Source organism: Panicum virgatum, chromosome 5N (assembly GCF_016808335.1).
Source record: "Panicum virgatum strain AP13 chromosome 5N, P.virgatum_v5, whole genome shotgun sequence".
Taxonomy (NCBI): domain Eukaryota; kingdom Viridiplantae; phylum Streptophyta; class Magnoliopsida; order Poales; family Poaceae; genus Panicum; species Panicum virgatum.
The window spans coordinates 4,909,082-5,048,496 of NC_053149.1; the positions used below are offsets into that span (position 1 = coordinate 4,909,082).

The 139,415-nt window shown below is 47.8% G+C and overlaps 11 protein-coding genes, 2 long non-coding RNA genes, 1 other non-coding gene and 1 pseudogene across 24 annotated transcripts in view; 7 read left to right on the top strand and 8 right to left on the bottom strand.

The window, feature by feature from the left end:
• Positions 1-5,809: 5,809 nt before the first annotated feature.
• On the top strand, positions 5,810-8,985 carry LOC120674339 (60S ribosomal protein L18a-like protein). Of its 4 annotated transcripts, none has more exons than XR_005675055.1 (5): positions 5,810-6,151; positions 7,189-7,375; positions 7,773-7,980; positions 8,050-8,167; positions 8,685-8,985. XR_005675055.1 is itself a non-coding variant. In XM_039955510.1 (4 exons), exons 1-4 carry the CDS (start codon positions 7,360-7,362, stop codon positions 8,751-8,753), a joined length of 336 nt encoding a protein of 111 aa, XP_039811444.1. In that variant the 5' UTR covers positions 7,194-7,359; the 3' UTR covers positions 8,754-8,985. The 4 variants fall into 4 exon arrangements, 1 of the variants encoding a protein (XP_039811444.1); XR_005675054.1 differs by having other exon boundaries at positions 7,848-7,980; XR_005675056.1 differs by having other exon boundaries at positions 7,194-7,375.
• Positions 8,986-10,153: 1,168 nt separating this feature from the next.
• On the bottom strand, positions 10,154-12,090 carry LOC120671983 (alkane hydroxylase MAH1-like). Its single transcript, XM_039952263.1, has one exon. The coding sequence runs from the start codon at positions 12,004-12,006 to the stop codon at positions 10,471-10,473; it is 1,536 nt and encodes a 511-aa protein (XP_039808197.1). The 5' UTR covers positions 12,007-12,090; the 3' UTR covers positions 10,154-10,470.
• Positions 12,091-13,221: 1,131 nt separating this feature from the next.
• LOC120676839 (noroxomaritidine synthase-like) lies at positions 13,222-15,780 on the bottom strand. The gene is made up of 2 exons (XM_039958168.1): positions 14,024-15,780; positions 13,222-13,918 (listed from the first exon to the last, which is right to left on the bottom strand). Exons 1-2 carry the CDS (start codon positions 15,142-15,144, stop codon positions 13,507-13,509), a joined length of 1,533 nt encoding a protein of 510 aa, XP_039814102.1. The 5' UTR covers positions 15,145-15,780; the 3' UTR covers positions 13,222-13,506.
• Positions 15,781-15,966: 186 nt separating this feature from the next.
• LOC120676840 (nuclear transcription factor Y subunit C-2-like) lies at positions 15,967-16,847 on the bottom strand. Its single transcript, XM_039958169.1, has one exon. The coding sequence runs from the start codon at positions 16,744-16,746 to the stop codon at positions 16,090-16,092; it is 657 nt and encodes a 218-aa protein (XP_039814103.1). The 5' UTR covers positions 16,747-16,847; the 3' UTR covers positions 15,967-16,089.
• A 10,364-nt stretch (positions 16,848-27,211) lies between these two features.
• Positions 27,212-31,726, top strand: LOC120676005 (type IV inositol polyphosphate 5-phosphatase 3-like). 2 transcript variants are annotated; one of them, XM_039957214.1, is made up of 9 exons: positions 27,212-27,596; positions 27,731-27,948; positions 28,084-28,122; positions 29,381-29,468; positions 29,548-29,661; positions 29,752-30,532; positions 30,647-30,831; positions 30,906-31,014; positions 31,138-31,726. In XM_039957214.1, exons 2-9 carry the CDS (start codon positions 27,798-27,800, stop codon positions 31,483-31,485), a joined length of 1,815 nt encoding a protein of 604 aa, XP_039813148.1. In that variant the 5' UTR covers positions 27,212-27,596; positions 27,731-27,797; the 3' UTR covers positions 31,486-31,726. The 2 variants fall into 2 exon arrangements, with proteins under 2 accessions (XP_039813148.1, XP_039813147.1); XM_039957213.1 differs by having other exon boundaries at positions 27,834-27,948.
• Positions 31,727-32,613: 887 nt separating this feature from the next.
• TRNAG-GCC lies at positions 32,614-32,684 on the bottom strand. Its single transcript has one exon. It is a non-coding gene; the product is annotated as a tRNA-Gly (tRNA).
• A 3,463-nt stretch (positions 32,685-36,147) lies between these two features.
• LOC120673070 (cytosolic sulfotransferase 5-like) lies at positions 36,148-37,256 on the bottom strand. The gene is made up of 2 exons (XM_039953751.1): positions 36,752-37,256; positions 36,148-36,628 (listed from the first exon to the last, which is right to left on the bottom strand). The coding sequence occupies exons 1-2, from the start codon at positions 37,243-37,245 to the stop codon at positions 36,148-36,150; spliced, it is 975 nt and encodes a 324-aa protein (XP_039809685.1). The 5' UTR covers positions 37,246-37,256.
• Positions 37,257-41,086: 3,830 nt separating this feature from the next.
• LOC120673880 (probable choline kinase 2) lies at positions 41,087-44,539 on the bottom strand. Of its 2 annotated transcripts, none has more exons than XR_005674910.1 (8): positions 43,874-44,539; positions 42,773-43,200; positions 42,544-42,665; positions 42,261-42,456; positions 41,926-42,043; positions 41,786-41,819; positions 41,548-41,648; positions 41,087-41,453 (listed from the first exon to the last, which is right to left on the bottom strand). XR_005674910.1 is itself a non-coding variant. In XM_039954923.1 (8 exons), the coding sequence occupies exons 1-8, from the start codon at positions 43,992-43,994 to the stop codon at positions 41,352-41,354; spliced, it is 1,236 nt and encodes a 411-aa protein (XP_039810857.1). In that variant the 5' UTR covers positions 43,995-44,253; the 3' UTR covers positions 41,087-41,351. The 2 variants fall into 2 exon arrangements, 1 of the variants encoding a protein (XP_039810857.1); XM_039954923.1 differs by having other exon boundaries at positions 41,786-41,833; positions 43,874-44,253.
• A 27,600-nt stretch (positions 44,540-72,139) lies between these two features.
• On the bottom strand, positions 72,140-74,335 carry LOC120673881. The gene is made up of 2 exons (XR_005674911.1): positions 74,210-74,335; positions 72,140-73,343 (listed from the first exon to the last, which is right to left on the bottom strand). It is a non-coding gene; the product is annotated as an uncharacterized LOC120673881 (long non-coding RNA).
• A 2,835-nt stretch (positions 74,336-77,170) lies between these two features.
• LOC120675650 (probable WRKY transcription factor 12) lies at positions 77,171-83,170 on the top strand. The gene is made up of 3 exons (XM_039956853.1): positions 77,171-77,713; positions 77,805-78,080; positions 82,360-83,170. Exons 1-3 carry the CDS (start codon positions 77,364-77,366, stop codon positions 82,532-82,534), a joined length of 801 nt encoding a protein of 266 aa, XP_039812787.1. The 5' UTR covers positions 77,171-77,363; the 3' UTR covers positions 82,535-83,170.
• Positions 83,171-99,013: 15,843 nt separating this feature from the next.
• Positions 99,014-101,339, top strand: LOC120676343. Of its 2 annotated transcripts, none has more exons than XM_039957600.1 (3): positions 99,014-99,338; positions 99,795-99,889; positions 100,806-101,339. In XM_039957600.1, exons 1-3 carry the CDS (start codon positions 99,254-99,256, stop codon positions 101,223-101,225), a joined length of 600 nt encoding a protein of 199 aa, XP_039813534.1. In that variant the 5' UTR covers positions 99,014-99,253; the 3' UTR covers positions 101,226-101,339. The 2 variants fall into 2 exon arrangements, with proteins under 2 accessions (XP_039813534.1, XP_039813535.1); XM_039957601.1 differs by having other exon boundaries at positions 99,804-99,889.
• Positions 101,340-102,419: 1,080 nt separating this feature from the next.
• On the top strand, positions 102,420-103,226 carry LOC120676344. Its single transcript, XR_005675785.1, has 2 exons — positions 102,420-102,639; positions 102,709-103,226. It is a non-coding gene; the product is annotated as an uncharacterized LOC120676344 (long non-coding RNA).
• Positions 103,227-114,910: 11,684 nt separating this feature from the next.
• Positions 114,911-123,552, top strand: LOC120672843 (protein GIGANTEA-like). 2 transcript variants are annotated; one of them, XM_039953451.1, is made up of 16 exons: positions 114,911-115,096; positions 116,923-117,160; positions 117,238-117,350; positions 117,453-117,530; positions 117,625-117,679; positions 117,775-117,917; positions 118,001-118,275; positions 118,611-118,669; positions 119,186-119,426; positions 119,498-119,648; positions 119,774-119,983; positions 120,465-121,964; positions 122,082-122,150; positions 122,324-122,542; positions 122,688-122,780; positions 122,880-123,552. In XM_039953451.1, the coding sequence occupies exons 3-16, from the start codon at positions 117,264-117,266 to the stop codon at positions 123,183-123,185; spliced, it is 3,486 nt and encodes a 1,161-aa protein (XP_039809385.1). In that variant the 5' UTR covers positions 114,911-115,096; positions 116,923-117,160; positions 117,238-117,263; the 3' UTR covers positions 123,186-123,552. The 2 variants fall into 2 exon arrangements, with proteins under 2 accessions (XP_039809385.1, XP_039809386.1); XM_039953452.1 differs by having other exon boundaries at positions 114,933-115,096; positions 116,923-117,078; positions 117,161-117,350.
• Positions 123,553-123,899: 347 nt separating this feature from the next.
• Positions 123,900-127,102, bottom strand: LOC120671859 (annotated as a pseudogene).
• Positions 127,103-137,598: 10,496 nt separating this feature from the next.
• Positions 137,599-139,415, top strand: part of LOC120674295 (TSL-kinase interacting protein 1-like) — a 4,624-nt gene continuing 2,807 nt past the window's right edge. Inside the window, exons 1-2 of one of the 4 annotated variants that reach the window (XM_039955461.1) lie at positions 137,599-137,886; positions 137,976-138,086. The gene's annotated coding sequence lies outside the window, so the exon portion shown is untranslated. Of the gene's footprint in view, positions 138,087-138,355; positions 138,374-139,415 lie in introns of those variants that run through there. The other 3 variants (XM_039955460.1, XM_039955462.1, XM_039955463.1) reach the window with 3 other exon arrangements.

Sequence of the window (139,415 nt, forward strand, 5' to 3'; positions counted from 1 at the left end):
TGGGTGGCATCCAATGCTCCGGCCCTAACCCTATGCCTTAAAGCCCAAAACTGTTTTGATAGCTTTGCTGAGTAAACCAATACTATGCTTGTGAATGTCCGACATCCACCCTATACAAAAGTGATAGTTGATGGTACTCTACTTTGGTAAACCTACCACACAACGATCAAAATTTATAGGTGCAGCTATTAGTAAAAGGCATCAAAAAACAACCTTTTCTGAGGGAAGCTATTCTATCATGATTAAAGCATCCACCATATTTAAAAGCATGAAAGAATAGTATGACAGGAAAATAAACATCACATGCATATAATCATATTATATTGTGAATAGTATGGCCTCTTCCATCACAATGGGCTCCATCGCCATGGCTCCAAGGTGACCTCCATTGTCATCCGTCCTGTCTTGTGGTGATCATCATCGCCATCATGATTGAAGCCTCCATGAAAAGATACTAAGCTACTACATCTAATAGCTAGTGAAATAATTACATGAGGATTCAAACATCACAAGCCGACACGCAGGTCGTTATACAATAATGGTGCAACCTCAACCCGGTTGTGTTAACTTGCGACACGCAGGCCGCACAAATCATCACATACATCATCACATGACATTGAGGCCATACCATTCACATCACACCCTGCAAAAACAATTTAGGCGTACGATGTGTTCTACCAAAGTAGCGCTTAGGAAGCCGCTACAGCGAGAAAGCAACGGCAAACTTTGCACAGATCGCATCTATGGAATCCCTATGAAAATCTCATCAGAGTGATCGCATCACCTCAAATCCGAGCCATTCATAATGCCTCAATTTTTACTAGGTCAATCACATTGACCGTGCAAACTTTGCACTTGAGAAGACTGCATCTACACATGACCTCGATCTGTTGGTCCAATCTGCTGACTTATGCACACAGTTAGTCCCGATGGTGATTCCAGCCGGTAGGGACATGTCGTATGCATAACAGAGAAAGAACACAAACTAATTTTTTGTCACATGCCGCGCAATCAACTCGCTCCAGTTTTAACCCCTTATGACCAATTGATCTAATCAAACCGTGCAAAAGTAATAGATCAAATCTACTACAACAACATATCACCTATATGCAAAAGATCCAGACCAAAAACTACGCAAGATGGCTCTGGTACCACTGTAGGAAAACGGGGTAGGCTACGCTAGCATCACTACCGCATATACCAAAGATACTTGCGAGTAGAAGATCATAGACCGTTACCACTAGACGCGCAGCGCAGCGGAAGAAGTCGCGCGTCGATGTAGAGAAAGTAGTCGATCACATCCCACGAACCGAGCTCCTCATACTTGATCCCAACAGCCGATCAGCGCAGCAGTCGCAGCAGCGCCTCCACGGAGTCCACACGTACGGGGATGAAACGCCGGGCGTCGGTGTGCTAGCACCGCACGCACGGCAAGGGCGGCGGCCGAGAGGGAGAGGGATGGGCGGCGGCTAGGAGGTGGCGCGGCTCTCAGGGTTGTCGCCTCCCTAGCCCCTCTCTCGTATATATAGGGCGTACTAATGGGCTTTTATCTCATAGGCCCATTAGTAACCCTAATTCCTCTTGGATCAATATCCTCTTGCGCCTTTAAACCGTATTGTGATGATGGGCTCTTGGGCATATCACCAACACAATTAGATTTGCAAGTGGCGCATTTGGCCCTACAGTCTTCCAATGTCAAATGGCAATACTCCTTCTGGCTTACATCGGGGTAGCAGTAGCAAGGATTAAATTTATTAGGAGTAAAATAATTGCATGATGTCTGGCGCAAAAGATAAGGGTGATCTTTCTCTCATCTAAAGACGTGGAGTTGACTATGCTAGCGTCAGAAGTCCTGGAATCCAGAAGTTGAGGACGACTTGCGGTACTTTGCGTTTTAAAAAAAATATTCAAAACGAGTAGATTTATGAAGAATTTGTGTGGCTTTGTCATAGGACATCGTTATATCACTTTAAATCTATGATTTTGTCTATGGGACAAAAGGCTATTGCACCCACTACATTTACAGAAGTTTTGTAAAAAAATCTGATAAAGATGCACACAGGAGTTGTAATATATGCATTAGGGGTGCGAATGGGTGACCCTTAGGTGCACCTCCAACCCTTTTTAGTTTAAAATTTTATACTAGTTTTCCAAACTGAGATATGATTTTGGAGAATTAGTACAAAATTTTGAACTATAGAAGGTTGGAGGGGCACCTAATGGTTACCTATTGGCACCCCTAATATGCATGGAAAAGAAAAAACAAAACAGGTCTGAAGCTGGGGGCTTAATATGGTCCTTTCTTCCCTCTTTGTTTTTTTAGAAACCTTTCTCCCCTCCTCTAATGTCCTATATAGACAACCACAGAGTTGTAGTGTTTTACATCCGAAACCAAACATAATTATTACAATGTCCTACACTCCTAGAGACAAAGCACTCTGTTTTGGACAAATTTCCCTATATCTACTGAGAAAAGAATGGGGCGATGATCGTAAACACTTACATTTTGCAGGCAATGCAAGAGATCCAAAAAGCATGACGAAGAGTAACATGGTCATCAAAGTATTGCCCCTCATCATGTAAGGTTTTTGCTGGTGAATGAATATCATCAGTAGTATGGTTGGGTGTGGGCACTGAGTGAGTCGGCTTTGCAACAAGGGGAAACGGGTCTCGCCTCCATATATGCAGTGGTATACGTGGAGAGAACGTAACCGGTGTTACCAGCCCTTACAGTTACCGTGTTACCAATTTTAATTACACTTAAATTTGTCCATCTAAAATTCCAACAAAAATATGAATGTATAGAGCACACAACCATCGAGCATCATACAAAGTTTGAGGTTGAACAAAAATTTATGCAAGAAGAAACGAAAAAAAAGAGAAATTTGCAGTTGAATAGTTACGGGTTTAACTGTTTATGGATGATTCGTAACCCGCAACTATTCAAGTGCAAATTTCTCTTTTTTGTTTTTTTTTGCATAAATTTTTGTTCAACCTCAAATCCTGCATGATGGTAGATGCTTGTGTGCTATATCCATTCACATTTTTGTTGAAATTTTAGATGCACAAATTTAAGTGTAATTAAAAATAGTAACATGGTAACACCGGAGATGTTCTCGTGGTACACTAGTAGAGAGCGCTGCACAGCCCACAGTACTATATTCAATGGCCTCGGCTAAGGCTAACTGCTTTAGGGTTTGGTGAGATATTTTGATACGAATGCTAAGCGGTACAATCTACTAATTTGTCGACAATGCTAGCTTCAATTGCGGTTCCAATCACTTAAGTGTCTATCTTCCAGTTTGGTGCCACCCAACAAAATTGCATTTATGTACCGCCGCTAGCCCGCTAAGCAGCTACAGCCTTCTTCAGTTCTTCAGTGGTTACAGTCAACCACTAGTTTATAGCAATAAAAATAGCATGACAGGTAATTTCTTTAATAACCTAACTCTTACCAGATAAACTGAAAATATAGATGGACCTACATACCAGCCCCGTATAGTTTTACATGTACAAGACTATCTTAAATCAAAAGATGATAGCTCTTCTCTCTTTCTCTCTCTTCCATTTAGACAAGATATTATATTCTAATCATATAAATTAGCTGACTTGGTACAATTGAAGGAGGCCTAAAGCCTTCTCCAATGGTTAAAGCCAACCACTAGCTAATAGCTAATAGTATAACTCACATCGTCTTGGACTGCGTATATGAGACTATCTCAATGAATAGTTTTTTCAAAATAAATTGGAATGGTAGGGCAACAATCATCAGACTTTTACTTTACCCTAAACAATGATTAACTTATGGGTACGTACTAACCACCCACACACCGATTAAATACCGGTGGAGTCCACCACTACTACTCAGCGGCTTGGGTGATATGGAGTTTTTTTACAACCGGCAAGCGGGCGTATTCACTAGTCTAGTCTTGCTCTAAAGCTTGCAGGAGCGCTGCCAGGCCTGTTCGAAGGCTATGTGCGAGGTGGACGACCGCACATGGCCTTCAGAATTGAAGAGCCCCCAAATTGTTTTGTCAAGCAATTTAGAGCAGCAACGGCCCATATCTGCTGGGACTAGAGGGAAATAAAGCAACAGTGACCCATTGCCGATTCCTTCCATGTGAAGACACCGTCGCCAATGACTTCGTTCAACTGATCGACGTGAATATTAACATCATAACCGTGTCGCTCGAAGGCCGACACCCATCCATGCTGAGGTCGAGGTGCCGTCTCCAATCATCGGCTGCCAGCTGCACCGTCGCCGGCTCGCCGCGCGACGTCGGGGCCGTCGCCGCAACGCTCCGTTGCTGGCTCACCACACCATACCATCACCGCGGGCCTCCAGTTGCGTTTCGCACACGGGCCTCCAAATCTTGGAGACGGCCCTAAGCACTGCTATATCATTTAAGAGAGAAAAAGCAATCCGAGTCGAGAGGCTCACATCCATGGTTAATATTACGAGTTTACGACGACCACATCTATTTTTTACAAGGTGATGTGAAGCAGTCTACAACGTTCTTGTCCCATGCTCGATCAAGCATGCGAGATTTCAGACTGGATCAAAACACGCCTGATGAAAAACGGCTTCAATGCTGTATGGATCGGAAAGAAGGCACTACACTTACCTCAAATCGATTTGATCGGCTGTCCAATAGCAGGCGCGCTGTCGCCGAGCGTCGTCCACATCCAGCGGCGTTGAAGTGTCGTTCGCTAGGACCGATGGAGGGCGGCGGCAGCGTCAAGCCATAGCGGCCGCATCGCGTACAGGCAAGAGACCGATGGAACAGCATGACGTGGATCTAGTGTTGAATATAAAACCTACGTTTAGCTAGTCTTTTGAACTACCCTATACAATTAGGTGATTTTCTAGTTTTACAAAGGAGGACAACCTCCATACTTAAATAACAAAAGAATAACAAAATATAGAGACTATTGAAAATGCTCTTATTAGCTAAATGAATAACATATCCGATCTTTGCCCCTAGTCAATGACTCGGGCGACCGAACAACGTGCCGGTTCGTGCCCTCCATGTGCTCTCGAAATACTACTCCCTCCGTTCTTTTCTATACGACACTGTTGATTTTTTTCTTCAACTTTGACCAACAATATTTAATTAATCAGTTAGTTAAATGAAGTGAAATGAGTACCTTTACGTCTATTATCAAGAGTCTCTCGAATCTAACTTGAAGATTTGGCTATTTGCATAAATATTTGTAGAAAAGATGAATAGTCAAACGAAGAAAAAAAAGTCAATGGTGCCATATATTTAACAACGGAGAGAGTATTGACTTACTTTATCAGCATAGATTCTTTTTGTCATGTAAGATAAAATATATAGATGGCAGAGAAACCATGACAGTCCATACTAACTTGGTTGCTAGTCATGCTGCCGTTGTTTTTCTCGCAATGGTAGAGCAACAATCACCTGGACACACCGATTAATCCATTGGGACTCAGAGGCCACATCTGTTTCTTTTACAAGGTGATGTGAAGTAGGCATTGCATTGTCAGCATGTCGCAATCACCAACAGGCACACATACGTATGATCTGGAACCGACCAAGGTCACAACCCAACCCAAGAGGTTGATTGGGAGGAGTTTTGCTAGAACAGTGTCTATGTGACAGCCCATTTGTTCAAATCAGGTCACATCGTCATTTATATTGCAAAAAATCATCTCAGATTTCCTTATCTCTTTCATTTTGAAGATATCTTAGAGTAGTAATTCAGAAGGACTTGTACGGAAAACGCCTATGGATAACAATGGACACTTGCTTATAAAAAGAACTCTTTGGTACTAATCGGCAAAATTTGCAAAATTAGCAGAACAGCGGCGGGCACCTGACACCTCCCCCTTGGAAGGGACGCTAGCACGCAACGAACAAGCAAAGCGGTGGTAGGAAACTACGGTGGAGAGGAGGCGAGGGCGAGCAGCTCCCCAATCTCCCAGCATAGGGTTCCATGGTCTGAATCCCTCTCCGGGTCTCCAGCAAGCGGGCGGAAAAGCCCTCGCGCTTTCCCCACTCCATTCCGTCCACTCAAACCCCGACGCCGGGAGGAAGAGGAGCCGGACCTGGCGGTGCTGGGCATCCAAGGAACTCCCCGCCCCGAATCGCCCTCTCTTCTTTGCGGTATCCGTCGATCACACCGCGTGAGTCTGCTCTTCTTTTCCCCCAGGGTTACGTTGCTTGCCGTGCGGGCGAGTCTCTTCGATCCCTTTGGGCTGGGCTTCGTAAGTTCCTGATTGCTAGCGCGGGGGTTGATTAGATTCTAGCTGCGGGTTTGAAGTTGGTAATCGTCTGTGCGTGGCGGGGCGAGTAATCGAATCCGAAGGGCCTCCTTTTGCGGGCTGCTGGGTCGGATGGTCAGTTCGTAGTGTTACCCCAATCGATGATGCCCCGATGAGCTCAGTGTGTTCGATGAAATTATTGACCCAAGTTATCCGAGGAACTACAGCGTCGGTGGGAATTCTGTCTTAAAGTTCGTAAGACTAGCAATTGTGGTTGCAAGCTTGCAATCTGACGGCAGGACAGGCAAGAGAAGCGTGTCTTGCCTATTTGCTGACGAAGAAGTTTGGGTACAGACAGTGACAAGTGCTTTGAGTTAACCCACTGCCATTGTGAGGACTAGCATAGGAGGCATGCAGTTAAGTCTTCTATTGTATTGGCACTTGATTTTGGGTTTTGCTGGTAGAATTCAACTCTTGAGTTCACTCATGTATTTAATTATTTATCGTTGTCTGCACTAGCTCTAAGCCTCTAACTGGGAAATAGTATGCTTGAATGTGCTCTGGCATACTTATGTTTCCAGAACAGTGAAATCACGTGTTTATATGAGGAACTATTCCCTTGCTTTGAACTCTGCAACGATAGTAGGCGATAGTGCTATGTTGCGATGTCCTACTATTAAACTTCTGTGTATTTGTGTTTGGAAACTTAGGTGTAGTACCTGCTGACTGCTGAGGGCCTGAGGCACTGTAATCTTTGTGTTGTAGAGTTGCTTCTTCAATCCCGGATGCAGGACTAATTCCTATTCTTCTATCCGTTAAGAAGCACTTCATGCAATTTTGCATGCATTTGCTCCTATGATCCTATTTGTTTATGCAAATTTTCATGCTTTTGTTGCTATCAATTTACTCATAATTGCATTTGAATAGAAATCTTATACATACATATTCTTGATCTCCAGTGCAGTATCATGAGCATCCTGGAGAACTTGCATGCTTGATGTACCCAGCTACTTCTATTACGAAAACTTACGGTGATCAAGTTATTGAAGTATTGACGGCAGGGTAGAATCTGTTGGTCAGTTATTGGTATTGAGACCACTGGTGCTTTCCTTGCAATAGCTGTAGAACAAATGGGAGAAAGTAAAGGTAACTGTTTTCAACTTTATATTGTTTCTTGTGAAACGCTCCTTCTCTTATTGCCAAAGCAGAGACTTGCCTTTCTTCTTTTCTGTTGGGATATGAAGATGGAACATCATCTTTAGCTGCCTGTCCTTTGTCGCTACATATCTTAATTGGAAACTTTGCAACCGTAACACCTTCATTATTGTGAATTTGTACTTTTCTGTAATCTTCAGAACAGGATGCCAGTATACTTGTCAAGTAAAGATATCATCATGATATAAGCTAATTTCATTCAAATATAAAGTTCGGTTTCTACTTGTGAAAATTTGTATTTCATTAACATTTCAGGACACGATATTGGAATACTTGCGCTATAATTATCTTAGATTGCGCTAGCTGATCATATTCATTAACGTTTCAGGCGACGTAGGTATACTTGTGCTATAATTATCTTAGATTGTGCTAGCTGGTCATATTCTTTCTTTGCTTCGCACAGCACACTCGGATGAATTTTGCCAGTGCCAAGGGTGTGTTGGCAAGTATACACTACTCAGAGATGAAGAAAACCCACGGCTAGCAATCTTTGAGAGACGGCTTCCTTGCTGTGGTTGTGGGATAGGGTGGTCTTCGTACGTATGCTTCACTCCCCTTATCAAACTTTGGTTAAAGATTACCCATTTGACTTGCTTCTGTTGCAGTTTTCTTTTAGGTTTCGTGTGCCCATTGATATGGTACTTTGCAGCCACTCTTTACTGCTGCAAGTATTACAATAGGGATCCTCGAGAGCGCCCTGGTCTTGCTGCCTCAGCTGTTGCGGTTAGTCCTAATCCCTGAAATTGTTACTTTTCAGTATGAAAATAAATAGGTTTCTGATGTCTAACCCAACTATTCATGTCTGTAAAACATCAAATGTCCTGACAGCTGCTATGATTTCACAAATGCATTGACAGTGTGCCGGCCATTTTTTTAATGCATTGAACTGCAAATTCTTTTCTGTATCAAAGCTGGGGCCTGGGGATTAAGCCAGTTTTCCCAAAGAAAAACGAAAACACCATATGTTGTAGGTTCTCTCTCATATTTTATCAGAATACGTATATAAGGCTGGGAGGTGTGCAGCTTTTGTTTGACTATTCGCACATCATTTTGTTTATGATGCAAAACTTAAAATCTAGCTTGCTTGAGCCTGATACGCCACTTCTTTAGATTTTATTCCAATGAACTAGCTTGCTTGAGCCTGATACGCCACTTTAGATTTTATTCCAATGAACTAGCTTGCTTTAGCCTGATACAGTTCAATTCCATCTAACACCTTGATTTTGATCGTTATGAGCAGGCACTCATCTTCGCATTTCTGGCAATCATCGCTCTCACTGTGACGCTGATAATCTGTGCACACAAGTAACATCCAGAGCAGGGAAAAATGACGGTTGGACCCGTTATTGGTAGCTCAGGCATTCAGAAGGAACTTGTATTTTAAGTGGCAGCAAGTTCTTGATTGAAATGTAGTTACCGTCACATGCGGTTCCTCTGTTTTCAGTTGCCGTTGTTAATCAACGAGGAATTGAGGATGTTCGTTGCTTTTTCGCAAACTCTGTGCCCGGCTTAATTTTTTTGCTATGGCTCAAGTTCTTCAATCTGTGAATCTATTGAATTCCTGATGTCTTGGCCCGTTGCACTGATCCAACACGATGCTGCAACGAGCTTGTCAATTCGTTCACTGCAAATTACTAGCCCGAGAGCGTTCGAGTGACGCTGCATGACTGAAACCAACTATAAGAGGACGAACCATTAGCTTTCTATGTTTTCTCACGTAATCGATCTCTCCCCGTCGTTGACGTAGAGTTGATGGTTTACGCAAGAAGCTTACATCGTGAATTCGTGATACAAGTAAGATGACAAATTCGTTTACTGCCATCGCAAAGATCACTGTCTGAGTGACATACTGACATGTGGCTTCAGAGCTAACTTGCCATCCTCAAATATGATGATTTTTTATTAACATCTCTGCGATGGTACCATGTTAACTATTTAAGATTAGAACTACACTTTGAGCTAGCTAGTCTCTTGCATCAGGGGATCCATCACAAATTTGAAAAATTGTGCCACACTTGTTTTTCTTTCATCTCTACCACTGATCCTGATGCACCTTAATACCTTATATATCTCACACCCGAGAATGCAGAAAACAACGCCACAAGCGGTCGTCAGCAATTTTTTCAAAATATATTGCTTTCACGTACCGTTGAAAGTTTAAATGTTTAATTCTTAGAGTAAATTTTATAAAAAATAAGCACACATTTTGTGTGTGTGTGTGAGAGAGAGAGAGAGGGAGGGAGGGAGGGAGAGGGAGAGAGAGAGAGACTAACATTTAATATTTTGGTTTAGTCTCAAAAATAACATTCAACATTACTCCCTCCATTCCAAATCATATGTCGTTCTTTTTTCATACAAATATACTACTGAACATTTAGGTTATTAAGTTGTAAAGGGTTTTTAATAGACTGAAGCACTTTGATATTGTTGTCTATAAAATTACAAATTATAGTCGATGGCTTAATTTATTGGCCATATTCTACAGAACAAATAATTTGGAACATGTAAGTCATGTAGGTGGTCCCTCAGCTAGTCTCCTACATGAAAAAAAGGTCATGATACTGGAAAAATATTTCTTATAGAGTGGAACATTTGACCCTAGTGCCTGAACGAACCTTAAAGTTCAAAGCATCTCCCTTATTGAAACTCATAATTTTCCATATACTTTGAGAAATATTGAAACTCAAATTCAAAATATAGACCAGAAACTTGTCCAGAAGATCATTTATCTGTGACTGAAGCGATTATATTTTTAGTGCGGTGTAGTAAAAATACACATGCACTAATAATCATTTAGTCTGTATATGTACACCACGTCTGTAGTATCTGACTACACATGATATGCAAAGAGTACATCTCCAAAGGCACATGAAATGCAACAATACATCAGCATTGCAAATGTTCATTACACCCTCACTCGTGTGTATACATGCTTCATGTTTTTAGACACAACAATTAACAAACTAAATACAACATTATTAGTAACAATCTAGATTAATGTAGTAATTAATAACGTACTACGTAAGCTAAGCGATCGCTTCTCTCTTGTGCACCTTCACCTTGAGCCCGTCCTTCATGTGGAGTATGATGGACAGCTTGGGCCGCACCACGGCGCCGGCGTCCACCTCCACCCGGAACTGCGGCAGCACGGCGGCGACCACGGCCTTCATCTGCGCGAACGCCAGGTCCCTGCCGAGGCACGTCCGGGGCCCCACGTTGAACGCCACGAACTTGCACGACGGCTCGTGCCGGAGCCGCCCCGCCGCCGTCAGCCACCGCTCCGGCCGGAACTCCAGGCAGTCCTTGCCCCACACCGCCTCCATGCGGCCCATCGAGTAGAACGACACGATCACCCGCCGGGTGGGCCCCACGGGCACTCCGCTCGGCAGCGTGTCGGGCCGCGCCGCGGCCTTGTGCTCGAACGGCACCGGCGGGTACAGCCGGAGCGACTCCGACAGCGCCGCGTGCAGGTACACCAGGCGCTTCAGCTCGGCGGCAGTGTGGTGGCCGGCGCCGGAGGCCGGCGGGTGCGCGCGGAGCTCCCCGAGGATCTTCGCCTCGACGTCGGGGTGCTTGGTGAGTAGCCAGAAGAACCATGTCAAGGCCGAGCTCGTCGTGTCGCGGCCGGCGACCATGAGGTTGAACGTCGTGTCGCGCAGGAACCGGTCGAACTCGGCGCCCGACTTGCCTACCTCGTCCTGGCACGCCAGGTAGGACTTGAGCAGGTCAGCGTCGCCGTCTCCGGTGGACTCGGCGGCGGCGTGCTCTCGCCGGAGCGAGATGAACTCGGCGATGGACGCGTCGAGCACCCGCCGAGCCTTCCGCATTCTCTTGTTGTGCCCGATCTTGAGGTACTTCTGGAGCTTCAGCCACGGCACGGGCGTCACGTGCCGGTAGAACAGGACCTCCTCGATGGTGTCCATGGCAGCGGCGAACGGGACGTGCGGGAAACCGGGGGCGAGGCAGCCGGGGTCGATGCCGAACACGAACATCGCCGTGAGGTCAAAGGTGAGGCGCACGAACACGTCCTGCAGGTCCACGACCGCGCCCGACGCGGCGAGGCCGTCGAGGAGCGGCACGAGGCCCTCGCGGAGCTTGCGCGCGGTGCTCGCGGCGACCGCGGCGCGGAAGCGCGCGTCCGACAGCAGCGCGTGCGCCTTGCGCCTCTGGAACGCCCACGACTCGCCGTCGGCGTTGAAGATGCCGCCACCGAGCACGTCGAACATCACGGCGAACTCCTCGCCCTTGGGGTAGTTGCCAAAGTTGGTCGTGAACACGTGCGCCACGTTCGCCGGGTCGGCCGTGACGATCACGTCGACCGGCGAGCCCCACGGCCCCTTGATGACGTACGACAGCCCCGCCGCGCACAGGAACTCCGTCGCCCACTCGTGCACGCGCCCGGCGTTGACGGTGATCGCCGGGACCGCGCCGATCACCGGCCAGTTCGTCGGCAGCCCGTGCCGCCGGTTCAGCCTATGAAATAGCAGGAGAAAGCAAGCAAGGGACACCATGAGCTCCGGGTACCTGCCGAGAAAGCCGAGAAGCCATGGCAGGACCTCCATTGTTTTTTCTTCCTCGAAGCTGAAGTGTCTTGTGAGCTAATGACTTTGAGTTCTCGGGGAACGTTTTTTAAATCGATTTTTCACTAGTGTGGTAGCAAGATAGGTGAGGTTTATATAGGTGACTTCGCAGGGGTTTGGTTTATGTGTGGAAGAGAAAGACTAAGGGAGTAGAGTTTTTGTCATCTGGTGCACGGCAAGGCATCTGAGGTGACAATCTGACATGGCAAGAGAAGAGATGACTAATCTTTTCTTCTAACCCACAGATCATACTGAATTCACCATCAACAGAGATCTGCAGAAATCTGGGTTATTGCCAAATGTGTACACGTAGACTTTCGTTTGCTCAAGCATGCTCCTGGAGTTTTGATCGATGCATACGGTAAACCTTGCAATTGCAAGGTACAAGTGATTGGTTAATGTGTATTGCAGATGCCAAAGCTGGGGTTTATGTTTAACGATTTAATTCCTCCAATCCACAGTAAGAAGTAAAAAAAATTCCAGATTTATTTATATCTGAATGTGGTGCTACAATAGACCTTGTTGGTATACCAAATGAAGCTTCTTTGTGATGAGGAAAGGCTGCCTAATGGTCTCAAAAATATATTAGTACTGCACTTGTATATGTCACCTAGGTCTACCTAAGTTGAACTCTGAAGCCAATGGTAAAGATAAAGTGCTTTTAGAAAAGTTACAAAACCATGAGGTGATGTGCTACTTCTGAACATTTTTTGGCCGAATTATTCAAATTGGTAGTAAGCATACTGTGGGTAATTAACTGCAGAGTGCAGACAAAAACACCTCAATCAGGAGGGTCTTCTCATCAGGAAAGTTCAGGATTAACTTCAATCACCAACCACTCTGTGCGCCTGAAAACAAGGTCACCAACTTAGGTTGTGCTGCACCAATACATTTTGCTTGTCAGATGAAGGCGAGAGCACACGCAAATGTGTGTGGGGGGCAAGGCAATGTTTCTTTTGAAGTGAAGAAAAGTTGTGATACGCTGACAGGTAGCATCTGGATATGATACTCCAGACCAGGTCTTGAAAAGGAAATGTCCAATAAAAAAAACATTACGAGTATGATGGTGTCCCTGTGTTAGCATAGGTCATCTCTTTCATGTGTATGCCGTGTGTACCCTCCTGTGACAAAATATGTGATCTGTAGTTGTATGCTGACATGATCCCAACCAATTCAGTTGGGGTCGGAAAAATAGGATACACTACACACAGACATTGAGATAGGAATATAAGATACATTGTAACTTAACAGATCTAGAATTTACATAGAATCAAGTAAAAGGGTATTAGACACCAACAACAGTAACCATACAATTATGTTACTACCACTGACACCTGTTACCGCACAATTGCGTTCCTATCAAGTGTCCCCATTTCAAAACAACTCCAAATTCATGGGTGCAAACTTTTAAGTATTCCAATGCATATTGTTGCATAAACGGGAACAAAACCCCATAAAGCAAGAACTAAGTGATAGGAAGCATCAACCTGCCGCCCTTCTCTTGAGCCTAACCATCATCCCGTTCTGCGTGTGCAGTATGACGGAGCTCTGTGGCATCACAGCGTGGTCGTCGACCAGATCGACCATGAAGTTGTGTATGATGGAGGCAGCTGTCATCTTCATGTTGCTGAGACCGAGGTCCTTTCCAATGCAGCTCCGGGGCCCCGAGTTGAAGGACAGGAACTTGTAGCTCGGTTCGTGCCGGAGGCGGCCACTCTTGGATATCCACCTCTCTGGCCTAAACTCCATGCAGTCCTTGCCCCATATCCCTTTGATCCTCCCCATTGCATAGAGCGAGAAGATGACTCTTGTGCCCTTGGTCACCTTGGTGCCGTTTGGTAGGACGTCATCAACATGAGCCTCCTTCTCCTCAAATGGTGTTGCAGGAAAAAGCCTGAAACATAAGCAATGCCTCATCCAGTCAGATGATTAAGGGGATACTGGTTTTCAAGATAGTAGCTCGGGAGATCAATGGACGGACAAGTAAAAGATGTATCACCTGAGTGTCTCAAGGAGTGCAGCTTGGAGGTAAATGGCAGATCGCAGTTCGTCGCACTCAAAGACTGAGAAGTCCCCAGGCCAGGTACTGCTCTTGAGGCCCTTAAGCTCCTCGAGTATCCTTGCCTCGACATTCGGGTGCTTGCACATCATGTAGAAGAACCATGTGAGCGTGACGGCAATAAGGTCCTTCCCAGCGAGGATGAACCCCACCGCAGTGTCACGCAGGAACTGGGTCTTCTGCTGCTCACTCATGCTGGCATCCAAGGTCACTTTCATGTACATGGAGAGTATATCTGCCTGGCTCCCATTGCTCTCCTGCGCCTTCCGTTTGGCGATCTCCTCATAGATGAACTGATTGACCACCACCTTTGCATCCGCAAGTTTTTTCTCTTTCCCAACATTGAGCCACCTCAAGAGCTTCCACAACCTCGATGGAACAAGGTGTCTGAACAGCATTGCCTCCTCTGCCTCCTTTGTGGCACGGCCAAACACAGGCATTGGAGAAGACACTGATAAGGCGTCAAGATCAGCTGCAAACACCATAGAGTACGAGACATCGAGCGAGAGCCTCATGAAAACACCCTCCAGCTCAACCTCCGAACTCTGCTTAGCCATGTGGTCAAGGTAAGGTAGCAAGACAGTACCGACCTTCCTTGCGATTATGGACATCGCAAAAGACCGAAATGTACGGGCGCCAAAGATGGTTGTCGCCACACGGCGCTGATACTCCCAGGAATCAGAGTCTGCCACAAGGAGCCCATCACCAAGAATGTCAAACATCTCAGCAAATTCTCTACCTTTTGGATACTTCTCGAAGTGGGTGTTAAGGCAGTGGTTGACTGTGGCTGGATCACAGGTTATCAAGATATTCATGTCCAGCAACCATGGACCCAAGAACATGAACGTGCACCCAGCCTCACGTAGCAGATCCGCAACCTTGTCATGAATGCAGTGTCGATTCACCACGAGGAAGGGAAGCATCCGAACAACAGGCCAGTTCAGCGGGAGGCTGCTCTTCTGGCTCTGTCTGATGAGGCGGAAGATGGAAAGCCCGAAAAAGCAGATGATTGCTAGGAAGACCTCTGGATAGGATGGAATGAAGCTCCAAAAGGGGCCCATGGCAGTGCAAGGTTATGAGTTGCACAAGGAAGAAGTGCATGCAGAAATAGGCCTAGGCTTCACCTTTGGGTTTGCAAATTTCAAATGTATGGTTTTGGTGTACTATAAGAAGCTACCTGTGTACATTGATTTCCTTGTGGGATTGGTATCCCTTGAGTTCAGGACTCATGACATTCATATGCCCTAATATCAATGCTAAAATTATGGGGCTCAAATTATTATAGAGTATGTCACATTTATATATGTTCGGCTTTGGCATTTGATTGCTGACGTTACTCATCGAATGGTAAACAATGTGATATGAGAGTATGCATTGAAGATTCAGTTTGACTCATCACAGTGGCTTATGAGCTAACACATAAATAATCATTATAACTTTCTGTTTGATTCTAATTCTGCTTAGACTGGTAATTTATTGATGCTGGGAGCAGAACATTTCCTAAACCTAAAACATAGCTCAACTTGTTTCCTGTGCAAACACCCAAAAAGTGTGGGATTCCGAGATGCAGATGCAGAATTCCTCATGCAAATTTTGTGATGCTGCAGCATCCCACTGCAGGAGGGATGCTATATGCTTGCTCGACTGATACCGACACGGCTTGGCTTCCTAACTAGAGTCTAGCAACACATTAACTACAAGGCAAGGATCTCATCAATTTTCCATGAGAGAACCTTGCCAGAAGCAACCTGACAGTTATCATCATGTGCTACAGTCCTAGCAAGGGAAGAAAAGAGCAATTTGCCATCAAGTTTGCGTTGCAGCAGGGTTAAATTAAGGTATGAGCTCACTCATATCATTGAAACAAACAGCAATGAACCCTATAAAGAGAAATGCATAATTTAATTGCTAGTTCATAGATTCATCACAGTACACATAGCGCCTTTTGAAGTAAACATTTAGAACACCAATTTGAAAGCACATACACGGAGACTGGAGAGACGCCTCTAGGTAACCTTCTGGAACAAGGCGTCGATGCGGCGGGTCCCACGCGGCAGCGGCTTTGCTTCTCTTCCGCCACCGCCACCAGCGGATCCGGCGGCCGGGCGAGAGCGGGGAGCCTCCTCTTCGGCGGGGAGGCAGTCGAGGAGGAAGTCCGCCGTGGGCCGGTGCGCGCGGGCTGCGGCCCGGACGTGTGCGGCGCGCACCGTGCGGCGGCCGCGCCGCGCCGCCGCCGTGTAAGCCCCGGACGCAAGGCTGCCCAGGAAGAGCTCGGTGGCGGCGGCGATGAGCAGCGTCGCCTCGCTCGTCACCTTCTTGATGTCCCGGTCCACGCGCATGATCCGCTTGATCCTCCCCACCGGCAGCGTCGGCCGCAGCGATGTCCCCTCCTCGGCCTCTGCCTCCTCCTGCTCCACTCCGACCTGCTCCATTGGCTCTGCGGCCTCCACATGCTGCTCCTCGACCTGCTCCATCGGATCGCCGGGCTCGGCGGGCTCCACCTGCTCCTCCTCGATCTGCCCCATTGCCTCTGCGGGCTCCCCGGCCTGCTCCCGCTCCTCCGCGATCTGCTCCATTGCCTCGGCGGGCTCGTCGATCCTCTCGTCCTCCTTTCCGAGCGGCTCATCCATTGCCACGGTGGGCTCGGCGGCGGCGGTAGCCATGGCTAGGGTTTGGGTTTGCAGGGGGATGTTGGCGGTGGTGTGATCCGCCGTTGGATTCGCTGGTGTAATTGGATTGGCAAGAAATGGCGGGGAATTTGGGGATCTTTCCCGCGCGATTCCGACTCCGATCGACGCGGGCGGCGCCGTAACGGGTGAAAGCAACTGTAGAATGTTACGTAAAGGCTACTGTAGAGGAAGAAGAATGGGTCGTAATGGGCTGACGAGCCGAGTAAAAAAGCCCATTAAGTTCTATTTGAGAAGAAAAGCCCACCGCGCCCCTTTCCTGACTCACACTGGGCCAATGATGATCCCAAAAGGACCGTGTGCCACTTTCTTTGCCCTATAGAAAAGGTATTCTATTTTTCTTTTTGATTTTTGATGGAGATTCATGGCGGCATGCATGGCCACCTGACGTCCTGATGACGCGTGGCCACGTCATACGTCAAGCAACGGCAAGCTGACAAGCTCTAGTTTCTTATGCCGGCTAATGGATCAATCGAGTAGCTAAGGCACCGTATTTATTTTTTGCGAGGTTAAGTTATCAGGGTATCACTATCTTGTCTGATATCAAGTTTCTTGAAAAAAAAAGAAAAGAAAAGCTGATGGCGAGGTCTCGTCCAATGGTTGATTAAGAGCGTGTTTGGCTTTACCCTTGCACGAAGGTAGGGTCGTCATTCGCATTAATTTCGCACGTTGTGGCCGGTCTGACGTTCAGATTTTGACTTCGGTTTCTCACAGAGGTCTTGTTGCTCTGGTTGGTCGTGGAGGAGCATGCACCCAACCTAGCTAAGTAGCTAGTGGGAAAACACTTGTGCTCCTGCATGCTTTGGGCACAGCTTCCCCTCAGTTGCGTGGAGAGTAAATTGAATTGTTATTAGGTGTGAAACGGCGCGTGTGGATGGAATTTCCTTGCTTCGTATCATAGACCACCAAGGCACAGACAATTGAAGTTTTTGAGAGAAACTACGGCACCCCGGGATTGCCTACCAGCGAAAACAAAATTTACATTTACAGTAAACCAACTATATGTACAGTGATGAAGACAATACAGTACCCGTTTTTTGAAAGAAGAACCAGATATATCAACCATGCATATGTATGCATGGACCGGGAATAACAATTAATTAAAAATCAAATTATTCTTCACCATTCAAAGTGATCTGTTCTGTCTTCTTTTTTTTCCTGTGAAACTTCCTCGATCATTTATTGGAGACTGTGTTTGAACGGGTCCTAACTCTCCTGACTGTAGATTTTCGGTTTAGGGACACCGGCGCCGAGAACACGGTCTTCTCATATAAATTTTAGTTTGTATATAAAAGAATAGGTTAATTTTATTTAAGGAATAAGGACTCTGTAGCATGATAATTTGAACATGAAGCAATTGAGTTCCACGAAAAGTCTAGGAAATATTGGCTCTTTCAATAATTAATTGGTGCCGTGCGGTGCCTAGGGGTGGCAAAGGGCCTTAATTGTTTGTCTAGATAATCTAAGAGTTGAACTATAAAAGAGTCGGGCTCTAATCTTATTCAATTTTGGACTAAAAAAATTAAGATCCAATTAGAATTGTGAAAAGAGCCATTAGCGTCATAACCCGTTACCACCCCTACCGTTCGGCCAAGAAAACAAAAAGAAACCTGGATCAGCTCCATATGTATGAACATGGAATGTAGTCAGGTGGAGCGACAAGTCTAACTGCAACTACCTGGTTCTCTCCATTTGTCATAGATTGAGGTTGTTATCAACTAGTCCCCTTCGATCAAATAATTATGGCAATCAAAGGTGATAAAAAAAATGCAAAGGACAGTAGGTGTCAACATATACGATAATGCATAAATATGTCATCGCTTCAGCATTGTTAAGGCCAACCCAGCGCTGCTTGCAGTGTCTCCTGTGCATTATTCGACAAGACAAACTACCCATCACAAGTTTTGGTTAATGATTTTAGGGAACAATCAAGTGCTTATTTCTTTTCTGCAAATTAAAACTCGATACATGCTTAGATACTTGAAACGAACATGGCACCATTTATGCCATTTCGAGAGATTTTGGTGATCGAATGACAACGCAATCAATGAGACTAATATGACTGTTAAGATGACTATTCTCAGGCTTTTAGGTTCAAGTGATGACAAAGAGAGAGAAGATAGGCGTAGCTAGGCCGAAGGGCCGCCCCTACGGGGTTCTCTTCGGTCAGTAGCACCGGAAGAACCGACGCATGAGCACCGGTGCATCCGATGGTTGTCGGAAGAACTGACGCCATGGTATTTTGGTGCAGAAGGGAATCGAAGCCAAATCAGCTTATAGGCACCGGATGAACCGATGGTTCAAAAAGGGGCATCGGTGCATTGGGCATACTGTGTTCCAGAGACGATGCAAGTCGCGCAAAAGCCAAGTCTTCAGCACCGGTTGAACCGGTGAAGCATCGATGCATACCATCGGTGTAATGACGTCAGCAGAAGAGTTGAGTGCTGTGAGTGACCGGTTTAACCGACGGCTAAGCATCGGTTCAACCGGTGGTCACTGTGTCAGCTGTCAGGAGTTCAACGGCTACTTCAGGTTATGAGTGACCGGATGAACCGACGCTACCCCAGCCAGAGGCATCGGTTCATCCGATGATGCGCAGATTTTCTGCTGACCGTTGGAGCAACGGCTACAAGACTTGGTGGCCTATATATACGCCTCACCCCGGCCATTTGAAGTTTGCTGAAGTTGCTGGACATCCCACACACACCCAAGAACATCTCCAAGCCATACAAGAGCATCAAGATTTTATCCTTAGCCCTTAGCACACTTTGAGAAGTGTTGTGTAAAGGATTAGCTCTTAGTGAGTGAGATTGCAAGGTTTCGAGCCTTTGTGTTGTGGTTCATTAGCGAACCAAAACAAGAGCTTGGTGCGCCGGCACCTTGGAGCGTGAAGCTCGCCGGCAACGTCATCGACCCTCCGACTTGGTGTGGAGCGGCGACGACACTTTGTGCGGGGGACGTGGAGACCCCCATCCTTTGTGGAGAAGCTCCTTAGTGGAACCCGGGGTCAAGGTGACCGTGATTGTGTTCACGGAAAAAACTTGGTGTCCGATTAGCAATACTCTTAGTGAGTGCTACAACAACGTGGATGTAGGTGTGCCTTTGTGGCTAACCGAACCACGGGATAAACACCCGCGTCAAGAGTTTGCTATCTTCTATCCCGCTCTTTAAGCTTCCGCATTTAATACTTGCAACTTTTGTGCCTTTACTTTCATAGAATAGTTTCTTGTTAGGAAAGGCTATAGGGTGCATAACTCTTTTGGGATAGGGGTTTCACATTAGAACAACCTAGTTGCACGTCTAGATAGCTTGAATTAGTTTAAGTTTTGTGCAAAATAGTTGGAGCCATAGGTTAAGTTTTTTATTAGAACCTAATTCACCCCCCTCTTAGTTTAGAGCACCCGATCCTTTCAATACTATAAACATAAAAATACAAAATGTCACACTTGTGCAAATCTATTGGGGCGTTGCAGACACAAGTGATATCCTAACTTAAGTACTTAGGCCCTGTTTAGATCCCAAATTTTTACACCCAAAAACATCACATCGAAGATTTGGACACATGCATGGAGTATTAAATGAAATCTATTTACAAAACTTTTTGCACGGATGGACTGTAAATCGCGAGACAAATCAAATAAGACTACTTAATCCATGATTTGCAACAGCGATGCTACAGTAATCATCCACTAATTATGGTTTAATCATGGATTAAGTAGGCTCATTAGATTCGTCTCGAGATTTACAACTCATCCGTGTAAAAAGTTTTGTAAATAGACTTTATTTGGTACTTCTAAATAGCAAGATTCCGTTCCTAAAAATTATGGAGTAAGGAGCTAAACAAGGCCTTAACTTTTGGTCAACAATATCTTCATGAATGTTCAACTTCTTGATTGTATGAAAAAATACAAGTTCATCAATATTAATTTGTTGGCAGAATTATTTTTTTACATTTGGAACACATATATGTAGTTGGCTTAATTAGTTTGGATGATGGAGCACCATGCCAAATGAAAACTGGCCGAGACTATCAAATTGACTGAGCGTGTAGTACCCAACTTTGCCAAGTATTGAGCGAGTTTGCCTATGGTATATACATGTTAAGTGATCGGAACTAAAACTGCTGTGCTACCAGCTGATTGATCGATGAAGTAGCAAATTAAGCGCTCTTGGTTTAACTATTTGGTGTCACAATCTGATAGCAATTTCAGAGAATGCTTATAGTCAGGTGTTTATAATATTTTCCACGCTTACAACAGGCATTTCCGCTAGTCAGGTGTTTATAATATTTTCCACGAAATGACATGGACATTCAGTGATGTAACTTTAAATTATCGAGAATTTGTTGGCTGGTTGTGCGACATTCACACAACCATAGTGAGAAAACTCTGATACCCCCTTTTGACCCTTGATTGTTGTTCCAAACAATCTCATCGTTAATACTGCATCTGTATATAATTAAGGAATCATAACCATTAGCAAGTGCTTAAAATATGAATATCCTAGGGTATTGATAGGATGCCATCTAATTCAGATGTTAATGTTATTATATTAGACTAATTATTGAGAAAAAAATAAGGGTGAACTTAGACGGTCAAATAAAGTAAGCCATATAAAATTAATTAACAGCCAGATTATCCACAAGGGAATTGAATCAGGAGATAACTTTACTATCTTTTTTTATGGTTTCATTACATAGTCAGATTCTATCTTAGGGGCTATATGGAACAGTGGTCGTCTGAGCTGAACCGGTTCTAAACTCCTGTGGACGGCGAGTAGGATGCAGTGCTACTGTTCTATATATACCAGGCCGGTGACCATGCGTGTTGAAAATTTTGGGATAAAGGCGTGTTGTCTAATCTAGTAATCTACATTATCAGTTGATAGTGCAAGGTCGGCGCGATCAATGCAGCTATGAAGCACCAAAACATTTTTTTTCTTGTAAGAAAAAGTCACCAAACAGAGCTGATTTGAGGCCCTTTTTTTTCGCCCAACCTTCTCAACTAAAAGTTGCCACTGGCAATTGACCTAATTAAGTTCGGCGCCGGCCTCTGAGGCTCTGATCGAGCAGTTAGGCGCTTCATTAGTCGAAACTAACAAAGACGTAAACCTGACCGTGTGGTCATGAATAGTTTTGTCAGTTGGAAACTTCTTGTTATTCACGTTCGTGCTGCTCATAGTTTTTCTAAGTCTGATTTTTCATTGGCATCATCAACGTAAGATAGTTTCAGCCTTTCAGGCTTAAGACCGGACCTTGACTGAGAATCTAAAGGTTGATCAGATGTATGCATGACTCGAGCAAAGCGAATCCGTGACGCGCGTGTGATCGACTGGCCGATCACGAGGCAGGCTCTAGTAGTGCTGGGCCACCCCGTTGCTGTTACATCAAAAACGATACTGGTTACGAACGTGGTGCCGCGCTGATGTGTCATGCACGCGTGCTCAGGAGCCCTTTGCTTCTATATTGTTTCCTCCGATGGAACAATCGAGTAGCACCAGAACTGAATTGCCATTTCTTTTCGCGTGGCTAATTAAACCACTTGGTGTACATCGCTTTCACCGATTGCGACCCCGACGAGTGGGTTAGCTAGTGGCGAAATCTATTTATCACGCAGGCAGTTGCAGCACAGTGAAGATAAAAAAAAGAGGATAATTCAAACATGTCGTTTGCTAAAGATGTCTGCTCTTTTTTTATTCACATCCCATGAATGACCTTTTAGTTTAAGAAATGGTTTTCAATAAGCATGCTTCATCATACTTTAATTAGAAAATATGGTGTGGTTGCTACTACTTGTAATAAGGTTGGTCACTTGGTCTGATTCCTTCTTGATGAGGAGGATGAAACCGGATAATCTTTCCATTATCTAAAATAAAATTTATCGTGCAGGCGGTTGCGAGGAGAGTCATCGCAGAAGGAAGCGTCGCTTGCTGTCGTCTTCCTCACACACTGCCACTGCGTCGTTGCCGCTGACTTTAGGTTTCGAGGTTCCGGTTGCTAGGGCGGGGCTCCTCTAGTGGGTCTCCGGCTTTAGAAGAAGGGATCTTGAGGTAGCGGATCGGCGGTGGCATCAGGTTGTAGGTGGGGCGACGAGGTGGGTATCGCTGGCCGTAGGTTGCGGCGGACAACTGGAGAGGCGAAACCTGTAGAGGCGAAACCTTCTGCAACGCCTGTAGAGGCGAAACCAGACCGTGGAACCATCAGGACGGGAATCACGGGATCATTAACACTATTCATCCAGTTCACACGAATAGAATAGGTGCTCATCACAAATTGGGACAATTGAGCTTCCTATGAATACTTGTAATAAGCTCGTCTTTAGGAACCATGGTACTGGTACATATGATCCGGGTTATATAATTGGGTAGCTAGATTCATGACTGACGGGATCCATGGGAGTCCTCGTCCATTGGTCCTTGTAAGTCATGCATGCTGACGAGTGGCCATCTAACAGTAACGACAGGCCCATTGTAGATGAATTAGCTGCACACAAGAAGTAGGAGGTTACTTTATCTTATTTTATGGTTGATTACTACATGATGCCATCTCGTATGGATTATATATACTGAACACTTCTTCTGTGAACTGCACCTTATTCTAATAAATTCCTATGGACGGTGAATAAGATATGTAGTGCAGCAGTGGTACTGAGGCTGGTGATGACCTACAACAGGAAAAAAAGTTAAGAGACCTCGTCGTCTAATCTATATTATCAGCTAATAATGCAAGGACGGTGCGACCAATGCAGCCAGGTAGCACTAAACATTACTCGTATTTATTTATTTTAAAAAGGTACCAAACAGAATTGATCAGGCAACTTATCAAATAAAGAGACGTCTATGAAGACTTCATCAATTTGTCCGATGCCCTATTGAATGATGGGTCGGATTATCCGGTGCCTTGATCCAATTTGAATTCCATACAACGACACTTGATCATTGCTACTGAGCATTTGTCCGACGGTCTACTTGACACAACATCGGATCATCCGGTCCTGAAGAGAGAAAACCCAGCCTGAAAACATGCTCTCTGGTACATCATCCGAGCATTAATCCGACTCTCAAATCCTTAGCGTCGGACCCTACAGGATATTTTCAGTCTCTGAAAATATGCTCTCTGAGTAATGCTACTACTCAAAATCCGAGCATGTATTTACTACGTCGGATAATCCAGGTGCTTCGATATGTTTATCCAACCCAGTGTATTCGGATTATCCGACCCCACTGAGAACTTCTTGTTTCTGTTTTCTAACTTGGAGTTGATTTGATCGTCGATTCTTTCTGCTTCCAAGTGTTTTCTGAGTTTCTTTGCAGGTCTTGAGTTGATCTTGAGCAAGTGTGCATGAAATCTAAGGCCAACTCTTTGAATGATCAAGCTACTAACTCCGAACCCCTCTTAATAGTACGATCACGAACTAGAAACTATAAAATCTATACTAAATCAAGTGTTCTTCATCTCCTTGTGACACTTGAGTCTAGAAAAGTCCTTAGCCTTGACTATTTGAGTCCGTGTGGTTGAATGTTGATTTTGAGGGGTCTCCTTTTATTTGCGACTTAAATGGTTAAACGATAATTTCTTCAAAATACATGTTAGTCACAAACATTATTACTAATCACCAAAACTTATCATTTAGCATCCACGGATCTAGATGCTTTCAGCTAGCCAGTAGCCATGCACATTAATCTATCGTTTCTGAAAATAGTATATCAGGAAGAGAACAATGGCCAGTTTCTCGATGACAATTACATGCATGCACATGGCTTAATTTTGCCTCGTGCCATGCAGTCATCGATCCATCGTGTCTGGATGTTTAATTTGCATGCCCACCTAGAGCGATGCACAGTGGCATAAATGTTTGGAAATGATGCACACACTGTGCATATATAGAGTCTTTGACATACATGCCATTAAAAAAATTGGGTATGCCATACATGCCACTAAAAAATTGGATGGGTCATCTATGCCATGCGCGCGAACTTCTTTTGACATGTGTGCGTTCCATCCATATTCCGTTAGAACTTAACAGAGTTAGAGGACTTACAGGTGGGACCCACCAATCCAAATGACCATTGTGCCCCTGGGTGTATAGTTCACATGAGGAGAGGCTCTGCTCAACAGAGGAGAAGAGGAGGCGCAAGGTGCAGAGGAAGCACCTGGCGCAGAGCACCCTGCCCCGAAGCATAGCGGCTGAGGCTGCGCCGGTGGGAAGCCGCGCGGGCGGCAGCAGGGGGCCGCGGTGCGGCGGCGGGTGGCCGTGCGGGCGGCGGCGCGCGGCCGCGAGGGCGGGCGGCGGGGGGCGCCAGGACGGGCGGCGGCGGGCGGCGGCAGGGGGCCGCGCGGGTGGCGGCGCGCAGCCGCGAGGGCGGCGGCGGGCAGCTGCGAGGGCGGCGGCGGGCGGCCTCCGCCCGTGGAGTACTCCCGCTCGTGCGCCGCTGCCGGCCGTGCGCCGCCACCGGCAGGGCGCCGCGCCCCTCCTTCGCCCCTCCCCTGCTCGCCGTGCTGCTCTGCCCTCCGCGCCGCCGCCCGCTCACCGCACCGCCGGCTCGCCGTGCCCGCCACACCCCCCACGCCGGCGGAGCAGGGGAGGGCCGTGCCGCGCTTCGCCGCCCGCTCCATGGCCCCGCACGTGGCTGCCGCCGTGGAAGGCCATGCCCGCCGCCAGGGAAGGTCGTGCCCGCCGCGCACGCCATGCTTGCCGCCGGGGAAGGCCGTGCCGTTCGCACCGCTGCCGTTCGCACCGCCGCCGTCCATGCCAGCCGTGGCCGGCCGGCCCCGCGCGCCGCCACGCGCCATGGCCTCGCGCGAAGGAGGGAGGAGGACGCTGTGGGAGGCCTCCCCAGGGACTAATTAGGGGCACGAGGAGAGAGACACGGAGGGAGAGACATCGAATCCCCTCCAGGAACCAGAAGGGCAAACCAGTTTTTCTCCCTCTCCGTTAGTGTCTGTTAGACCTCTTTCCATCCAAAGTGGCATGTATGTCACAAAAAATTCGCGCGATGGCATAGATGACACATCCAATTTTTTAGTGACATGTATGGCACATCCAACTTTTTTAATGGCATGTATGTCAAAGACTCGCATATATACACCTGGAACGTCCTAGTAGCTAGCCCTTGAGCAGCAACGTGTTTCACGCCTCAAAATTGTGGCCGTACGTACTTGTGCTAGCAGAACAAAAAGAGGCGCCAAGTGGCACGGGTATATTCATCGCTTGCCGCTCCGCACATGCATGGCGGCGAATGCAAAATCCACATGGCCTGTGCCCTGTGTGCAGCAAATTCAAGTTAGCAAACCTGCAACCAGTGCAACCAGAATACACTAATTGAACTGGTTCCACTAGTAATCCTTTTTTTTTACCGAATTTGTTTTTATTTTCAAAACATGAACGAATAAGTTCTAACTTCTAATAAAATTTATAGATGCCCTTTCAAAAAAATAAAGTTTATAGAGATGCCGCGCGGCGCTCAAGAAAATAGAAAACAACATCAAACTGGCTTGGGTTCATTAAAAAAAAAGAGCCTTGGGCGTTGCAGTGCCGCTGGACCGTGGCTCCATACTTGAACATGCATGAGTCATCAAATTGAAGTGACAACTTTGGCGGCAAGCGCAACAAACATATATAAGGAGCATCCAATACGCTAATAGAGGACCTACTAACTTGATTGATTCTCTCCATCATGAGTCATAGATTGAGGTCGTTAGGAACTGATGATGCATACAGCACAACGCTTAAGTATTTTGCAGAGCAAGTCAAAAACGGAGGGCGAGCAGAAATGAGAAGAAAAAAAAACCCAAGCTCGAGTGACATCCTAGCTATTTCCTCTGGTTAGATTAGGATATAAACATTGTCTACAAGAGATATTCTGATTAATAATATCTATAAATATATACTTTTATGTTAAAAAATTGTCTTGTCGATTTACACATTACTCCTTCCACCCTAAATCCTTAGCTATTTTGGCTTTTACTAGATGCATAGTTTTTTTTATTATGCATCTAAAATTCTAGATACATGTTATGCCGATGCTATGCCGAGATGCATAACAAATTTATATATTTGGAAAGGGAACAGTTGACAGTAGTACCAAAAATAAGTTGGTGACCTCATAGTTTTGTTAGGCTCTCAAGCATGCGTGTGGTGCGCGGGCAGGCGTGCAGGTAAAAAAAAAACAAAATCCAACACAATCATTGACCGTTCCCAAGTATACAGCCAAGTAAAACGGTCAGCGCCGCCCCCCCCCCCCCCCCCCCCCCCCCCCCCGGCAGGCGGCAGCGGAGGTAACTGCCGTCTCGCTCGGCGACCAAAAATTGGACACACGCGGGCGGCGGGGCCCGGCCGCGTCCGGGGCGGCAGCGCAGAAGGTTTCCGCGAAGGAAGCGGCCCGGCCGGGTCCCGATTCGCCGGCCTCCCCGCCTGCCCCCGCACTTCCCGCTTGGTATATAGCTCCCCGTCCGGGCCTCCCTTGCCGCCACCGCGGGGACGCGCCGTGTGCTTGCTCTGCTCACCCGGTCCAACCCTAACCGATCCGCAGCTCACGACTGCCCCGCACGGCCGAGTGCACGAGCTCTCCCGCTAGTCCTCTGTCCTCGGCCACTGAAATTCACGGGCGGGTCGAGGGGTCCATTGGAGAGGACGGCGAGGGGCCGGGGGATAGGAGGAAGCCAAAGCGAGGAAGAAGAGAGAGACGAGAAGGGAAGGAGTTTGGGGTGTGGGACCGGCAGATTCAGAGGCGTTTTTGCTCCGAATTTTCAAGCGATTGAGGCGCGAGGAGCAAGCGAGAGAGGAGCGGAGATGGTTGTGGTGAAGCAGAGGAGGATGTCGGGAGAGGTAGGACAGGGCTCCGCCTTCCTTGCTCAGCTCACTCGTTCTTGGCGTCGGCGTTGCAAGTTGCAAGTTGCAACTGAGAGCTTCCCGAGATTTCTTTTTAGATTTCCGTTCTTTTTTCTTCTTCTTTTCTTCAGAGCTCAGACAACTTCCAACTGCTTCCGTCAAAAAGAACAATTTGCAACTGAGAGCTTCGCTAGGACGATGCTGATTGGCGGCGCCGTTGCTGTGCGGGTGCAGGTGTTCTGGCCCAAGATCGTGCTCAAGAAGTGGCTCAACCTCAAGAGCAAGGACTTGGACTTTGGCGCCGACGAGTACGAGGACGACGACGACGGCAGCGACATTGACGACCAAGGTTGGTCCAACCTTCCTCTTCACTGACGACACCCATCTGCGTCGTCCTGGAGTTTCGTTGCCGAAAATCACCTCTCTTCTTCTTCTTTTTTTTTTTCACTCTTCACCTCTCATTTCCCCTCCGGCTTTTTCCTAGAGAACTGCGGTTGCGACGACGACGGCGCTCAGATCACCGGTGAGTTTAATTCCGTTCATTACGTGTTGAATTTGAATCTCGGCTAGTCTTTTTTTATGCGAGAATCTCGGCTAGTCTGTAGGCTGACGAACTGAAAAGTGGAAACCGCGTTCCTGTTCTCCGTCTATGGCCGTGTTTGGTTTATTTCGTGGAATTACTGTAGCACGCTTTGACCGCTAATTTCGAATATCAAATGAAGTCTAATTACGAAACCACCTCCACAACCCCCCATGTAAATCGTGAGACGAATCTAATAAGGCCTTTGACCGCGCGATTAGAGGATGATTACTGTAGCATCACTGTAGCAAATCATCAAGTAATTACCACCATTAGATTCATCTCAAAAAGTTACACCCATTCCTGAAAAATTTTTACAAATAGACTTCATTTAGTACTCCATGCGGTCATTCGTCTTTTTGTGTAATCTTGATTTGACTGATTACCAAACGCGGCCTATGTGGTGATCTTATCCAGTGCCCAGTGGGCCGTGTTCTTCTTTTCAAGTGGGGTTGTGTTTAGATCCTGAAAAACGGGTAGAAAAGGTCATATCGCACATTATAGTACACTGTAGCACTTTTCGTTTGTTTATGGTAAATATTGTCCTACCATGATCTAACTAGACTCAAAAAATTCGTCTCACAACGTACATCAAAACTATGCAATTAGTTTTTTTATTTAACTACATTTAGTACTTCATATATGGGTCATTTGTTATATTTAATGTTTCGATGTGATGGAAAGTTTGAAAAGTTTGGAGAAATTTGGGAGATCTAAACACACCCTGGGTTGTGTTACGGAAGAGAAAGGGCAGCTTTGGACTATTCATTCATTCATCCCCTTTTTGGTGGGGAAGATGAACTGGTCCTCGTGCGTTTGGTGCGTCGCATCATGGCTCGGCCCGGGACTCGGCAACCTTGAATCTCCTTGTCTCCTATCACAAAAATGGGTGCCCAACAATTGCCTAATCTGGCAGACCGGCCGGCCTTCATGATCCTGCTCCATCCATGGGTCAAAAATCATGATATACTAGTAAACCATAAGTGTAAAATTAATGATTTTTTGTAGTTTTTTCATAGTAATTTATCCATTTAGGAGGATAAAACTGATGATATACTACTCTGTACTCTCATACAGATACAATATTAGCCTTTTTTTTTTGTTTATGGTGTGGAATTCCCACTGTACTGATCGATCAGCGTTGCTTCTGACGATTCGCTAACATTTCTCTGCAACGCCGTGATGAACTCTGCTGCATCAGATGAGATCCTGGAGGGCGCGCCGTACAAGCTGAGGAGGACGAACTCGGAGACCCTGCGCGCGCAGTACATCAACACCAAGGAGCTGAGGTGCGTTATTTTGATCGGTTTCAGCGATGCGTGCACGCCTTTTGCGGTTTCAGCGATTGAACCTGTCCGGCGGTTGCAGGGTCTGCGTCGGCACCTGGAACGCCGGCGGGAGGGGCCCGCCGGAGGACCTCGACATCGCCGAGTGGCTCGGCACCGGCGGCGACGCCGAGCCCGCCGACATCTACGTGCTCGGGTAAGCGGCTCGTCCGCCGGATTCGCGGTGCGATTCGTGGGCGACTCTGCCGCTCTTCGGCTGACGCGCGTCGGCGTCGCGTGAATGCAGGTTCCAGGAAGTGGTGCCGCTGAACGCCGGCAACGTGTTCGGCGCGGAGGACGGCCGGCCGGCGCGGGCGTGGGAGTCCGTGATCCGCGGCGCGCTCAGGCGGGCCCAGCCGTCGAAGCCCAAGTACAGGTTCTACAGCAACCCGCCCTCGCCGTCGCGGTTCGACCCGCCGGTCGACGTCGCGGCCGCCGCCGACGAGCTCCTTCCCGGCACGGACACCGAGACCGACACCGATGACGACGCGCCGTTCGCCTTCCCCGTGCGGCCGGAGCAGTTCGTCGCGGCGACCCCGAGGAAGCTGAGCAGGCTCAACCACTTCAGCGTCGTGGATGACTCGGAGCTCAACGGCGACGAACCTGACGAGCTTGACCAGGAGCCGCAGCCAGAAGCTCCGCAGAGGACGCTTCTGAGGTCGCTGAGCAGGGCGGACAGGGTCGGGCTGGTCTGGCCGGAGCAGCCGCTGGACCTGGTGCCCGCGCGCGCCATGAACGCCGCGTCGTCGGCGTCGTTCAAGGCGTCCAGGTCGTTCAGGGCCTACAAGTCGTTCAGGGGTTCGTCCCGCGTCGCCGACGCGCCGGCGGACGACCTGCCAATGATCCCGGACCTGGACCTCGACGGCGCGCTGCGCAAGAAGAGCCGGTCGCCGTTCGTGAGGATCGTGAGCAAGCAGATGGTGGGCATCTTCCTGACGGTCTGGGTGAGGAGGGGCCTCAGGAAGTGCGTCCAGAACCTCAAGGTCTCCACCGTCGGCGTCGGCGCCATGGGCTACATCGGCAACAAGGTCCGCCACGGATCCATCGATTTCTTCTCTGCAGGGTTGGAATTGTTTCAGCCTCGGGTTTAGGAGGATTATTATCTGAATTATTTTAACTTTACAACTTTTGGACGTGCGCAGGGAGCCGTGTCAGTGAGCATGTCCATCTACCAGACCATGTTCTGCTTCGTGTGCTGCCACCTCGCCGCCGGCGAGAAGCCTGGCGACGTCCACAAGCGGAACGCCGACGTGCAGGAGATCCACCGGCGGACGCGTTTCCCTGCCCCGGGTGACCAGCAGCTGCTCAGAGACATCCACGACCATGAGTAAGTACTGAGTAGAGCACAGTAGTACACCCAGCAGAATTCATTACTCTTACATTTCTTGGTGATTTCTGCAGTCGGATCTTCTGGCTGGGTGATCTGAACTACCGCCTCGACGTGTCGTACGAGAGAGCCCACGAGCTGATCTCGACGAAGAGCTGGTCCAAGCTAGCCGAGATGGATCAGGTGAGTGAAGGATCAGAGTCCATTCTCGTGAGCACATTGTTCAGGCACGCTACCTGGTTCTGAATCTGAACTCTGACAAATCTGATGATCCGGCTGGGGCGTTGCAAACTTTGAATTGTGCAGCTGAAGCGCGAGCTGAAGAAGGATCGGGCGTTCGACGGGTGGACGGAGGGCGTCCTCGAGTTCGCGCCGACTTACAAGTACGCGCTGAGCTCCGGCAAGTACATCGGCGACGAGCACAAGGGCGGGCGGCGGACCCCGGCGTGGTGCGACCGGGTGCTGTCGTACGGGAAGGGGCTGCGGCTGCTGAGCTACCGGCGGTCGGAGCTGGCGCTGTCGGACCACCGGCCGGTGACGGCCACGTACGCTGCGGAGGTGGAGGTGTTCTGCAGCCGGAAGCTGCAGAAGGCGCTGACGCTGACGGACGCCGAGGTGGAGGGCGGGCAGGTCGTGCCGGACCTCGATTTTTGACGGGGGTCCGGCCGGGAGCCACCGTGTATGTATGTTGGGGATGCCTGCAGGAAGTTCAGAACTTTGTAAAGGCTAGCGCATGGTACCTTACTGCCTGCTCCGTGCTGATAGTGGAGGATAACCGGGAGAGCTTGTTGACATTGCTCCTTGTGTTTTGGGCGAAATGGTCTTGTAAATATGGGTATCCCCATCGAAGCTTGAGGGGAATGGTAGTCTGCTTCAAAATGCCAGTTTTCTCTAAGACAGTCTTGCTTTGTTTTCAATCGCATGACACACAAACAAAGAGTGGTACAACAACAACATAGCCTTTTTTCCCAAGCAAGTTGGGATAAGCTAGAGATGAAACCCGAAAGAAATAAGTTCAAGGTTCAGGCACATTGATAGCTAGTCTCCAAGCGCTCCTATCCAAAACTATCTCTTTAGAGATGTTCCAATCCTTAAGGCCTCTCTTAACCGACTCATCCCATGTCAGTTTAGGTCTACCTCTACCCCTCTTTACATTATCGACTAGCTCAAGGATCCCATTACGCACCGGCGCCTCAGGAGGCCTTCGTTGGACATGTCCAAACCATCTCAGCCGATGCTGAGTAAATTTCTCCTCAATTGGTGCCACCCCGACCCTATCCCGAATAACTTCGTTCCGGACTCTATCCCTCCTTGTGTGCCCGCAAAACCACCGCAACATCCGCATCTCTGCTACACTCAGTTGCTGCACATGTCGTCTTTTTGTAGGCCAACATTCAGCACCGTATAATATCGCCGGACGAATTGCTGTCCTATAGAATTTGCCTTTTAACAAAGAGTATGTCGTCTTTTTATAGGCCAACATTCAGCACCGTATAATATCGCCGGACGAATTGCTGTCCTATAGAATTTGCCTTTTAACAAAGAGTGGTAGGAAGAAAAAAAACTCAGTTGCTGCACATGTCGTCTTTTTGTAGGCCAACATTCAGCACCGTATAATATCGCCGGACGAATTGCTGTCCTATAGAATTTGCCTTTTAACAAAGAGTATGTCGTCTTTTTATAGGCCAACATTCAGCACCGTATAATATCGCCGGACGAATTGCTGTCCTATAGAATTTGCCTTTTAACAAAGAGTGGTAGGAAGAAAAAAAAAGAGTAAATTGCACCAGCCGGGAATCGAACCCGGGTCTGTACCGTGGCAGGGTACTATTCTACCACTAGACCACTGGTGCTTTGGATGTCTGCTGAATGGTGGTCAGAATATTTGACTCAAATAGAAGCAGGTCGTTGAATGCAGAGCAGCGCGCGCCGTGCGCATCGTCGTCAGCAGCGCAGCTTGTAAAACAACAGGACATAGCCAGGTTTGGAACTGGAATTGCTTGTGCCAATGTTCTAATTAGGATCCCGTAGCCTGCTGATGAGATCATTTTTTCCCTTTAACCTTGTAGTGGTCTTCTCCATATCTTATTTTTTTCCTTTTATGTAAGCAAAGGCTTTCTTTGAGCGATCAATCTCCACAGGCAGCCCAAGCTATTTTTCTCTCCTGCTGTCAGTGCTAAAACTGAGGGAGTTCATACATGCATGTTTGGAGGCTCCTGACGTATCCTTGCTGAACATTATTAATGGCTTTTCTTTATTCATTACTTGCCCTGAACATTCCTCATACAGCTCAAAAGTCCCTTGCAGATGATTGGCATTACTTGCATCAGTTTTCATCAGAATGATGAGTGTGTCATCAGCAACTAGCGTGTTACACTCAGTCCACACTTGCATATTCGGATACCAGCAGTGATCATTTGTGACGCCTGATCTGCATGACATGGATCAATAAGAAAATCCTTTTGATTTGCACACAGAGGGAATAAATACACGGACAAGGGGTCAGAGGAAGATCAAATTGAACAAGTCCTTTTGCATTAATTGTGTAGATTGGACATATTCAGATGATGCAATTTTCTTGGTATCAGTAAAAGTTTCCATTATGTAAGAAAACGTACAGTGAAGGTCCTTTGGAAAGTGAAATTCGGCTTCAGTCTCCTAGGGAGCATCAACCATCTCACACCATCCTTATTACATGGTTGCAATCAGAGGCTGTGAGCATCACACAACCATGTATGATAATAGAGAAAACAAAACCTGAACGACGTGCCATCTTTGTGTTCAAGACAGTAACTTGCAGGTAGCTGATGATGAGAGAACCGCGCGCGCATCTTTATTCGTAGTACCAAGTGCTTCACTCACGCGAACGAGAGGCCTGATTGTGACAGACTCGCCGAGTTAAAGCGCTTAATTAAGCGTAACCGCCATCACTGACGCATTAGCTTAATTAAGTGTAACTTGACAGGCTGTTTCCAACCCACAGGCCGACCGAAACACACCAGAAGTCTCGCACGAAGGCGAGCGCAGAAGGTACCAGCAAGATAAAATCTTACAAATAGTAAATAATATTAAGACTTTTACAAAGCAGCTTAAATTTAAAATTTACAAAAGAAAAGATAGCAGCGGCAGAGAATCTAACTTACAGAGCATTTTTGCTAGAGGACAAATAAAACGAACTAAATAAATCGAGAACTACCGAGTCGTGAAGACAAGGCGCCACATCAAGCCCACCGATATGACACCTAGTTAGCTTCTAAACCTGAAATAGGGTAAACAACAAACCCTGAGCAACTAATACTCAGCAAGACTTACCCGACTATTGGGTATACTTAGCCCACATATCTAGACATGCACGGTCTTTGGCTGGTGGTTTATTTTGCAGAAAAAGCAACTAAAGTAATTCCTTACTTTCATTATTTTAGCTTCAGGTTCTATATAAATTAACTCTCACCTAATATTTGCATAGACCCACTATAGCAATCATGGTGATGCAAGCAAAATAATTCAATGAGCTCAATATTTTATATAAACATACCTAACTCACATTCTACATTTTTGCTACGGTGTGACAAAGAGACCAAGGCCCTCATAACCGCGAGACACGGCGAATCGATTCGATTTAACCTTGCAAGGTGGACCTAACCAACACGGCACGCAAAAGCCCCGTCGGACTCCACGTACCAACCCTTCCCCTCCCCGCCTCGAACTACAGAACCGCCCCACCTACTTATAGTCAGTCGAGCTCAACGTGAGACCACCAAAAGTAAATACATGCATCCCAATTCTCCGCGACTACTCGACTCGCCCTAAGGGGTGGTGATGAAGTTCTGTACTTTCGAAGCGAGGCAGTACTAGGCTTACCGGTTTCGACTACCTCCTACTCCCGGCATGCGGTTAGTACAATTCAATCCCCAATCAGCACTGCCACATCCACCGGTCCTTAATCGACACAGACGGGGCTAAGACACCCAGGAACCCTGTCCTGCTGCCATACCTATCCATCATCCCCGCCCGGTCTCATATCTCCATATTCATTACAATCCATTGATACCAATACTGAAGTATAAAGATAGTAGTGTATCTCGCGAGTAACCGGCAATTACTCGGCTTCTAAAGCTTTCCTATATTCTCGCGAGTGACAAGAGTCACTCGACTTCTATCGCGACTATTAAGCATAGCACTTCTATCGTCCTATACATACTAGTGTAACTCAGGGAATCCTAGGGAATCATGCAACTAAGGTTCCAATTAATTCCAACACCTAATGCACAAGTAATAGAACATATACATAGGTGTCATAATTTAAAATAGAATGATGTGCACCGGGGCTTGCCTTGAGTCTACGGCTCAGTGCTAGGTTGAGATGGGCCTTGGAATTGCTCCCCACGATCCTCCTGCTGCGGGGCTTGCCCCTGCGGCTCCTGTGGCTCCGCAACCACCTCGTATATGACTCCTTCAGCGGCGGCGTCTATACGTATGCATATGATATGAGAATGTATGCAATATAATTTGAAACTTTGAAATAGACCCTAACCGATTACAAATACTACTAACCACACAACCCGACGTTCATAACTCTGCAAAACCGGAATATCCAGATTTAAATCCGGAATATCCGGATTTCCAAAACCGGAGTTTCCGGGGCTATACCCGGAGTTTCGCCCGGAGTGTCAAAAACCCGGAGTATCCGGGCTTATACCCGGAGTCTCCGGACCCGACAGCATTTTTCGCCCCAAAAACTGAAATCGTGATTTCTAGCAAAACCAATCCACAAAAATCGAATCCCACATAGACCCTAGTAGATTGATCCTTAAGAAGATGATTGACCGGAGGAAATCAATTCAAACCCCCTAGAACACGGGATTTGCCGAACCCTAGCTTATTTACCTTGGGGTGAGCTCTTCCTTGCACCAAGGGCTCGAATCCAAGCCGTCCAAGGATGGAGCACGCGGGATAGATGATCCTCCACCCAAGTGAAGCTCCCGTGGCCTTGGATCCAGGGTAGAGGGAGGGTTTTTGGGTCTCTAGGGTTTGGGGTGAGAGAGAGAACGGGAGAGAGTGAGAGAAAGCACGGGAGAGAGTGAGAGAGAGTTTATAACGTTTGGGAACAGCAAAAAGACCAAAACATGAGATATAAAGTTCCAGGTCCGGAGTATCCGGAATAATATCCGGAGTATCCGGGTTCCTCTGGCTCTAGAATTTGAAATCGAGTTTTGAGTCGATTTGTGACTCGATTTGTACCCGAAGGATTAGATCTCTAATTAACTAGTTAAGCCCTTGATTAATCCTGATTATAGGTGATTAATACCTGAGGTGTTACACTGATCCACCGAGCTTCTCCTCGACAATGGCGTCCAGACGCCTTGCCATGTCCGGCGTCATGTGGTTCGCCCAGTCCCCTGTCCCTCCCCTCCTGAAGTACCAGTCATTCGCGAAGGGGGACCCGTACGAGCCGGTGTTGTTCACCTCTAGGCTTTTCAGCTTCTCGATGCTGCAGAGCCTCACGATCTGCGCGACGACCCCCGCCTCCTCCTCGGCCGGCGAGAACGGCTGCCCGACGAACCGCGCCAGCTTCCTGGCGTTGCCGGCGGGGTCGCGCAGCATGTCCTCGTACCTCAGGAACAGCACCGTCTCCGGGCTCGCCTTGCTCGCGTTCCAGTATCCTAGGACATGGTCCCAGATGGGCCCGCACACGGACGTGCCGTTGCAGGCAGCCTCGAACATGTCGGAGAACGAGATGTTGGGATTGACTTTTCTGACGAAGTGCCAGAAAGAAACAAGCGTGTCCTTGGGATCCCTGAAGAATGATGCGTGGTTTATTGTTATGATGTTATTGTTTACGGTGACAAGAACTTATAGAGTAGCTAGCAACAAAATGAGATTTCTGATCATTTATCTGGTCAAAATCGGGCTCGATTACCTGCATATGTAGATGATTTTGCAGTCAGCTGGGTTCTTGGTGATGGAGGTGGGGAGGATGGAGTGGTGCATGTGCGTCGACATGAGCCTCGGCGACGGCAGCGCCTCCATGGCGCCCTCCTTGCCGGCGGTGAACAGACTCTCCATGTACGGGACGCACTGGTGCGGGTTGAGGCGGAGCAGCGGGTGCCCGGCGTCGGCCGGCGGGTACGCGCCGCGCGCCATGGTGGCGAACGCCAGGGCCTTGAGCCACGTGGTGCCGGACTTGGGAGGGCTCGCGAGGACGACGTCGCCGCGCCGCGGGGCGAAGCTCCGCTGGATGGAGATGATCCCGGGCACGACGGTCGCCAGCACCCAGGTGCCCTGGTAGAAGCACACCCACAGCTTGGGGTCGTCGGTGAGGCCCTCGACGGGGATCGCCGGCAAGGCCTCGGCGCTCCTCATGAAAGGCTCCGGACCGACAGCACCGGCTCCATTGGTGTTGGTGGCGGCCATGCTGCTGCTTGGAGATGTGTTGGTGTGCAGATTATGTACAAAGGCCGCCAATTATATAGAGGCATCCGTCTGCGTGGGCTTTCATTCACAACAGCTTCTTGAGTTGGACAACTAGGGATGATTTTTTTTTCTTTGGATCATAGAGTCGATCAAAAACTCAGAGAAATGAACTAGTTCGGGTCTTAAAGCAAGAAAAGTGACAAGAAAATCATTTGACTATAGCATTATGTCATCAAGGTCCAAAGGACGGGGATTCTCAAAGATTTCAACCAATATATGAATATAAAGCACGCTAAGTCGCTAACAATGTGGTTTGTGTAACATATTAATTGGAGTTTGCATGATTTGTACGGAGATGTTGGTTTGCATTTGATACGTTCCTAATTTGTTTAGTTTAGTTTTGGGATATATAAATAATTTATAGCTACAGAAGTGTGAAACATTTTTAAAATATAAATCTAGTTACATTATTAGATATACAGAATTCGACTGACTGCCTTAGTTTTTTATTAAAACTTATGTTTGCCAGATTCATTTGTCATAATTATATTGTTTTAGTTACATTATTAGATATACAGAATTCAACTACTGAATGGAAACAACCCTTAATTTTTTAATTAAAACCTATGTTTGCCAGATTCATTTGTCATAATTACATTGTTTTTATCATACATATATATATCATAATTCATAAATTAATAAAGTAATTGTTTGTCAAAGTTTTGCTATCACTAAAGAAAGCCTGTTTTGGTGATTTTAGACGGAGGAATAAGTATATATGGGTCACCTTTTTACTTTCCCACCAGTACCTACCTTCACCATCTTTTGAGCTATGCAATTGCGTTGCGTTATGAGTTGGGTAGCATGTCCGCTGAAAACTAGCTAAGTGTTGGCAAGAACCCCCAACAAAAATAGTATTTAGAAGGTCTATTTTTTTTAGAAAAAAATCAGCATCTATAGATGATGTTATTATATGATACCATACATAATTTGAAGTGCAACCTCCTTATCATATGAGGACTGAGGTACATAAGAATTACAAATACAACATTTAAAACACTACTACAAGAATAATTCGTAAGAGCACACGTTTTTTTACATGGGCAGGTCAAAAAGTAATCTGCTGCTAGAAATGGAGCGGAGCTACTGTAACAGTTGACCCACCCCTGAAAATGCATTTCTAGGAGCGGGTGATGGTGTGTCCACCATTTTTAGGAGGGGTGCCATTAACTGTCCCAAAAAATGCATTTTTAGGGGTAGGGGTGGGTGACGTCGTCACTCACCCCTGGAAATAACCACTATTTTTAAGGGCGGGTGTTTTCATATGATCTCGGATAAGGATAAACTTTATATACCAAAATTGTAGATCTTAACGAGATCTAAACTTTGTAGTTGACAACTTTTTTTCATTTAAGGTCATTTAATAGTCCAAAAAATATTATAAGTTCTCTAGTTTCAAAATCTACAAGTTTTGCTTTGTTTTCAAACAACATTGGATGTAGAAAACAACATTGGATGTAGAATGTAGAGTAGTTCCATATAAATGTTTTAGTGGTAAGATCTAAAATTTTATGGTTGATACATTATTCATTTATAAACATTTATTATCACAAGATCATTTGCTAGTTGTGCCTACATATGGCTATTACTATATAGTATCTTATAACTCAAGTCATATTTTCAAGTTTTCACAATCTTAACATTTATATACACTAAAATATGTTTGGCATATTTTTTTAAGTATGTATAGTTCATAATAACCATATAGAAGTTTCACTTCTTTTATTTGTTCTACTTTATTTAAGATTTAAATGAATTTTTGAAATGAAATAGAAAAAAATTTAGGGGCGGGTGACGGCGGGTGACGCATCACCGTCCCCTGAAAATGGATTTGTAGGGGCGGCTCATAGCCTCACCCCGCAACCCCTAAATCGATTTCAGAGTTAATATAAAAAATAGTATATCTCATAAATTCATAAGTGATTGTGTAGTGTGGTGGAGAGGAAGGTACGCATAAGGCTTGAGGTAAGTGATTCGAACCCCGATTTACGCAAGTGTGCATATTTCGTCAAAAAAATTGTAACTCGATAGTAGAGGGGTTTGTGATGGCGGTCACCTGGTCGCAAGTGTGCATATTTACGTTAGACGGTGGTCATGGTGGGTGAGCTATTGACCCGCCCCTATAACTGCATTGCTATAAAGGCGGATACGTTGCCCATCCCTACAAATCGATTTTTAGCTGTGAAAACTAGGGGCAGGTCTCACTCTCTCACCCACTTCTAAAAATACATTTTTACATGCTCCTAAAAATCCTTTTTATAATAGTGAAAGCACGAAAGGACATAATGTTATTTTTTGTCAATCACATGTGTCCAACCTTCGTGGGGGTTTTTTTTTGTATCACACGAATGGGATGGAGTTTGGTCCAAAAATTTTCTGGCATATTGATATTACATGAACTATGGATGGTGATTTTTTTAAAAAAATATAAAAAGAACTTCTAGATATATTTTTTACACAGTTTTTAAGTTTTCATACAGTTCACTGGTTTGTTTTGGCTCCTTCAGTTGACTTGCTTGGCAGCTTGATTGTAACAACCTCATCAATTTAATAGTTGTATGGCTGATACATAATTAACATAATTGCGCTAGGACATTGACAAATGAACACGACTGTGCTGCTTTGACATCTATGGATTTTCTTTTAGAATTTTTAGAATCTCACAAGTTTGCAGAGCTGACTATTGAGACCAATGCACACCAAGATGCTAGAAAACAGAATCTATACGCATGAACTCTTTTTTCAAAGGATGAATCTTTACGCATGAACTCTAATTCGTTGGTTTTAGTATGATAACTGTGATCGTCAAAAATGGCACGACTCCAATAAATGAAATACAAAGACTTTTGTTTTACTTTTTCTTTTTCATTTCGTCATCTTAAATTACCCTGAAAGAAACCCAAAGACTTTTGTTGTCCATATTTTTTCCCAAGTGAGCTTCTTAAATCACGCTAGGCCCATAAAATGAGACTTGTGTTTTGCTTATTCCACGCGCACTCCCCCCTGCTCTCCACACTGACAAATCAACGTGGGAAATGTGCCAAAACTGAAGCAAATACTCCCTTCGTTTTAACTTTTAAAAATATGATGTCTATAATAATCTAATTAGTTTAAACCGTAGATGTTCAATATTTTTTATAGGAATTCAGGCTCAGTGCTACCAAATATAATGACATCTACATTTTGACCAAGTAATTGATAATTCATACCAGCTAGTACAAGTACTTGCTCGGTTTCTTTCTAACAGTCATGTTTGCAATAAGGACGAACAGTATTTCAAACAAGTACTCCCTCTATTTCTTTCTCTAAGGCACGCACCCACGCATATCAACATTCAAATCTCATAATCTTCAACCAACAAGCAAGTACTCCCTCTATTTCTTTCTCTAAGACACGCACCCACGCATATCAACATTCAAATCTCATAATCTTCAACCAACAAATAATCTTACGAGGTGTAAATTTTATTGTACAAAAGTAATACCATTGTATTTATATTTAAAAGTACTAACTTATGATTTTGGTTTGATGTGACAAATATTATAATATATGAAAGATAATGGGCCAAAATATAGTTTTAGAGAACATGACAAGTCAAGCAGTGCTATATTTTGAGGTGGAGGGATTTACAATTTACAACCAAATGGGCATGATGGCAGCCATGGTGTAAACATATCTGGAATAGGAGTGGTTATCGCAGTGAGGGGTTTGCTTTTAAATGGACTAAGTATATACGGAGAAGACTAATGATGGCATGTAAGGGAGAACTGCAGTCCTAATGTACAATGTTACTGTGAGATGCTCCATTAATTCAATAGATCGGTCGCCTCTTGTAGCTATAAATACATCCCTGCTCCCTATATGTCAATCGCATTGCTTGCATTTTCGGTTAAATACATTATAATTAAAAACTTACAGAACGAGCTGAAAAATCAGCAGCAAAGAACGGGCAGCAACTAGACGCTACTGAAGAATAGAATTCACAGGACTAGCTAGCGACTAGCTAGCCAAGAGCCCGTAAAACAACAAAAAGAATTGGCTAATCATCAGTTGGATCCAAGTATTCTAGGCTTTGTCTGCCAGTACTGATCGAAGCGTTGCCTTGCATACTCCATGTACTCGAAGTCGATGTTTTTGTTCACGTGCGCCTGGGAACAGAGTACAGAACAAAATCAATCTTTGGCAGGTTATTATTCACCGAATGGATATATACGCATTTGGAACTAGTATTTGAGAGCTCACCGAGATTATTCCCCAAAGGCCCCAAAAGAGATGGCTTGCAAGAGTATACTTTGCAATCAAGCCTAGTAAGTTTTCAACTTCCTCATCCAATGGATTTTCACCTGATGAACATATAAATTCTTAAGAACAGAGAATTCTCACAATACATCCATGTAATGCAAGCATTTCATAAAGTCAAATGCTTGATTAGTGCAGAATGAGTATGCAACGTTCTGTTCTCAAATTGCTTTGCAATTACCTGAAGAGCTAAGGTATGTCCAAACAAATCTTCGCTGCTCCTCAATGTCTGAGAGTACAGAAAAATTAAATGATATAGCAAGCTTTACTAAAGGAGCAAGATACAATTTAGAAACACACATGGTTATAAGTAAAACTAACCAGGATATTTTGCAAAGTCCAGCACATGAGGTGTTGATGTATGGTAATCAGCAGCCATCTCACAGAAGTGATTAGCAATGTCAAATGCAACAGGGTTAAAACTGGCATATTCGTAGTCCTGCAGGATTTGATCAACAAAATAGCAGTCAGGTAAAGGAAGACATGGCTACCAACCAAGTTGTCCCCATCCCTAGCATTCCTTAGCATACCAAATTGTTCGTTTTTAGGATATTTTTTCTATCATACCAATCTGCCTTTCTATCATACCAATCTGCCTCCATTCCTAGAGTAACTTACTGACTTGCTGGAAATTAATCCGTTTAATCAGAACTTACAATCAGGGTGACTTGTCTGGTCTCTTCATATATCATAATATTCCCATACTGCAGATCATTATGGCAAAATCCAACTGACTGATTGAACCCTGACAGCACCTTCTCCAGCAACGCAATCTCATCGCCAAGCTTATTCAGCTGAAATTGTTTGGACTCTTCCTCGGAACACCTGACACGAGCCTGCTCAAGCCACCTCCTGATTCAAACAAGTAAATCAGCCTCTGATCAGCAATCACTCACATTTCTCGCCATGATAAGAGAAGGTGGCATAAAAAATGCATGCCTGAGCCTATGCCACAACGAGACATCCTTGGGTCCAGGCATGTCGAGATCGTGAAACTCCCTCAGCTTCTTGGCTATCAGCGCTGATATCTCCGGGTCGCGCAGATCCGCCGCAGACAGCGTCTAAGAAAAAGCAAGAGTGCAAGTAATACGAGAATGAGATATCACCATTACCGATTCACCATTCCAACAGACAAATTATGAAATTAGCAATGGGGACGCTCGCGTACCCTGGCGTTGATGAACTCCTCCACGCGGCCGTTGGCGAATCGGCCGAGGAGGCGGGGCCCCTGGCCGTGGCGCGACATGCACTCGAAGGTGCGGACCTCGTCGGCGCGGTCGAAGAAGACCTCGACGCCCTGGCCGTAGATGCGCACGAGCACCTTCCGCGGGTCGCCCTCGCCGCCGGGCCAGGTGATCCGGAAGACCTCGTTGGTCATGGCGCCCTTGAGCTGGGACACGGCGAGCGCGCCCGGGTCCACGTCGCCGCCCCAGAGCTCGCCGGCCAGGCGGAGCAGGATGCGGCGCGCGTCCTCCGGGATGCGCTCGATGCTGGGGCTCCGCCGCAGCACGGGCGCGGGGGCCGCGGCACCCCCGCGCGGCGGCGGGTCGGCGGCGGCCATCGGGGGGCGGAGGAGGGCGACGAGGCGGCGGCGATCTGCGGAGGACGGAGAGGTGAGGACGAGTCGTTTCGGTTTGCGCTCGAGGGAAACGGGATTCGGGGTCGGGAATGCCGCGGAATCGCGGGATCCGAATCGGGATCGGGGGGAAAAGGCGGCGGCGGGCAGGAAGCTTCCAGGGCGAAAGCCGGCTCCAGCTCAGCTTCAGGCGCCACGTCAGGTGCCAGCTCCGAACGCGCAGTGGACACGTGGGGGTTGCTGGTAGGAGGGTTGTTTTCAATAGTTTCAAATACCTAGAAAAGATAAGAACAACCTAGAACTAAGACAGAGGAGTATAATTTTGAGCTTTCGTGTTTTGTTATCAGCTAATCATAGACCAAAAGTGTGTTTTTATTACACCAATAGTGGTGAGACTCCACCGTCAAACAAAACGAAAAAAAAGTAGTATTGGAGTCAACAAACGGGGCGAAAGATGAACAGTAGTAAATGTTGCTAGCAAAAATTGTGATGATCCGGGTTATGATATTTGCTAAAACGGATAACTAAAAATTCATCTAAAACCATTCATAGCTGGAAGACTAGGGACCATCCAGGGGCAAGAGCAATCATATCCAAATTCTTATCCACTCGCACGCTACTTCGTCGGAAAGCACTAGAGGAGCAGAGAAACAGATAGAGAAAACGACGAGTCAACGAGCTCAGCGACGTTACATCTGCAGCTGAAGGAGGAGGAGGCGGCGGCGGCGGCGGCGACTCCGTCGGCGCAGGTCGGTGGCGGCAGCCGGAGGCGAGGAGGAGGCGCTGACCAGCGCGCCTCGGTGATCGGAGCCATCGCCGGCCCGTGTGCCCCACCGGTAAGCTCCTGTCCGCCGGCGAGGACGTTGCAGCAGCGGGTGCTCCGAACTAGCAGCTGCGAAGCACAAGGCAAAGAATCCGCAGCGTGATAGTCATAAAAAAAAAAGAATCCGCAGCGTGATGCCGTGATTTATGGGGGCCAGCGCCCCTGAGCTCCGCGCGGTATGCTATGGCAGCTCGGGAAGGAGTGGTTGGTGGCAGGAACGATCCAGACATACAGTATACCAGTGCTTGGAGCCTTGGACTGGAACCTTTAAAAATGAAGCGTCTTGAGTTAAGCCTGTAGTGCCTTAAACATGAGTCACAGGACTGTCAATGCATCACTAAACCAAGTCACATACAACAGACTGAACTTTTTGAGGATGTCTCATAGTCATAGGGTAAGAGAATAAGTAAAAATTCTTTCTCCCAGCAGTATAGTGGCCTAGTGCAGGCCCTTCATAAATCATACAGCAAGGCTCTATCCAAAACTTCTATAGTTGACAGCTTTAACACCTTGTGTTCAGACATGTTCACTGATAATAACCCTGTCGGTACCCTGTAACAGGGATACCCACTCTTACTGCAGCAAGGCAGGACCCGCGTAGTTATCCGTAGCTGCGCGGGAAAGACGGAGTAGCCGGGCCCCACAGGCCAGGCTTTTCCCTCACCAGGCCAATGGCCCCGGACCGTTCCCCGCCTGAGGATGGGTCCGGTGACGCCACGTGTCTCTAAGGAAGGGAAGCTCCGAGCTGACCGCCGAGGCCTCGGACCCCCAGAAGGGTCCGGGACCTCCTGCGCCCGTCCGGACTCCCCTCACCGTGTAGGGGTCCGGAGCCGCCACGTGTCCCGGAGACGCGGGATCGTGCGCGAGTCTTCCGCAGGAAGACTCGCCCACCTGCCGCATTTAATGCGGTGGACAAGGCGTGCTCTGCCGCCGCGGTACGCAAGACAGCCTTGTCAGGCCTCGCTGAGCACCGCGTATTACCAAGGAGCACAGTGGAGCTGCCTGTGCCGCAACCGCGCAGAGCCCGCTTGCAGCATTAAATGGATACGACAGCACGACGCTTTTCCATCATGCCGCCTACGCCGCAAGCTACACCGCCCGGTTAAGCAACGTGGCGGGCGATGCCACTAGCTACGACAGGCCCGACCTGACAAGACAACGCCAGGACATGATGGACGAAGGGCTCCGGGAGCAGGCAAGAGAATCCAAGAGAGAGATCTCCTTTGCCTGCGACGCCATAATGTATGAACAGTACATTATTTTATACTGCATCGTTGGACCCACCTGTCGGGGATCCAACGGCTGTGTACGCGCCCCCTTGAGATATAAAAGGGAGACGCTCGCTATGCACAGGACAAGCCAGACTGACTCAAGCTCTCGCAACCTTCTCACTCTCGTGGGAAGGCAATACAACACACAGTGGACGTAGGGTATTACGCTCCGGCGGCCCGAACCACTCTAAATCCTGCTGTGTTCCTCGTGTTCTTGAGTGAGACCGATCTAAGACTAGCTACCCCCCTGAGTATACACCCTCTGGGCTAGGGCGGGTGCCTTCCGCCACCCGGCTGTGGTTTGCAGCACCACGACATTTGGCGCGCCAGGTAGGGGAACAGCTGGTCGCAGTTCATCTTTTCTTCGTCCCCATGGTTCGAGTGGACGACGTGGTGATGACAGAGGGTGTGGCATCCTCCACGCCACATGCCTCTCGCGTTCCTGCTCCAGGGGCAACTGTGCCTGTGGAGCAGCCACCACTGGCGGCGGCGCGCGCCGCTCGCCGGCAAGAGTCAGGGCGCCCATCAAGGGCCCCCTCACAGGCTGCGAGCGGCGGAGCGCTGGCAGCGGCTAGGGAGTTGCTTCGCAACCCCCCGGCTGAGGCAGCCTCGCCAGACGCCCTGAAGCAGTGGCGGGACGACGTCGACCGTCTCCTCCACCTGGCTCAGGCCTCCCCCAGTTCTGCAAAGACTGGGCAACGACCTCCGCCTGGCAACGCGGTGGTACCTTACCACCAGCGTCAGGGCGGTGCGTCAGCATCTGTGCGCTCCCCTACCGTGAGGGGTGCACGAACAGAAGACTTGCGGGCGGAGCTCAACCGCCGGCGCGCGGGGGAGGATGCCCGCATCGCTGTCGAGAGGGCGCGAGAGCGCCGTCTCAACATTGAGGGACGCAACCTCAATGTTGATCTGGACGCGGCGGCACCCAGGCCTCCGGTGAACGCCCGGATTCAGTCAGGCGCACCGGTGGCCGGGGTGGGCTGTGCTGCACTTGCGGAGCACCTCCGCGCCGTGGCGTGGCCACCCAAGTTCCGCCCCCACCTGCCGGAAAAGTACGACGGTACTACTAACCCGTCAGAATTCCTGCAGGTGTATGTTACCGCCATCACAGCGGCTGGTGGTAACGGCGCCGTAATGGCAAGCTACTTTCATGTAGCCTTGTCTGGGCCAGCCCGGACTTGGCTCATGAATCTCACACCTAGGACGATCCAGTCCTGGGAAGAGCTCTGTGCGAGGTTCACAGCGAACTTCGCCAGCGCCTACCAGCAGCATGGTGTGGAGGCACACCTTCACGCCGTGAGGCAAAAACCCGGGGAAACGCTTCGGGCCTTCATCTCGCGCTTCACCAAGGTACGGGGGACCATTCCTCGTATCTCAGATGCATCTATTATTACTGCTTTCCGCCAGGGGGTACGTGATGAGAAGATGCTAGAGAAGCTGGCGACGCACGAGGTGGAAAGCGTCACTACGCTTTTCTCCCTGGCAGACAAGTGTGCCAGGGCCGCTGAGGGCCGTGCATGGCACTCAGCCCCCCAAGACGGAGACACCAAGAATGGTGGCTCCAGTGCTACCGCACCGGGCGGTGGCAAGAAGAAGAAGAACCGGGGTCGCGGGGAGCCGCATTCTGGCGGACCAGTCGTTGCAGCAGCAGCGCCAGCAGCGGCGCCAGCTGCGGCGGCAGCGGCTGGAGGCCAGAATGCACACGGCAAACGCCCTCGCCCGCAAGGTGGAAGCGGAGGTTCATGCCCTCCTCGCCAGTGGGCCGGCAAGGAGAAGGCCTCTGACAGCAGGGCCGCGGCCGGGGAGAAGGAGCTGGGGTACCAATCCCCCGCTCGAGAGCTGAAGGGCGTCTATCACGACGACGACTCCGGTTCCGACAACGGCGACCGCCGCAAGAAGCTGTACGTAATGTATGGCGGGAGCTGGGAGCTCGTCTCCTGGCGGGACGTGAAGACCCTTCGCCGGGAGGTCCTTTCGGTGTAGCCGGGGGTCCCGAGGGCGGCGCCGCACCAGAGGTGGATGAACACCACCATCTCTTTCGGGCCATCCGACTGCCCGGAGAATATGGCCGGAGCTGGTGTGCCACCTTTAGTCACCGCCCCTGTCATATCCAACGTGAGGCTCTACCACGTGCTGATTGACGGTGGGGCTGGCCTCAACGTCATCAGTTATGCAGCGTTTAAGCAGTTGCAGATCCCAGAGTCCAAGCTGACTCCCTCTTGCCCATTCTCCGGAGTGGGCCCACACCCGGTGTTCCCTCTGGGGAGCATCACATTGCCGGTCACGTTCGGGACCGAGGAGAACTTCCGCACAGAGAGCGTCATGTTCGATGTTGCGGAGGTGAACCTCCCGTTCAACGCCATCATTGGCCGACCGGCACTCTACCGCTTCATGGCCATTGCCCACTATGGGTATTTGGTCTTGAAGATGCCTTCCCCTGCCGGAGTCCTCACCGTGCAGGGCGACCGCACCGCTGCCGTCGCTGCAGTTGAGAGACTGCATACTCTGGCGGCAGAGGCTGCACGCTCCGAGGAGGATCCGTCCACCTCGCAACCCAGGGCGCCTGCAATGGCTCCCAAGGTCCAACCATCTGATCCGGACCAAGTTCCCGTGAAGACGGTACAGATTGGAGCAGACTCCACCAGGACCACCCGCATCGCGGGGAACCTGGAGGAGAAATAGGAAGACGCGCTCATCGCTTTCCTCCGGGCAAATGTCGACGTGTTCGCCTGGGAACCGTCACAGATGCCCGGGATCCCCAGGGAAGTGATCGAGCACAATTTGAGGATCTACCCCGACGCCACGCCGGTGCGCCAGAAGCCTCGGAAGCAGTCCGTGGAGCGGCAGAACTTCATCCGCGAAGAAGTCCGTAAGCTCCTACACGCCGGCTTCGTCGAGGAGGTCCACCACCCCGAGTGGTTGGCCAATCCGGTCGTCGTCCCAAAGGCCAACGGGAAGCTTCGGATGTGCATCGACTACACCAGCCTCAACAAGGCATGTCCAAAAGACCCCTATCCTCTTCCGTGTATCGATCAGATCATGGACTCCACCTCCGGGTGTGACCTTTTGTCTTTCCTAGATGCATACTCTGGTTTCCACCAGATTCAGATGTCTAGAGAGGATAGGAAGCATACTGCCTTTGTAACAGTAGATGGGCTTAATTGCTACATTGTCATGCCGTATGGTCTAAGGAATGCCTTACCCACGTTTGTACGAGCTATGAACAAAACCTTCTATAATCTAATTAGAGATATTGTTGAGGTTTATGTCGATGACATTGTGGTCAAGACTAAGGTAGGGTCAACACTAGTGGAGGACCTGTCCCTCGTCTTCGACCGTCTTCGCTCCACGTGCACGAAGCTGAACCCAGAGAAGTGCATCTTCGGCGTCTCAGCAGGGAAGCTGCTGGGTTTCCTGGTCTCGCATCGAGGCATCGAGGCAAACCCAGCCAAGATCAAGGCGATCGAAGCAATGAGGCCTCCTGGCCACATCAAGGACGTCCAGAAGCTTACTGGATCTCTCGCTGCTCTTAGCCGCTTCATATCGAGGCTGGCCGAGAGGGCCCTTCCCTTCTTCAAGCTATTGAGGAGGTCCGGTCCATTTTCTTGGACCGAAGAGGCTGAACAGGCCTTCCAGGAGCTGAAGCAGCACCTCACCTCGCTGCCAGTATTGGTGGCTCCAGAACCCGGTGAGCCGTTGTTTCTGTATCTTGCTGCATCTGCGGAGGCGGTCAGCATGGTGCTGGTCGCCGAAAGGATGGAGCAAACTCGCCAGGGGAGCTCCAAGGTCCTGTTGGCCAAGGATGGTGAGCCGGACCCCGGACACGGGGGCCCGTCAGCCTCACTCCAGCTTGAAGGTCCGAATCCTGCACAGGCAGGTCCGGGGGAGCCTCATCCTAGTGGGAACCCAGAACCACTGGGGGCCCAAGGGACAGATGTGGTGGACAAGGGCGAGCCGGACCCGGGAGCTAGGGTCCGGACCGTCCAGAAGCCAGTCTACTACGTCAGTGAAGTCCTCCACGAGGCAAAGGCCAGGTATCTTGAGACGCATAAGCTTATCTATGCAATACTTATTGCGTCCAGGAAACTGCGCCACTACTTTCAAGCACACCGAGTTGTTGTAGTGACCTCTTACCCATTAAGAGCGATCCTACACAACTCCAACGCCACAGACAATATCGCCAAGTGGGCAGCAGAGCTGGCAGAATTCCAACTGGATTTCCACCCACGCCATGCGGTCAAGAGCCAGATCCTGGCTGATTTCATAGCGGAGTGGACTCCTTCCCCAAGCAACCCTGGGGGTCCGGTCATAAATGCTGGACCCCCGGAGCCGGAAATCAGGACATCAGTCTTCACCGAGCCTCACTGGACACTCTTCTTTGATGGGTCCGCCCGCGAGAAGTGGGCCGGGGCTGGTGTGGTCCTCATCGACCCAAACGGAGATCAGCTGAAGTACATGGTGCACCTTGAGTTCAAGGCCACCAACAACATGGCGGAATACGAAGCTCTAATCTTCGGCCTGACGCAAGCCCTCTCATTGGGGGTCCGGCAGCTTCTGGTGAGGGGGGACTCCCAGCTAATCATCAAGCAGGTCCGAGGGGATTGCAACTGCAACAATCCCCAGCTCGCGGCATACCTCATACACGTGAGGAAGCTCGAGAAGGACTTCGACGCCTTGGAACTGCAACACGTTCCCCGCGAGCACAACTCAGCAGCAGATGATCTCTCTGCGAGAGCATCTACCTGGGCATCTGTGCCCGAGGGTGTCTTTGAAAGACGGCTGCTGAAACCTACCGCCCAGCCTGCCGAGCCGGGTGAGGGGGATCAAGCTGGCACCTCGAAGCTAACGGTCCCGGCAGCATTCCACCTATGGTGCCCGACCAGGGCTGTGTGTTCTGTTGAGGAACCTGGTGACCTCACAGAGCCACCCCCACCTGCTCTGGGAGCTCCCGATGCATGGATCTCCGAGATCCGGGACTACCTGAAGGATAACATCCTCCCTGATGACGATGTGTCCGCTGAGCGCGTAGTCCGATTGGCTAAACGTTACGCGGTGGTAGAAGGGGACCTCTACCGCCGTGGCGCCAACGGTGTCCTCATGCGATGCATTTCCCAGGGAGAGGGCCGCGAGTTGCTCGCGGAGATCCATGGAGGCGAGTGCGGAAGTCATTCCTCCTCTCGCACGCTTGTTGGCAAGGCCTTTCGGCATGGCTTCTACTGGCCAACAGCACTCCAGGATGCGGCTGAGCTGGTAAGGTCCTGCAAAGCATGCCAGTTCCATGCAAAACAAATACACACCCCAGCTCAAGCTCTGCAGATGATTCCACCCTCATGGCCATTCGCTGTGTGGGGTGTGGATATCCTGGGGCCTTTCCCCCGGGCTGTCGGCGGATACCGGTTCCTCTATGTCGCCATCGACAAGTTCACCAAGTGGCCGGAAGTTACTCTTGTGGTGAATATTACTAAGAAATCAGCAGTCGCATTCCTCAGGTCCATTGTGTGCAGATTTGGCGTCCCAAACCGCATCATCGCGGACAACGGGACCCAATTCAAAAGCAGACTCTTCCAAGAGTACTGTGAGGACATCGGCATCCAGCTATGCTTTGCGTCCGTAGCACATCCCCGCAGCAATGGACAGGTTGAGAGAGCGAATGCAGAGATCCTCAGGGGACTCAAGACCCGCACCTACAACTGCTTGAAGAAGCATGGTGCCAAATGGGTTGACGAGCTTCCGTGTGTACTATGGGGCAACCGGACCACACCCAGCCGAGCCACCGGGGAGACTCCGTTCTTCCTGGTCTACGGGGCTGAAGCATGCCTTCCCCCAGAAATTCACCTGGGCTCACCACGGGTCCAGGCCTTTGACGAATCCATGCAGGAGCAGCTGCGGTGCGACGACGTGGACTTCGTTGACGAGCGAAGGTGGCGAGCAGCAATCCGAAATGCACGCTACAACCAGGCGCTCCGGCGCTATCATCAACGGTTCGTGCACAGTAGGGAGCTCCGGGCTGGCGACCTCGTCCTCAGACGGATCCTGAACCGAGCGGGGCTCCACAAACTCTCCCCCAGCTGGGAGGGGCCCTTAAAGGTTACAGAGGTATGCCGGCCCGGATGCGTTCGCCTCGCCACAGAAGACGGAGTGCCGCTGCACAACCCATGGAACATAGAGCATCTGCGTAAGTTTTACACCTAGGCAGAGCAGGAAAATAACTTTTCCTTTGTAATAAGATAGAGTTAGCGTGCGGTCCAGAGCAGTTGGGGGCTACCCTCGTAAACCCGACCTCTGGCATCCATCGCACTAGCGGCTAACGCGCGGCTCAGAGTGGTAGAGGTCTGACCTCGTAAACCCGGCCTCTGGCATCCATCGCGCAAGCCATGTACATCGAGATTGCAAAGGAAAGATTTTCTCCTAGTTCTGTCTTTGTGTCAAGGTTAAATTACGCATTTCGATTCTCGGAATTTTCGCTTTTTCTAACCCCCGCGGGACCTCTACTCTTGTTGCTGCAACTAAGATCTGCATTGAGCTGCTGGACTGCCGTACAGATCCGGACCCTCTTGCTGCTGGAGAGGGGTCCGGATCCCTAGGGACCTACTCTGGGGAGCGGGTACTTGTTTCCTGGGGTGGTTCGGAGCCCAGTGTAGCCGCTTAGCTGGTTCCGCACCCAAAAGCCTGTACACTCCACCACCCTGTAACGAGTGCTCTAGTACCTGGAGCCGGGTAATTAGGGGCCCGGACCTCGTCCCAGCTCAAGAGCTGGCTTCCTAAATCCAACACGGCATGTCCAGCACTATATCTCAAAGGATCGAGCACAGCAAAGTGACCTCACCCACTACTGCGAAGGGTCTGGGACGGTGAAGCCAGGTCCGGAAAGATCGTGCTATTTCCTGGAGTGGTCCGGAGCCCTGCGTAGCGCCTTAGCCTGGTTCCGACCCTAAGCCTACGCACTCCTCCACTCTGTAACAAGCACAGAGCTACCCGGACCTGTGCATCTAGAGCCCTGGACCTGGTACCAGCCTGGGATTGGTCAGGAAAGAGCCCCGCGGGTCTGTTACTAAGCTATAACTTTGAAGTGGTACACAGGTTAAAACCTGGTTGGTGGTGGTCAGTCTCAAACCATTGAGCCTACCTACCAAGGGGTCCGAGTATCTGCTTCAAAGCTTTCATGCAGGATAAGAGCCAGTCTCGATGGTAGAAAGACTCATAGCAACCGAGTCTCTCTCCCAGGGGGCCCAGGGCATCCGCTTTGTCCCAGACATCATGGATGAATTCTGCATGCGTCAAATAGCTAAGTTGCAGCATCGTTGCTACTATATAAGCAAACTTGATTCTTCTATCTGTACTCCTGTATACTACACAGGGAACAAGGCGCTTGATCGTCTTGCAGGCTATGCAGCCCTATGCCAAGGAGGTCCGGAGTATCTTCTACGGCTCAGATGGCAGACAGGTCGAAGCAACTGAACCTATCTGCCAGGGGGCCAGGGCGCCGGGGTGCTGCATATTGCAAATCAACAACTGACAAACAGCTAAGTTGAAGTTTTTTCTGCTTCAAAAATTTCAGCTAGTACAAGTTTGTTACATAATGCAAAAGAAAAAAGATACAATGCCCAGCTCAAGGGTCTGCAGGCTCTCGCTTGAAGTAGGTGGCGACGAAGTCAACGACCTCCTGCACGCTGTCCCGAGCGGCGGCCTCCGTCTCCGCTACAGGGCCATCCACCACGGGCGCCAGAGAGATGGTGAAGCGTCCTCTCATAAGAGAAGACTTAAATGTGATACAAAACATCAGTCCCAGGAGGCTGATGCCACATTTATTACATCAGATGGTTCAGAACCTTACAAACCTTGGCGGACACTCGATACAGATGATAATAATTATTAGCCAAGCTACAACATAACACCAGACCGCAAACCACATAGGGTCCACTACGGGCTCAGAGTACTGCGACAGCGGAGGCATCTCAACGGGGCCGGTTCCACGGGCAAGGTTGGGTGTAGAACGATAACCCTACTCGGCGTCGTCTGGCACGAAGTCTGGATCTTCTTCTGTAAAAAGTAAGAGTGGGGTGAGCACAAACGTACTCAGCAAGTCCAACCACACCCACGGAGGGGTTAAATCAAAATAATATGCCTAGGTAATATCAAGGATAAGGTTTATGGTTTAATTTGCAGAAGAACTATAATTTATGCAGGGGTTTGTTTTAAAGAAAACCTTTATAAAAATCAATTTCAGAAGTAACACGGAGTTTCCAATTTTTTAAACTGCTACCGGACTCCCCGTCCGTCGTAGCACACGGCACATCTGCCGGACACAATTCCAAAACAACTCACACCAGCCCATCCCAAGGAAACACTAGTTATGTGACCACACCATAACTCGCCCAATACCGTGGGCACGGACTATTCGAATAGATTCTTAACTCTGCAGAGGTGTGCAACTTTGCCCACAAGTAGGATACCACAACTCGAACACCGTCGTGTCGGTGTAGATCCCAACATAGCCATTACCCACCATAGCTAAGCCTGACTAGCCATCACGGGATGTACCAAGGGGTCATCGACCGTTCACTTAGGTATAACCGGGCATAAGTCACTCGGGGCTTATCCCTTTTCCTTAGTCACCCGTTGCTCTCAGCTCACCTGATGGCTACCACACCAACTAGTGGGATTTATGCTACGCCGTTGCCCATTCAACGGTCGAGTGGTTTGCACGATAGTGGAGTTAGGTGAGATGACACACCAACTCGGTCCTTAGACACGACAAGATGGATATCTCCCTTCTTTGCCCTGCCACACGGGCATAAGCACACCAATCGGCAAATCGCACAGAAATGCCGTCCATCTCGCCCATACTCATCTTTCGAAAATCCACATTTTAATCCTTCCCACACGCACACATTTTCTTTATAAATCAAATAGTATAATGAGTAAAGTCCTAAGCATTCTAATATCGATTAACGTCCAAACAAAATCAGACATTAATCTAGGTGGTCAAGGAATGGTCATCACAAATCAAGGGGTGGCTATCCAACCGTGTTTTCATGCAAGTAAAACATATGCAATTTATAAAACAGGCCATTGGGTTGTGTTTATAAAAACTAGGACAGAAACATGCATCAAAGGATGGGATTGAACTTGCCGTCTTCGAAGCCTTCGGGGAAGTCCTGTCCTTCGGGCTCGGGGTCGCGGAACTGATCCTCGTTCTCCTGCTCGCAGTACTGCTCGATGACGGGTTCTCCTTCGTTCACTCCGCGGTCTACAGCACACATAACAAGCATCCAATCAAACAAGATCTATCGTTGAGCTCGAATCGGTATCACATAAAATATGGAGATAGAAGTGGTATTTTTGAGTGGTTTCTTAACGGTAGGGCCGAAACTGAGTTCAGAGATACTTGGTAAGGTTTCGGGTTGATTAGAGGTCGTTAGGTTCATGAAATAATAGGTTTAGTAGAGGTTCGGGGGTCGGTCAGGGGCCTGGTTGTAATTACTCCTCGAGAAGGCAGGGACCTATTTGTAATTTTTAGAAATATTTGGACTAAACTGGAAAGGTCTAGGGCATACTTGGAATTATGTTTCATGTGAAAGGGTTTTCTTGAAAATAAAACAAAGGACAGGGTTCTTTTTGAAAAGAAAGGATATAAGGACAAGGGTCCTTTAATAGAATGGGAGGAGAGGGGGGGCCTAAATGCAAAATGGCCATTCATCCCCTTCCTCCCATCGCAAAACAGAGGAGGGGCGCCGGCTCACCGGCGGCGGCCAATCCGGCCGCCCCGGGCTCCGGGGGTGGCCGTGGACCGGGGGAAAAGGGAGAGGGGGGTACGGGGCACCGATCCCCGGCCTCACCTTGAGCTAGGGTGGCGCGCAGAGGCGGCTCGGCGAGAGAGGGCGGCGGCGGTTGGGGAACGGCTGCGGCGGCGGCGCTGCGGGTTAGGAGGAGGGGTTAGGGCCGGTGAGTGATGTTGTGGGGGTGGCCAGGGAGCTCGGGGCTCTTTTATAGCCGAGCTAAGGCGGTGGAGCGGCGTGAGTAGGTGAGACGCGGCGGTGGCGGCCGGCGAGCGGCACGGGCCGGAGTAATGGCGCTCCGGCCACGTCCGTTCGTCGTGGAGTGGCGTGCGGCGGTAGCGCGGGCGACGAGGCGGCGAGCAGTGGTGAGCACAGGGCGGCGCTGTGCGGGGCAGCGGCGGGCGGCGCGCGGCGCGGCCAGGCGTGCACGTGGGCTCGGCGGAGCTCACGGCGTTGCAGCTTGGCGCGTTTGCCGTGGCTTGGTGCGCGTGGAACGCGTGTGGCGCGCGTTCCCGGGCGGTGGCGAGCGGCGCAGCGCGTGGCACAGCGGCGGCACGGCGGACGGTGCGGCGGCGTGTGCGCGAACGACGCTGAGCGGGGCGGGCAGCGAGCGGCGCAGCGACGAGCGGTGCGCGGCGCGCACGTGGGCACGGCGAGGCGCGCGCTTGTGCGCACGCGGTGGGGCAGGGGCAGTAGCGTGCGTGCGTACGCCGCGTCGGTGTGCGCGGCGCGGGTGGCGATGGTGGCGTGCGCGGGGTGCGCGGTGTGCTTGCGCGACGCGGCTTGGCGCGGCGCGGCGTGCGTGCATGCGCGGCGCACGGTCGGCCGGGGCGGGGCGCTGCGGTGGCGAGGCGCGAGGGCGGGGAGCGGCCGAGCGCGGAGGGCGGCGTGGCACGCGGGGCAGGCCGAGCTGGGGCGTGCGCGGGGAGGTGGAGCCGGGCACGGCGGCGCTCGGAGCAGGAGGCGGCTCGGGGCAGGCGCGGCGGGGAAGGAAGAGAGGAAAGAGGGAAGGAAGGGAGGGAAAGAAAAAGAAAAAGGGTGAAGGGAAAAAGGAAAAGAAAATGGAAAAGAAAATGGGGAAAAAGAAAATAGAAAAAAGAATTAAAGAAAAAGGAAATGTTGAAAAGGAAGGGAGAGAAAGGAAAAAGGAGGGGGAAGGGGCGGTGCGCGCCAGCGGCGACCGCGGCCGCGGTCGGTCACGCGCGGCGTGCGGGCCGCGGGAGGTGGGGCACGCGGTCGGAGGGGAGAGAGGAAAAAGGAGGGGGCGGGATTCGCGGCGTCCGGTCGCGACACATCGCGTCGGATAGAAAAATGGATGGGACGCGAATTGAAACCGGGTGTCGGGTTGTTCAGGAGAAAATTCTGGGGCTTGGGTTCAGGGTTTAAGGGAAGTCGAGCTCAACGAAAAACAACTTAGCGCATGATTTGTTTAGTGAATTTTCAGGGTGTTACAAACCTACCCCACTTAAAATGAATCTCGTCCTCGAGATTCGGCTGGTTCCTAAACAGGTGGGGAAACTCCTTCTTCAGAGCGTCTTCTCGTTCCCACGTCGCTTCTTCTACTCCGTGTCTGCTCCACTGGACTCTGCATATCCGTACTTCAGAGTTTCTGGTCCTTCTGGTGATCGTGTCGAGAATCTTGACCGGTACTTCTTGATATCGTAGGTCTGGCTGTAGATCTATCGTTTCTACTGGCACGTGCTCTGCCTCGGGTACTCTGAAACATCTTCTTAGCTGTGAGACGTGGAACACCGGATGTATATCTGACATTTCTTCTGGCAGTTCCAAGCGGTATGCTACAGCTCCAACTTTCTTCAGAACTCGGTACGGTCCAATGTACCGAGGGGCTAATTTTCCTTGTACCTGAAATCTTCGGGTTCCTCGAATGGGCGATACCTTGAGATACACAAAATCCCCTGGACTGAAACTTATTTCCCGCCTTTTCTTGTCAGCGTAACTCTTCTGTCGGGACTGGGCTGCTTTCAGCTTCTCTCTGATCTCGGCTACTCTTTCTTCTGCTTCCTTTATGAGGGTGGGCCCGACTAAAGCACGTTCTCCAACTTCTGACCACATCAGAGGGGTCCTGCATTTCCTTCCGTAGAGAGCCTCGAACGGTGACATGCCCAAGCTTGCTTGATACCCATTATTGTATGAGAACTCAGCATAGGGTAAACTCTGTTCCCAATCTTTGCCATAGTTGAGAACACATGCTCTCAACATATCTTCCATAATCTGATTCACCCTTTCTGTCTGACCATCTGTCTGCGGGTGATAAGCGGAACTAAAGTCTAGCTTGGTGCCCATGGCTTTATGCAAACTTTTCCAAAATCTCGAGGTGAATTGGGTCCCTCTGTCGGAAACAATTCGGCTGGGCACACCATGCAACTTCACTATATTCTCCACGTAAAGCTTGGCTAGCTTTTCTCCGCCGTAGTTGGTACGTACGGGTATGAAGTGAGCCGCTTTAGTGAGTCGGTCCACTATTACCCATATGGAATCGTGTCCTTTCTGGGTTCTGGGCAGTCCTACCACAAAATCCATCCCTATTTCATCCCATTTCCAAACCGGAATGGGTAGGGGCTGCAACAATCCTGCCGGCTTCTGGTGTTCAGCTTTGATTCTCTGGCAAGTATCGCAATGGGCGACGAACCGTGCAATATCTGCCTTCATCCCATTCCACCAATACTTCTGTTTTAAGTCCATATACATTTTGGTGGATCCCGGGTGAATTGAGTAGGCCGAGTTATGGGCTTCATCCATGATCATCTGCCTGAAATCTCCTTTCTGGGGCACACAAATTCTGTTTTTATACCACAACGTTCCCTTATTATCAACTCGAAAGTCTGGGGCCTTATTTTCTCCGGTTTGCCTCCGAATTTCCATCAGTCCTTTGTCCGCTCTTTGGGCTTTGCTGATTCTTTCCTCCAGAGTGGATTGGACGTTCAGCACTTGGCTGGAGCCTCGAGGGACAATGTGCACATTTAATCGTGCCATTTCTTCTTGTAAATGGTCATTCTTGGGCCCATAGGATTTCCGACTCAAGGCATCAGCCACTACGTTTGCCTTTCCCGGGTGGTAGTGAATTTCCAAATTATAATCCTTGACTAGTTCTAGCCATCTTCTCTGCCTCAGATTTAGGTCTGGTTGGGTGAAGATATACTTCAGACTTTTATGATCGGTAAAAATTTCGCACTTATTTCCAATCAAATAATGCCTCCAAATCTTAAGTGCGTGCACTACTGCTGCAAGTTCCAAATCATGGGTTGGGTAATTTTGCTCATGAGTTCTGAGCTGACGGGAAGCATATGCAACGACTTTCCCATCTTGCATCAGTACACAACCCAATCCTTGTCGGGACGCATCACAATAGATGACGAAATCCCGATGAATATCCGGCAGGGTTAGCACTGGGGCTGTCGTCAATCTTTGCTTCAACTCCTGGAAGCTCCTTTCACACGACTCCGTCCAGGTGAACTTCTTTTCTTTCTTGAGCAGCTCTGTCATGGGCCGGGCTATTTTAGAAAATCCTTCAATGAATCTCCGATAATACCCAGCTAATCCAAGAAAGCTTCTGATCTCACTGACGTTGGTCGGTTGCTGCCAATTGGAGACTGCTTCGACCTTCTCGGGATCCACTGCTACTCCTTCCGCGGTCAAGATATGACCAAGGAAAGCCACTTTCTCCAGCCAGAACTCACACTTGCTGAATTTGGCGTATAGCCTGTGCATTCTCAACTTCTCCAGAACTACCCTCAGGTGTTGCTCGTGCTCCTGAATACTCTTCGAGTAAATAAGTATGTCGTCAATGAAGACTACGACAAACTTATCTAGATCGTCCATAAACACTTTGTTCATGAGGTTCATGAAATAAGCAGGTGCATTTGTCAGTCCAAAAGACATCACTGTGAACTCAAACTGTCCGTATCGGGTGACAAAGGCTGTCTTCGGAATGTCGCTTTCCCTAATCTTGAGCTGAAAATATCCGGACCTTAGGTCAATCTTGGAAAAGTACTTGGCTCCTTTTAACTGATCGAAGAGATCATCGATCCTGGGAAGGGGGTACTTATTTTTGATAGTGACTTCGTTTAGTGCCCGGTAGTCTACACACAACCTCATACTTCCGTCCTTCTTCTTGACGAATAGAACCGGGGCTCCCCAAGGTGACGAACTTGGCCTGATGAAGCCAATCCGTTGTAACTCCTCTAGTTGTTTCTTTAACTCTGCCAACTCAGAGGCTGCCATCCTATAGGGTCTCTTGGCTATGGGGGCGGTTCCAGGAACAAGATCAATGACAAATTCTATGTCCCTATCTGGTGGCATACCGGGAAGTTCTTCAGGAAAGACATCGGGGTACTCACTCACTACTGGGACTTCTTCCAAGGACTTGGCTTCCATGCTAAACACCATCGGGTTTGCTCCACTTTCCCGGGTGTGACAGGTCACTCGGACTCCCTCTGGGTTTGTTAGGTGGACTACCTTGTCTGTACAACCTATGAGGCCATTGTGTTTGCTCAGCCAATCCATTCCAAGGATCACATCTATCCCTTCCGACTTAAGTGCTACTAGATCTGCTAGAAACTCTACCCCACTTAAATTAATCCTTACCCGTAGACAACCCAGTTGACACCTGATGTCTCCTCCGGGCGTCCGGGTTAATAGGGGCGTTTTTAGTAGTACTGTAGGTATTTTATGTTTCTCCACAAAACTCGAGGATATAAATGAGTGTGATGCTCCGGAATCGAACAGTACTGTTGCAAGAGTTGAGCTGACAAGGTACTCACCGAGTACAACGCCCTGAGCTCCTTGAGCTTCTTGCGCGTCGATGTGGTTGACGCGGGCTCGTCCAAAAGTCTGCTGGGGCTGCCTCTGCTGGTTGCTGTTGTTGTTGGTGTTGCCACGGAGGGGCACTCGGTTGGCTCCGGTCAGCACTGGCTTGGGTCCGTTCACTGTGTTGGAGAAAGCTGAAGTGGCTGGCTTGTTCTTGGCATAAGGGCAGTCGGCGATGAAATGCCCTGTCTCTCGGCAGTTGAAACAGGCCCTGACATTGCTGTTGTTGTTGGTGACTTGGCTCGCATTACTCTGCGGGGCCCTCATGGTGTTCTGGCTTCTGAGCTGTGTGTTAGGGGCCCGTGGTCCTGTCGCTTGGGACTGGGTTCTGTACTGCATTGGGGCTTGGGTCCTTGGTGCATTGTAGCTGAAACTTCTGGCCTTCTGGGAACGATCCTGCTGGCGGGCCTTACTCTCCAGGAACTTGCGCTTGTTATCCTTTCTTTCATCACTCTTGGCCTTCTCAGTGAGGATTGCCTTGTTCATCAAGGTGTTGAAGTCAGGATAGATCTGAGGGGTGAGCAGGGTCCTGAGTTCTGGATTTAGTCCCTTCTTGAACATATCCTGCTTCTTCTCGTCGTCGTTCACCTCTTCCGGTGCATAACGAGCCAGCTCCATAAACTGGTGAGTATATTCTTCCACCGACATACTCCCCTGCTGAAGTGCGCGGAACTCATCTGCCTTGCGCTTCATGGTGGCCGAGGGGATGTGATAACGGCGGAACTCTCTCACGAATTCATTCCAGGTGATGGTGGAGGCATCTCTGGCGGCAGCGCAGTAATTTTCCCACCAGGCTAAGGCAGTCCCGGTGAGTTGATGTGCTGCCAGGAGGACTTTATCTCGATCCTGGCACCCAAACGGCTCGAGCTTCCTCTGGATCACGCGGAGCCAATCATCTGCATCCAAGGGGTTGCTGGATCCGGCAAAAGTAGGTGGCTTAGCCCTCAGAAAAGCTGTAAGCTTGTCGTTGAAGGTCTGCTCTCGTGGCTGTCTGTTCATTAGAGCATTGGCCAGTGTCTCCAGTATGAGAGTCTGGTTATGGATTACTTGTGCCAGGTCCACGAAGGGTGGTGGTGGTGGTAGCTGCGCATCCTGATTTTCTCCTCTGCCCTGACTCACTTCTTGTTCTTCCTGAGGATGGTTTTGACCGTTAAGGCGTACTCCTGCATCAACAGCTGCAGGGTCCCTGACACGGGAGGCCCTCGTGACACTCCGAGAAACCATCTGCAGATTGGGTAGGGTTTTGTGAGATTGAGATTAGGTGATGTTTAAGTTGTTTAATTCGTATTTTTGAAAAGGCAGAATTAACCTTCTGCCGAAAGGCACACACACAACAAGCACACAACAAGGCAAACAAGCAACCTTTAATAAAGCGAGGCAGGGTACAACACGGAACAAGACTAGAACGCGTACTACACGTCCGGGTACAGGTTCAAACTAGGAATACAACTTAAACTGGAAGGGCTAGAAGGGTTCAACAACAGGGTAGGGTTGGACACTCTACTCGCGGGGCGAGTCATCTTCTGGGGTGGTACGAGCTTCCGGGGAAACAAACGGCTCGTCGTCCTCCGGGTTCCCGTTCTCTTGGGGCTGAGCAGCAACTTCTCTTTCTCTGACAGCAGTAAACCCTTCGGGGTTCTCGGGTGGAGCTCGAGGGCTTCCGAAGAGCGTTCCCCATCCTATGACGGGTGTCCCAAGTAGAACATGGTCTTCTCCGATGGCCGGAACTGGGGTCCCACTTCTGGTCCATTCCTGCATGCGCCGGTCTCGGGCTTGTCTGAGGCTCTCCTGTGCAACTGCTTCACTGCTGATTGCGGCGGCGGCTCTTGCCTCGGCTTGGGCTGCTCGGACCTGTTGGAGCCTCACCGCGAGTTCAGCTTGCTCGGCACGATTGGTCTGCTCCTTCAGCAGGTGGGCCTGCTCATCGAAGAGTTGGTCCAAAGCGACCAGATAGTTAGCCACTTGGTACAAAGGGTCTACTTCATGGCGGCGCCGTTCCAGGCTTCTCATGCGGGCTTCCCAAACAGGGGTCCTGATGGCCGGCGGAAAGAACCTTATTGGCGTGGGTGCTAGGTGTTCTTCGAAAATCCGGCATAGGTACCGGAGTGCCTTTCTGATAGCCAAGGGATAGGTGTCTTGGTGCCTGAATCCCGTAGCGGTCACTCGCCACGACTGGATGTTGGGGTGGCGCTCACTTCTGGCGATGACAATGATCACCCTGCAGCGGAGAGTGCAATGATGCTCGTACTCTCTGCTGTAGTACCTTGGGCGTTCCGTAACGCCAAGGCTTTCCAGGGCGTTGATCAACAGGCTGGGGAAGCCAGGTGCAGCTTGGCAGTCGCCCTGGGTCCATCCTTCCTCAGCCATCTGAAAATAAAGATAGAGTGAATATCTTGCACGAATATTTGCGGTACACAAAGGGGTAGATGGTTTTTATTTATGGCATCATGGTGGGGTACAACTTCATGGGTACATGATTATTTGAGCAAGGATTCTAGCTTAGAGACTACTCCTATCATGGGGATTCTTCCTCTATTCTAAAGGAGCGCTTCTTCAGTGGGAGGTGCTGATCCATCACATCATCCTCGGTCTGAGTTCCTTTATCCCAATGGGTTTCTTCGGGTTCTTCTTCTTCAGTTTCAGTTCCAACATCCCAATGGGTTTCCATGGGCTCTTCCTCTTCGGTCTGAATGCCTACATCCCATTGAGCCTCTTCGGGTTCCTCTTCTTCGTCATCCTCTATCCATCCACCTATTCCCCAGCGAGCCTCGTACCTCCGCATCTGAGCTTGGAGAGCGGCCAGCGAGTTCTCGGCACGTGCGGCCCTTGTCCGCTGCTCTTCCAATTCTGCCTCTTTTTCATCCAATTGGACTTGGAGAGCGGCTAGGGAATACTCGGCATGGAAAGTCCTCGACCGTTGTTCCTCCATCTCCTGGGTTGCTTTCTCTGCTCTGTGGACCTGCTGTTTCAGTTGTGCTGCTTGCTCGCGATAGAGCTCATCCAGGCCGGTGAGGTAGATGGACAGGTGGGATACAGTGTCTTCCAGATCTTCTTCTTCCCTCCCAAGGCCTCTCATTCGGGCGATCCAGGTGCGTCCTCTTCCTTCTGTTGGCGGGAAGAACCCCATAGGAGTCCGCTGAAGGTGATGCTTGTAGATCACTCGGAGCCGTCGCAGGGCTTTACGGGCGGCCTTCCGATAGGTATCCGGGAAACGGAATCCAGTGGTAGAGATGAACCAAGGGTCCACATCAGGATAGCGGGTGCTCCTTGCTATGAAGATCATCAGGTCGCACCGAAGAGTACCCTTGGAGTCGTACTCCCGATAGAGAAACTCTGGTGGATCCACAACTCCGATACGTTCCAGGCTGAGTATCAACAACTTGGGAAGGCCGGGCTCTGCGAAACAGATTCCGCCAATCCATCCATTGTCAGCCATCTGGAACAGGGCAAGAACCAAAGGTGAGTGTTTGTGTGAGGAAAGGATTAAGGATAGAAAAGTCCTAAGGTAAAGGGTCTAAAACGGGTTTCGCTCCTAGGGTCACGTCCTACGGCCAACCTACGGCTCTGATACCACCTGAAGCGTCCTCTCATAAGAGAAGACTTAAATGTGATACAAAACATCAGTCCCAGGAGGCTGATGCCACATTTATTACATCAGATGGTTCAGAACCTTACAAACCTTGGCGGACACTCGATACAGATGATAATAATTATTAGCCAAGCTACAACATAACACCAGACCGCAAACCACATAGGGTCCACTACGGGCTCAGAGTACTGCGACAGCGGAGGCATCTCAACGGGGCCGGTTCCACGGGCAAGGTTGGGTGTAGAACGATAACCCTACTCGGCGTCGTCTGGCACGAAGTCTGGATCTTCTTCTGTAAAAAGTAAGAGTGGGGTGAGCACAAACGTACTCAGCAAGTCCAACCACACCCACGGAGGGGTTAAATCAAAATAATATGCCTAGGTAATATCAAGGATAAGGTTTATGGTTTAATTTGCAGAAGAACTATAATTTATGCAGGGGTTTGTTTTAAAGAAAACCTTTATAAAAATCAATTTCAGAAGTAACACGGAGTTTCCAATTTTTTAAACTGCTACCGGACTCCCCGTCCGTCGTAGCACACGGCACATCTGCCGGACACAATTCCAAAACAACTCACACCAGCCCATCCCAAGGAAACACTAGTTATGTGACCACACCATAACTCGCCCAATACCGTGGGCACGGACTATTCGAATAGATTCTTAACTCTGCAGAGGTGTGCAACTTTGCCCACAAGTAGGATACCACAACTCGAACACCGTCGTGTCGGTGTAGATCCCAACATAGCCATTACCCACCATAGCTAAGCCTGACTAGCCATCACGGGATGTACCAAGGGGTCATCGACCGTTCACTTAGGTATAACCGGGCATAAGTCACTCGGGGCTTATCCCTTTTCCTTAGTCACCCGTTGCTCTCAGCTCACCTGATGGCTACCACACCAACTAGTGGGATTTATGCTACGCCGTTGCCCATTCAACGGTCGAGTGGTTTGCACGATAGTGGAGTTAGGTGAGATGACACACCAACTCGGTCCTTAGACACGACAAGATGGATATCTCCCTTCTTTGCCCTGCCACACGGGCATAAGCACACCAATCGGCAAATCGCACAGAAATGCCGTCCATCTCGCCCATACTCATCTTTCGAAAATCCACATTTTAATCCTTCCCACACGCACACATTTTCTTTATAAATCAAATAGTATAATGAGTAAAGTCCTAAGCATTCTAATATCGATTAACGTCCAAACAAAATCAGACATTAATCTAGGTGGTCAAGGAATGGTCATCACAAATCAAGGGGTGGCTATCCAACCGTGTTTTCATGCAAGTAAAACATATGCAATTTATAAAACAGGCCATTGGGTTGTGTTTATAAAAACTAGGACAGAAACATGCATCAAAGGATGGGATTGAACTTGCCGTCTTCGAAGCCTTCGGGGAAGTCCTGTCCTTCGGGCTCGGGGTCGCGGAACTGATCCTCGTTCTCCTGCTCGCAGTACTGCTCGATGACGGGTTCTCCTTCGTTCACTCCGCGGTCTACAGCACACATAACAAGCATCCAATCAAACAAGATCTATCGTTGAGCTCGAATCGGTATCACATAAAATATGGAGATAGAAGTGGTATTTTTGAGTGGTTTCTTAACGGTAGGGCCGAAACTGAGTTCAGAGATACTTGGTAAGGTTTCGGGTTGATTAGAGGTCGTTAGGTTCATGAAATAATAGGTTTAGTAGAGGTTCGGGGGTCGGTCAGGGGCCTGGTTGTAATTACTCCTCGAGAAGGCAGGGACCTATTTGTAATTTTTAGAAATATTTGGACTAAACTGGAAAGGTCTAGGGCATACCTGGAATTATGTTTCATGTGAAAGGGTTTTCTTGAAAATAAAACAAAGGACAGGGTTCATTTTGAAAAGAAAGGATATAAGGACAAGGGTCCTTTAATAGAATGGGAGGAGAGGGGGGGCCTAAATGCAAAATGGCCATTCATCCCCTTCCTCCCATCGCAAAACAGAGGAGGGGCGCCGGCTCACCGGCGGCGGCCAATCCGGCCGCCCCGGGCTCCGGGGGTGGCCGTGGACCGGGGGAAAAGGGAGAGGGGGGTACGGGGCACCGATCCCCGGCCTCACCTTGAGCTAGGGTGGCGCGCAGAGGCGGCTCGGCGAGAGAGGGCGGCGGCGGTTGGGGAACGGCTGCGGCGGCGGCGCTGCGGGTTAGGAGGAGGGGTTAGGGCCGGTGAGTGATGTTGTGGGGGTGGCCAGGGAGCTCGGGGCTCTTTTATAGCCGAGCTAAGGCGGTGGAGCGGCGTGAGTAGGTGAGACGCGGCGGTGGCGGCCGGCGAGCGGCACGGGCCGGAGTAATGGCGCTCCGGCCACGTCCGTTCGTCGTGGAGTGGCGTGCGGCGGTAGCGCGGGCGACGAGGCGGCGAGCAGTGGTGAGCACAGGGCGGCGCTGTGCGGGGCAGCGGCGGGCGGCGCGCGGCGCGGCCAGGCGTGCACGTGGGCTCGGCGGAGCTCACGGCGTTGCAGCTTGGCGCGTTTGCCGTGGCTTGGTGCGCGTGGAACGCGTGTGGCGCGCGTTCCCGGGCGGTGGCGAGCGGCGCAGCGCGTGGCACAGCGGCGGCACGGCGGACGGTGCGGCGGCGTGTGCGCGAACGACGCTGAGCGGGGCGGGCAGCGAGCGGCGCAGCGACGAGCGGTGCGCGGCGCGCACGTGGGCACGGCGAGGCGCGCGCTTGTGCGCACGCGGTGGGGCAGGGGCAGTAGCGTGCGTGCGTACGCCGCGTCGGTGTGCGCGGCGCGGGTGGCGATGGTGGCGTGCGCGGGGTGCGCGGTGTGCTTGCGCGACGCGGCTTGGCGCGGCGCGGCGTGCGTGCATGCGCGGCGCACGGTCGGCCGGGGCGGGGCGCTGCGGTGGCGAGGCGCGAGGGCGGGGAGCGGCCGAGCGCGGAGGGCGGCGTGGCACGCGGGGCAGGCCGAGCTGGGGCGTGCGCGGGGAGGTGGAGCCGGGCACGGCGGCGCTCGGAGCAGGAGGCGGCTCGGGGCAGGCGCGGCGGGGAAGGAAGAGAGGAAAGAGGGAAGGAAGGGAGGGAAAGAAAAAGAAAAAGGGTGAAGGGAAAAAGGAAAAGAAAATGGAAAAGAAAATGGGGAAAAAGAAAATAGGAAAAAGAATTAAAGAAAAAGGAAATGGGGAAAAGGAAGGGAGAGAAAGGAAAAAGGAGGGGGAAGGGGCGGTGCGCGCCAGCGGCGACCGCGGCCGCGGTCGGTCACGCGCGGCGTGCGGGCCGCGGGAGGTGGGGCACGCGGTCGGAGGGGAGAGAGGAAAAAGGAGGGGGCGGGATTCGCGGCGTCCGGTCGCGACACATCGCGTCGGATAGAAAAATGGATGGGACGCGAATTGAAACCGGGTGTCGGGTTGTTCAGGAGAAAATTCTGGGGCTTGGGTTCAGGGTTTAAGGGAAGTCGAGCTCAACAAAAAACAACTTAGCGCATGATTTGTTTAGTGAATTTTCAGGGTGTTACAGATGGTTGGATCGTGGCTCCGGAGGCAGGTCAGGATGTGCTCCGCCACCAGCCGGATCAACTCACGGCCCTCGGTTTCAAGCTGACCAGCAAGGACTGGCCCCAGGCGCTGGAGCCTATCCGAAGCAGAACTCAACACCGGGAGGGCGTCAGCTATTGAAGCTGGCGGCTCCGCCACCTGGATCGGGCTCAGACCAAGTGGCACCAACGCCAGGCTCGCCTCGGTTGCCCAGTCAGCAATCCGCTGGGCCTCAGCGCGCTGGTCTTCCTGGTGCTTCCGGACCGCCTCCCGGACCGCCTCTTGCACCCGGGTGTCCAGGGCCGCCTTGGCCACCTCCACCTCGCGGGACTTCTCCTCGAGCTCACGGGACCTCTCCTCGAGTTCGCGGGACCTCTCCTCCAGCTTGGTCTCCCTCTGCTCAGCCCATGCCTTCAGCTTCTTGAGCGAGTCTCGCTGGCGCCCGAGCTCCTTCTCTATGCCGGTGGCGTGAGCCTCCCGCTTGGCGAGGGACTTCCGGTCCTCCTCCAAATCCGCCTCGTCGGCAGTCAGCTGGCGGGCCCTCTCCTGCAGTTGTTCACGCCATCCCTGCAGAGTCGCAGAGAAGACGTCGAGCTCCTGCCTCCGGACCTCGAGGTCCTCGCTGCGAGTCTCCAGCTCTGACTGTTGGGCTGCGAGGTGGGCCTCGAGGTCAGACCGTTGAGCAGCAAAGCCAACAACCTCCAGGGTGAAGTCCCGCTCCCGCTGCGCCAGGGATTTCTCTCGGTTTGACACCGCGAACTCTCGGTCAAACACCTTCTTAAGGTTGGCTCGGTAGGCCTCTTGGTCCGCCTTGAGCTTTGACCGAGTTTCCGCGGCGTGGGAGGCTTCAGCCTTCGTATGCGCCTCCAGACGGGTGTGCCAATCGGAGAGGCGCTGACGCTCGCTCTCCAGAGCAGACCACTCCCGCCGGAAGGCCACCTCGGCAGAGGAGGTTGCCTCCTCGATCGAACGCCGAACTCGCAACAGCACCTGAGGAAGCGGAGTCGCATCCTCCTCCGGAAGTTGAAGCTGCAGGAGCCGCCTGCCAAAAACCACCTCCAACTCCTCCTCTGCGGCAGGACCGGAGCTGGAGGTAGGGGCTTCTGCCGCGGCACTTGTCTCCGGCGCCTCTGCTGCCGCCGAGTCGGGCGCGGCCGGGCTCAGCTCCGGCGCCTCCGCTGTCGCCGAGTCGGGCGCCGCCGGACCCAGCTCCGGCGCCCCCGCTGCCGCCGAGTCGGGCGCGGCCGGGCTCAGCTCCGGCGCCTCCGCTGTCGCCGAGTCGGGCGCCGCCGGGCCCAGCTCCGGCGCCCCCGCTGCCGCCGAGTCGGGCGCGGCCGGGCCCAGCTCTGGCGCCCCCGCTGCCGCTGAGTCGGGCGTGGCCGAACCCAACTCCGGCGCCCCCGCTGCCGCCGTGGCGGACGCGGGGCCGCGTCGAGTGCGGCTGCGCCCTGCACCGGCACCTCCACCACCGTGTCGGGTGCGGCTCCGCCCAGCACTCGCGCCTCCGCCGCTGCGGCGTCGGGGGCCGTGGCGCCCAGAGCCGGCTTTTTAGCCACCACGGCATCGGGCGCGGCTGCACCCAGTACCGCCGTTTCCTCCACCGTTGTGTCGGGTGTGGCTGCGTTCAGTATCGGCGCCTCCACCGTCGCCGCGTCGGGCGCGGCTGCACCCAGCACCGGCGCCACCGCCGCCGCCGCCGCACTGAGCACTGCGGAGTCTAAAAATGGCACGCTAGTCAGCTCCATGCCACGCACCATGGGGTTGGCACAGGACGCCGTACCTGAGGGTCCCGCACCTGCTGCCACCGTCGCTGTCGACGCCAGGGCCGCCGCCGCCTGGGCACCTGCCAATGTGCCAGCGACAGTAGAGGAACCGCTGGGGCGGGAAGCCCTGGTTGCAAAGCAGAAAGGCCATCAGAAAAGAAGAAAACAGAGCACCGGCACAAAGGAGGAGAGTAGAATGACACTAACCCGGAAGTACCGGGGACCCAGCGTCCCCGGAGCCCGGGCCTTTTCTCCTGCGGTTGCTCCCGCTGCTGCTGTCCCTGTGGCTGTGGCATGGGCGCAACCCGAGGTCGCACCAGTTGCTGCTGTTGCCGCCCGCGTGCCTGTTGCCGCTGCACTTGCGGCTGCTCTTGCTGCTGCTGCTCCTGCTGCCGGCGGGAAGAATTCCTTGGCGGCGATGGTGGTGGTCCAGTCGCGCCAGAGGACCCGTGGGGGCCGGCAGCCCGGGAGCTACCCTGGCCTGCACCCTCAGAAGACCTCTGGCGCTTCGCGGCGGGCTCCGAGACTAGGGTCCCGTCGCCACGGAGTAGCCTCCGCCGGCCTGCGTCTCTCGATGACGCACTGGAGCTGCTCTGTGCCCGGCTGGAGCCGGCCGCGAGCGCACTGCTAGCCGCGGCCTGCTTCCCCTTTGTGGTGGCACCGGACCCCGCAGCGCTCAGCGTAGCCTGATCCCCGGACGTGCCAGGGATCCGGAGCCCACGGTTCGGGTCACCTCCGGTCTGCCGTGGGGCCAGTCCCCTGTCATCCAGGGTTGGCAGGGTAGCCAGCACCGCCACCCTCGCCGGGTCCTCGCAGAGGGGGACTATGCTCTGCGGAAGGATCAGGTTCTCCGGGATGAAGGTGTCTCCCGTCACGTTCCGCACCAGGACCTCCAAGGCCTCCTGGGTCAGGTCGCTTCCCTCCCCGCGGTAGGTCCTGCTGCAATCGTTGAGGCCGGTGAAGCTCCACGCCGGACACGGCCGCTGCTTCAGGGGGGCGATTCGGCGCTTCACGAAGTCGCCGAGCACGTGCCATGAGGTGAGGCCGCTCTCCGCCAGCGACCTGATCTTGTCCAGCACGGAGTCGAACTCCGGCTGCAGCGACGGCTTGGCCCTCCAGGATGCTTTGTCGGAGGCGGGCCCCGCGGTCGGCAGGGCAAGGCGCTCGTTGGCTTCGGTGGTGGCGATCACCCAATCCCTGCGCCACTCCTCCCACCTTCCGCCAGCAAGGCCGGGAATGTAAGGAGTCGGCAGGTCGCTCCTTATCTGGAAGTAGTACCCTCCCACTTCGTCCCTGCTCCTTCCGGACCTCACCAGAATGAAGAAGTAGCGGAAGAGGATGACGCAGGGACGCACTCCCACGAACATCTCGCATAAATGCATGAAGATGGACGCCAGGAGGAGGGAGTGGGGCGTCAAATGCTGAAGCTGGAGGCCGAAGTCTTCCAGCAGCAGCAGTAAGAATGAAGAAATTGGCAGTCCCACGCCGGCGGAGACGTGCGAGGTGAATAGCACGAACTCCCCGGCGCGGAGGTTGCCAAGGGGAACCGAGCCTGCTCGCACCCCCCAGCCGGTCTCCTGAGCACTCCACCCAAGCAGGCGGCGCACTGTGTTCAGCTCTCCCTCGGTCTGGAAGCGACGGGGATGAACAAGGGATGCCATCTCTTGGTGGAGTGAGAAGGGTGCCTGTGTAGGGGGGAGAGAAGGCAAAAGGGCGCAAAGGCTGGAGGAAGAAGACGAATGCGGGAAAGCAACCGCGGAATGCGGTGCGCCCGTTATAAAGCCTGACCCAACCGGCGCGCCCCGGAACCGTCGCCGAAACTCAAGCGACGCCCGCGCCTAGAGTTAACCGCCCGCTCCATGACGTGGGGGCCCAGGCCCACCTGTCAGGGAGAGCGGGTAATCAACGGAGGTGTGAAAAGGCGGGATCCGAACCGTCGCCCGCGCGCGTGGAGCAAGGCGGAAGCTGGGCTGATGTGCGCGCATTAATCGCAGGCGTGGCCGAGCTTTTCGGGAGCCGCGCCGGTGGTAAATGATCCGTTTACTCCGGCCGCAACAATGCCGAACGTCGCGCGTGTGACTAGGTGAACCACTGATCGTGGGGCCCAAAGTCAGTAAGCCGTTGCGATGTGATGAGGCAGCAACCAACCCGACGGGTAGTCAAAGCCGGTCAAGACCCCTGCAGAAAGGAACTTCAAGCTATATAGAGCCAAACCGCAGAAGTGGCCCCACCTGTGGGTTCGTACCTCCCCCAAGGTGGGCCCGGGGGCCACTGTCGGTACCCTGTAACAGGGATACCCACTCTTACTGCAGCAAGGCAGGACCCGCGTAGTTATCCGTAGCTGCGCGGGAAAGACGGAGTAGCCGGGCCCCACAGGCTAGGCTTTTCCCTCACCAGGCCAACGGCCCCGGACCGTTCCCCGCCTGAGGATGGGTCCGGTGACGCCACGTGTCTCTAAGGAAGGGAAGCTCCGAGCTGACCGCCGAGGCCTCGGACCCCCAGAAGGGTCCGGGACCTCCTGCGCCCGTCCGGACTCCCCTAACCGTGTAGGGGTCCGGAGTCGCCACGTGTCCCGGAGACGCGGGATCGTGCGCGAGTCTTCCGCAGGAAGACTCGCCCACCTGCCGCATTTAATGCGGTGGACAAGGCGTGCTCTGCCGCCGCGGTACGCAAGACAGCCTTGTCAGGCCTCGCTGAGCACCGCGTATTACCAAGGAGCACAGTGGAGCCGCCTGTGCCGCAACCGCGCAGAGCCCGCTTGCAGCATTAAATGGATACGACAGCACGACGCTTTTCCATCATGCCGCCTACGCCGCAAGCTACACCGCCCGGTTAAGCAACGTGGCGGGCGATGCCACTAGCTACGACAGGCCCGACCTGACAAGACAACGCCAGGACATGATGGACGAAGGGCTCCGGGAGCAGGCAAGAGAATCCAAGAGAGAGATCTCCTTTGCCTGCGACGCCATAATGTATGAACAGTACGTTATTTTATACTGCATCGTTGGACCCACCTGTCGGGGATCCAACGGCTGTGTACGCGCCCCCTTGAGATATAAAAGGGAGGTGCTCGCTATGCACAGGACAAGCCAGACTGACTCAAACTCTCGCAACCTTCTCACTCTCGTGGGAAGGCAATACAACACACAGTGGACGTAGGGTATTACGCTCCGGCGGCCCGAACCACTCTAAATCCTGCTGTGTTCCTCGTGTTCTTGAGTGAGACCGATCTAAGACTAGCTACCCCCTGAGTATACACCCTCTGGGCTAGGGCGGGTGCCTTCCGCCACCCGGCTGTGATTTGCAGCACCACGACAAACCCATTGCCAGAATTTGATAGCATCACCATGCGATGAAAAGGATGGAATAGAAATTGGCGGAAGAACCACACAAAGGTCACAGAGGTAACTAGAAACAGATATCCCTGGCAGAAGCAAACAACAGAATCTCTTACAAAAGCAGAATCCTGGTTTATCTCAAGAACAGCAAGCGCGTTGCATGGATGAGCCTCACAAATTACTGGTTTGTCAGGAGTCAATGGTAAGCCGATCACTGAAGAGCTAGACAACACGAGTCGATTGCTGAAGAGCTAGACAAAACTTTTGGACACTCCCACTGACAGCTGCATCATGCTTCATCTATAGGTAAAGAACTAAGGAAACGTTGTGGCGTTTCACTGTCAGTTTCCACTTTGCATCATAGTCTATGGAGAACATTTGCGATACCAGAACTTCAAGAAAGACTGAGTAATGCCATATATGCTAAAGGATAACACTTCTTCTGAATTAGGTAATAATGATTTCGCTGGAAATCTGACTTGGTATTTTCCACTAAGTGATAGTAGTCAGGAAAGAACAAAAGCAGTTTTCTGGACCTGAGTCACCTTCCTCCAACACTGAATACCCTGGGAGCTACTTTTTCCACTCCCTATGCAATACTTCAGCATCAGGTGAAGAATTAACTGCGTACTTTTGTGAGGAATGCATGAACTGTGATAGAAACATCACCAGGTACGAAAACTTCATGGAAGGGACCACCGGAGCAAAACTCTCATTAGAAACTTGAATCCTCGACTTGACTAGAAGCACCAGAAAATTATCCCAATGCTAAAGACTACCCTGTAGAAATAGAAGAAAATGTTTCAAAGACTGCCTGAGTACAGGTATCTGGGAGAGCTCTAGTTGATTTGACAGATTGGCCTCAGGCCCTCAGCAGTTGCCAGGACAAGATCTCCTGGATTGTAAAACCATAGTTAGAAAATAAAAATAATAGTAGAAACAGCAGAACAACAAGGGCTACAACGTGATTGTTCAAAAACACGCATTGTTGGAGATACAGATACACAAGCCTCTCAAAATTTTGATAGTTTAAGATGGGGGTGTGGGCAATGTGAGCAATGTCCGTCTGCATAACTGTAGTACAGAAGGCCCACCATCTACCTGAAGAGATGTGTACATTGCTTGTATGCTCCTCTTCAACTGACAACTGCTAATGATGGTATCACACAACATTGCTTGAAAAAGATGGCGGGAAATGGAAGGAATTAGCCAGCAGCTGAACAGAGCATGGACATGCTATCCAGAAAGGAATCTACCAACCTGAGCAATGCCTTCAAAATGATCAGGAGACAAAAAAATCTTAGATAAACTTACTTGCCTTTTTCATTTTTGAAAATATCTCAGTTATCATTAATTAACAACTAGAGTCTCAGTAATAATAAAGCATATAAAGTATGACAAAATGCAGTACATAGTTAGATTGAGGACAATTTAAAAAGGACAGCTAGAATACGGTATGGTAAAGAACACCAACATTAGTACTCAGAACTCAGAATAGTGTCCAACTTGTACCACATTCAAGCGAAATCCCAAGCTGATGTGGAGAGCAATTAGCCTATGAGCAATTGAGCTGGTAGGAGCCTACCAGAATACTGGCACACAAGGTAGCATAATTACAAGACGAAATCCATGATCCCCAGCAAAAACTACTTAGACCTCCTAGCAATTAATTAATCTAACTAAAAAGTACGAAATGGGCAAATGAAAGGGTCTGCTATCAACAGCAACAGTTCCCTAACTGAGACCTGCACATGAGGCAGACGAAATCATGGTTTACACCCAATTCGGTAAAATTTTGAACCAAAAATGGAGGAATCATGCTGCACACACAAGCACACTACCCAAGGGGAGCCTGCCTAACCCTCGAAAGTCTGAATGACTGAATCCCGTCCTAAACTGTCCCAATTCCGCACGAACTATCCAACTCGTACCACGTACGTCTACAGCGCGAGGACATGGGCGCGCCCAATGGGAGCCCAATCCGAGCAGCAAATCGCAACAGTGCAGGCCCCGGATCCAGCACCGACCATTGACCAAAACCTCACCAACTGGCCCTCCCACGAATTAAGTCTCCTCAACCGCGACGATCACGCAGCGCCCCGAAGGAGTGAGGAACTGGCGGGAGACGAGAGGTCACCTCGGAGTGCGAGCCAGCGAGCGCTCCCTCGCACCCCCACCCCACCCCGGCGGCGGCGGCGCGCCGTGGTCGGCCAGTCCCCACTCCTCTCCGCTCTCCCCTCGGTGGTGGCATCGGGCACGTGCCCTCTCACGTGGGGCAGGGCTGGAGTGGGCTGTTGCTCTCTGGGCTGGAGATCTGGGCTTCCAGTGGCACGGTTGCTGGGCTTGGCACCTTTTGGGCCTTGGCAACAAATCATGTGTTGCGTACGTCTGCTCGGCCCATGAACTAAGGAGCAAAACGGCGCGGAAAATCCATCATGGATGCATGATGCCCACAACCCACCCGACCCGAGGAAATGCCCACAATCCGGGCGGCCATCATCAGCCTCACGTGCTGCAGCCACACAGCTATAATCAGGCTCATAATCAACCCATAATGCCAATTCAGCACTGCAAGTGCCAGGGTTACATCGATCCGTTATTAGTTTCTCTATGATTACGCCTATATATACGCCCAATTTTGTTGCACAGGATCCTGCTTTTGGAAACGTACTGTAGCTAGCGAAAAGGGAGCCACCTCGTGCTGCAATCTGCATGCATGGATTCGATAGATGATGCCATCTACTATGCTAGTGCCAATGCAATAAAAAAACAATAAAGTTTTTTTTGTAGCCTCTTTATTTGATTGAGAAAGGCAGAGGCATGCAAATGGACGGGTAGATCATGATGGCTTTGCCAGAGCACTAGAGCAGGGCTGGGACGGAGAGACGAGAGGTAGAGGCCCATCACGGCGCCATCTTGCGAGCACTGTGGAAAATAAAGGGCATGCACACTCGCTCGTGTGGGATGGAGATGAGTGCCGGCTCCATCGAAGTGCACACGCACATGCCTGCAGGATGCAGCATGGCTATCCTCTCCGTGCACGCGTTGCCCCCCTCCAATGCAAGACCAACCCGATCCTCCTTTGTTCAATTATTGAGCACTTATCTACACGCCCTAGCTGCTAGGATCTCCCGAGTCCTAAAGACTGTTAAAAAAACAGACAAATTCATAGAAAAAATCAAGCTCCGAGCCTCTGATTTAGAAATACCTGACGAGGAGAGCAATGCATGCTTCTGATAGATCATCTAGCTGAGAGCATGTATTCGCAAAACAGTTTTTTTTTTAAAAAAAGAAGAAAGTCATCATCGAATGATCTGCCACGGTTCAAAAGAATATCGACCAGATGTGTCCAAAAGGCCGCGAATAATTTTTGGCTTTGCAGAAAGGGGAAGCCTTTTGCACACCATGGTCAGCCTTTGCCATCAAGGCTGTGTTTAGTTCCCAAAAACTTCCCCCCAAACTCCAAACTTTCCATCACATCTCCATCACATCAAAACATTAAATATAGCAAATAACTCATGCATGGAGTACTAAATGTAGTTAAATAAAAAAACTAATTACATAGTTTTGATGTACGTTGCGAGACGAATCTTTTGAGACTAGTTAGGTCATGTTAGGACAATATTTGCCACAAACAAACGAAACGTGCTACAGTGCGCTACAGTGACTGATGTGACTTTTCGCATCCACTTTTTACACTCTTTTTACACATCTAAACACACCCCAATTGACAAAACCATGGAGCAGCCTAGCAGGAGTACTACTAATGATGAGGGGGAGCTTTCTGCAGGGAGACGAAAGAATAATTCGATCGGGATCGCGCGGCCGGCCTCTGGCTTCAAAGGTCTCGATCGAGCGACGGTGGCCCCACCAACGTGGAACAGATTTGACCTGTCGATCTATCTGGGATGCTGGTGTTTCTGGCTTTATTATTTTTCTGCTCGATCATGCGTCCAAACCATCCCACAGGAACTCTATAGCTAGTACTGAATTGTTCAGTAATCAGTACGATGGGTCGATGGCTAGTCTAAGTTGACTAGTAACTGCCAAGCAGCTAGTCAAATTCCATGCATATATATACAGTTCGAAACTTTGAATTTACCAAAAAAAATAAAAACTCAATAATTTGATCGATCATGTTGAAAGTTGAAGTAATAAGAAATTCATGATTTTCGGCGTGCACTCGTGTAAATGTTAAGAGTAGTTAAGTGAACCTAGCTAATACAAAACAATCAAGCATGAAAAAGTCAAGCGATGATGAAAAACACGAGTGAAAAAGGAAAAAATTCAGTTTACACCCTTGAACTATCGCAAAAATCCGAATTTCAACTTTAAACTATAAAACCGGATAAAATAGACCATCCAACTATCAAAACCGGGCAAATTTGACCCTTTGGGTGATTTTGAAGGTAGTTTTCTATTTTATAAAAATTTAAAATATTCAAATTTAATCTAAAATTTTCATAATTGATTAATTTTAAATAAAAATACGAAATGGGTATCAAATTTTTCTAAAAATGTAATCTATCTATTATCACTGTACTTGTCATTTATTCAAATCCATTTTTTATGTTCATAGTATTTGGTTGATTGTAGTTATGCCTATTATTTTTAAATAAATAAGATTCAAATAGAGCAATAATAGATAGGTTACATTTTTTAAAAAAAATCGAAACCAGTTTCATATTTTCTATTTTAAAATAAATGTTTGATTTTATAGATCTCATTAGAATTTTTTTAAATTTTTCTTAAAAATACAAAACCACCTTGGAAATTACCCTAAGGGCTAAATTTGACCGGTTTCGACAGTTGAATAGGCTATCTCATCCGGTTTTGTAGTTCAAAGTTGAAAATTAGACTTTTATGATAGTTCAAGGGCGTAAATCGGATTTTTCACATTGATAAATACATGATGTATATATACGGCATATACCAAACTGAACGGCACAGGAATCGCATCATGAATATTCGCCGGAGGTGACCGTGATGGCACTGTGCTCTGAATTCCAGTCTAGTTTCATCCTAGCTAGGGCCAAGATAGACAAGATGGCGGCACTGCTCAGTGCTCACAGGTCCAGGCGTCCATTTTTTACTCTTTACTCTCCAACAGATGCGCTAGTCGCTACCGCTGTCGCCATTTTTTTTTTCTTGTCCGATCCCTAACTCCCTACACCCGGCAGTAGTATATCACCATACACCACGATCCCCGGCCGCACAAACGCTTTGCTCGCTCTAGTTGGGAAAGCAAAGCTAGAGAGAGAAACACAACGGAAAGGGAAGCTGAGAGAGAGATGTTCCCGTCGCCAGGGAGGGCGGTGATGGCGCTGGGCCACGGCCAGCACACCTCGTCCACAGCCGGCGCCGCCATGGCGGCGGCGGCGGCGGCCTCCTCCTCCTCCTCCACCCCCACCATAACCTTCTCCTTCCAGCCCTCTCCTCCGCCAATAACGAGCTCTCTCCCCCACCATGGCGTGCTAGGTTACAGCTCGCTGCTCCTAGACCACCCACCCACAGCCACCACCTCGTCGTCCTCCTCGCACGCGCCTTCGTCCACCATCCCTCCCCCCACCCTCCACCACCTCCATGCAGCGCACGTTTCCCCTCCCACGAGGTCGTCGTCGTCGACTCCTCCTCACCCATGGTAAGATCAGATCTCTCTCCCCACCAAGAGAGCTCCATGCGTTATTGCTGTGCGTGACGACGTGTTGTTGCTTTCTCCCTCGCTCAATTAGGTCGACCGGTGATGAAGGGCATGATCAAGAAGGCAGGCAGCGGGGGAAGGGCAGCGCTGCGGCGAGCGAGGGGCTGGCTGCCGGGCATAGCGGCGCGGCGGCGCTAGGGGTCGGCGCGGTGAGGATGAAGAAGGCAGGCGGCGGAGGGAAGGCGCGGCGGAAGGTGCGCGAGCCGCGGTTCTGCTTCAAGACGATGAGCGACGTCGACGTGCTCGACGACGGCTACAAGTGGCGCAAGTACGGCCAGAAGATCGTCAAGAACACGCAGCACCCCAGGTATATAGCATACCGCCACCACTGGACACGCCAACCGGCCGGGCACGGACGTCGATGCACTTGCACATTTAATTTGCTCCCAATTCCCATAGGTTCCACATGCATGCCAGGGTTGGAATGATCACATCGTCCAGGCCTTTTATTTGTTTCCAGGAGATCACCGTTTTCGATCCTTTGCAAAGTCAATTTAAGATTTAGCGGATATATATATATATATATATATATATATATATATATATATATATATATATATATAGTGAGGAGTCGTGGATTTCATTAAGGCAAGAGGAAGTTGGTGTTCAGTTCGGAGATCAACTCAAAACTTAAGTAACTACAACCGATTATATTATGAGTCCAGTAGCCGTAGGATATGTCTAGTGTTATGCCTAAACTATGGATTTAATCAGTTGATTAATTTTAATCCTAGGCCGGCTAATGTTAGAGTCTTGTTTAGTTAACTACACCCCACATGTGCTTAACTTCTGATTCCAAATTATTTATCCAAACGATAATAGGTCAAGCTTAAATAGATTGTTATGATTAAAATTTCCTTGTGGTTATTTAATGCTTGTGATTCAATACTCCTCAACATATATCGAGTCGTCGAACCGCAGAATATATTGTTAAATAAACAATAAACAGTGGGGAAGAAAAAGGTCCAAGATATTCACTTTTTAATCGATGTATGGAAATAAGAGAAAGTTCTACACTGCTTACAGTAGATTGTATAGTAAAAATAAAAGAATGCCCATACAATCAGAGTATAAACTCTAGCCACTGCTCTTTCTTTATACTAGGGATTGGCTGCTTGCTGGATTAACTTAAACGTGGATTTTACCCTAAATATAATTCCCGTGTTTGTTCTGCTTAAAGGTATCTTGAAGAATAGATGTATAAATTGGTGACCCTTAGGTGCACCTTCAACGCTCTTTAGTTCAAATATTTATGCTACGACTTTTCCAAAATAGGATCTCATTTTGAAGAAGTACAAATATTTGAGCTAAAGAGGATTGGAGGTGTAGCTAATAAGGGCCACCAATTTACACCCCTAGTGAAGAAGATTATCCTTCTATGTCATAATGCACAAAACCATACCTCCTTTATGCCTTTTCAACTGATAAAATAGCCTTGATCTTACACACACGTACACACCAATAAACAGATTCAAATTAAACATGCATTTTCAGTTCATATATATAGGGAAATGTGAAGGTAATTTAAGTTTGAGCCAACAATCTATCTTTTCCACAAACTCCTAATTTTTCATGTACAAAAAACTATCACGCTAGACACTCAGATGACATATCATACATTTCGCAGCAGAGAGATGCCCATTTCAAATATGTTATTGATGCTAGATCATTGTCTAGTTATTTTGATCACATGCATCAAATATAGAGCAAATGTTTCATTTGGTCCTAACTAATAAGGAAGAATAATATTAGTTAGAGTACAGCTATCTTTTTTTATGAAAAAAACAATACAGGTTTTTGTCAACAATTATTTTAATGCTTATTGTCAAACGACAATGTAGATCATAATTGTGATTTAAACAACACACAATTGAAACAACTGATTAATATATTTATGTAGCAAGGGAAGAAAAAGATCATAAACTTTTTTGTTGCATCACCACCAGATTTATGAAAGTACGTCTATATTAGTTTTCTTAATTTCCAGTATTTTTATTATGTTTGTAGATCTTGCTATTATGATCATAATTGATTTTAGATACAGCCATTTACATTAGGCAAATAATTATCCATATATCGACGGTACTTCCTACATTAAGAACCAATCGAGTTTGATTATGGTGACCATGGCAATGAATATTACATAGAAAATCAAAATACATTTCAATGTAACAAGGTTAATTTGCCTGCTATATATCTATTTAGTAACCAATTGTACTAACTATTTATCTAATCATGTTATGATCTTACTGTGCATAGTTTGAATTTTTCAGTGGAATAATTTCTCAATGCACATAGTTTTAGTTCAATTTTTTATTGTAGAGAGAGAGAGAGAGAGAGAGAGAGAGAGAAATGCTGAAACTTCTCCATAGAAAACTCGCTTTTGTAAACAGTTCAGTGCACTTCTGCAAGCAGTAAGCCAGAGAGCATTCTCACAAACCTTTCCACACTCCCACAGTTGCTTTTTCCTAAAGTGCTAGTCATTGGATCTGAAAAGGAAAAAGTGTTTGCAAAGCTGGTCCTAAGATGACTTTACTGTGTCCCTGGTCCCCTTCCTGTCTATACGACCTAACTAAACTTGATCCCTAATACTGTGTAGTTTCTCATTAAGGATAAGTTATTTTTCTTCCAGAAAAGGGTAACCATGTTTTGCAACTTGAAAGAATATGATATTTTTCCCGTCCAGTGTGTTAAATATGATATTTTCATGACTGAGTTAGTTTGCTGCAATTAGAACATATCAAATAATCTGCTAAGCTTAAGGATCAACCAGTCCATTTTCTTGGGGGTCCTGTGCATTGGCTATTGCGCCGCGTGCAGTAGAGAATGACGAGCATCCTAACAAGTAGTAGTAGTAGGTTGAACTCATTGCAGCATCTAATAGTTCCACTAACGTCCACTCATCCATGTGTACCAGCGTAAGCAACAACGATTGACACAACGAACTAAAAGCATGAAATTTTAATATTGAAAATACTAATGTTGACCAATAAAAATAACAATTTTTACAATGATTGAAAAATATAAGAATCGTCCATCTGACAGAATCGTACGGTGGTCAATGTAGGAAGTACCTAAACTAAAGTACTTGGTGGTACAAAAATATGGGATCAAGTATTAAAAGTGGGACCGAATATTAATTTAATTTATTTTTTGTAAATACCTTTCATTGATAACGGTTTAAAAAAATTCAAGGAAAAAGTACCTGAAAGTACCTATCGGTACTTTACAAAATGTTGAATAATGCAATTACTTTAAAAATTCACCTGCTTATTAGACACGTAGTTAGTCAAGAACTGGAAATTAAACGACATGACATGACCTATATATATCTTCTCGTGACCAGATCAAATCATGAAACCACTACACGTCCACATGTACCTAGAAGCGTGTGAATCCGATGTCTATCGACCTCTGAAGGGCTATCATGGCAGGCAATGCCAAAGCATTGACCCACACGCTGCACCAGACATGCATGAGCCCAGCATCCAGTCCAATCTGATTAGCCATTCGCAATGATGCCACTCAGAAACCCCTCCTCTCCTCTGGTGTCTGAATCACACCATACACCATGCCTTTTCCCAATCAGTTGGCAAATCTCGCCAATCATCTGCCTTTTATTTCCTTTTTTACTTTGAAAAAAATATTTACCCAAGGAACAAAGGATTAAGTGCAATAATGACACTATGATCCGCGCCAGATCAACTATTATTAACATAATTTGATGGGTTATAAGACCGAATTAAACTTGTGAAATAGCCTTCATATATGTACGTATTATCATCAATTCATAGAAGAATATTTGACGACCTTGGCTAAATAACCTATAGACATGCATGTACGCGTACATTTTAAAGCTAGGTTAATGGGATTGAAAACCTAGCTTGTTACTGTTACAAAAGAAATAAAGGTTATTACAATCTTCACTTTCTTTCACCATGGGATGGGATATCTGCTTTGAACTGGCTAGCCTTGGGAGGGGAGAATCTTTACTGTTTGGCAAAGGGCGGGATGATGATGAAAAGGTGGATTTGAGCTTTGCAAAGGGCCCAAGTTTTTTTGTTCTTGTAATTATTACAGCATCTTTACCAATCTATGGCCCTTAGGATGAGTGAAATGATGCTACCTGGGTAGCCTGGAATATTATTTATTATTATCTCTCTACATTTTTCCTTGTTGATGTGTCAGGCCATGATTATTGAGATTTCCAATCGGTGTACTTTAGCGATCGACATGCAGTACACCTCTCTGTATAATCGGTTATATAGAATTATATGTTTGTCAAAAAGTAAGGAAAAATTATAACAGTAGCTACTATTGTAGACTTGTAGATGGAGTTATAGTGAACAAATTAACAGGAGTCTAGCTAGTCTACCGACTACACCAGCTAATCTACTGTTAATGTGCCGTGCATGTGTCCATGTCTATTAGTCTATGACAAAGTTAACAGTGCTCTAAACAAATGTCCATGAGAGTTTATTTCAACCATGGTTAGGTTAATTATTAGGAAAACTGTAGAAGAGATGGTACATGTATGTAGAAGAGATAACCTGAATTACCGGCAATATATTGCATGCATGATGCAGGAGCTACTACCGCTGCACGCAGGACAACTGCCGGGTGAAGAAGCGGGTGGAGCGTCTGGCGGAGGACCCTCGCATGGTGATCACCACCTACGAGGGCCGCCACGTCCACTCCCCATCCCGCGACGAAGAAGACGACGCCGCCCGCGCAAACGCCGAGATGAGCTTCATCTGGTAGCTAGCTAGCTTCCATTGTCGGCCTAGCAGCTAGCAGCTAGCTGCGATCAGGCGTCGCCGGCCGGCATGCAGATCGGAGAGGACACACAAACCGGCCGCGCCGTCGTCGACATCGTCGCGTGCAGGAGCCGGTCAAGCTTCGTCAGCTAGCTGAATCCTGAACCCATCCATATGCATGCATCAAACTCGGGTCTTTATGCATTGCAATATATATCGATCTTGGCGTTAATGTCGTCGCTGTTATTAGATTGCATACATTGTGTGAATTACTTTTACTGTTGTAGTTAATTAGCGCATCCAGGTTATGAACTGATAATATGTGTAGTAGATACGTGCTCTAGGTTTAGCAATGTTTACTGCCCTTCTTCGTGATACCTGCCACTTCAGAAAAAAAGGTTAAGTTGGTGTTGATGGTGGTGCTAGGTTCTTCCACCTTCTATCGTCACTAAGGATCATCCGTGTAGATGGGTGTGGGAGCAACATGTGGAATCTTTGGCGGTGGAGGATGGGGTCATGTAATAATGTGTATGCTTGTATGATGTGATTATTTGATTTTTTTTTTGTGGCTTTCACTCTGATGTGTATGTATTGTACCGAATTTAAAATTTCACAATTTAATTAGTTTGTGCATTATGAATGACTAGCCTGTCAATCCGTGCTCCCACACAAGCTAATTAGAATTGATATAAAATACAATTTATAGCTAATATATATATATATATATATATATATATATCTTATGTCCTCTTTCATCTATTAAATATTCTAACACACACTCTAAAATATATATTTATCATTATCTAGTTGCAATAGATTTCATGTTGCATCATACTTCCATGTGTTTTTGATATATATTTAATTGAACCATTTGTTTGTAAATGGGTATGCTTATATTGTTGGGCAATCGCCCCCTCGCGAAGGTGGCGTGACCCGAAGGATGCCCGAAGGTTCACCGAAGATGACGAAGTATCGACCCGAAGGTTCGCCGAAGATGACGAAGCATCGAAGAGCTCGTCGAGGTCCGGCGTCCAAAGGTGATGCCCTGAATCTTCGGGATGCTTCGGGCAGCGCGAAGGTGACGGATGAAAAAGGCGAAGTCCCTCGAAGCTTGTCGAAGGTCGTCACTAAGGGTTGCCGCACATCACGGAACCCGAAGGCTCCGAGGATTGCTCAGAGCCATACTCTCGAAGGTTATGACAAGAACCTTCGGGCGCGGCGGGCGACTCAAGAGTGGCGAACGATGAATGCGGCGTCACACGAAGCTTGTCGAAGACAACTACCGAAGGTTCCCGAAGGGCAAGAAACATATGATCCGAGTAGGAGTATCCAAGTCGGACTGTCCAACCTAGGGAAATTACCAAATACCCCTAATGTAATCTCTTGACCTTCGTGGGGACCGGAGGGGCATTTTTGGAATGATGTAATAAGGTTTGGGGGTAAAAATACCCCCTCCCACCAAATATTGTACGGGTTGGAACATTTTGTGCGAACTATAATGCGATTTCTATTGTGCAACTCGTTTCTTTGTGTTCTAACCTTCGTCCGAAGTCTACCTCCTCTGTCTGGTGATCGAGCCGAAGATCCCAACAGATGCGCCCACCCGTGTTCTTAGCTCGAAAATCACCTTACGATGGCCCCCACAAAGAAAGAAAACCACCAACCAGGGCGCTTCTGACGCCGAAGGTTCAAACCTTCACGAAGTCCCCATCGGACAATCTCCTCCAATCGAACCAACCCCCGCCCAGTTGGCTGAGAAAGAAAAGCGTATCCAAGCAGAACGTGCTATTGAGGAAAAAAAAGGCCGCGACAGCAGGCAAAAAAGAAGCAGCAGCAGCAACAATCGAGGCTGAAACACTAAACAACCTCTTGCAGCTTGAAGATGACCAGCTTGAACAAAACGCGCACCATGAACTCAACCTTCAGCTTCGCGCCCTAGAAATGAATAAAGCTCACCTGGCCAATCAATTGGCGACCAGAAAGAGAGCAGCCGAGCAAGCTCAGAGGCTGGCTGAAGCAAAACGCAAAGTTGCAGAAATGCAAGCAGAAATCCAAAAAAATGCAGGAAGAAGTTGGGCAACCGCAAGAGCCCTAAACATTCCAGACATCACGAAGGTCAAGACCTTCGCCAAACAACTCATATATATCAAGATCAACACTTCCAACCAAACCCCCCATTGGACTCAACATCACAGCTATCAATTGCCTTGCAGCGAACATCCTGGCCATCCGGCTACAAGCCAGTCCAACTCCCAAAATATGATGGATCAGTCGATCCTGCACAATTCATAATGACTTACAAAGCTACAATCGCCTCAGCTGGCGGAGATGATCCCATTATGGCAAAGTCCTTTTGTCATGGCATGCGAAGGCCCGGTTGCAAACTGGTACTCCTACATTCAACCCCTCTCAATTCAAAGTTGGGTGCAGCTCAAGGAAAAACTCAAGCAAGACTCTCAAGTCTTCAAAAAATTATCCATCAACACCTTACAACAATTCAGCTGCATACAGATGGACAAAGAGCCACTACCCGAGTACCTTCGGAGATTCGTGCAGAAAAAAGCACAAACTCCAAACTTCTCTGAGAAAGACGCAATAGCCAAATTCATCGAAGGTCTCCTCCCAAGCCAATTGGCATCCCACCTCGACAGAGAGCCACCAAGAAGTCTGTCAGAATTGTATGCGGAGGTAGAGAAATACGCAAAGTCCAAAGCAGACCACAAGCGAAGGGTCGAACAAAGAAAGTTAATGAGGCAACAGCTGAGCTGGCAACAAAACAATCAAACAAACACCAATCAGCAAAATCAGTACATACTCCCTGTTGAACCTTCGCAAGATACGGATCAACCAAAAGAATTCGATCCTTACATAATCCACCACCCACACAACCTCCGAAGGAGCAAGACAACAACAACAACTCCAAAGAACACCATCAAAGGGGCAGGTCCAACAGGGGCCAAGGAAAAGGAAGAGGTCGAGGCCGTGGACCTTTGCAGGGCCCGCAGAAATTGTTCTCTCACATTCATGGGGAAGATGCTGGCCACAAAACTAATCAGTGTCCCGAAAAGAAAAGGACACTTGAAAGAATGGAAGCTGAAAAGAATGCCAAACTCGTAGCGCACACCAGCTGGGCTACCCAGCAAACACTGCAATTCCAACCTTCGCAACCAAATTTTAACCCTCCTTTCCAAACAGTGCCAACCTTCGGCTATAATCCATATCCCATCAACTGGCAGCCCCCGCAGCAAAACCAACCAAGGCTGCCTCCCCCGCCCACAGCTCAAGCAACTCAAGAAGAGCTGCCCCCACCTCCGCCAGGCCCGCCACTCAAGCAAGAAAACCAAACTAACCAAAATGCCCAGCCTGCAGCACAACCAACCTTCGGCATGATAATGCCAATATCCGGAGGGTCATCCCTAGAATTCGAGAACAAAAAACAAAGAAGAAACTACTTTCGACAAGTTCATTCCATCATGGTGGATGGACCCGTCTAGAAAACGCAATGGTCTCACACGCCCATAGTGTTTTCAGAAGAAGATGTAAACCTGCTCAGCTTTCCCCATACAGATGCATTAGTCATCGAAGCCGATATACAAGGCTGGACCATCGGAAAAATTTTGGTCGACACGGGAAGCTCCGCAGACATCATCTTTTCAAGTACCTTCGACCGCATGAACATCGATCGCAACCTTCTACAGCCAGCGGATATCCCGCTCATTGGCTTCGGGGGCAAACGAGTGAACGCCCATGGAAAGATAACCCTTCCGGTATCCTTCGGGGATCTCTCAAACCCAAGGATCGAATCTATCACCTTCGATGTCGTGGAAATGAATTACCCATACAATGCAATCTTCGGTCGTGGCCACATCAACAAATTTGAGGCAATCGTCCATCAGCTCTATCTGTGCATAAAAATGCCTGCAATCAAAGGAGTAATCACAGTCCGAGGCAACCAACAATTGGCCAGAGACATCGAGCGGGGTGTCGCTCCCGGACAAAGAAACGTCCATTTGGTCGAAGCTGAGAAAAAACCCCCGCCACTCAAAGAGCCAAAAAGGGACAAAGAAGAAACATTCCAACAAGAGTGCAAAGTAAAAAAAAAGTACCACTTGACAAGCTCTTGCCAGACCGGCAAGTAACAATCAGTGCGGCCCTCGATCCAGAAGAAGAGTGCAAACTCTTGGAGTTCCTAAACAATAACAAGGATGTCTTCGCCTGGTCAGCAAACGACCTTCGCGGCGTCAGCCGAGACATCATAGAACATAAACTGGACATTGATCCGAAGATAAAGCCCAAAAAGCAGAAGCTTCGCAAGATGTCTGATGACAAAGTCGCAGCAGTGAAAGCAGAAGTCCAAAGGCTTCTTGATGCGAAGGTCATAAGAGAAGTAAAGTATCCCACTTGGCTGGCCAACACTGTGCCAGTAAAGAAGAAAAATGGTAAATGGAGAATGTGCATAGATTTCACTGATCTAAACAAAGCCTGTCCGAAGGACGATTTCCCCTTACCAAGGATCGACAAAGTTGTCGATGATGCATCAAACAACCAACTAATGTCACTCTTAGACTGCTTCTCCGGGTACCAGCAAATCTGGATGAAGAGAGAAGGCGAAGAAAAAACTAGTTTCACAACCCCTTTCGGAACATACTGTTTCATCAGGATGCCCAAAGGTTTGAAAAATGCTGGACAGTCATTCTCAGGAATGTCCTCAAAAGTTATGGGCCCTCAACTCAGAAAAAATGTGTTGGCCTATGTCGACGACATAGTGGTCACTAGTGCAGAAAGAAAGAAACATGTGGCAGACCTGGCCGAAACCTTCGCGAAACTTCGGAAGGCAAACCTCAGTTTGAATCCTGAAAAACACGTCTTTAGAATAGACAAAGGCAAAGTCCTCGGATGTCTTGTTTCAACAAAAGGCATAGAGGCAAACCCAGACAAAGTTAGAGCACTCCAAAACATGGAAGAGCCACAATCCGTAAGAGACGTGAAGAAACTGACAGGTAGAATCGCAGCATTGAACAGATTTATCCCTCGATCAGCAAACCGAAGCTCTTCATTCTTCAAAACTCTCCGAAGCTCCAGCAAGTTTGAGTGGGGAGAAGAACAGAAGAAATCATTGAGAGAATTAAAGAATTATTTAGAAAACTTGACCAAGATGACCTCACCCAACCCCGAAGAAACTCTTCTGCTCTATACATCCGCTTCACAAACAGCTGTTAGCGTAGCCCTGGTGGTGGAAAGAACAATCGAAGGTCGGCAAAAACAGCTGCATGTATACTTCGCCTCAGAGGCACTCTCTAGTTCAAAGTTATTCTATTCTGAGCTAGAGAAAATTGCCTATGCCGTTGTCATGGCATCAAGAAAATTGAGACACTACTTCGAATGTCATAAAATAGTAGCAATTACTGACCAACCACTGCATGACCTCTTCCATAACAGAGAAGCTTCGGCAAGAATAAGCAAGTGGGCTTCAGAACTTTCGGAGCATTACATTGACTTCGAAAAAAGAACAGCCATTAAATCCCAGGTCCTGGCAGACTTCCTGGTGGATTGGACCTTGCCAACCTTCGAGACAGAAGCTCCAATTGAACCTTGGACCGTACACTATGATAGTGCATGGTGTAACGAAGGAGTCGGCATCGCGGCAATCATTTAGTCACCTTCGGGTGCGAAACTAAGATACGCTGCACGCCTCGAATTCAGTGATCCAGACCCCTGCACAAACAACACCACAGAGTACAAAGCACTACTGCTAGGCCTCAGGAAAATGAAGGCCTTGGGTCATCCAAACTTCGTCATCAAATCCGACTCAAAGGTCATCACCAACCACGTGGAAAAAGAGTCAGAAGCGAAGAAGCCAGAAATGAAAATGTTCTTAGATGCAATAAGAGCTATGGAAAAATATTTCAAAGGCTTCACTGCCATTCACATACCAAGAAGCCAGAACGACGAAACTGACAAGCTAGCAAAGGCTGCTGCTCGCAAAGAACCACTACCTCCGGACGTTTTCTACGAGAAAATCACAAAACCCTCCACAAAACAAGAAAAAGCAAAACAAGTCAACGTCATAGCAAGCGAAGATTGGCGATCACCAATCATGGCATACCTTCGGGGACACTTCGAGCCTGCGGATGAAAAGTAAGGAAAAAGAATGTTCCAAAGGGCAAGAAGCTACACCTTGTCCGAAGGTGAACTCTACAAGTCTGGAGTGGTTGCCACCTGGCTCAAGTGCATAACAACGGCCGAAGGCCAGGAACTCTTGAAGGAAATACACTCCGGACTTTGCGGATCACACATTGGCATAAGACCTCTGGTCGCCAAAGCCTTCAGGCAAGGTTTCTTTTGGCCATCTGCATTGAAAGATGCCGAGCAGATAGTCAAAACCTGCGAAGGATGCCAAATGATGGCACCTAAATCAAACAGACCTTCACAACCAATACAACTCATACCTCCGGCGTGGCCACTCCAAAGATGGGGCATGGACTTGGTCGGTCCCCTACCAACAGCTCAAGGCAACTACAAATACGCTGTGGTTGCAGTGGAATACTTCACAAAATGGATAGAGGCAAAACCACTAGTGAACATCACTTTCGAAGCCGTCAGAAAATTCTTCTGGCAAAACGTAATTTGCAGGTTCGGAGTGCCAAAAGAACTAACCGTTGATAACGGGAAGCAATTCGATTCTCAACTGTTCAGAGAATTCTGCCACTCGGTAGGAACAAAGGTCATGTTCGCATCAGTTTATCACCCTCAGTCTAATGGTGCCATGGAAAGAGCCAACGGCTTAATTTTCAACGCCATCAAAAAATGCCTATTCGGACTGAAAAAGGGCAAATGGGCAGACGAACTACCGAAGGTCATCTGGTCCCACAACACAACTAAATGCAGAGCAACAAAATTTACCCCATTCAGATTGCTGTATGGAGCCGAGGCCATGAGCCCAGAAGAACTCAAACACAAAAGTGCCAGAGTTCTAAACAACATCGAACCTTCGATAGAAGCAGATCTCACAGAACTCGACATCTTGCAAGCTTCGAAAAATTTAGAAGCATACCAAGAAGAAACAAGGAAATAGCGAACCAAAAAAGTAGTCAACAGAAAAATCGCCGAAGGAGACTGGGTTCTAAGAAGAAAGCCAAACGCCGAAACTATCGGCAAGCTTCAATCCAAGTGGGATGGACCCTACATTGTGTTATACTCCAATAGGCCAGGATCTTACCACTTGGCGGACATCGAAGGAAACGAGCTGCAGCATTCCTGGAATGCTGACAGTCTCAAAAAGTTTCATGTCTAGAGTAAAAGTTGTAAAAGGATGAGCGGCAAATAAGCACGCTCATACCTTCGCGTCATTTTCCCTTTCTTTTGAGTCTGGGACCGTACTCTTTTCCTCACATAAGGGAACTCCAATTCGGAGGTGAGGTTTTTGATGAGGCGGTTCCTATGTAAATTCCCCAAAATATATGAATAATTCCCTTCAGAAAAATGTCTCATGTTGAAGCAACCACAGGGTCGCAAACATCGACCTTCGCATTTACACCAAGGCTGAAAATAACTAAGTCAGTACAACTCGTAACCGTAACAAGCTGTACATACTTATCTTAAAGTGTATACTATACACTAAGAAAGCCAAGCGGCTGTCGACTCGAAACACGAAGCCAAGAAACCTTCGGCTACAAATTAAAGTGTATGCTATACACTAAGAAAGCCAAGGGGCTATCGACTCGAAACACGAGTCAAAGCCAAGAAACCTTCTGCTTCAAATTAAAATGTATGCTATACACTAAGAAAGCCAAGGGGGCGTCGACTCGAAACACGAGTCAAAGCCAAGAAACCCTCGGCTACAAATTAAAATGTATGCTATACACAAAGAAAGCCAAGGGGCTGTCGACTCGAAACACGAAGCCAAGAAATCTTCGGCTACAAATTAAAGTGTATGCTATACACTAAGAAAGCCAAGGGGCTGTCGACTCGAAACATGAAGCCAAGATACCTTCGGCTATAAATTAAAGTGTATGCTATATACTAAGAAAGCCAAGGGGCGGTCGACTCGAAACACGAGTCGAAGCCAAGAAACCTTCGGCTACAAATTAAAGTGTATGCTATACACTAAACAAACCAAGGGGTTGTCGACTCGAAACACGAGTCAAAGCCAAGAAACCTTCGGCTACAAATTAAAGTGTATGCTATACACTAAGAAAGCCAAGGGGTTGTCGACTCGAAACACGAGTCAAAGCCAAGAAACCTTCGGCTACAAATTAAAGTGTATGCTATACACTAAGAAAGCCAAGGGGCTGTCGACTCGAAACATGAGTCGAAGCCAAGAAACCTTCGGCTAAAAATTAAAGTGTATACTAAACAAGCCAAGGGGCTCTCGACTCAAAACATGAGTCGAAGCCAGAAAACCTTCGGCCAAAAACGAAAGTGCGTCTCAGACACTAGGATGCCAAGATACCGACGATCCCAAAAATGAGTCACAGCCAAGAAGCCTTCGGCTAAAACGAAGTACACACTACCAAAGTCTTCAGAGCAAGATTGCAAGGGAGGGGGGAGATGCTTTCGCACAATATTGCAGCCTTCCTCCCAAAGACTTCGCCACATCAAAACAATGAAACCCCAGGACAACCTTGCAAAGAAAGGAGGGGGACGCTTTCAAAAATACCCAACCTCCGGAGAAACAAGAGCTTGGGAGAGGGGAGACACTTTTAAAATAAAAAGCTCTTATCCCTCCGGAGATCTGCAAAGCCACCTCGAAGGATGGAATAATTCCAAAGCTAAGCCACCTCGAAGGATGGAACAGTTCTAAAACAAAAGCCATCTCGAAGGATGGAACAGTTCTAAAACAAGAAGCCACCACGAAGGATGGAACACATATAAACTAAAGCCATCTCAAAGGATGAATCGGATCCAATACAAAGTCAGGCATCCACGAATTCAAGTGCTACCCGAGGCTCCTATCAGACCACCTCAAGAATTCAGCGACACTAGCACCTGGATTAGCAAAACTAAAGCGTTCCCAATCCGTCCCGCTACGATAACACCTCCGCCATGGATATGCAGCGGTCGAGCATAAAGAGCATGGTTGGCAGGCACGATTGCCTAATCAAGAAACAACGAGTGAGTTACTATACAAGGCCGGATCTAACCCACCACACAAAAATCCCTAACCGAAGTTGTCGCGGCCCTAAACCAGACAAGCATCACTCCTGGTTGGAGACCCGGAGCTCCCGCCAGCCACGGACCCTCCCACGATGTCCTCAAGACGAGAACCCTCCTCCACAACACCCTTCGCGGCTTCGCGAGCATGCCTTGCCTGCGAAGAAGGATCGAAACAGTCAATAGCATACCCAAGGTTAAAAAACTTATTCCCCAAAGGAAGGCAGAAGGGAAAAGGAAAAACAAACCTCTTCTAGTCTCTGTCGCGCAGCCTCCTGAACTACTTGCCGACCAGAAAGCTTCCAAAATTTACGAAGGAAAGCCTTTTTAACAGGCTGAACTTTCGCAATCTCTTCCTCAAGCTCAGCATAATCTGGAAAGGCATAGTCCCGCGCACCAATTGTTTCTAGCTCTCGACAACCTTCACGACCCAAGACAGCCATGACGCTTTCACAAGTCATGACTGCAGTGTTGTCCGACACGCTAGCCAAAATCTGACCTAGATCCTCGAACTCACCCAACAGCCAATCGAGTAGCCCTGACGCGCCACCTTTGGAGTCCTCCGGGAAAGGCGAGGGCTCAGCACCGAAAGATGCCAAAGCCTTGCGGTATTCCTCGCGGATGGCCGCGCTCTTGCTTAAGATGTCCTACAAGGCGGACTCCCACATCGCGCGGTCCTCCTCAACCTCCTTCTCAAGCTCTGAGATCTTGTCATTTTTTCTCTCGACATCGGTCTTGAGTTGGCGAACCTCCGTTTGAAGGTTAATAACCTTCGCAGCATCTTTCTCTACCACACTTCGAAGTTTCTCAAGAACACCTTCGTCAAGGCTTATTTTCTCCTGCATCTTCGCAATGGTATCTTCCTGTTCCGATACCCTCCCCTTCAGGAGCTCGTTCTCTGACGTCAAAGAACCGCGAAGGTTCTCCAAAGCTTCATTTTCTTTCTCCAAAGTGCTAATCTGCTCCATCAGGCGAGCCTAAAGCAGAGTGAGCCAGAAAATGATGCTCATCCTTCCTCGCACTACCCACAGCTGCACGACTGGCAAGCAAAGCCTAAAAGAAAAACCAGGCTCAAAACCAACACCGCTAATTAAAGACAACTCAACAACACACAGTACAAACCTTCGCGCATAATGACGCCGTGATTCGACCAAGATTTCCGGTCCCGTAAACTCCCAAACTCTTCATAAAACCTACACACACCAAAACACATGACAAAACTGCACAAAACACAAGATCTAAAAGAAAACCAAGGCCAGAGCGCCGTACCCTCAGCATCAAAATTCTCGACGTCCCCGGGGAGAACAGGCTGGTTCCTCGACGCGACTCCAGCAGTCTCAGCCTCCGAAGATTCCAGCCCCAGCAAATCCTCAAGCTCCTTCATCATGCTTGCAACATCTACTTGAAGGGGGTACCGAAGATAAGGGTCAATGTCAGGCCCTTGGAAAGCAAGCCGTCTAGAGATCGAGAAGGTACCTAGTTCAGAAAACCGATCATTCGCTTCAATCAAATGGCCGTCAGCCCCCGCAGTCCCTTGGGCTTTGTCATCTTCGCCGTTCTGTAAAGCAATCGAATCCCTCGGGGCTCCCATGAAATCATCCTTCCCGTCAGCACCCTTGGATCCTCCAGTGGGAACCACCTTCCCCCCTCCCTGTCATCATCCTTCTCTGGGGATGACATCTCTTCAAGCAAGAGTTGGGGGGGTGCTCCACCCCTCTCTCGGGATGAACCTTCACGAGAACCGAAGGTGCTTCCTTGTCACTTTCCTCGTCCAGAAGATTCACAACTCGAAGGGAAGATTTGATCCCCTTTTGCACTGCCGTCAAGACAGCACCTATAGTGTTTGGCTCTGCACGGAATGAACCAAATTGATCAAGATAAAGGTGAACCCTTTCACCAGTGCGCGAGCGCCAGGGAATGCTACTCTCCGTTGCGCAAAGCTCCCACATAAAAGCATCACTACCCAAATCCTCTCTACCAACGGCCTCGGCCTTCTTGGCCTTCTTGGCGGTCGGACCTTCAGATGGCCTCGCGGAGGGCGTAGAAGTATTTGCCCCCCTTTTCCTCTCACGAGGAGCTTCGCGGGGGCCATACACAATGCCCATCTTTAGAAAACTCCGGTTCACCCTGATCTTCTCGGAGCAAATAGCTTCAAATGAATCACGTTCCTTCGTAAGATAAGGACCGGCAATAGCAACTACCTCTTGCTCGATCTCTTTGACGATCATATCGTCAGAAACATCTTCGGGTTTCCGCAAGCCAAAATCTGGGAAAGGAAGCTCATCCTTCAAGCCAGCAACTCGAACCTTCGAGAAGGCCCCCGGTAACCAATCCCTCGTCAACAGCCAGACCTTCGCGGCCAGATATTCTTCGACCAGATCACGACCGCTCACGACGCGCGCCGCAGAAGCAAATGCGGAGTAGCACTCCTTGTAGCCGGCTGATGTCCTCCGGAAGTCTGCTTTGGTAGTGTGTTTGAACTCCGCAACCTTCGCGGCAAGGGGATAGGAGACTCCCTCCAAAGAATCAACACTAGGAAAACCAATCTTGGCATAAAACCAGCACTGCTCCCAATCATCTTCCCACTTGTTCTTCTGGCAATAAGATAGCTCCATCCTGTCGATTCCATGGGTCTTGTTGGTCCTCCTTGGGTGGAACGAACAACACCCACTCTGAGCATAATATACTAGCGGATCTTCATCAAAAGAAACCTTCCGCGTCTATGGATGCATCTCGTAGAGTCTACAGAAAGCATCCACATTAACTGGCCCCTCGAAGGTTTTAACCGCCCAGAAAAACTTCGACAGCTGCACAATGGCGTTAGGGGTAAGGTGGTGCATCCGAAGACCAAACCGGGCCAGAATCTTCGGAAAGACGGGGTCCAGCGGAAAACGTAGACCAACAGCAAAGAAGTCCCAAAACACCACACACTCTCCATCACGAGGGTCCAGTGTAATCTCATCAATAGGGGCACGGCAAATTTTGGGGCCAAAGTACCCTTTCCACTCATAACTCTCGACCAACTCCCGGGTCACCCACGACTGACCAAAAATGAGAGTAGGAGGAGGCTTCTCCCGGGACCCCATCAGCTCCGAAGGATCAGCGTCCACGTTGGTCAAATCCTCCTCTCCCTCAGACAACTGCCTTCTCTCCTCTTTCGAAGGTTTGATGTCCTCGGATCTGATAGGCCTGGCAGTAACCTTCAACCGGGCCATCCCTAAACAAACCAAATATTCAGAATTGTAATGAACAAATCTCGAAGATCCCAACAAAAAGGTTGAAGCGATAACTCACAAAGACTTAGCAGAGCACTCCTTCCCTTTCCACAACCGCTGCGAAGGATGGGTCGGAACGGGTCGCTTCCACGACCCGAAGGATGGGGCAAATCGAAAGCGTCGCGTGTCAAATTCGACAAGCGAGCGAAAGTTCGTAAAGAATGAGAGCGTGAAAGCGACCTTTCCTCCCCGCCCCTTTTATAGGGGGGTAACTTCGCACTGTTCACTCAACGGTAAAATCGAGGAGAAGTCAGAACGACGGCAAATCATACCGCGACACATGTAACAAAATACCTTCGGCTCTCGCCCACCTCTGACCTTCGGGGGAGACGCTTTCACATGGGTGTCTTGACCGATCTTTGTCTTTTCGAGGGTTCGGCCGGCCGGAATCGGACCTCGCCCGCGAGGGGCTACTGTTGGGCAATCGCCCCCTCGCGAAGGTGGCGTGACTCGAAGGATGCCCGAAGGTTCACCGAAGATGACGAAGCATCGACCCGAAGGTCCGCCGAAGATGACGAAGCATCGAAGAGCTCGTCGAGGTCCGGCATCCGAAGGTGATGTCCTGAATCTTCGGGATGCTTCGGGCAGCGCGAAGGTGACGGATGAAAAAGGCGAAGTCCCTCGAAGCTTGTCGAAGGTCGTCACTAAGGGTTGCCGCACATCACGGAACCCGAAGGCTCCGAGGATTGCTCGGAGCCATACTCTCGAAGGTTATGACAAGAACCTTCGGGCGCGGCGGGCGACTCAAGAGTGGCGAACGATGAAGGCGGCGTCACACGAAGCTTGTCGAAGACCACTACCGAAGGTTCCCGAAGGGCAAGAAACATGTGATCCGAGTAGTAGTATCCAAGTTGGACTGTCCGACCTAGGGAAATTACTAAATACCCCTAATATAATCTCTTGACCTTCGTGGGGACCGGAGGGACATTTTTGGAATGATGTAATAAGGTTTGGGGGTATAAATACCCCATCCCACCCAACATTGTACGGGTTGGAACATTTTGTGTGAACTATAGTGCGATTTCTATTGTGCAACTTGTTTCTTTGTGTTCCAACCTTCGTCCGAAGTCTACCTCCTATGTCTGGTGATCGAGCCGAAGATCCCAACACTTATAACTTCCATCATACATGAATACATGGTGATACGTATCGTGGGTATTATTTTTATATAAACAATAATATAAATAATATATTAATAATGATATAAATGGTAATTTGGAATTTTATATTGGTGAACTTTAATATTTTGTTATAATTTATAATTTAGTTTAGCTTTTAATAATAAAACAATTGGATAGTTTATATGCAAATTTAGGAGTTATTTACATTATTTTATAATGGTATAAGTGGATAATTTACATGAAGATTAGGGGTTACTTTAATTTTTTTAATAATGGCAGAGGTGGGTAATATATTAGGAAAGATAACATATCCGATGACTATTATGATTAGAGTTGTCGGATTGATAGACGGATGTTTCTGACTTTTTTGAGAATTTATAGGATTTATCTATTTTTTAGAGTGTCCACCTATGATAGGTGCTAAGTGGCTTCGCGTGGAGGTTTCAAAGGAACATCCAATTAGTAAAAATAACATTTTAGTTATTATATATACTGCACCATACCAGTCCATATCGTTTTAGTTTCATTCGAAGTAAACTTTCTTCTTCAACTTTGCCTGAGTTTATAGAAAAATATATAAAATATACATTACGGCAAATAAATGCACTATCAAGATATGCTATCAATACCAACTTTGTCTGATTATTTTATGATGGAGGTAATGAAAGAGGTTTGATGTTGCACATGTTAGCATTTTCTTCTATAAATTTGATCAAACGAAACTTCGAGTGACTTGCATTTGTAATAACTAATAGTACATACTCACTAGGTTTCTTTTCCTTTTGCATTTCCTGCATGCATGGTTCTGCTCAGGTTTAAAGTTTATACAAACAAACAACTAGTACTAGTTTGTGGCTTTGTGCTGCTAAGGCCACGGCAGTAGGGCCCGGCGGCGGTTGCATGGAGCGTGTTCATGCCGGTGGGCAATGGCGGATCCACAGGGGGGCTGAGGGGGCTCCAGCCCCCCTAGAGAAAGGGAAAGAAGATGAGGAAGAAAGGGAAGATGAGCTCCCCCAATCTTCAACTTCTAGATCCGCCACTGCCGGTGGGGGACTAGTTCGATTAGTCCATAGGGTGATCAGTGATGGTAGGGGAGCAGCTTGGGATCTGGTGAAAACAGTGTAAAGCTGGTGGCCACTTCCGGTATGGTGTCCCGTGTCCGGGTGAACAGGGTGATCAGTGCCGCGCGCTCTCTGTATTTCTTCCCATCGATCGGTCTGTTTATTCCTTTCATGCAACCGTGCAGCATGCAGTCGATCATGAAAGTCATCTGAAAGGGTCGGGTTCCCATATACGCTGGTAAGAGCTGAAAATCATTCCAACCGTGCAGTGTGTTCTCTGGAGAAGAATCATGGCCGATATGAACAACGTGCAATTGAACAAAACGAAACAAGGTGATAGACGACGATGTTCATCAAATACTTTTCAGTAATCAGTATGGTCTTGCGAATCAAATGGCTTAGTAAATCTGCTGCTGGGATGATCTTGGAATTCAAATGAATGCGGAATGGATGCAGGCATGCATGCTAAGGAAACTAGCCGTGGCACAGTTACCAAACCACACGTCGTTCCCAGGCCCACGCGCCTGCGTGTGGCCGGAGAGAAATGGGGTGCGCCCCGGGCGCACGGGCTCTCGCATGCGCCCCCGACCTCGATGCGCAACACAAATATCTGACGGTGATTTGCTCAAAAAAAAAATCTGACGGTGATCTCTGCGCACGAAGAAGACGAGCTAAGCCGATATCTGTGTGGAGGAAACAAGCCAGAGCCGAGTTCTGTTCGGAGTCCCTACGCCATCCGACGAATTCTCGCTCGGTTAGGCACATGGTGGTTATCGAACAAATATTAGGAGTCACACATATGATTGGCAGTCAAACCGTCACATATGGCGGAACAACTCATTTTGAAAAAATTCTGTATTTGATACTGAGAAAATAAGCCATTCCTTTCTTGACCTTGAAAAAAATTTGTTCCCTATTTGACACCACTTCAATTTTTCATTCCCAAATCGACATTCTGTTCGATTTTCCATCCATCCATCGTTAACCATGTGAAAAGACCATTTTGCCCTTCATAGGCGTGACCGCGTGAGCTCCACCGCTTCTTCCTTTTCTTTTCTTTTCTCCTTCCTCTCCTCTGACTGTTCCATGCCCAGCGTGTTCGCCCCGGCCGCCGGCCTGACGGGGCCGCGAGCCCAGCTGCCGCGCCGTAGGGACTCGAGGCGGAGACGCACCTCTCCCTCCTAGCCCACCCCGCCGCCCGACGCAGGGACCCCGAGTAGCACCAGCGCTGGCACGCTATGAAGTGGTAGGGCCCACTGCTATGAAGGGTAAAATGGTCTTTTCACATGGCATTTAACGGTGGATGGATGGAAAATCGAATGGAATATCAATTTGAGAATGAAAAATTGAAGTGGTGTCAAATAGGGAATTAAATTTTTTTTAAGGTCAAAAAAAGAACAGCTCATTTTCTCAGTGTCAAATAGAGAATTTTCTCATTCTTTTTTTATACTGAAACAAATGTTTTTTGATTGCTGGAATAATGTTCCAACAATAATAAAATTATTCCACATTTAAAAAATATATTTTAATTTTATTTATATTTACCACAAGCTGATATATTAACCACCATACTCTCTCTTGTGCGACCGATCCACGCGGGTCACTCGCGTCACCCCACGCGAGAGCCCGTGCGTCCACGGCGCAACCCATTTTTTGCGGCGTGGCCACGATTGGGAAAGAAACGCAGACGGTCGGCGGACACAGGGGGGAATCAGCCCGTTGGAATACAGCGGGCCGCACGAAGAAAAAAAATCCAGCCCACCAGAAGGAAGAAGAGGAAACGAGGCCCAAATACGGATGTGGTTGACCAATGGGTCAGGCTGTGGTCGAGCCCCACACGGGCCCGCGTGGCCCGCCCCGACACGAAGCCTCCCGCAGCAGTCAAAAGGTGGACTGGTTGACGCAACGCAACGCCAGCGAAACCTTCTTCCTCCTTCCCTCCCCCGTGCGGTCCGGTACCCGGCGGAGTCTACCCGATCTCCTCTATCCTCTTCCGTGTTCGTATCTTTCACTCCCAGCCCCCAATATTTATGCCGAGTCTAGAGAGAGAAGAGGAAAAAGATCGATTTCCTTGGCGCCATTGTAACCAATCAGAGGTGTCGTCGTCTACTTCATGGGGGAACTAACGCTGTCGAGGTTTCTGTCCGCGAGGTGGGAGCGGCGGCGGCAGCTCTCTCACCGTCAGGTCCGACGACCCCGTATGCACCAATTCTTGTCTCCCTATTGATATTTGTTTATCTACTATATTCGATTTGGATGGGGGGGGGGATGTCGTCTTCTTGTTTTGTCGGATGGGTGTTCATCACTGGGCACAAACGAAGAAGCATTTTCAGATGGTTTGCGTGTATCTAATTTGATTACCCTGTACTGTGTTGTATTAAGGTTTTTGGGGAGTAATTCTTTTGGATTAAACATGATTGTCAGGACTTTGGGGGAAGATAATGTTTGGAAAACACATATTCCTAACATTTAATTATGATTTATAAATTTTATGTTCCTTACCTCGACAGTGGCAATTTTATGCCAATAAAATCATTTGTGTTCTTCTTACGAAAAAAGAAACTGGATATAGGGTGCGTACACATAAATATGCTTATTGTTCACCCATGGTTGCTTCAACCGATCTAACTGTGATGTTATTACTGATGGATTAGTTACTTCAGTGGATAAACGAAAAGGTCTGAAATGCCAACATGATGATAATACTCAAGGCCGCAAAGGAATGGGATCAGAGCCCTGCCTGCAAGAGGTATGAAATGCAGATTATGGAAGACGTAAATTGATGGCAAGACTTATCTTATGCTTTGTTTATTACTGCTGCATTGCAGCCTGTTTGGTTTGTGCGGGTTTTATGGGTGGGATTTAGTAAGAGAAAAAATGAGTGGATGTGGGTTCTTTAGTCCTTGTTTGAGTAGCAAGCATGATATCAGTCGGAGCTCACAAATATTCTATGAGCTTATTCTATGACTGTAAAACTTAAATGTATTTCCAGTTATTTGCTGCACCAGTTCACTTATTGTACCATACTGATGCATCAGTGAATGAGTCATTGTTGAAAAAATACACAGGATCGTTCTTGTTGTTTGCCACAGGCCTAAATCAACCAAAATTAAACACTAGTTAATAATTGTCCCCTCTGTTTATTAATGCATAGCATTGCTGTTTGGGATGTCCCTCCTTCGTTCTGAGCATATTCCTACCAAAACTATTGCTTAACCTAAGAGTTTTTTATTCCCATGCACCCATATGCATGGCTGTTGGGTCACTGCAGTGACGACCCTCTTTATAGTAAGCTAAATTACATAACTAGACCAGGAGGCAGGCAGAGTTAGACTGACCATATCGAGCCAAGCTAAAAGTCCTATTAAATGTTCATTGTCATAAAACGTCAAACAATTTAAAACTGAATGGTGGAACATTAAGCACTACTCTCTCTGTGTGTGGTGGTGCCAAAAGCTCTGGCACATACATTCTAAAACGATGTACAATTTGGAAAGGAAGGAGTAGTGTGTAATGCATCACACTGGTACAATCACGCTCAGGGCACCTAAAGAAAGGAATGCTACTTCATGTGGTCTTAGTTATTTTTACTCCCATTGACTAAACCATTTGCTTCTATAATCCAATGTTACATGAGACATATCCATGCCCTAATGCCACTGCAGGATGCTGCTCGCGCTGCTTGCGTGTCGCACACTTTTCTGCGATCCTGGAGATGTTATCCCAACCTTACCTTCACTTTGGAAACATTGGGATTGGATAGAAGCACGACTAAAAAGGATGATCTTTCAAGATATTTCATCAATAAAGTCAAGCACATCTTACATAATCACGCTGGCATTGGCATCAAGGCACTAAACCTTGAACTCTTTCATGGTAGCAAGGTCAACTTGTGCTACCTCGATAGTTGGCTTCACATTGCTGTTACACCAGGGATTGAAGAACTCACCCTATCTTTACCTCATTTCTGGAAAGCGAGATACAACTTCCCGTGCTCACTTTTATTTGACAGAGGTGGAAACTCAGTTCAATATCTTCACCTCACTGCTGCACCTTCCGCCCCCCAGTTGTTCTTGGTTGTCTGAGAAGATTGACGCAGTTGCACTTGTGTTATGTGTGGATTACTGGGGATGAGTTGGAACTCCTTCTTTCCAAATCCTTTACTCTGGAGTGTTTGAGAATCGCATATTGTCCTGAGATAATTCGTGTGACTATCCCTTGTCTACTGCACCGGCTCAACAGCTTAGAGGTGATTGATTGGGACAGGCTGCGAGCCATAGAGAGCAATGCTCCAAATCTATCCTCTTTCGCTTTGAGGGTTTCCTTGTAGGGTTCTCATTTGCAAATTTGTCGCTAGTGAAGATGTTAGAAATGTCGTGTATATATCACGCGAATGTTGTCTCTTATGCTCGTACCAAGCTTCCGTCCATGTTTCCAAATGTTGAAGCACTCACCAGTCACCATACGTTCATTTGATGAGGTACAATCTGGAACTTTAGATGATTACGATCACTGGTATGCCTATAACTACCTGGAATACAATTACTTTGAGGCATCTCTTGTGCAGATTGACAGCACACCAATGGTGCCAGACAAATTCCTCCATCTAAAGTACTTGCATGTTTGTTTTGCCGGGCGGGCCTTTTCCCCAGCTTATGATTACCTTTCTCTGGTTTCTTTCTTTGACGCTTCTCCCTTATTGGAGACCTTCATATTATCTGTAAGTTAATGTTCATGTTGCAGATATACATACCTGGCTTCTTGGTGCAACCACTTACCAGAGTATGTTAGTTTTCATCTGGTTTATCATTAGACAGCAGTAACATCTTCACTGGTTTTATGCATCTCAGCGTCGCTTGAAGCACAACTCAGTCTTTGAAGGACGCTTTCATCCGAGACAGATGCCAGAATATCGTCATGAGAAACTCAAGACTGTGAAGATAAGTGGCTTCTGCTCTGCAAGGAGCATGATTGAGCTAACATATCATATCCTTGAGAATGCTCCATCACTCAAGCGTCTTACACTGGATACCACTGATGGCGCCGCTAGGTACCTTGGGAAATCTAGCAAATGCACCATGATGTGGACTGATATGGTAATCTACCTTTTACATTAACTCGGGCCGACATTTCATATGTGGTTGGAGTGGTTAGTCGATACATGAGCAATCCTAACAAGCCTCACGTTGATGCAGTCAGGCGTATCCTCAGGTATGTTAAAGGCACCATCAATTTTGGTATTCTATGCAAGAAGACAAATGATTGCCAGGTGATGGGATACTGTGATGCCGACTATGCTGGAGATTGTGGGACATGACGATCAACTACGGGATACTTCTTCAGTCTTGGATCTGGAGCTATATCATGGTGCGTAAGAGACAACCAACTGTGGCATTATCCAGTACTGAAGTAGAGTATCGATCAGCAGCAATGGCAGCACAAGAAAGCACCTGGCTCAAGCAGTTGATGGAGGATCTTCACCAGCCAACAGAATACCAAGTAAGGATTTTCTGTGACAATCTATCTATCTTCCATTCGTTTGTCAGAAAATCCTATCTTTCATGTAAGGACCAAACACATAGAAGTTCATTATCACTACATAAGAGAAAAGGTCCTTGAGGGTGATATCATAATGGTGCCTACCAAGATAGAGGAGCAGACTGCCGACATAGTCACAAAAAGTCTCAACAAAGCAAAGTTCGAGAAGTTTCGAGAGGCACTCGGCATGATCTGCAAGACAACATTGAAAAGATGTTTGCCTTTAGGGGGAGTGTTGAGAGAAGACAAGTCAATCTTCTAGAGTGATTCACACTATGCAAAAACAACATATTTACAATGGAGTAGTCTAGACTTGGTAATAAAATAAATTAGATAATATTGTAATATTTAGAAAATCTCTAGAATGGGAGACACTTGTCACAACCTCATGGTCCCCCCTTGCCTATAAATAGAGCCCCCTCTTTTGCCATGCCATTCATCTTATGAGCATGGTAGATGTGTGGTGCTAGGAAGTAGTGAGAAGGGTGAGCTGTGTACCTTATGTAATACTACTGTGTTGTAATAAAGCAAGTGTTTTGTAAGTGTTAGTCTCCCAGTTGTTCTTAAGTACTTAGTGTATAAGTTGTGATCTATCGTAGGTTGGCTCTGCCATCCGGGATCACATAAAGTCTGGGCTTCATCGTAGGAAGCCTCTAGCTCCCGGAAGCAAACTTTATCTGTTGGTAGGCTCTGCCACTCGAAAGCGAGAAGGCGGCTCTGCCGTCGAAAGCACTTTATACACTAAGTAGCTAGAAATTAAAAAGACTAACCAGCTCTAGGGTGAGTTAGTGTGTCTTAGGTGTAGGTCCTCAGCTTAGTGGGTATAAGGGCCACCTCGTTTTCCAACAGTGCGCGATGGCCGCAAGCGACTACATCTTCGACTTCGTTGCCCCGATTGCCAACAGCACCGTCGACATCACTACCAAAGTGATGAAGATGGAACTCCCACTCGAGGAGCTCCAGGAGATGCTTCGCCGAGCCCGGAATGGCGTCGCAGTAGTCAGAGATTACAAGGTGAACCTATACCCCAGGCGCTGCATGGTGGAGTGCGCCCCCTTCGTCGACGAAGGTGGAGACGTGACCGTCAGTTCCTTAGAGGAGGTGAAGGCCTTCGTCGAGCAGTTTAACGACGGCCTACCAGCAAGCGGCGACAGCACCGTGGTCCTTGGCGGCATGCTGCTTCAGGACGCCACCACGGTGTGCTACATTCTTGGCCAGTACAAGAGCTCCGTCACCAATTGGAAGTCGCTGGAGGTACTCGCAAGTTTGGGCGACTGCCTCACCCTCGCTGGGGCAGATATCAACCACCTGATCGGTATGCTCAACGCCAATGGCCACGCGTACAAAGAGATCCCTGAGTCGCTGTGGGACGAAGAACAGGGTGTCGTCGAGTATCATCATCTGTCGCTCGCACGGCGCCGGCTCGACGGAGGGGAGGAGATTGTCTGTGCCTTGGTCATCAGATCCCCGGCTTCTATCCGCTGGCTGTCCTTGGCGAGAGGATGGTCGCTGCTGCGCGGCAGGTTCTGGATAGCGACTTACCACTCATGTCCATTTGAGTGTTGAGTTGCAAGGTATCATCCCTGACATCGAAGAGAGCAAGGGGACGTGGTTCTCCTTTTCTGCAAGTACTCCACTCCAAGAGTCTGAAGCTCCCAGCGTCAGATAACTAGTGGTCATCTGGGTCAGTGTGCTAGATTTAGGCTCGGGCAATGATTTTTTTTTGTTGTTTTTTGTCCCATGAGTTGGTGTCTGCATATTTTTGCGGCCTGCGCTATATCCTTGATTTCTTTCTGATGTAGTGCTGAGTAAATGATGAACTGAACAAAATCTGTCTTTTGTTTGTGAGTGAGATGGAAAAAATATGGAACAACGTATTTCTTTCCTTGATCTTCCCCCCTATTCGGTGTCTTGTTGACCACGCCAGGACCATTATGATTAGCCTTCAGCATTGTCTCCTCATCAAGTGCAAAAATAGACTCCATTAACTCAAGTGCAGACATCTGATTGGCAGGAGACACTACCTGACCCAGAGCAACTCCAACCGATCATGTATATTGACTTGGCTAGGTAAATTTGAAGAAAATGAAGAAAGATCTCTTCCAACAGACTATTCATTCCCTTTCCCTCGCTATCAGCCTCGCCATCCCTCCCTCTCCCCTTGCTTTTTTAACTCTATTAACTAATACAACTCATTTTAACTTATCCAAACACACACCATATCAAAACCCAACTCATTAAACTCATTAATACACCTTTTGGAGGGCTATGCGCATAAGGACATGTACAATAGTTAGACGGTTGTCGTCTGTGTGTGTTTAGAATACTGCACGCAGACGACATAGCAGACAACATATACAATGGTGTGGCTGTCTGCTAGCTATTTAATACATTTCCATGCACATGAAACATGGTGATCAAATATGTGAAATGGATCTTTGTGTATTGTTGTGTGGCATACATGAAACAATAATTTATGTATGGAAATAAATCACATGGATATTATATTTATATACAAATAAGTCACATGCAGTTAATCTACCTGTGCGCCTACATCTAACGGGCCAAACAATCCATAATCCATACAACCGACTAATATGGTCAACTGACTAATATGGTCAATTGACTGACGTATCGGTGAACCGGCAGCATACCGTGAACTGACCCATTGATATCGTGAACTGACCGATTGATAGCGTGAACTGGAATGGAAAAGAAAAGGTCATACACTATATTGAAATAGGTTCAGTTTTACATAGCACAAACTTCACAACTCAATCTCAGATACAAATCATTTGCCTCTATCTCAACGATTCACGCAGGGGAATCCAGCGCGGGAGCACGGGATCCACCGCGCCGTCGCTGAGTCACCGCCGTGCCGTACAACGGGCGACGAGGCGTCGATTTGCGCTCGGTTCACGAGCCCGTGCCGTTGTCTCTCGAGATGACGGCAATGCGCGGTTCGACAATAACTAACCATCGGGGAATCAAATTAGCCACTTGCCGACGACTCATTTACTCCGGTTGTACATGCCCTAACCGCTCGCTCGGCGTCAGCCCCCATAGTGCACGGTCCTAGCGCTCGGCACCGAGGAGACCGTTTGCTGTCAGGGCGTGGGCCCAAGAACTGTGGGTCGCACTGTCAGGCACTTTACCAAATCTCCCTCTCTTGTTGACCTCGACGACTCCCCAGTCCCCACCGCCCGTGCAGGCGCCGGTCCGCCGCTACTGTGCCGCGGCGTCCTCAGCTCCTCTTCCGTCTGGCGTGCGGGGCGGAGCGCGGCAGGAACCTACCGGGAAGGGCGCGCGGCGGCGGGGGCGTCTATTTATCACAGTTTGCGATTTGGGGATGACCCATCGCAAAAGCCTCTCCGACGTCGCTCCCCCGCCATCCCCCACCTTCCTCGGCTCCAGCGCCGCCCCAGCGCCTCCGCCGCCGCCATCCACCGCTGCCAACCCTAAACAAGCTCGTCGTCGCGCCACCGCTGCCTTCTCGCCCCCGCCGCAGCCACCGCCCACCGGGGCTCATGCCCTACCCGGCCGGCGGCGCTCCCGCGCCGCCTTGCCCTCCGCCGGCCGAACCATCGCCGCTGCCGGTCCTCTGCCGCCCCCGGCCCCTTCTTCTACGGTCGCCGGCCATTGAAAGCCCCGGCAGCCCGAAACCCTAAAGGTCCGCTGCCGCCCTCCACCACCTCGGCCGCTAGCGACCTCGCCGGCGGCCGCCCCCCCACCTCCCACCCCTTACCGGCGTGCTCGTCTCCACGAGGAAGATGAACAGTGGCGGCACTTCTTCTTCCTCCTCTTCCGGCGCCGTCGGTGCTCCTCCTTCTGCGACAGGATGGCTCGCACTCGCGCGCGCGATGAATAGATTCCCCGGCGGCGGCAGTGATGAAACTGCGCGTGCGTCCCGGACTCCCCGCTGCCGACGCCCCTGCTGTCGGATCCTCCCGGCACGGAAGCTGGCGCAGGCACGGCCAATGGCCCCGCAAGACGATGGCGGATCGGGAACAACTGTTCGGGGGCGCGTGCGGTGGTGGGAGCAGTTGTGAGGCCACCGCACCGCACGGGCGGAGGAGGAGGAACGGCGGCAGTGCGGCACCAGCTCCGATGATGTTAGCCTTGTGGGAACCGAAGAAGGCAGCGGCGCACTAGTCCGCTTCTGCTCACCCGCTCGGTATCGGTTGGGAGCTCCCCGGTTTGCCCCCTTCGTCCTCATCCCTGATCCCCTCCCTGCACCCAATAGCCGGACCCTCGTCCTCCTGCCGTCGGAATGCTGGCAGCCGGACGAGGGGAGGCTGAGGCACGGTAGAGAGATGGCGCACGGTAGTCGGTAGGCAGCGTTTTTTTTTTTGGACGGCAGCGGCTTGCGGTTCGAGATGGTAACGTTGTGGGTTGGGATGGTGCAGGGAGGGGAGCAGAGCAGCAGGCAAAAAAAATTTTGTGCTATAGTAACTTCGAACATTTTACCATTAATTATAAGTATTAAATGAGTAATTGACAAAACTCATTTCATAACCCGCAGGCAAAATCGTGAGACTAATCTAATGAAATTAATTATGCAATGATTAGACAATATCATATGGTATAGTAAACAATATCTAATGATGGATTAATTAGACTTGATAGATTCACTTCGCGATTTTCCGTCCATCCATATAATTAATTTTATAATTAGTCTATATTTAATTCTCCTAATTAGTATTGTAAAAGGTGCAAAAAAATTTGCCCAAAAAATTTTGCCAACTAAATTGGTAGTCTTGATGTGATCGACGTACATCATAAGGTTGAACACTAAGTTGTGTTTAGATCCTGCAAAAATTTGAACGAAATTCAATGTAGCAATTTTCAATTGAAGATTAGAAGGACTAAATATGATCTAATTATAAAACTAATTACACGAATGTACAGGAAATCATGAGACGAATCTATTAAGCCTAATCAATCTATTATTAGAGATTGTTTACTGTAGCACGACATTATCTAATTATGGTCGAATTAGCCTTAAAAAATTCATCTCACAATTATACCCGGGGGTTATAGAATAGGTTTTGTTAGTTATTCACATTTAATACTTCTAATTAGTGGTCAAATGTTTGAAGTTACTGTAGCACTGAAAAAAATTGGAATCTAAACACACGCTTAGTAACAACTGAACTACTCAAGAAAACTGAACACTGGCCATGTTTAGTTCGTGAAAATTTTTGGATTTTGGTACTGTAACACTTTCGTTGTTATTTAATAATTAATGTCCAATTATGGACTAATTAAACTTAAAAAATTCATCGCGTCATTTACGGTTAAACTATATAATTAGTTATTTTTTCAACTGCATTTTATGCTCTATGCATATGTCCAAAAATTTGATGTAATGGGTATTGTAGAAAAAAATTTGGAAACTAAACATGGCCTAAGTACATCATAAGAACTGATCGCCTGTTCTTTTCACTGTTTTTAGCCCAGTAGCTTGAGCCTTGACATGTGTAAAACTTAAGGGTGGTATTTCCAAGAAAAAGAATTGGTTTGCGAACAACAACACTTGAGGTGCCTATTGTTGCCAAAAGAAAGGAATAGCTAGCCAATCAGTGAATGAGATGCTGATAAGGCAACACCTTGAGATGATTGTTGTCTTGGCATGTTTCAGGGATGTAAACCCCTATAACAGTCTTGAGTCTTTATTTCTAGATGATCAGTTCTGAACTTCTCATCAGAGAGGCATTAAAAAAAAGCGTGTACATTTCAGTGCTACATGAGTATTAGTTAATTACTATCTTTCCATTTTTGTGGTAGATATTTGTAGTGGTGACCCATGCATGCTTTAGCTATGTACGGAGCTGGAGCTGGTCTAGATCATGTCAACCCAATGTAGGTTGACATCGCTCCAGGTTTTGTACTCATCCTGCGCTGACATCATCTATCGTCTCTGATTTAGTCGCAGGATCGCACAGAGCACAGTACGGTTTTTCGAACTAGCAAGCCCCTCCTCGCGTGGTACCCTTCTACTCCGTTAGCCGTCTCGATCAGCAAATCCTATCGATAACTAGCAGATCGATGCAAGTAATAGAGTATGCAACCGATAACCAGGACGCAGCTATCTGGTTGAGGGGCAGACCCTCCTACTGGGTCTTTGTGTTTAGCCTAGCTAGCGCGAGAGACTTCTCTCGATTTGGCTTTGTCAAAATTAAATATGAAAGGCGAGGATGGATGAAGGATATAACAGCAGTGGCGTTCTGGCACCGTCAAGGTTGGGTTGAGGTTACTTGTGCTGGGGAGCTAGAGCGAGCTCCGGGGAAGCATGCAGTGCAGCCGAGTGATCCAATTCCATGGTTTGAGGTGGCAAGGGCGTTGGTACCAGTACCAGATGGAATCAGGCGGGAGTGGCGCTTGGGGCAAGAGAGGCGGTGACGCTCCGCCAAAGCGGGGAGCAAGCAGCTGGCTGACCGCATCGCGGACAGAGATGGCGCCAGGCCGGCGAGGCAAACGGAAGCCGGAAGGGCAGGCCGATGGGGTGAGGATTTTTTTTTCTTTTGGAGTACGTAATCAGCAGAGAGGAAGAGTCTGGGAGAGGATAAGATTATCTCTAGACGAGAAAGAGCAGGGTCACAGGGAGGCAGGGGAGATGGGAGATGGGGGACTTTTGACCCAACGTTATGAGGAGAGCCCTCTCCTTCAAGTCACTCCAAACAAAAAAAGATAAGTCAACTAATACTAAACTCATCAATTGGTAACATCTCCACTGAGACCAAGGGACAACAACCTTTTTTTTTTTGCTACGCAAATATCGCAGTGTTGTAAAATTATTGGTTTCTAACAAAAGGTCGGGGTTAGAGTTGTGTTTTGAAGATCTTATTGATGCTAAAGTTGCGTTAAAGCACTAAATATATTGTGTCTTTTTTTTTTGCGAAACATTGTTATTTGTGTCTGGAGGGGGGTGCCCTCGGTTTTCGCTGTATGAAATCAATCAAGCATATTCAGTTTGCCTTTTTTTTCTTTTGGTAGTATAAAGGCATCTGATACATTGCATATGTTTATGTTGTTTTGCATTGCATAACAGTATACGTTATGCACATTAGAATGATCATCACTTGGACGCTGTCAACTCTTTGAAAGCCACCTGCACTGATTTAGTGCCCTTTCTCATAGACGAGATAGTTACACGGTCACCAAAAAATGCAGACCATGTTTTTATTTCTTACCAGGGATGGCCCTCATGGCTACTTAGAGAAATGGCAAGTACAGAACCTGTACTTTACTTTGTCTGCCCATTTGTCTGCCGATCTCCTCTTCTTTTCCACCTATTTTTATCAGGAAAAAACGAGCCTAGTGTAGCATATAAAAAACTTATCGAAAGGCCTTTGCTGGAAATTAATCCGGCTTTCAAGTTTCATTTCAAAAGGAAAATACACGAATACGAGGGGCAGCGTGACAAAATGTTACCCCGTGCTCGTGGACACGGAACACCCTCCAAGCCGCCTCCACCGACCCCCGTGCGTGACAGGTCCACCAATCTCCTCGTGGACCGCACGCGGGCCCCACCCCTCTCTCCCGTGCGCATGCGGCCAGTCGGCCCGCCGTGCCATGCAATGCCATGCCCATTCCACCACACCAGGCAGACCCAGCAGCATTCCGGGACCCTGGCGCGTGGGTCCGAGACGGCAGCATTCCCACGAGGACCCGGCCGCTGACATATCCTTACCTTCGCTCCCATTGGCCGCCGCGCCCACCAGCCTAGAGTTTGGTTTGTTCTAGAGTTCCTAGAACACACGCCTTGCATGTGTGGAGTAAATTTGTAAAAAAAATTTAAGAATGAGTGTAATTTTTTGCAACAAATTTAATAATAGTAATTAATTGATGATTGGCTACCGTGACCATTCTTTAATCACGAGATCAAAGACCTCATTAGATTTGTCAGAATTCCAAGCGCAGGAGTTCTAAAATTTGTTTTTGTAAACTATCTTTGTTTGACATCCCTAATAGACAGTCAAACCTCGTTCTAGGAATCCTAGAACTCAAACCGAACAAAACCCTAGTTGCCTGGCTAGCTGGCTAGCTGTAGCTACTACTTCCTCCGATCCAAATTATAAGTCATTCTAAAAATTTTGGAAAATCAACTATCTCAAAGTTTGACCAAACTTATAGAGAGAAACACAAAGATTTATGACATCAAATAGGTATACTATGAAAATATAGCTAACAAAGAATCTAATGATACTTAATTTGTATCATAAATGTTATTATTTTATTATATAAATTTGATCAAATTTGAAAATTTTTGACTCACCAAAATTCTTGAAATGACTTATACTTTGAAATTGAGGGAGTACTATACATTTTGCTTGCCAAAGCCGCTTCCGCTTCCGCTTCCAGCACTGCTCGCTTGACGTCGCCGACTCGCCGGCAAAAGCCCGCAACCGCCGGCCGAGTTCCAGGCCCGCGCCACCGCGCAACGCGCCGGTGACCACCGCCGGCCGTGGGCTTTGGATCAGCCGATCGCGGCGGCGGAGTGTGGCCAGCCGCGGGTGCGGACACATTGCGGCGCCCCCGCCCACAGGATCCGGCCGTTTCTTGGCGCGGTCGGGGTGTGGCCGCCCAGGCGCCCAGGACAGCGGCGTGCGTTTCCCGGGATGGGCGGGGCCGTCGCCGTCGGCCGCGAAAGGGAGGGGCGAGCTTTTCTGCGACCGAGCGTGTGCGTGTCTGGTGTGACAGTACGGTTTTGGTCCGGCACGCCGCGCGACGGGACCCAGCCTGGGCGCTGCCGATCCGCTCTCGACCTCACATGCACGGCGGCCGTCGACCTCACCTCACTGCACCAGGCACCGCGGCGGCGGCATCGGGAGCCGGCCGGAACGCGATTTGGCGCACGGATCGCTTCACGTGAGCGTCGTTCCATCTCTCCCGCGAAGTACTCCAAGCGGGCGGTGAAATATTGGGATCTAGATTTTAGATCAAAGAATTTTGTCATTTGAAGTACTAAATAAAATCTAATCATAAAATTAATTGCATAATCCTAAGACTATTTTACGAGACGATTCTAACGAAATATATTAATTCACGATTAGCCGAAGGTTACTGTTGCATCAATGTAGTAAATCATGGTTTAATTAGGTTTATTAGATTCGTCGCGTCAAATTACACTCATCTATAAAAAAATTTCGTAAATACACTTTATTTAATATATCATGCATGCGAGATTTCTTGATCCGAAAATTTGGATCCAAACTTCCAAACAGGGCCTGGCTCCATTTCTTCGAAAGAAATGGTTCCAGCTGGCCAAGCTCAAAGATTGCCATCAGCTTTCACCTCTGCTGACCAAGATTCGCACACTGGTGGGGGCCACGCCGTGACAGCGCCCAGCTGGGCCGTCACTTACTCGACACGTACCCCGTCGGCGGGTCCGGCTTGACCGCCCGCCATGGGTCAACTGGGAGGCGTGGGCACCTCCACGGCCGTCCATTCCTGATCGGACGAATCCGGAGACAGTGGCAGCTCGCAGCGCGGCGACGGAGTCCACGCGGGGAAGCGGACGCCAATGGAGTTACGAGTCACAATGTAAAGATGGTTCTAGACACTTCGGAGAAGGTGCCTTGGGATATTTGACCTCTGATTCTTCCGAGAGCGTAATGGAGCAGAGTCTTACCACGTTACCTAACTCCGTTGGTGCAATATCCTCTTTTCTTTCTTTCTTTTTTATATCGCCGTCGCCGTCGGATATCCTTACTAGTGTCGTGTACGTGGTTTTGTAGTGGAAAACAACATGATGGATTCTGGTATCTTGTTGATGATAAAATGTCCCTTTGTTCAGCTTGGTATAGTACTAGCATGCATGCTTTTGGCATGTGCCAGTCACTAGTCAGTCCAATTGTCCAAAGTCCCAATCCCTAGTTTCCGGAAATTTGTATTACTAGGTGAATTCATGCTTAAGCAGTTGCTCAAGCACGTTCCATGTAGTGCATGTAAAATCCAAGCCATGCATCTACACAAAAAATGTGGGAATATAACGACAGTTATGTTTTTGGAATATATTTTTTGGTCCCATGTTTATTATTAGGCTCAAAACTAAATAGACGCGGATTTTCTCTTGCCATTTGTCATCACATTAAGCAGATTGGTTGAGATATAAATCATCAATTGGGGATCACAGTACTATATGTGCACATGATTCTTTGTGTTCAATAGCTGAAAAAGCGAAGTAGCATTTCCCTCACTGTTGTTCTTGATGGTGTAATGTCAGAGCTAATTCACCTGTTAGGTTTAGCTTTTTTTGCTCCTATGATTGCAAGTGAAACAAATATACGCATCATTTCCATTGATAGATAGGTCCATGTCCATCCATCCACCAGCCCATTGCATTTTCTCCTACAGCAGTGTACTAACCACCATATACGCACCCTCAAAAAGCAAGAACACATACATACAAACAACCAGCTCATGCCTTTGTTAAACCTCCGAGGGGAAGCTAATCAGAGATCTAAGCGCAATTAGACAAGGTAGGGCCCACCATGATAGTGGACGAATATTTAAAAAGCTGTAATGGCCTCATCGCACCACCGTCCAATTATCACCACTCGCCGTCTACAAATCTTTCCAGCTTGCCGCCCCCTGATGTCACCCGGCATTTTCTCACCGGATAAAGCAAAGAGGACGTCCATTGTCAAACCACGCTTCTTGTCTTAGCCGTTGAATGGTGGGCCGACGGCCTAACAAGTCCATCCTCACGTTGTCTTGTCATTAGTAATAATATTTCCGATGATGTATTTTTTTCCTCTTTTGCTGGTTTGCCCTTCGAAACACACGCAAAATACATCTACACCGGGCAAGTCTAGTTGTGGTCTCACTTTCTCGTATGCAGCACCCGCGCACAGCATGATAACTCGATCCGGCGTCTAGATAATACTGGTAGCACCAATATATAAGAAAAGCTTTTTTTTAAAGTAAAACTGAATACAATGATGTTGATTTGTTCGGAGAACAAGGACTCTAGTATACGTGTCATTTTTCACCTTCGTGATTTAAATGCAAATTTTTTAGGTACCATCTTTTTCATTAAAGCCACATAGGAGGATGAATCAACTTTTGTTTACAATAAAAAGCATAAGACCAGTCTCGGTGCATAGATTTATGTCACAGTTATTGAAACTGAAAACTAGGTAACCATGCAATATGAGTTTTGTGGGGACAAAACTCCTCTCATCCTATAAAACTCTATCATTCTCTCTCTTTGTCATGTCAGCAATATTGATGATGTGACATTTTATGACATGAAACTCTACATGAAACTTTCATTGAGGCTGGCTTGGCTAGATGTTTTGGAGAGGATGTGTTAACCTTTTTATAAGGAGAAATTATTATTTCCAAATTCAAGACGCATGCTCTCTATTTAATCATTGGTAAAACATAGTATCCCATACATACAACTTTCAAATTACTACCACCAAACATTTGCCTCGAAAATCGGGAAACAACTTATTAGTACGCGAGTCCACGTGCAGGACACAGACAGATTCCTACCATTACGTTGCAATTCTTCACCACCACCTAATCAAAAAATTCAATCATCCGGTTCAATTCGACCACTGAAAAAGCAGGTCGCGAAGCACCAAACGCAGGGACCGTTCACAATTTCCTCATACATGGAGGTGCAAACCGCAATTTGGATGGCCATGCGATGACGCATGCCATGGGCCCATGGCACCATGCATCCATGCCATGCCGCCCCCGAAAATATCAAGGCCATGTCAGCAGCGCCAGGAGGCGATCTCCTTTCCCAGCCCACAGCCGCAGCCCGCGTTCCCGAATAAGTATGGCGCTGTCCTTCCTAACACATATGTTTTTTAGGAGAGAATCTTACATATATGGTGGTCTAAATGAAATTTATTTGTAAAATTTTTTCAAGGATGAGTGTAACTTTTCGCGACGAATCTAATAACAGTAATTAATCGATGATTGCCTACAGTGATACTACAGTAACTGCTCTCTAATTGCACGGTCCAAAGTCTCATTAGATTCTTCAGAGTTCCTAGCGCGGAGATTCTGATGTTGATTTTGTAAACTGACTTTATTTGACACCATAATTAACGGCCCATTCTAGAAAACAATTAAACAAGGCCTATCTCCGTCCCCACCACCCGGGCCACACACACCCGCGCGAATCCCACCGACGCGTGGGGCCCGGAAGCCTCGGTGTCCACCTGTCTCTGACCCTGGCGCTCCGCGTGGGCCTCCACTTGTGCCGCGCGGGTGAAATAACGCGGCCGCACCACCACCACCCTCGCATCGCGAAAAAATCTTTTTCTCGCCTCTCCTCGCTCCTCGCCGTTTCTCTCTCCTCCCCTCCGCCTCACCCGCCGCTCGCCGCGAAATCCACCCGCGGACGCCGCCCGCTCGCCGTGGAGAGCCTCGGATTAGAGTGCGCCCCGTCGAGGTAATGCTCCTGTTTTTTTCTGGATTTTTCTCGGCAGGTTTCGTGCCTTCTGCGGCTCTGCGCTGTATTTACTGAGGTTTTGCCCGTTGATTTACGGCTATCTTTTCGCGGTTACTGGTAGGAATAGGTGGGAGGATTTGTGCATAATTTTTTGTGAAGGTGGTTTAGGAGGGGCTCCGCTGTTAGATTTGTTAGAGACGCTGAGGATTAGTCGACGAAGAGTTTAAATTTTGGCGGCGAGATTGAGCTGATTTTTGTTACCGTACTCGGCGGATCGACGCGTGGGGGGTGCACTTTACTACGTTTTTCGGAGGTTTTATTTTGGCTATTACTTACTATAGCGCCTTAGCTCGTTGATTGACAATAGTGTAGGCTTGAGATGTGCCTAGCGTGTAAAACTGTGTTCCGAAAAAAAAAGTATGCAGAATTGGTAATTACTACTGTTGTGAAAGTTATTAGCGCGGAGATAATTCCAATTTTCAATCCTTTTATTTAATTTATCTCCTTCGGTTAATCTGTTCTCTAGATTGTATCCAAAATGAAAAATAAGTATCTTTGAAATCCAAATCGCCACCCTATTCCTCTAGATTGTTAAACAGGGACTTAGGTGATAAGTTGGGTTTTAAAAATTCCAGGGCCTTCATGGACAAATTTCTAGATGCAGGCACGGAGGTACCTGCATGAACTTTCTGAGGTGTGAATTGTCGATTTCCAATCCACCTTCAATTTCTTTAAAAAACATGTTTACCAAATTGTTTTTCATTTATGTGATCCAGAATTGTAGTTTAAGCATCCTTTTTTTTATTGCAGTGCTGAAATGTCAGTCAGGATGGTAATTGCTGTTTGAAAATGGTTTACTGAATACTAACTCATCTTGCCCTAGTAAGGGGAAATTGCCATCGCCCTTTTGGAATCACAGCCACATAGAATTTTAGAATTACAAAATATCAAATTGATATTTCTGTGGAGTCATCTTTCTGAAACTTTGTACCTGTTTATCTTAACACATAATTGATCTCATACTCAGTTACTCAAAGGATGTGGCAGATGAGAGATTGATAACTTGATATGCTAGAGGGTTTGCTGCGGACCTGCGGTTCAACTTAATTGAAAATTTGAAATGTAACATTTTACAGTCTATTTGCTATTTAGATTAAATGGATCTAAATATCTAATCATTCTTTACTTTAGGGCGTGTGTGGGGCCGCGTTCGCGTGGCTTATCCGCAAAAAACGCGGAATAAGCCCGCCAAACGCCGCGCGTTGGACGCCCGTTTCCCGGCCGCCCGCCCACCGTTTAAGCGGGATTTGTACTGCGCTGGTGAGAATCGAGAGAAGCGGGCCGCGAGCCGCGTTAGCTTATCTCAGTCGCGCGTTTGTCACCCGCGCCCCCAAACAGGGCCTTAGTAGATATGAATGTCAAGAATGAAGAACAAATTATCAGTGTTGCTACTACTCAAATTCAGTTTCCACCTTCCACTCGTGGCCCCCTGCACTTTGTGGGCACCAAATATACAAGTTAGTTTCATGTGAAAAAAGAGATAAAGTACATTTAAATGAACTCATTTTCCTGTTTGTATCATGTATATTACCTTTAAAAAGACTTGGTGAGGATTTCTAATCCTTTATCTTGGTAAGAATTTTGTTTGCTCATGTTTTTATTTGTATTCAATAATAAGAAAGGTTATATTAGCATTTCTAGACATTTGCTTTGTTAGCTCCTTCGTTCTTTTATCAGTTCATGTGTTTTTTCATCTAGTTGCTTCAATATTAAGCACCTTTTATTAATATTGACCATTTCCCTTTTTTATTTTTTTTCTAATGCAGAGATTTCGAAGCAACTATGTTTGGGATTGGTTGATATGATACTTGTTCACGTTGGGGGATGCAGACCCCCCCCTCTGTGGGGGTTGATTGAAGAAGTTAACAGTACTCTTAGACGAACTTGTGTCCTACTGATACTGAAAGTTTCTTGGTTTCGAGGCAAGTAGCATTACTAAGAGTAGGACCTTGGTGGCATAGATGGATGAACTGACTGAAAACTTCAACGCGGTGTTGATTACAGGTGCTCTTATTTCTCACTGGAGCAGTTTCTGTAGTTTCTTTCCTTCCCTTTGAGAGCCTTTCTAGTTTCTTGGGCAGGCTCTTGAGCTACCAAAGTACCAAGTATGTCAGCTTCAAATGAGAAGTGGATCGATGGGCTCCAGTTCACATCACTGTTCTGGCCTCCACCCCAGGATGTGCAACAGAAGCAGGTATCTTTTGTTTGCTATAGTTCATTCTTGTTATCTATGATATAACTTTCAAGGTACCTAATGTAGATTGCAAACATCTTTGGCCACGATTCTTTTTTGAAGGCACAAATTTTGGCCTATGTTGAGTACTTTGGCCAGTTTACAGCTGACAGCGAGCAATTCCCTGAAGATGTAGCACAGGTACCACATCTTGTACACTAACTTAGTATATGTTGTGGCAAATATATGCCAAATGTGTTTAACTTGTGTATCTTTCCCTTTTGCTTTTATGCAGCTCATTCAAAGTTGCTACCCATGGAAAGAAAAACGCTTGGTAGATGAAGTGTTGGGTAATACAAACTTCTGAGTTCTGATACAAAATGTCACTGAACATGAAAAATTCAACAAAGTGTCTGACATATTATTTTTCCTTACATTTGTACAGCAACTTTTGTTCTTCATCATCCCGAGCATGGTCATGCAGTTGTACATCCAGTTCTTTCACGTATCATAGATGGGACACTGTGCTATGATAGACATGGTCCCCCATTCAGCTCCTTCATCTCTTTGTTTAGCCATACTTCTGAGGTCTGGCCCTTACTATCCTGATAGGTTCAAGTGCATTTGACTTTTACTTTTATACTGTCTCATTAACATTATTTTCACTGCAGAAAGAGTACTCAGAGCAGTGGGCCTTGGCATGTGGCGAAATTCTTAGAGTCTTGACTCATTACAATAGGCCAATATTCAAAGTTGAGCGCCAACGTTGTGAAGCTGAATGTAGCAGCACATCCGATCAGGCAACGTCCAGTGATTCCACGGATAAGAAATCTGATGATTCCCTAGGAAATGAACCTGATCGGAAGCCATTGAGGCCACTAACTCCATGGATCACTGACATATTGCTCGCTGCACCCTTGGGAATTAGAAGCGACTACTTTAGATGGTGAGTAATAATATTTATATTGGACATTTTCTGTTTGCTGAACTTCCTTGGAGAATGCAATCCTGATTATGTTATATTTATTAGAAATATATTTGTACAATGCAAAAGAGGAAACAAAGAAAAACCAGAACTATGCAAGACACAAACTTCTGAAATAAATGGTGACCGTGATGTATATATAGATACAATGATGGGATTGGGACTTTTAGTTCTCTACTGCAAAATGCTTTTAAGCTTGTTGGAATATATGTATTTGCTGCTGAAAATTAAGAATTTGCTATATTACATGTCTACTTTGTAGTTGAGGCTAATCTCTCCATTTCATTTCAATTCAGGTGTGGTGGTGTAATGGGAAAATATGCTGCTGGTGGAGAATTGAAGCCTCCAACAACTGGTTAGTAAAACCAATAACCAAGTATTCTATCTTTGAGTTGCGGATTTGGAGTATTATAGTAGTTATTGCCTTATCATTGTCATTTATGTGGATATACCATATCTGACGATTTTTTTTGAGCGAAAACAGTAGGGGTACCCCTACTGTGATCTAACTGGAAATTTGGTTTCTGAAATTCTGCGGCACAACTTTTGTATTCTGAAATCTCACAAGGATAAACTATAGACAGATCAACAATCAATAGATTCAAAGAAAGACGTTACTTTTTTTTTCTTCTCTTTCTTGTTTATCTGAGAAATATTTTTTACAAGATCGACGCCTTATCATAACCCTGATCCTTTTATATGTTTGGAACTTTAAGTGACAACATGTTCCTGATTCTGTGCTTTGCTAACAAATCACGTGGGCATACTTTCCTTACTCTAGAATGTGGAGCACATTTTTTTCTTACAAGTGATGCTAGTGTTTGTTATGTATGCAAAAAAGCTAGAGTAACATGTGTTCGGGTTTATTTAGCTTGCAGCCGAGGATCTGGGAAGCACCCGCAACTTATGCCATCCACCCCCAGATGGGCTGTTGCAAATGGAGCTGGTGTTATATTAAGTGTCTGTGATGAGGAGGTAGCTCGTTATGAGACAGCAAATTTAACCGCAGCAGCTGTTCCTGCACTTCTGCTGCCTCCACCGACAACACCATTGGATGAGCATTTGGTGGCTGGCCTGCCCCCTCTCGAACCCTATGCTCGTTTGTTCCATAGGCAGGCTCCAAACCACTATTGTGCTTAATCCACTTCCCAGACAATTTATTGATGGGTTATTTTCCTGTCAGATACTATGCAATTGCTACTCCAAGTGCTACACAGAGGCTGCTTTTTGGTCTTCTCGAAGCACCTCCGTCATGGGCTCCAGATGCACTGGATGCAGCGGTGCAACTAGTTGAACTACTTAGAGCAGCAGAAGATTATGCTACTGGCATGCGGGTATGGCATATTTAATAGGTTATCTTTTGAGTGCAGAATTATCAAGTTGCCTCATGATAGAAAAATGACCAACCATCATTTTTTGGTTTAAATCTTCATTAACTGTGGCAATTTGTTTTTCTTAGCTTCCAAAGAATTGGATGCATCTGCATTTCTTGCGAGCGATTGGAACTGCAATGTCAATGAGAGCTGGTATTGCTGCCGATACTGCTGCTGCTTTGCTTTTCCGCATACTTTCCCAACCAACACTACTTTTTCCACCACTGAGACATGCCGAAGGAGTTGAAGTACATCATGAACCACTGGGCGGCTATGTATCATCTTATAAGAGGCAGGTATGCAGTAAATTCTGCACCCACGTATTTCACATTTATGAACTCATTTTTCCATTTGTCAGCTTTCTCAAAATCTAGTAGTACGATGATACTGTGGATGCTAAAAAGCTTGTCAAGTGACAGCACAGCTAATCAAGACAGAGGACACCCTCATATACGGTTATTTAGGGTACTTGATCAGCCAAAACATTGTTAATTTACAAAAACCTTCTATACTTGGTTCATGTGTACCTCAAATGGAAAACTTTAACATTTATATGCCCGCACTGATATGATATGTTTCATCAGTTCCCTAAAAACATATTTTGTGATCTAGGATGCCCTTTGACCAATATTCTTTGATATATCACTTTACAATATTCAGTTACAAATTTACAATGATGTTATCACAACCAATAGCTGGAAATTAGCTTCCCTGACTTGTTGCTGCCTTTTTGTTTGCATTGGTAATTTTCCTGCCTGGGCCTTCAACTACTCGAAGTTGGAGGTTCCTGCTTCTGAAGCCACTATCGATGCCACTGCACAAGGCATTGCATCCTTGTTGTGTGCTCATGGCCCTGATGTCGAGTGGAGAATATGTACCATCTGGGAAGCTGCCTATGGTTTGCTGCCTCTAAGTTCATCAGCAGTTGATTTACCTGAAATTGTCGTAGCTGCCCCGCTTCAACCACCTACACTGTCATGGAGCCTGTACTTGCCATTATTAAAAGTATTTGAGTACTTACCTCGTGGAAGTCCATCTGAAGCATGCTTGATGAGGATATTTGTGGCAACAGTTGAAGCTATACTCAGGAGAACTTTTCCTTCCGAAACCTCAGAACAATCCAGAAAACCAAGAAGTCAATCTAAGAACCTTGCTGTCGCTGAACTCCGCACAATGATACATTCACTTTTCGTTGAATCCTGTGCCTCAATGGATCTTGCCTCCCGGTTACTATTTGTGGTGTTAACTGTGTGTGTCAGTCATCAAGCTTTACCAGGGGGCAGCAAAAGACCAACTGGTAGTGATAACCATTCTTCTGAGGAAGTCACTGAGAATTCAAGATTAACAAATGGAAGAAACAGATGTAAGAAGAGACAGGGACCTGTTGCTACATTTGATTCATATGTTTTAGCTGCAGTTTGTGCCTTGTCTTGTGAGCTTCAGCTGTTCCCTTTCATTTCTAAGAACGGTTCAAATTCAAATATAAAGGATTCCATGAAGATTATCGTACCTGGAAAAACCAATGGGATCAATACCGAGCTACAAAATAGCATCAACTCAGCAATTCTTCATACTCGCAGAATACTTGGCATCTTGGAAGCTCTTTTCTCCCTGAAGCCATCATCAGTTGGCACCTCGTGGAGCTATAGCTCAAATGAAATAGTTGCAGCAGCTATGGTTGCTGCTCATGTTTCTGAGTTATTTCGTAGATCCAGGCCTTGCCTAAATGCACTCTCTGCACTGATGCGATGCAAGTGGGATACTGAGATTTCTACCAGGGCATCGTCCCTTTACCATTTGATTGATTTGCATGGTAAAACAGTGTCCTCCATTGTGAACAAAGCTGAGCCTCTTGAAGCTCACCTGACCCTTACACCAGTTAAGAGGGGTAATCAACAGCACTCTGAGGAAAACAATATCAGCTCCTCGGATAGTGGCAAGATGGAGAACAAGAATGGTTTAACCTCACATAAGAAAAGTGGTTTCTCAAGACCACTCTTGAAATGTGCAGAGGAGGTTCTACTAAATGGAGATGTTGCAAGTACATCTGGGAAAGCCATTGCAAGCTTACAAGTGGAAGCATCTGATTTGGCAAACTTCCTTACCATGGATCGGAATGGGGGTTACGGAGGTTCTCAAACTCTCCTAAGATCTGTATTGTCAGAGAAACAAGAACTGTGCTTCTCTGTTGTCTCACTGCTCTGGCAGAAGCTCATAGCTTCTCCTGAAATGCAGATGTCTGCAGAAAGTACGTCAGCTCACCAAGGATGGAGAAAGGTATGTATGTGTGCTTATAAGTTATAAACATAGCTAAATAAGTAAATAGCGGTCTGAATTTATCTATATTGTTCTTAGCATTGTGGATGAATGACAATCCTCGTTTCTAATGTGTAGGTTGTAGATGCGCTTTGTGATGTCGTTTCAGCCTCACCAACCAAGGCATCAACTGCTATTGTTCTCCAGGTCAAGATATTGCTGTATTCGCATGTTTGATCAAAACTAAATTTTGTTCAAAACTTGGGTTTTCTTTTTTCTCAATTAATATATTTCAAAACAGGCATTTTCTTTACCATGACGCCTGCATGAATATGTACCGTATCCTCTGTTATCTTTCTTGACGCATATTTGTTTTGCAGGCCGAGAAGGACTTTCAGCCTTGGATTGCTAGAGATGACGAGCAAGGTCAGAAGATGTGGAGAGTCAACCAGCGAATAGTGAAGCTTATAGCTGAGCTTATGAGGAACCATGACAGCCCAGAAGCATTGGTGATTCTTGCTAGTGCTTCAGACCTTCTACTTCGTGCTACTGATGGAATGCTTGTTGACGGTGAAGCTTGTACTTTGCCACAACTTGAGGTGACATCTCTTTCAGTCATCAGATTTCTTCACTGGAGAATCCTATTAACAAAATCTCCTGTTCTGTTCTGCTGTCATTAAACACCAATCGACTTACATTTTCCATATGCCTGCTGACTATCGTTCTTCCGATGAATACATGCAGCTTCTGGAAGTAACCGCTCGAGCAGTCCATCTCATCATTGAATGGGGAGATTCAGGTTTATCAGTTGCTGATGGCCTCTCTAATCTACTGAAGGCATGCCCTCTTCTCTGATCTCCTTCCCAATCATTAGGATAACAGTCATGATTCATGCATCCTTCACAGCATAGCATGCTAACTGAATATGATTTGCAGTGCCGTCTATCACCCACAATCCGCTGCCTTTCTCACCCAAGTGCACATGTGCGAGCACTCAGCATGTCTGTCCTCCGCGACATCTTGAACAACGGATCCATTACCCCCAGCAAGATCATCCAAGGGGAACAACAACGGAATGGTATCCAGAGCTCGTCCTACCGGTGCCTGGCAGCATCCATCAACTGGCAGGCGGACGTGCAGAGGTGCATAGAGTGGGAAGCTCACAGCCGCCGCGCCACTGGGCTGACGCTTGCCTTCCTCAGTGCAGCGGCTAAGGAGCTCAGCTGCCCCCTCCCTTGCTGACAAGACAAGGCCATTCCCTGGGACTGACGTCGGCAGCCAGTGCAGGCAGTCGCTGCAGGGTCAGCGAGTAGGATGCTAATCTCTCCATCAGGGATGACTTGCTGGCTTGTTCATGATGCGATTTATACTGATACTAGGTGTTGTTTCCAAAGCATATACGGGGCTTTGCTCCCAAGGTGCCATTTGCTTTCAATCTGATGTTAGATGTTCAAGCATATGCAACTGCTTGTGTTGTACGTAACTTGTACTATGCATGTAATGTAAGCCTGTAACGTCGTTCAATCTGGTTACTGGAGAAGAACATATCTTTACCTCTCGTTTTACTGCTATAGACATGAGCAAGAACACGCTCATGATTATATGTCCACGCAGCTTCCGATTGAATCTGCACATTAGCAAGCAGGTGTCATCTGCGTTTTTGTTTCTGCCCGTTCTGATTCACTGGTAGCAGTTCGCATGCGTCTGCACCACTGGTTCATCTGCTAAATTAACGCAAAACCGACGCAACAGACTGTGGCGCTCATACCTTTCATATTACAAAAAAAATCCTCACGGTATGAAAAGATTGAGATCTTGATGCTTCCGTCCTTGCTGTTGTTATAATCAGAATTATTGTCTTAACTGTGTATCATGGAATTACCTTCTCTGACCCACTAAAAAAACATTCAAAGAAGAATTACCTTCTCTGACGGAGTTCTCAAGAATCCTCATTTGATTTGTCTGGTTAAATATGTTGCATTTCAACACTTCCGTGTGCCTTTCGAATATACAAAAGGTACAAGACTTCCGGGTGAAAATCCATGAAGTTGAAAAAAAATAATGAAACAATGCTAGTGCACAAATGCAACTTTACAGAATGCAGCAAGAAAATTCACAGAGAACAAACCACCGCCCGAACTACTCATAATCAGAACTTGTACTGAAGGCGGCAGTAACCAACCAGTAAGCTGCTTCCAATCTGGCAATCAACATATTAGTCCTTAAAAAGGACTTGTGCCATGTACATTCTGTCAGGAAGGGTTGATAATGTCTACAATTTTGTAATTCTATTTCCCAGGAGCTTTGCCCAAAGACACATCGCTGGTGGCAAACAAGTCATAGATGACAAACCCATCATCACAAATCGATGGGCTCCCTCAGCCAACAAATATTAGACTTCAAAGGCTCCAGCCAGTGAAGACCAAATCTTGAATACTTGAATGGACCGAGATAAAGAACTATCAAATCTTCACATGGTTCTCACCTTCAATGACCATCATAATTCATATCCACAGCGGTCTCACAAATTGTAACGCACGGAGTCCTGATTTTGTGATGAGTGGTTGTTCCGTGGCCCTTTTACGTTCGGCAATGAGTTCATGGGACCATACCCTGAAGGCTGACTCAAATGATTCGGGTGGAAATTTTGCTGTAAAGGGCAGGGAAGAGCATTCGAGATGCCTGCGTTTCTTGTCTGGTCAGTTTCATCCATATGAGAGTCAAGTGCAGCAGCAATGTTCCAAATGAGAAGGGATGGCAGTGAACATTTGCAGCAGCATTATATGCTGGCTGTGGGCCTGCATGCTGTGGAGATGCTAGGGATTCCTCTGTGCGGTGCTCAATCTCATTCTGTGGAAAGAAGCGAAAGCATCAAGGACTTGGGGCATATGGATACCACCAAAGCAGCACCAACAACAACAGAAAGGAAACAATTCTATCTGTTCATGGGGTCTCCAGGCAGAGTCAGTTTCACTGCCGACAGGCAACGGCTTTAAAATTTCACTTGAGAGATAATAGCTTTCTGCTGTATGGATATATATGAGCCTCAATGTTAGTCAGCATTAAGCTTACATATAGTTGTAACATTATTTTGCAACAGTTTCATAGTTTACTCTCAGTAGCTCTTGTGGAGCTTAACTAGGCACAACAAAATCCGAGCAAGCCCTATTGTAGAAGATGTGCTATAATCATTTCTATGGAAGTCACATTTATTGTAAGATTATATTGTTCGGGCTTACTAGAGCCACAGATTATATTCTTGGCTAGTAATGTCCTCCTATGCGATGCACACATCACAGCTCCACCAAGTTCAACTGTTACTTATGTTCCTAGCATCAGATCATGAACCTAAAGGGAAAAACTGTGACAACAAATCAGTCTCTCAACACATAGTACTCCGCATAATGTGTCGATAAGGAACATAGGTGTTAGGAAAATTGGCAGAGACAAGTTGTTCATATAACCTGTAAGAATGTAAGTACAGCTGCAACAGGCACCTCTGTAGCTTCTTCATGCTGACTGGACAACCACTGGTAGATATTTTCCTGTCAAAGTTCCATGACGAGAATTGATCAGTCGAAGATAGCTGCGGTTACCTTGAAGAATACAAATGGACAACTTCCATCAATTTACATGACTTCGCAACAATCAAAAGTCTCAGATAGAGGCATTGGTAGAACACTGCAAGCCTTTTTTTTTTCCAAGGCAAGCAGCCGACAATGATATCTTGATTACCATGTCTTCTAACCAATTTCAAAACCCAAAGCGCAAAATGTTACATAAATTTATATCATTCTCCCGACACTGCCAGCAACATTCAAAAGATTGACACCTACTCTGGCCAACCAAATTGATGACTCTTAATTGTGCAGACACCGCAGAAAAATTGCTGAGAGCAACATACTCATAATTCGGAACTCAACACTCTCCAAAACTATCGCGCTATAAACCCATCTGCTTTGCAGACTAGCAGAACATTGTGTTGATAACTAACTGCAGCATGTAAACCTGACAACAAACCGGGATGTTTCGCCCACATTCCAGTATCCAATATCGAATTCTCTGCTAAAATTCAGCAAAATCAACCAATTCCCCGTCATACGCCGCCATCAACTCTAAAGAACTGGATCAAAGATCTCATCTCCACCTACCCTCCTCGTAATCTGCTAAGTATCACCGATACGCGATACGCCGATACGGGTACGGGTACGGCGATACGGCGATACGGCGATTTTCAAAAAATAAGGATACGCCGATACGGCAAGTATATATATTTTTAAAAATGTAAATTGCCAAATAACTCGTAAGAACGAAATAGATAATAAATATTACATTTCCAAAGAGCCAACATACGTAGTAAATGTTCAAGTTCAACCAAATATAGCTAAATGATTAGTTCAACCTGGATGGGCCTACGTTGATGGGCTCCCGATGCTCTTTCAAATGAGGTGTTATTGGCCCAAAAGTATCGGACGGAGTATCGGGAAGTATCGGACGGAGTATCGGGAATTAAATCTTTTATTTTTAAATCATACTTTTTCGATACTTCCCGATACGCGTATCGGGCCGTATCGGGCCGTATCGGGGCGTATCGCCGTATCGGGCCATATCGGATACGGGTACGGCATCCATTTTGAAGTATCGGTGATTCATAGGTAATCTGACCCCGACCCGACCCAAGAACTCACGCCAAGATCGCAGCCTCAGCGCGACGCAGACCACCGATCGGAGGGGGGTTCTTCGGGAAGCGAGCAGTTAGGGGAACGCACCATGGCCCGGCGCTGCGAGGAAGGACGCCTTCTGGTGCGCGACGGCATGCGTGTACACCTGGGACAGCGCGTTCGCGGCGCCTCGGAACGCCAGGTGCATCTCCTCCTCCGCCTCTTCTTCCGGCCTCTGCTTCTTTGCCGCGTTCGCCGCCATCTGAGGCTTTCCCCTCTGAGCCGGAGAGGAGCGGCGGCAACGGCAACCGGCGAGGAGGCCGGGGACGGGGAGCAATCGCGTCCTGGGTGGAGGGGGGTGTCGCGATTGCAAGTGGCGCTGGTCCACGCCACCACCATGGACCGGGTGTTGGTGCACCGCGCCGGCGGGGAGGGCGAGCGCCAAGCGGCCACGTGGTGGGCACGAGTTACACGAGTCCGAATCTGAAGTGGGCTTAGAGCTGGCTTTCTCAAGAAGAGGTCCTGACTCCTGAGGCAACCAGAGACGAGCCCCGAGGAAGGAGCAGGCTTCACCAAACCGTCGGTAACCGGATCGGTTCCGGTTTGGTCCGGTAGGAAACCGATCCAAATTTAAATTTAAATTAAAAAAATGAAAAAATTTCAAAAAATTCCTAAAAATACTTTAAGGTGCGACGAATCTAATGGTGTCAAATTTTCTTAAAAATTCGTTTATTTAGTGTAGATTGCGGGGATTTGAAGTTAAAAAAAAATGTGCATACAAAAGTATACAAATACAATGTAAAAGTAGTACAAAAGATAGTTGGAGGGTTCATTTAGACTAAAATATGTTGTACAAATATTTATTTAGTATACTTTGCGGGCATTTGAATTTAAACAAAAAAAGAAAAAAAATTGAATTTGACCGGTTACCAGGCAAACCGACCGGTTACCAGCCAAACCGGCCGGTATACCGGACAAACCGACTGGTATACCGGTCGGAACCGGTTGAACGGCGAAGTTTGAATTCAAATTTGAATTCCACCGGTTCCGACTGGTAACCGGTCAAACCGGACCGGTATACCGGAACCGGAGGCCGGCGGTTACCGGTTAGCAGTCGGATATGTTAACCCTAGGAAGGACCCCTAGCGCCGCCAGCAGGGCGCCGAAGGCTCCGGCGAGAATGCGCGGGCGCGCGGACGAAATAGGGAGGAGGGGGCGAGCGAGGACCCGCGAGAGAGGGAGAAGCCGAATTTTTCAGGGGAAATTTTTTAACACTGGTGGCCTCGCTTGCCGCCTCCACTCCTTATCAGCGCCAACTTTTTCTTGTCTATACACGTAGACGCGTGCTGGGCCGGGACTCTCTTCGGAGTCGGTGTACGGGGATTTTTTTTAATTTTTATATTATTTTTTTCCGATTTATCAAAAATATATGCCGAATTTTTTTTTTGCAAAAATATCATCCTGCCGCCAGTTCAACTGGCGGAATGAAGATACTGCCGGATAAACCGGCGGCAGTTGCACTGTAGAAAACATACCGCCGGTTCATCCGGCGAAAAGTTACTATAGCGATTTTTCACTGGCACTGTAGCGACTTATCGCCAAATCAACCGGCGATACTGTAGAAATTCACTGTAGCACATTTTCAAAAAAATATAACACATTCATATGGATTCGGATGGTGATAAAATTTATACGAAAATTATAGACCTCGACGAGATCTACAATTTTGTAATTCAAACTTTTTTCATTTGGAATCATTCTGGTGTTTAAATAATCGACGCAACATTTAGATCTAAAAAATCAGATCTAAACAAGTCGTGCTGCTCATCAGGAGTGCACCAGGAATTTTTCATCTAAACAATCCTAGACTTGTTGTAATTACAAAGTTGTTTAGATCTGATTCCCGGTGCACTCCTGATGAGCAGCACAGCTTGTTTAGATCTGATTTTTTAGATCTAAATGTTGTGTTGATTATTTAAACACCAGAATGATTCTAAATGAAAAAAGTTTGAATTACAAAGTTGTAGATCTCGTCGAGGTCTATAATTTTCGTATAAATTTTATCTCCATCCGAATCCATATGAATTTGTTATAATATTTTGAAAATGTGCTACAGTGAATTTATACAGTACCGCCGGTTGATTTGGCGATAAGTCGCTACAGCGCTAGTGAAAATCGCTACAGTAACTTTTCGCCGGATGAGCCGGCAGTATGTTTTCAACAGTGCGCTTTGCCGCCGGTTCATCCGGCGGTACTTACCTTCCGCCGAATGAACTGGCGGCAGGATGATATTTTTGCAAAAAAAAAATCGGCATTTATTTTTGATATATCGGAAAAAAATAATATAAAAATTAAAAAAAATTCGTGTACGGGCCAATGGGTTTCCAAGTAACGGCCCAATAGATCAGTAATTTTGGTATGCCCTTAGAGTACTCTAAGCCCGCAACAGAGAGAGTCCCACTGTGCCTTTTTTCTATTTTTATATTTTTTTAAAAATATTTTTTACAGAAATATATTTTTGGTTTCACAATTTACAGTTCTATACCCCTGCCGCCGGCCCCCTGCCGCCCCTGCCGGGCGGTAGGGACCTATATGTAATTAAAATTTGAGTTCTATCGCATGGAGGCCCCTACCGCCCGTGGAGGGGCGGCAGGCAGGCCGACCGTCCGGCAGGGAGGCGGCAGGCTCCCCCCAATATAAAAGCTGAGGTCTCCCCACACCTGCATTTGCAGCAAACAACATCCATAAAGAGAAAAAGGAGAGACGTGGTGTAAGGAAGGGAGTTGCAACAGCGAAGTTCTGCCGGATTCCGCACTTATGATCTGCAGGTAAGTTACGTATGAATCCATTAATATTGTAAAGCAATTTAATTTAATTAATGCTATAGTATTAAAATTTCATTTCAGTAGTAAAATTTCAGTTTATTACAGACTTGTTTCTAAATTAATTATAAATTAAAATAGAATTAAATTTTGGATAGTGAAATATAGTATTAAACTTGTTTCTAAATATTGCAGCATAAGACAATGGCTGCCTCCAATTTTGGAGGATTTTCATGGACCGAAGAAAAATCTAGTATAATACTTGAGATCATGACACATCTTGTAATCAGTAAGAAGTTGGATGTATTAGCGGATGGTACGATAGAGATGGTGTTGTCAAAATTAGTTGAGTTTAAAGATTTCACATTATTTCGAGGTATTACAACGCAAGATGTAAAGGAACACCTGCTAGAACATCGGAAGATATACATGAGGGTATGTGAACTAGCGAATCATCCTAATGTTATTGGATTCTTACAAAATACTTGTAAGATATGGATGCGGTCAGAGGTGTATGAAATACACATTAAGGTAACTCTTATTTAGTTCTAATCCTGTCCGTCATTTGTAATCCATATTTACGAAATAGTAAAATTATTGTGTAATTATATGCTAGGATTACCCCGAGGACACGGAGTTGATTAAAAAATCGATACCAAATTTCCGTAAATTGGTATGTATCTTCGATGGACTTATGCCGCAAACTAGACGAAGGAGGTGGAGAAGATCTTTGGGTGATAGTTCTTGGCCTCCGCAAGAACAGATGACCGGAGGTTCGTCAAGTCATGCTGCACCACCTCAAGCACCAACTTGTGTTAACTGGGATGACGATATGGATGACTTCATGCCCCCCAAACCATGGCCTCCAACAAATGATATTCCTCCCCCTGTACACAAACCTAGAACCAGAAAAGAGATAAAGGGAAAGGCAAGAGGTTCGTCAAGTAATGCTGCACCACCTCAAGCACCAACTTGTGTTAACTAGGATGACGATATAGATGACTTCATGCCCCCAAAATCATAGCCTCCAACACATGATGTTTGTCCCCCTGTACATGAACTTAGAACCAGAAAAGAGAGAAAGGAAAAGTCGAGAGGTTCGTCAAGTCACGCTACACCACCTGCAGCACCACCATCTGTCAACTGGGATGACGACCTAGATGATTTCATGACATGATCTATAACATATGATGTTCATCGGTTTTAGATTGTGATGTAAATTGTGACGGGACGACAGACCTCCTGTACCTTTAATTGCAATACTTATATGTTTGCTATATTTGATTGCAATGATTATATTTATTTGTGAATCTTGAACCTCGTGTGGCTCTATGATACAATACCACATAAGATACAATGAACGAAATATAAATAGAACGTTAAACAAAATACCACATAACATATTACATTGAAGGTTTCATTCATTACAACCAAATTCGAGAGAAATACGTACTGCCAACTAATTAAACAAGACATCTAGACATAGTATATACATAATATACTTAGTTTCGTACACACAAATACATTGCAAGCTGTTGCGTGCACAACTAGATGCGGCGAATTCTTGTAGGTGGAGCCGATCCATCCGTCGGATTCCCGGAAGGTCCAGCCTCGGCCGCAGCAATGGGTACTGAAAGCTGTGGGCACTTCTTGTAAGTGTGACCGTCTGCTCCACACAAGTTGCAATGTTTTTTCTTCTTTCCAACCTCGGACTCGTCCATTCCGTTCTGGATACGACGCCTCTGCCGTCGGTCTATGCCCCTCTGTAAGGATCGATGGACCAAGAGGGGGGTGAATTGGGCCTTTTTCAAATTTCTAAGATAGTTAAAACAACCTTAACCTATGCAATGCTAGTAAGGCTCAATTCACCAACCGGCTAAACAAAGCAAACTACACAAGCTAACAAAGAAATGAAACTAAGCAAGGTAGAGCTAAGCTATGATCTCTAAGGTCAAGCACATGAAAGATTGCATGAAAGTAAGTGCTTGAAATGAGAGATAGTGCAAGAGACAACCGGATTTTTTCCCGTGGTGTCGATGTGTTGGCACACACCCCTAATCCACGTTGTGACACTCACTAAGAGTCTTGTCACCTCCCATGTCACCGAGACTTGGGCGCTCACTAAGAGTCTCCGTTCACCATCCCGGCGTGGTGGAGCTCAAGCCACGTACAATCTTCTTCTCCGGGCTCCCACAATCCTTGGCAAGCTCCGCGAGAAACACCTCGATCACCAAGATCGCCTAGGTGATGCCAATCACCAAGAGTAACAAGCTAAGGCCTACACTTGAGCAAGAACCGATCACCAAGAACGGATGCACACAAGCTTCTCTCTACTCAAGTCCTTAATCTTGCTTCTTGATTGATTGAATGAACAAGTATGTGAAAGATGAAGCTCAAGGTGGCTCTTGACTATAGTATGAGTGTTTGGATGTTGCCTGGTGTCAAGAGTAGAAAAATGACCCATTGGAGGGGTATATATAGGCAGCTCACACGAATAGAGCGTTGGAGAAAAGCTGCCAGAAAACTGCGTAGCACCGGTTAATCCGACGATCCTCCAATAGCCAGCGTCGGTTTAACCGATGAATGTAAACTGCCCCTTCTGAAAACTAGCCGTTACAACTTGGGCAGATTAACCGACGTATCATCGGTTTAACCGGTGAGTATAGTTGTCCACTGATCAACTGAAAAACCAAGTCTCTAGACAACTGCACCGACGTTAACTCAAAACAATCGTCGGTTTAACCGGTGAGTACAACTTCAGAAAATCCATGGAAAAACCATCTCACTGGTCAATTGCGCCGACGTCTCATTTCAAATAGCGTCGGTTTAACCGGTGTATAGAACTTGAATTACCCTGGAAAAACCAACTCTGGACTAATGCACCGACGTTAAATTCAAACACGTCGGTTTAACCGGTGTATTGACTTGTCCAGACTCTGCTGACTTCGTTTAACCGACGTATATAAAAGGGAGAGCGTCGGTTAAACCGGTGTTAACGACTTTTTCTGATTTTGCCTTTTCTGATTTGAGTCTTGAATGAAATCCAAATATTCTTGACATATAAGTTGAGAACCACTTATTTGAACTTCTAGGAACCTGAGTGACCATAGTGTGTATCCATTTTTGATTGACCATGTCCATGCTCAAGTTACTTGGCCTTAACCCCTCTTAATAGTGTGATCACTACAAAACTATAAAACCTATACTAACCTAAGTGTCCTTCTCAACCTTGTGACACTTAGGACTAGAAAGATCCTTAGTCTTGACATATATATATGAGTTGAATACCGAGATCGCCTTTTTGAATAATGAAATTAAGGGGCCTCTTTTGACATATGACCAAATGAGCGATAATGATCTATTAAGCTGCACAAACTCATTAGTCACAATAATGGTTGTCATTAATCACCGAAACATACCTTGAGGGCCTAGATGCTTACACCCTCTTCATAGCTGGATCTGGGATGAGCATTGGATGTGAATTTTGTTGAGTGAATGGTCCTAGAATACCGATGCCGTATATCTCATGACACCAAGTCTGTGCAGCAGCTTCCTTTGTGAAATAGAGAGAAACATATGACGCAACATCTAACCCAGATACAGAACAAGCCGCGATGACATGGGAGCATGGTAAGTGATGCACCTTTGGCTTTTGGCATCTGCAGAACACCCTCCCGTCAATGGTTATCAAAACTTCTTGAACAACCCTTTGTCTGCGGACACCCTGTCCGGTCCTGTCCCTGCATGATACCTCAAACCTTTGCTCTTTTGTGCCCATCGATATAACTGAGTGAAATCGAGCCTTTTCCATCTTTTTTTCCATGTACTCATTGACTCTTCCGCAAAAACGCACTCCTGGATCATGAAGTAAGGAAGCGGCTGATGCGTACAGCTCCCTAAAATACCTTACACATCCATACATGATGAACTCAACAATACCAACAAGAGGAAATCCACGAACACGACGCATTACTATATTGTAACACTCAGCATGGTTGGTCGTCTCGATCCCGTAAAGCCTCCCATTTGTGTCATACAGAAGTGACCACTTCTATTTAGGTGCACCATCAATCCACTGTGTAAATGGTTTAGCAGCTCGAACTAATGAATCTGTAGAACGTCTCCTGCTGGATGATGAGGTCTGGCTCTTAAGCAATTCGGCTCTCATGTCATCAATTATACCCCACAAAGCATTGAACTTCCTCAGCTGATTCTGAGTGCACAATCGCTTGAACAAATTCATCAAATCCTTATTCTTGAACCGCTCATAAAAATTAGCAGCCATATGCCTCACACACCACCTACTGACAACATCTGGCCATATATGAGGTGAAAATGGACTACCTTATTGGAGCTGCCTTATAGCTGCAAGGAGACCTGCATGCCTATCACTGATAAGGCAAACATTAGGCCTTCCAGCAACAACGTGATTTTTCATACGTTTAAGAAATCAGTACCAGCTTTCTATGTTCTCATTCTCAACAAAGGCAAAGGCGATGGAAACTATCTGCTTGTTGCAATCAATTCCGATCGCCGTCAATATTGTTCCCTTATATTTTCCTGTCAGGAAAGTGCCGTCAATACACAGAACAGGAAGGGAGTAAATGAAGGCCCTCACACATGCACCAATGCAGAAGAAAGCTCGCAGCAAAATGCTTGCCCCCCCTGACAAGCTCGGTACACTGTATGTATCAAAAGCACTTCCAGAATTTTTGTGCACAATTGCTTCTAGCATACGAGGTAGGTTGTCATATGAAGCCTCATAAGTGCCAAACCGCATCTCAAACACTTTTTGTTTAGCCCGCCAAGCCTTTGCATAGCTGATCACATACTGGAAATTCTGTTCAATGTCCCTAATTATCAATGCAGGCTCGTAATCCATTTTGTCAAGAATCACCCCATACATCTTCTTGGCCATGAAAGTAGATGCGATATTACGATGATGTCCCACAACACCTGTCAATCTACAAGTATGTGGTGTAACAATTGAATATTCCCAGTGTGTTTTGAACTTCCCCTTGTAGGCATGCACTCGCTATGTACAGTCTCTATCTGCACACCTCACCTCGTATTCTTTGCTGCTAGACTTCAACACTCTGAATTCCTTCCTCAGAGATATAGCCCAGACCTTCACAGCATCCTTCACATCTTCAATGGTACGATACTTTGCCCCTTGTATGACCTCATTCACTCTGTATTCAAACTCCGGACATCTAATATCTTGTACCACTGGATTCCCAAAACTCTCTTCACGCCATTCACCTAGCACTGGGAAGCGTTCATCGTCCTCATCGTCCGATGAGTCCCCACATTGCTCCATTATTTGTGCATCCTGACCTTCTTTCTCCATGTCCTCCACAATTCTAGGTATCCGCTCGCCTTCATCTGCTAAACCTTGTGGTTCTGGTTCTGGAGCTGTACGTTCTCTTCTTCTTTATCCTCTTCCAACTGTTCATTCTAGTCATATGTTGTGTGTGTTGATCCTTCATCTAAATCACCGACCTTCTGGTGAATCGGAATTACCATTGCAAGAGGCCACCCTCTTTGAAGAGCTGTGTGCATGTAATATTTCTATTCTTCCGTACTACTTATAAGCGTCAACTCCTAGAAATCCCCATTTGTTTCCCAGGAAGTCACGGTATGAACCGTAAGCAAATGAGTCTTTGTATTCACATTGAACTTCCCGTGAAGCCATTTGCGTATGGAACCAAAACTCCTCTCTAGGGGTTTATCTAGACTGCACTGTCTTCGTTCTAATGCTGATAGATTTACTCCATAGGAATCACGAGTAATTCTATAGAAATCACCGTAATGAACTTGAAACGCCACCTTGCTCGACATATCTAGCCATTCAAAGACTTAATTTTAATTAAACCAGTTTCTAAAACCATGGTACGGCTTCAATTATAACCACTAATCCGAACCCTAAGCGGTTACAATTATAAAAAACACTAATCATAGAATTAAAAATACAAAAAATTTAGAATGATAAAGTTGAGAAATATTGGTTACCTGCGGTTCGGATCTAAAATCCGGCAGGACTTCGCTGTTGCAACTCCCTCCCTCACCCCACGTCTCTCATTTTTCCCTCTATGGATGTTGTTTGCTGCAAATGAAGGTGGGGGGACCTCAGCTTTTATATTGGGGGGGAGCCTGCCGCTCCCCTGCCGGGCGGTCGGCCTGCTTGCCGCCCCTCCACCGGGCGGTAGGGTCCTTGAAAGCATTTAGGCCCTCAAAGTATGTTTTGGTGATTAATGACAACCATTATTGTGACTAATGAGTTTGTGCAGCTTAATGAAATCTTATCGCTCATTGGATCATATGTTAAAGAGGCCCCTAAATTTCATTATTCAAAAAGGCGATCTCGGTATTCAACTCAAGTATATAACAAGACTAAGGATCTTTCTAGTCCTAAGTGTCGCAAGGTTGAGAAGGACACTTAGGTTAGTATAGGTTTCATAGCTTTGTAGCGGTCGCACTATTAAGAGGGGTTAAGGCCAAGTAACTTGAGCATGGACATGATCAATCAAAGAAATGGATGCACACATTGGTCACTCAGGTTCTTGGAAGCTCAAACAAGTGCTATTCAGCTCATATCTCAAGAATATTTGGATTTCATTCAAGACTCAGATTAGAAAAAGCAAAATCAAGAAAAAAATCTTATCACCGGTTTAACCGACGACATCAATTTTCTATATGTCGGTTAAACGCAGTTGCTGATGTCTGGACACAGTGTTCACCGGATTAACCGACGATGTTTAAAATTAACGTCGGTTCAGTTGTCTAGAGAGTCGGTTTTTAGGGGTTTTCAGGCTTACACTCACCGGTTAAACCGACGAAGGAATTGAGTTAGCGTCGGTGCAGTTGTCCAGAGAGTTGTTTTTTCAGTTGATCAATGGACAACTACACTCACCGGTTAAACCGATGATACGTCGGTTAAATTGCCCGAGCTGTAACGACTAGTATTTCAAATGGGAAGTTTACATTCATCGGTTAAACGGACGATGACTTTTGGAGGGCTGTCGGATTAACCGGCGTTGCGTACTTTTCTGGCAGCTTTTCTCCAACGGCTCTATCCACGTGAGCTGCCTATATATACCCCTCAAATGGGTCATTTTGAAGTCTCTTGATACCAGGCAACACTCATACACTCATTCTATTGTTGAGAGCTACCTTGAGCTTCACATTCAACTCATTTGATCATTCAATCATCCAAGAAGCAAGGCTAAGGACTTGAGTAGAGAGAAGCTTGTGTGCATCCGTTCTTGGTGATAGGTTCTTGCTCAAGTGAAGGCCCTAGATTGTTACTCTTGGTGATTGGTATTACCTAGGCGATCTTGGTGATTGAGGTGCTTCTTGCGGAGCTTGCCAAGTTGATTGTGGGAACCCGAAGAAGATTGTACGTGGCTTGAGCTCCACCACACCGGGATGGTGAACGGAGACTCTTAGTGAGCACCCTTGTCTTGGTGACATGGGAGGTGACAAGACTCTTAGTGAGTGTCACAACGTGGATTAGGGGTGTGTGCCAACACATTGACACCACGAGAAAAAATACGGTCGTCTCTTGCCAACTCTTTACTTTCAAGCACTTACTTTCATGCAATTTACTTATGTGCTTGACCCTAGAGATCATAACTTAGTTCTACCTTACTTAGCTTTATATCTTGTTGTTTCCTTTATATCTTGTGTAGGTTATTTAGTTAGCCGGTTGGTGAATTGAGCCTTACTAGCATTGCATAGGTTAAGGTTGCTTTATTTTGTTTTAGAAATTTGAAAAAGGCCCAATTCACCCCCTCTTGGTCCATCGATCCTTACAGTCCTCCATGCGATAAAACTTAAATTTTAATTAGATATAAGTCCCTACCGCCCGGCAGGGGGACGGCCGCCCCCCTGTCGGGTGGTGGTAGGGGTATAAAACTGTAAATTGTGAAATCAAAAATAAATTTCTGTAAAAAAACGTTTTTAAAAAATATAAAATAGAAAAAACGCGTCCCACTGATTGAAGTAGGCCCAAAAGACCACTGATTTAAGTAGGCCCAAAAGACCACTGATTTAAGTAGGCCCGTACACCGACTCCGAAGAGAGTCCCGGCCCAGCACGCGTCTACGCGTACAGACAAGAAAAAGTTGGCGCTGATAATGAGTGGAGGCGGCAAGCGAGGCCATCAGTGTTCAAAAATTTCCCCTGAAAAATTCGGCTTCTCCCTCTCTCGCGCGGCCTCGCTCGCCCCCTCCTCCCCATTCCGTCCGCGCGCCCGCGCATTCTCGCCGGAGCCTTCGGCGCCCTGCCGGCGGCGCTAGGGGTCCTTCCTCGGGGCTCGTCTCTGGCTGCGCTAAGGGCCTGTCCGTGGCCTCGGCGTCTTCCTCTGCGGTGCCCGACGCGCCGCCGGGGTCTCATCGGGCGGAGCTAGGGTTTCGCCGCTTTGGGCTCAGGACGGCGAGATCTAGGGTTTCTACAGAGGTATGCCTCTGCTGCTCCCCTCGAATTGTTGCGATTGTGTGGGTGCCGGGTTCGTGCTGGTAGGTCCCGCGTGATCCGTGTGATTTCAGGGTTCTGAATTGCCGGATGTTGGGTGCGATTGGGCGCGGAGGCGAGTGAGCGGCGGCGGCGGGCGCGCCGTCCTCCCCCGGCAGCGGCGACTCCGGCGGATCTCCCCTCCGGTAAGCTTCTCGTCTCTCCATTGTCCTCCCCCCCCCCTCTCCCCGTGTAGCCATCTCCTTTCTTTCTGGGGGCGACGCACTTGCCGCCGGCGAGAGTCACGAGCACGGGACGATGGCTTGCTACCGGGCCCTCGCGCTCCACCACCTCCCTGCGTCCGCTCCCTCCCTCCATGCTCCCTGCGCCCGGATTGGCGCCCACCGGCCCCGCCCTTCTCTCGTCTGGTGCTGCGCCGTCGCGGGCGACCAAGCGGAGCAGCCGCAGGACGCCGTCCTCAAGGCCATCTCTCGTGAGGAATCTTCCTTGCTTCTTTTTTTCTCTTTCTCCCAGACGGTCGACAGATTATCTGTAGTAATTCCTACTGACGCGTCCAGTTTCAACGGATTATCTACTAGTGCTCCTTTGGTTTATTTAGTTTCAGACTGCTATTTAATGGCCTGGCATCTGCTTCATCTTGCTAATTAATTTTCACAACCAATGTTCTATGTTACTGCTATATCTCCTTCTGCATTCTGCCTGTTTAGCCTGCTAGTGAAATAGTTTTCAGAATACTAATTTAGTTTCAGACTGCTATTTAATGGTCTGGCATCTGCTTCAGAAAGAGTGACATTGTTGGCTTACTGCCCCTACCATCACAAAGAGACTGTGATTAAGTTATATGAATCGGAGTATGTGCACAGAAAAGCAAGATATAGGAAACCAGGCGAATGTGTTGAGAAGTCCGAAGTCCGAATACTTTGTGTTGAGAATCAGCTTGTCTTCTTTTTGTTCAGATGGCTTTAGAAAACTGAGCAACTCTACTGTTTCTATTAGTTAGGTTCTACTCGCCCCGCTGATCCGATGGGTTTGAATTGGCCTTTCAGTTTCATTCAGAACTTTCAAACTAGTGAAGGCAGTATGTGGAAGTAATGATGAACGATTTTGCAAAGTAACGATGATTGCATAATCTATTGCATAATGATGCTTGAAATATTTGCATATGCATAGGTTTGATTGGGCCGATCCGTGATGCCCATCGGGCCATCAAAGCCATAGGCAAAATGTTGATTTGTGTCGACCCATGGCCTTAGAAATTGGCCTTGAGGCCATGGGGGCCAGGTCCAAGGCCAGGTCCGGGCCGGCCCATTCTCATCTTGAGTAGGGTAGAATTTGGGGATCAGGACATCTAGGTTTAGGCTTTGACTGGCGAATTTGTGCCCTGGTGAAAGGAACCATGTGTCGCGTTCATTCTTTTTACCCTGTCAGTTTTTCTTCATCCAGAAATGGAAGAATTTCTTAGATTAATTGTCAGAAAAAAAATCCTATAGAATTATTCAACAAACACCATTGTG

What these genes read in the sequence shown, in the direction of transcription:
- LOC120673880 (XM_039954923.1), bottom strand. Translation starts at nt 43,994, where the DNA reads ATGGCTCCGATCACCGAGGCGCGCTGGTCAGCGCCTCCTCCTCGCCTC. An exon ending in CCAGACAAGTCACCCTGATT is followed by an intron (nt 42,044 to 42,260) that starts GTAAGTTCTGAT and finishes CAAATCCTGCAG; the next exon opens with GACTACGAATATGCCAGTTT. An exon ending in GCCTTTGGGGAATAATCTCG is followed by an intron (nt 41,454 to 41,547) that starts GTGAGCTCTCAA and finishes CTCTGTTCCCAG; the next exon opens with GCGCACGTGAACAAAAACAT.
- LOC120676840 (XM_039958169.1), bottom strand. Translation starts at nt 16,746, where the DNA reads ATGGCTACCGCCGCCGCCGAGCCCACCGTGGCAATGGATGAGCCGCTC.
- LOC120673070 (XM_039953751.1), bottom strand. Translation starts at nt 37,245, where the DNA reads ATGGCCGCCACCAACACCAATGGAGCCGGTGCTGTCGGTCCGGAGCCT. An exon ending in AAAATCATCTACATATGCAG is followed by an intron (nt 36,629 to 36,751) that starts GTAATCGAGCCC and finishes ATCATTCTTCAG; the next exon opens with GGATCCCAAGGACACGCTTG.
- LOC120675650 (XM_039956853.1), top strand. Translation starts at nt 77,364, where the DNA reads ATGTTCCCGTCGCCAGGGAGGGCGGTGATGGCGCTGGGCCACGGCCAG. An exon ending in TCGACTCCTCCTCACCCATG is followed by an intron (nt 77,714 to 77,804) that starts GTAAGATCAGAT and finishes TCGCTCAATTAG; the next exon opens with GTCGACCGGTGATGAAGGGC. An exon ending in AAGAACACGCAGCACCCCAG is followed by an intron (nt 78,081 to 82,359) that starts GTATATAGCATA and finishes TGCATGATGCAG; the next exon opens with GAGCTACTACCGCTGCACGC.
- LOC120676343 (XM_039957600.1), top strand. Translation starts at nt 99,254, where the DNA reads ATGGGGGAACTAACGCTGTCGAGGTTTCTGTCCGCGAGGTGGGAGCGG. An exon ending in CCGTCAGGTCCGACGACCCC is followed by an intron (nt 99,339 to 99,794) that starts GTATGCACCAAT and finishes CTGATGGATTAG; the next exon opens with TTACTTCAGTGGATAAACGA. An exon ending in CAGAGCCCTGCCTGCAAGAG is followed by an intron (nt 99,890 to 100,805) that starts GTATGAAATGCA and finishes ATGCCACTGCAG; the next exon opens with GATGCTGCTCGCGCTGCTTG.
- LOC120676839 (XM_039958168.1), bottom strand. Translation starts at nt 15,144, where the DNA reads ATGGGCCCCTTTTGGAGCTTCATTCCATCCTATCCAGAGGTCTTCCTA. An exon ending in GCACTCCTTGAGACACTCAG is followed by an intron (nt 13,919 to 14,023) that starts GTGATACATCTT and finishes CTTATGTTTCAG; the next exon opens with GCTTTTTCCTGCAACACCAT.
- LOC120672843 (XM_039953451.1), top strand. Translation starts at nt 117,264, where the DNA reads ATGTCAGCTTCAAATGAGAAGTGGATCGATGGGCTCCAGTTCACATCA. An exon ending in AGGATGTGCAACAGAAGCAG is followed by an intron (nt 117,351 to 117,452) that starts GTATCTTTTGTT and finishes TCTTTTTTGAAG; the next exon opens with GCACAAATTTTGGCCTATGT. An exon ending in GCCTCTCTAATCTACTGAAG is followed by an intron (nt 122,781 to 122,879) that starts GCATGCCCTCTT and finishes TATGATTTGCAG; the next exon opens with TGCCGTCTATCACCCACAAT.
- LOC120674339 (XM_039955510.1), top strand. An exon ending in TGTGGGATAGGGTGGTCTTC is followed by an intron (nt 7,981 to 8,049) that starts GTACGTATGCTT and finishes CTTCTGTTGCAG; the next exon opens with TTTTCTTTTAGGTTTCGTGT. An exon ending in TTGCTGCCTCAGCTGTTGCG is followed by an intron (nt 8,168 to 8,684) that starts GTTAGTCCTAAT and finishes CGTTATGAGCAG; the next exon opens with GCACTCATCTTCGCATTTCT.
- LOC120671983 (XM_039952263.1), bottom strand. Translation starts at nt 12,006, where the DNA reads ATGGAGGTCCTGCCATGGCTTCTCGGCTTTCTCGGCAGGTACCCGGAG.
- LOC120676005 (XM_039957214.1), top strand. Translation starts at nt 27,798, where the DNA reads ATGCTGATTGGCGGCGCCGTTGCTGTGCGGGTGCAGGTGTTCTGGCCC. An exon ending in CGACGGCGCTCAGATCACCG is followed by an intron (nt 28,123 to 29,380) that starts GTGAGTTTAATT and finishes CTGCTGCATCAG; the next exon opens with ATGAGATCCTGGAGGGCGCG. An exon ending in AGCTAGCCGAGATGGATCAG is followed by an intron (nt 31,015 to 31,137) that starts GTGAGTGAAGGA and finishes TGAATTGTGCAG; the next exon opens with CTGAAGCGCGAGCTGAAGAA.